The following is a 138,540-nucleotide window of genomic DNA, read 5'->3' as shown; positions in this document are numbered from 1 at the left end:
CACGTTCCGACTCGCCACTGGATGTGTGGGAGTTGTGACCTCACAGCGATGTTGTGGTGCCTTGAGATGTGTGGCGGTGCGGCTGATGTGGGGCGTAACCACGGTAACAGATTAATGTGGTGTCATTATGGGCTCATCTTGGTAATTGTCTGGTGTCACAGCACAGACGGCGAGACGATGTAATCCCACAACACGTTTACTGACAGGTCTGTTCAAAATCCGGTGGGCCCCGCCCACTTCACTCCCACGCTCACATGGCCTCACTGGGAGCTCAGACTGGGACGACTGGGTGGGAAAGGCCAGAGCGGCGTCATAGTGGTGTTTCACTTCCTCCTTGGTGCTGTTTGTTGTGGACTTCTGTTTCTGTTTGTGGCAAAGTAGAGTTGGAACACAGTTGAGGGAACAACATAACATATGAGCTAGCTTTTAGCTTTAGCATTGAGCTACAGTTTAACTAACTAGTTGCCGAAGTTAGCCAACTAGCATTAGCTCACTGATAGCTCCACTGTCATCTTCAGTGTTAGCTTGTTGTTTCATTCATAATATAAATATCTGAGCGAATGTTAGCGAACCCCAGAGAACAAAACACACTTTATTATTTCATCGTCACAGATTTGTGAGACATCTCCATCTCTCTCTCTGTCTGTCTCTCTGCCTGTCTGTGTGTCTGTCTGTTATATTATTGTGGTAAATGTTTCCTTGTTTTTAAATAAAGCTATGGTCACGGTGACCACATGACACCAACACATCAATAGTTACTGTTTGCAGCAACTCAACAAAAAATAATCTTTTATTAAATCAAATGTTTGATGGTGACTCATGAATCAATAATTAGAAAGAGCCCAAACATCTTGTGTGTTGAAGCTTAGAAAGAGCAGCAGAGTTTATAGAATCAGAAGCAGAACGGAGCTGAGTTGAGACTAAAACTGAAACTGAAGGAAACCACAATGTTCTCAGGTTTTTCTTCATAAAAACCTGAGAACAGGTTGAAACTCAGACGTTCCCACTGTAAGCCTTAGTGTTCAGAACTGATTATTCTATGCAGCTGTTCACATTATCTTTTGGACTTCATTGTGTACTGGTGTACAGAGCAACAAGACGTCACACTGTGTGCATGAAGTAAACAAGAAGAGGGAGGAATTACAGACGGAGGCCCCAGATGTTAACATTTATGGTTTAAGGTCTAATATTTGCTTGTCCCTCCACCGACCACCTTCACTGCCGCTGTCTGCCATGTTTGCTTTTTTGTTTTGTGATCTCAGCTTGCGCACAACTATGACAATCGTTGATCTAGTGTGACATGAAAGTCACACTGAATGCAAGCAAATTGAATTCTGTATCTGATTTAGAACCAAGTATGAAAATGGCCCAAATCCAATTTCATCAGATTCAATTTGACTTTTGCTGCTCACTGAACAACCTGACCTCAATCACATAGGCGGGAACAACTGAGGCTCTGACCTGACCTCCTGGTCACATGACAACCTCTCACCTATCAGAGGGTTCACAGAGGACTGTGGTGATGTGGATTTGGATCTTAGTTCTGTTCTGTTCCCAGTTTCACCCTCCAGTCTCTGTGTGTGTGTCAGCAGGGTGGCTGATGGGAGTTAGAGGGGAGAAGTTGGTCATTTGATTGAAGTGACAGATTCCACAGAAAGACGACGAAGGCTCTGGGTTTAAGACCAGAACAACACGTGGATGCAACACTGGTCTCTGGGTCCAGTCCAGGACTCTGCAGGTCCAGGTCCAACATCTGTCTCCAGGAGTCAGAGCTGCTGAAGCATTCAAGGGAGGAGGCTGAGCACTAATCCCACAATCCTTCACTCAGACAGACCTCACTGCTATCACCATGACGCTATCGCCATGACTTCCTCCTTCAGACGAACACGTTGATCTGAGATCAGAGGTCAAAGGTCAGGATGATCGTAAATCATGTAGTGATGAAGCAATATTCAGGAGAGACACAGGAGACCAGGACCCAACAGACCGAGGGCCTAATGTTGACCTGTTTTTTCTCATGCTGATCACATGATGATGGTGATGATTCCTGGTTCTGCTCTGCAGTAGAACCTGGTCCTGGTTCACTGCAGGGTCAGTTTGTGAAGGTTCAGGTCTTGAGGAGAACTGAACCCGAGTCATTCCAATAATGTGGGCCAGCTTCATTCTGACTGCAGATCTTTAAGCTGCTTGTGTTTCCAGCTCTGTTATGTAACGGACCAGACTCAGTGATGACAAGCATCCACATGGTCTCTAAGAGGATCAGGGTCCGTCTGTGGCTGCTGCTGGTCCCAGGTCTCAGGTCTCTGGTGTGTCCTCCTGTCCGTCCTATCTCATTTTTTAAACCTGAAAGAGGAAGTCAGTCAATCCACTTCCTGCTTCTTCAGAGTTTAAATTTTGTGCTGATTCACTGTTGAGATCAGTTTCTAAGTTACAGTGAAAAACATCAGAGTTGCTGAACTGCAGGAGCAGAGTTCAAATTTAATTCAACGTTAAATCACATTCAATACATCTCAGCATATATCCAAAGTGAAAATGTTTCAATAACCGTGATGAGGTTTTTAATTCACTTCTTTCAATATACGTTAATTACAGCATCTGTCACTGAATGATGGTCATCAGAGGATGCTGCCGTCATTCAAGCCGAGGAAAAAAAAGCAGAACACAGCCGTTTGTTCATCATGACGTCACCACAGCCAGCAGACAGTCAGCTGCTCTGAATGAACTTAAACCTGGCTGTCCTTTAAACATCGCCACCTCAGCCCAACACGTGTGTGATGGTTCCTCAGTTTTTTTTTAATTCTGCAGCAACTCTGAGCACTTTTTATATTATTTATCATGACTGAAGCACTGAAAAAAATAAATCTTCTATTCAATGATGTCACGTTCCTTGTTTGCATATGAAGGCTGAATACAAAGAAAAGACCATCACTGATTTACTTTTCCTGTTTTTATAGATTTGGCAAACTTATTTGTTAGGCATTTGTATGTACAGACATCCATTATGGGCATTCTTTCACTTTTATTGTGTTCATATCAATATTGGAACTCTATTGTATCGACCAAAATGAAGAAATATATTGTGACAGAAATTTTGACCATATTGTCCAGCCCCATTTCAAATGGATTTTAATACAGTTTTTAACTGATTAAGATTAAGATTGAATCAAAAGTTTTCCTCTGAAATTAATTTTTACAAGTTTAAAGATGAAAATTTTCAGGAAAGTGACATTTCCTGACATTTCTCTGAACCTTTGCCAGAAATCTGCTTTACTTTTAATGGATCACTTAGAAAAGAGCCAGCCAATCAGAAGTGGATTAACTCTCTTCCCTTTAATATATATTTTGAAGCTAATTTTGATATGAATGATTTACAGTCATTGATATTAAAGATGCTGAATTTATAACAAATGTCCCTTTTAATCAATTGTTGCTGAGAGTTTTATGGCATGAACAAATCAGACACTCTGAGTCAGACTGCAGGTTTAAACCAGGTCCAGTCCACAGAGACCCCACAACTGATCCAGGAAGACCACATCAGAAAAACATTGATGAAAAAGTAGAGAAGAAGACGTGTTGGGTCTGTGAGGCAGCTGATAATTTTCTATAACTTCATATATAAAAGATCAAAAACTGGTGAGACAGACTGAGAGCTGAAACCATCATCAGGAACCAGTTTGAATAATAGCTTTATTGACTCTGCTGTCCATGAAAATCAAAGATGATTCATTAAGTCTCCATATGACTGAAAGAAGATTCTCTCTGTTTATCAGTTGTCTCATTGTCTATTGTTCCAGCTGGTTTGTGTCCTGAACAATAAACACACACACACACACACACACACACACACACACTCTGCGGGTTCAACAGCCCGCAGTTTAACAAACTGTTTATTAGAGAGAGGAATGAAACTCTCAGGTCTCACACACAGAAACCTTTTGTCCAGCGTTTGTCGACTTCCTGTTGTGGTGGCAGACTGTCAGGAGTCTCTGCTCCATCAGCTCGAGGTCGTCGGCAGGGTTCAGCCTCAGAGGACAAAGACAGATGTCTGACCTCTGCCTCCTTATGTCCTCCTCACCTTCACTACCTCCTCCTTTCCTCCGCTGCATCCTCCATGTCTGTGTGTTTATCCGTTCGTTCTCATCCTCCATCTTTGATAGTGACGTCTGGAGTCACGTCTCTACATCAGACGCTCCTATTGGCTCTGGTGGGTGATGTCACAGCCAATCAGAGAGTCTCTGGATCATTCCTGTTTGTTTCTGAGTTTCTTGTGTTGACAGAATAAAGACAATCAGATATTTGGAGCTGAGTTTTCATCATTAATGAGCAGAACTCCTGATCAGATAAAGGTAGAAACGACCCAAACACATGAGAGGAACTTTTCTTTGGAAAAGAAGGAAACAATCAGACAGAATTGGCTCATTCTGAATGTGAGCAGACTTTTTTAAAAAACAGTAACAACAGTTATCGACATCAGAGCCCAGTTTTGTGCTGATTCTCCCAGTGACTCACTAAAAACAGCATCTGTGCCTTTTAACTGTGCAGCGGTTCAGATTGTTGTGGTGCCTGATGCTGCCTTGGCCCAGGGGCACAGGGTCGGAGCTGAATGTCGTGTACAGTCATTCCTCAACAGATTTACTTAGCTCCGTCACTCCGTACGTTTGCCCATATGAAGCCTTCCTACCAGGGAGCAGCCTGAGCTGTGATTATCCCCTCCGCCATCTTAATCTCCACTAAAAGTGAGGGAAATGAGCATGTGATTGCAGCGGCTGATGGGAAACCACAGTGGCAGCTTGTGTAGGTGACATTTTCACAGCTCTGGTCTCAGCATATGATGACTGGAGTCAGATTAAAGGTAATACAAAGTTAGTGGTTTCTAAGAAAAGCCCACTTTACCATTTTGAGGTCACATGGGGGTCAACTGGTCTGGGGGCAGTAAGCTGCGCAGTAAGATGCTAACGGGCTAATATGAGTGGATAACGAGCACATTGAAGGCTGGTGGTGTGAGATGAGTCATGAATATGTAATCCTAGGCTTTACATTGACCTGCTTACTACATCTGAATTCAGTCACAAACTGGACTGAGAGCTGGGGACAGAGGTCAACCAGAGGTCAACCAGGGCTTAATGTGGAGCTGGTGTTAAAGGTCAAACACAAACCTGCTTTCAGGGAGTCTGATTATCTAGATCTGATTAGATTGATTAGTAAATCTGTGGTCTGATCGGTTCTTAGATGTCCATATTTTATATTAAAGGTCTTAGTTTCCAAAATGTTTTATATCACGTGGACTGGGACTGAGCTGAGCCCCCCCAAGTCTGTCCACATGACCCACACTGGAAGAGAGTGAAAAGGCTCCAGTGGATCTGGTCCAGACTCTTCAGACCTGGACCAGGATTCAGATTCAGAAAGATTCTCAAACTGGACTGAGGCGGAGATGGTCTCTCTCTCCACTGCAGGACAAAGTCCATCAGTCTTAATCTGATTTGGGGAGAATTTGAGAAAAAACTTCATTTGTTCCCTTCCTCAGCCTCTGTTCCCTTCACCCATCCCTCCTTCCTCAGCCTCTGTTCCCTTCACCCATCCCTCCTTCCTCAGCCTCCTCCTTCCTCAGCCTCTGTTCCCTTCACCCATCCCTCCTTCCTCAGCCTCTGTTCCCTTCACTCATTCCTCCTTCCTCAGCCTCTGTTCCCTTCACCCATCCCTCCTTCCTCAGCCTCCTCCTTCCTCAGCCTCTGTTCCCTTCACCCATTCCTCCTTCCTCAGCCTCCTCCTTCCTCAGCCTCCTCCTTCCTCAGCCTCCTCCTTCCTCAGCCCTCTCCTTCCTCAGCCTCTGTTCCCTTCACCCATCCCTCCTTCCTCAGCCTCCTCCTTCCTCAGCCTCTGTTCCCTTCACCCATTCCTCCTTCCTCAGCCTCCTCCTTCCTCAGCCTCCTCCTTCCTCAGCCCTCTCCTTCCTCAGCCTCTGTTCCCTTCAGCCCTTCATCCTTTCTTCTGGTGTTTTTCTTCTATTCCCTTTTGATAAAAAAAAAAAAAAAACTCATTTACTTCACTACCTCCTTTGTTCCTTTCCTGCTCACTTCCTGATCTTCTTTTCCCTCCTCACCTCCTCCCCCCCTTCCTTTCCTATCTTCTAACATCCTTGCCCTTTGCTGCCTTTACTCGTCCACGTTCTCCTCTTCATCTTGTTGCTTTACCTCTTTTTCATGCTCCCTTCTCTTCTTCATGTTCTTGTTGGGATCCACATACACACACACACACACACACACAGCGTGAGGTTACAGTGTGTTGCCTCAGACCTGCAGATCAGAGGCTTTATTCCATCTCTGCAGCCTGAACTTCGGTGTCTTTAATATTCAGGCGTCTCTTCGTTTTGGCGCCATGACGACATTTAGAGCTGAGGAGGTGTAACGCCGCTCCAACACGACCCGCATTCAGCTCGGTCACTTCAGGTCAAAGAAAAGTGAAGACAGACTTTTCAAAGTCAGTCTTACCTCAGAGCGGACCAATCACAGCTGATTATTCACCAGCTGACTCTTCTTCTTCTGTCATGATGCAGATCAAAGACAGTGGACAGTCTCTCCTTCGTCTTCTGTCATCCACTGAGCATGTGCAAGAAGATGTCATCAGACATGACATCAAAACAAAAGAAGGCGGAGCTAAACATCTGTAACATCTGTACAGGTGAGTCATGCAGTCAGACGTAAAAGAATGGGACTGTTTTATTATGAAATTTTTTGTATGGCTGAATGACTACTTCCTGTTTTCAGTGACACTGATTAAAAAAATGAAGCTGATATTGATCAGATATTGATTGGACATTGATCACTGGTTTGTGTCTCAGAATGGCCGAGACAGGAGCTGAAACATCATGTCACCTGACTCACCTGTCAGAACCTACAAACCAAGCGATCTGATATCTGAAGAAACACCTGTGTGATGAAGAGGAAGAGGAAGGAAAACAAACAAATGAGTACATGTGAAAAAACCTATGATTTCATGTGATTCCGTCTGATTTCCTGTTTGTGCTGGACGTTGGTTCCTACTCTTCCTGTTTCAAACACGAGTGGTCTGATCCTGACTGGGGTTCAAAGGTCGATGTGTCAGGAGAAGCAGGTGACTCTGGGCTCCTGATGCGGTGCTGCCTCAGTCCGTGTTCAGACGGTGACACCTGCTGGTCAGAAGCATCAGCTGCTCGTCTTCTCACCTCAGACCTTCCTGTGCTTTTGTTGTGTTTGTGGAGGTGGTTGAGGTTTGATTTGACCAGGTTCTATCCTGGTCCTGGTTCTGTTCTGGTCCTGGATCTGTTCTGTGCTGGTTCTGTTCTGGTCCTGGATCTGTTCTGTCTTGGATCTGTTCTGGTCCTGGATCTGTTCTGTGCTGGTTCTGTTCTGGTCCTGGATCTGTTCTGTCTTGGATCTGTTCTGGTCCTGGTTCTGTTCTGGCTCTGTCCTGGATCTGTTCTGTGCTGGTTCTGTTCTGGTCCTGGATCTGTTCTGTCTTGGATCTGTTCTGGTCCTGGATCTGTTCTGGTCCTGGATCTGTTCTGTGCTGGTTCTGTTCTGGTCCTGTATCTGTCCTGTTCTTGGATCTGTTCTGTCTTGGATCTGTTCTGGTCCTGGATCTGTTCTGGTCTTGGATCTGTTCTGGTCCTGGTTCTGAGCTGGTCCTGGATCTGTTCTGGTCTTGGATCTGTTCTGGTCCTGGATCTGTTCTGGTCCTGGTTCTGTTCTGGCTCTGTCCTGGGGCGTTTTTCTTTTCTCCTGTTTTCTTTGGTGCTGACTGTTCTGTCCTGGTCCTGGTTCTGTTCTGATCCTGGACCAGTCCTGATCCTGGTCCTGGATCTGTCCTGATCTTGGCTCTGTCCTGGTCCTGGTTCTGTTCTTCTCCTGGTTCTATCCTGGTCCTGGATCTGTTCTGGTCCTGGTTCTATCCTGGTCCTGGATCTGTTCTGGTCCTGGATCTGTCCTGGTCTTGGATCTGTTCTTGTCCTGGATCTGTCCTGATCTGTTCTGGTCCTGGCTCTGTCCTGGTCTTGGATCTGTCCTTGTCCTGGATCTGTCCTGATCTGTTCTGGTCCTGGCTCTGTCCTGGTCTTGGATCTGTCCTTGTCCTGGATCTGTCCTGATCTGTTCTGGTCCTGGCTCTGTCCTGGTCTTGAATCTGTCCTGATCTTAGATCTGTCCTGGTCTTAGATCTGTCCTGGTCTTGGATCTGTTCTGGTCCTGGTTCTGTTCTGGTCCTGGATCTGTTCTGGTCTTGGATCTGTTCTGGTCCTGGATCTGTTCTGGTCGTGGTTCTGTTCTGGTCCTGATCTGTTCTGGCTCTGTCCTGGGGCGTTTTTCTTTCTCCTGTCTTTCTTTGGTGCTGACTGTTCTGACCTGAGTCCTGGCCCCACGGTCCCCACCCTCAGCTCAGTCCAGCTCAGTCCAGCCCAGTCCAGGTTCAGTTAGTTCAAACCCCCTGAAGTTCAGCAGCTTGTCATGTTACAAACAGGAGGGAAGGAATCTGGATCAGATCTGGATCTTTATGGGGCCTTTCTGCAGAGCCAGGAGTTTAGCTGGGGGGTATGATATCAAATGACATCCATCAACTACAGCTCCCATGAGCCTTTGCCTCAGAGTACTTTTTTGGCCTTTATGTCCCAAACAACACTGTTACAGAGAGAAGAATGTATTATTTACATCTGATCCTCGGCTTTTAAAAGGATTTTATGACTAATGATTCTTATTTGAATGATTTACATTTTTTTTTTATTTGGTCAATGTTACGTGCTTGTTTCGTGTTATAAATGATTCACATGCTGTGACAACGACAATACAAATTCCTTGAACCTTTTTAATTAAATTTTAATGTTTCACTGTTTTCTCTGGAACTATTTTAGAGAAGTAATAAATGTCTCAGGTTTTTCGCAGAGACTCCGCCCCTTTCAGTGACATCATTGAACGTCGCTGGGAACGCCACCAACAGATGTCGCCTTTTTTCAGCTGGAAGTTTTCAGGAACGCCTCTCGCTTCGTTTGTACCTCCGCGCTTGTCGTAGTTGTAGTTTAAACATGGCGTCCGACAGTGAGAGCGAGGAGGACTTTGTGAGTTTCGGGACTCCGCTGGAACCTCTGGAGGAAGGTAGATCTGTTCCTGCTCCCAGAAACCGAGCCGACCTGCTCTAAAGTCTTTGTGCGGGTTTGATGATGTAATAAAAGACCTGGACCGAGTTCGGCCGCCATGACAGCATGCTAAGCTAAATGTAGCTAACAGTTTCTGAGCCTCCAGGCTTCCATTCCGGACTTCGGTCAAATATCAGCCGGTTTAAGGTTTCTGTGAGTCCCAGATGGAGGTTCAGCACGAAGGGCCGGCAGTCAGCAGGTCGTCCTGACCTTCAGGGTCCGGGTGTGTTCGGCTGGTCTGTCGCTTTAGTGAAGTCTCTGTAAAGTGTCTTTAAATCGGTTTTATTATTGTTGTTGTCATATTTGCTACAGAGACTCATTAACCAAATCAAAACCACACTGTAAAGAATCCAGTATGTTTTTTCCCTTCTGCTGTATTCTAATATTATATATTCATATTTTAATGACAACATTATGATTTTGTCAGACTTCACGAGGTTAAAGGCATTAACATACATGATGAGATTTGTTCACTCATCGGGAAAAACTCTTCTTCTTTCCCGTGAGATTCCCAACTAAAGATTTTTGTATTCATTCTGTTTGTTTTTTGTGTCGTTAAACATGAAACTGTCTTTACACAACAATTAGGTCCAAGCAAGTAAGATGGAGATTATCTGATTCTTAAAATAAAAAAATACCTGAAATAACTTCCTCAAGGTGTTTGTTGGGTGTTTAGACAGTACACAATTTGTTCCGAGTAGTTCAGTTATTTGATTTATTGGGTGATACTTTCAGCTTTAATATGAAGCTGCATGTCCGTAGTTTCTTTCTAGAAAAAGACAAATAACTGAACCTAAAGTGAAGGACCTGAAGCTTCACCACATGTTATGCTGTTCTGTGTGTATAATATGTATGTGTGTGTGTGTGTGTGTGTGTGTCTGCTGCAGACGAGCCCCTGAAGAAGCCCATCCCGCTTCACGAGCAGACAGTCAAAGATGAGAAAGGACGATATAAAAGATTCCATGGAGCGTTCACTGGAGGATTTTCAGCTGGTTACTTCAACACCGTTGGCTCAAAAGAGGGTCAGTCCTGCTGCTGATCACCTGATCACCTCAAAGTGCTTTCCTCCAGAATTCAAAATAAAACTGACAAGAAAGCAGAAACAACATCTTCGTTTCAAACATGTCTTTGTGTTTCGTTTGTAGGTTGGACACCGTCAACCTTTCTGTCGTCACGGCAACAGAAAGCTGAGAAACAACATGCCAGGCCAGAAGACTTCATGGATGAGGAGGTGGGAGGAGTTGAGAGACTGTAGAACACCTGATCCAAGATGGCTTCCTGGATAAAGATTAAAACAGCAGATCAATAAAGTGATCCTTTGTTTTTGTCTTCAGGACTTCAGTGAGCATGGCATCGCTCCCAGCCAGATCACCACCAGGCAGGAATTCTCTTCCAGCCGCAGAGATGAGACCAGAGAGAAGGCGAGAGCCGTCAACGCCCAGAATGCCCTGATCCCTGGAGACACGCTGCTGGAGGAGCTGATTGCACCCGCCAAGTAAGCCAGGGGCCCTTTCACAGAGGGCGGTCACCAAACAGGCCAAACTGTGGCTGTATGATGATGTCACAGTGTGTTTTGTCTCCCAGGTCGTCCATGGGGGTGGAGCTGTTGAAGAGGATGGGGTGGAAGGAGGGGCAAGGACTGGGGCCTCGTGTGAAGAGGAAGTCTCGGCACCAGCAGAGTGGTTGGCAGATGTTTTGTTTTTCTGCAGCTCTTGAACTGGTCTCATCAGGTCTCACCATGTCCTGGTCTTGTGTTCTGGCAGGTGATGGATCAGGATCCAGAGTCTACGGCTGTGCCCCACCCATTGCTGGGTCAGAGGACTCAGAGGTGAGTGAGACTGCCGTCTCATCTGTACAGGATATCTCTGATGAAGTCCAGGTCCAGGTTCTCACCAGACCAGAGCAGAACCAGAAACCTTTTTGTTAAAGCGCCGCCATGACAACATTAATGTGTCCTTTTTCACCAACAGGATGACGACGATGAGTTCGCACCACAGGACGTGACCTTTGCCCCAAAGGATGTAACTCCTGTGGACTTTAACCCAAGGGTAGGGGTTCAGGGTCTGGGGTACCGGGGTCTGGACCCAGGTCTTGCTCTGCTGGGTCAGGGAGCCCCGGAGCACATAGACCTGTTCAAGCCTCTGTCTGAGACCAGGACTCGACTGTTTGGGGACGCACCCAGGGGCTCACGGCGAGGAGGAGTGGCTGGACAGGTGGGGTGCCATGAGTCTTTGATAACAGGAAGTCACCTGATCACATGGTCTGCATGCTGCCTGTGACCTTTGACCCCACAGGCGTTCGGTGTGGGGGCCCTAGAGGATGATGATGACGAAGATGTGTACCACAGAGACTCCATGTCCAGGTACGACACAGTGCTGGGAGGGGAGGAGCCTGGAGATGGACTGTACGGCTGGACCGCTCCGCAGCAGTACAAGAACAGAGGTACCTGGAAAGTACTGGAAAGTTTGGGTTTAATCAGATCAGATCTGTAGTGATGGTCCAGGTGCAGAAGCATCAGATCCTCCAAATCAAATCAAATCAAATCAGATTTATTTGTATAGCGCCAAATCATAACAAAGTTACATCAAGGCACTTTACATATAGAGCAGGTCTAGATCAAACTCTTTATGAATGTATTTAAAGAGACCCAACAGATCCCCCGATGAGCAGGAAAAACTTCCTTTAAGAGGCAGAAACCTCGAGCAGAACCAGGCTCAAGGGGGGTGGCCATCTGCCTCGACCGGTTGGGTTGGTCCTCCATTAACTGCTTTTTGTTTTTTCTGGGATCTTTGAACCTCCTTGAATCTTGATCAGTTGTTTCCCTCCCTGACTCTTTTCAGACCGAAGTAGAGACGTCTCGTATGTCGGTAAAATCCTGGACGGCTTCACTCTGGCACAGAAGCCGGCTGAGGAGAAAACTGTGAGTGTTGTGTGTCAGTGTCGTCGTGTGTGTGGAAAACAAAGAGTCACTAACACCAGGTGCCTCTTCAGATATTCCACCCCCCCACTCTGCCCCCGGACTACAGACCGGTCCGTCGCTTCAGGGTATTCAGTCTGACGGGGGCCAGCCCAGCTCTGGCCGAGGCCCTCAGGGTCTCCAGGGGCCACATGGTCCAAGACGAGCCACAACCAGGGGGACGTCACCAGCTGGACTCGGGTCAGAGGAGGACGCTGCTGGGGGAGGACGTCCTGCAGGGTAGAGTTCCTCACAGAGGCTGCACACATCACCAATCTGTCATTGATGTTATCGATCAGAATGAGCTGATCAGCTCAACAGTTTAAACTTCAGTGAATAAAACGAGTTTTCCCAGTTTATTTCCACAGTCTTCTGAGGTTTTGATTGGCTGATGAATTACAGTAGTTTAATGGTGTTGTTGGTTGGCCAGTAGACTCTGTCTCCAGATCTTATCCAAGAATCCTGTTCTTTTCCTGAATCCTGATCAGGTCCCAGTTCAGTCCTGGACCTCCTTAAGCCTGAAGACAGAAAGCGACTTCTCAACCTCCGCAACTCCGCCTCTCAACCCCCCACCACCACAGAATCCAAAGACATGCAGAGTCATGCGGAGTCATCGTCTTCAGGGCCGTCAGCTCTGAGTAACACAGCGTCCTTCGTCCTTCAGCAGCAGCAGGAGGACGCTCTGGCATCATGGAGAGGCGTCCAAACATCCTTGCAGATTTTCAAGCCGTTCGAAAAGACTCCAAGCAAACAGGCACGCTACGAGCTCTACCTGGACCGCCTGAGACAGGGAGACAAAGGTAGGACTAGTCCCACATGTCCCATCATGCACTGCAGGCCACCTGACCTTCGTCTGTGTCTCAGACGCCCTGGAGCAGAGTCTGGACTCTGGGATGACGGAATGGGAGCGTAGCAGGGAGAGGGAGGAGTTTGTCCGAGCGTCCGTCCTCTACAGACCGTCGTCCTCCTCGCTGTCTTCCCGCTTCACCAGAGCCAAGCACCAGGAGGACGAGGACACCGTGGAGGTCCCCCAGGACCAGGAGGTCGGCCCCCGAAAACCTGATAGGTTGGATGTTTGTGTTGTTGTGTATTGATGTGTGTTGTGTTGTGGTTGTCAGGGCGACGTGGACGACAAAAAAGCGGCTGTGAAGATGAAGATGTTCGGAAAACTGACCAGAGAAACTTTGGAGTGGCATCCAGAAAAACTGCTGTGCAAGAGGTTCAACGTCCCTGACCCCTACCCCGGGTACGGCCCCGTAGACCGTCGTGATGTCATCAACATTTCTAAGTCTGAATGCATGTTTGAGTTTGAATTCCTGTTTCTGCAGGTCGGCTTTGGTGGGTCTTCTGAAGGTGAAGAGAGACAAGTTCTCAGTCTTCAACTTCCTGACTGTGACGGAGACCAAAGGTCTGTCCTTATGACATCACCAGCTGGTTTTGGGTTCTCTTTGGGTAACATGACCTCACTTCCTCCTCCTCTTTCTCTTCAGCTCCTCCGAAGTCCCCTGAGCCAGTGAAGAAGTCGAGGTGGGACGTCTCAGACCAAAAGGAAGAGAAGAAGAAGGATGAGGCTCTGAGTGAGCTCCTCTCTGCTGCACGACACCAGACTGAGACCAGACCGGACCAGATGTCTGCCCCGGCTCCACCTGCCCCCTCCAGCAGGGATCAGACACAGGTACGAGTCCAGACCAGACCAGATCCACTGAGACCTGAGTCTGCAGATGTTGGATGACTCACCTGTTGTCTCTCCGCACAGACAGAGACAAATCAGAGAGGACAGGAGGAAGAGGAAGAGGAAGAGGAGAGCAGGCCTCCAATGGATCTGTTCAAGGCCATTTTCGCCAGCTCCTCTTCGTCAGAGGGAGATAGTGAGGAAGAGGAGGAGGACACCAAGGAGGAAGAAGTTAAACCTGAGCCCCAGGAAGTGAACCTCTTCAATATCTCAAAAGTCGTCATCCCTGCCGTCACGTCCTCCTCCACACAGAACCAGCCGACAGGTAACGTTCTTCTTTCTGAGGTTCTACATCCTGTCAAAGTCAGGACAAACCTGATCCTGTTTCTGTTCTGGTCTGAGGTCTATGTCCTGAAGTCAGGTTCGGACCTCAGTTTAGGTTGAGGAACCTGAACTGAGGTCCGGACTCTATTATCCCAGATGATGTAATGTACTCTCTCTCCTGTGTTTGGTTTAAAGATGTGGTTAGGTCTCAGACCTGGACTCAGGAGGAGTTCGGTCCAAAGCTGCCGCCTCCTTCAGCTGCTTGGGGTGAGTCCATGTCACAGAGCCGTCTGTGGTTCACCTGCTGATGCTGAGACACTAAACGACCTGTTCACCTGTCCAGGTAGGGGAGAGGCCACACCCCTCCCCAGGGAGGTAGACAAGCTCAGCAGGACGAGCAACGACAAGAAACACAAGAGCAAGAAGCAGCACAAACATAAAAAGGACAAGAAGGTGAAGGAACGAGTCTGATTCAAAGAACTGCGACGGGTCTGACCTTTGACCTCTGATATCTGACCTCTGTCTTACAGAAGAAGAAACACAAGAAGCACAAACACAAGGGGAAACCGCAGAAGAAGAGTAAGGAGGAGTCAGACAGTAGCTCAGGGGACAGTGATGAAGACGGTCACCATGGAGATGGACAAACATTGGCAGATAATCTGTTGAAAAGGTCAGAGGTCACACAGGCTCTCAGTGACATGCTAACACATTACTTCCTGATTGCATGTCTATAATGGTCACTGGTCATGTGACTGCATATATGTCACCTTTAGCTGTGTGTGTGTGTGTGTGTGTGTCCTTTCAGACTGAAGACCATGCGGTCTGCTCAGACTCGTTGAAGCTGCTCAACCTGACAGTTTGTTAAACATGACTTTCGTTTTAAATAATAAAACCTCTGTTCTATCTGTTAGTGCTCAGTGTTTCTGTTGACGCCTTTTTAACTTGTCAGCCTTCAGTCTCTTAGATCTGCCCTGTTCTGTCCTCTCTCCTGTCAGGGAGGAGGGACATTTACCCATAGACTTCAATACAGTCTGAGCTGATCAAGGGAGGAGGAGGCGGGTATGGGTGGGACCAGGATACTGTGGCTCCACCCACTGGTTACCACCGTTCAAACTGAGATGGCAACTGTGTTTTTGGACAGATGAAGAAATGTCCATCAGTGTTCGCTCATTGTTAAAGTTCAGGTTCTGCAGAGTTTGTCTTTCAAACACAAGAAGATGAAACTCCCACACGGTTTTAAATGAACAGCAGTTGTTCGTCTTCTTCTGTGGTGTTATCTGTGCCTCCGTCTCTCAGCAGCTCTTTGTCTTCATTCATGTCTGAGCTCAGTGAATGGATTCAGATCCTCCGCCTGCCGACCATCTGCCAGCACTCTGCCAACACGGGCTTCGTTCAGGTCGCCCACTCGCTCGCTGAGATCCGGCTGCGTGGTCGCCGGATGAGTCACCTACCTCTCAATTCATTCAGTCAGATTAAAACTCAGCAGACTTAAAGTGTCTGACACAAAGTTAATGATGAGATGCAGAGAAAACTTCAGTTTCAACATGAAAAACACTGACCTCAGGCCGGCAGTTTAACTCAGAGGAGACTTACTGAAAACAAACAAAAAGGAACACACTAACCCGAATCCTCTGACCACCCCCCACCCCCACCCCCGCGGGCTAACAGACCTTCAGACCGTCTGGACCTTCAGACCATCAGACCGTCTGGACCTTTAGACCTTCAGACCGTCTGGACCTTTAGATCATCAGACCGTCTGGACCTTTAGACCTTCAGACCGTCTGGACCTTTAGATCTTTAGACCTTTAGACCGTCTGGACCTTTAGACCTTCAGACCGTCTGGACCTTTAGATCTTTAGACCTTTAGACCGTCTGGACCTTTAGACCTTCAGACCGTCTGGACCTTTAGATCTTTAGACCTTTAGACCGTCTGGACCTTTAGATCTTTCGACCTCCAACCTTCAGACCATCTGGACCTTTAGATCTTTAGACCTTTAGACCTTTAGACCTTCGGACCTTCAGACTGTCTGGACCTTTAGACCTTCGGACCTTCAGACCGTCTGGACCTTTAGGTCTTTAGACCATCAGACCGTCTGGACCTTTAGATCTTTAGACCTTTAGACCTTTAGACCTTCGGACCTTCAGACTGTCTGGACCTTTACACCTTCGGACCTTCAGACTGTCTGGACCTTTAGGTCTTTAGACCATCAGACCGTCTGGACCTTTAGGTCTTTAGACCATCAGACCGTCTGGACCTTTCGACCTTCGGACCTTTCGACCTTCGGACCTTCAGACCATCTGGACCTTTAGGTCTTTAGACCATCAGACCGTCTGGACCTTTCGACCTTCGGACCTTCAGACCATCTGGACCTTTAGGTCTTTAGACCATCAGACCGTCTGGACCTTTCGACCTTCGGACCTTCCAACGTGATTTGTTTCAACACATCAGTTCTTTTTTTCTGTCTTCAGGTTTTAGGCTGCAGGTTCTTCTCTCAGCTTCCCCTGACATTCAGCCCAATCTGCCGTCTGCTCTCTCTCTCCCACTCCCCACCCGCCTCAGTGGGCTGCAGAAGCAGGAAGACGAGTCACGACTGTTCGCCGACTCAGATGAAGCTCACGACTGGAGCAGAGTGAGATGACTCGTGATGTTAAACTGGATTCAGCTGGTTGGAATAAAAAAGAAGCTGTGAGACAGACAGTGCAGAGAGTCCTGCATTAAAATGAAGTCAGATTTTACGAATGAAATGTCCAGCCCTCACCTGTCTTTACCTCCTGACGCTCCTGATTGGCTGAGTGTTTACTGAGTGAGCAATTCAAATACAGCAGGTGTGACATCATAAAGTGCCAGAAGTCCTGCAGCTGGTTTTAAGGTTCAGTTTCTGAATCCAAATTTAGTATCAGAGACCACATGGAGGTCTACCTGTAGACCGGATGGACCATGAGGGTTAGGGTTCGGTTCAGGTTCAGGTCTCAGTTAGTCCAAACTCTGCAGACGGCCCCACACCTCAGATGGTCTTTCTTTGTTACACTGCGATGACATCACTGCGTTGAGCTCAGTGCAGTGACCTCATTGTCAGTGACATTATTGCCTTGCTTACGAGCTGATGTCATTGTTTCCCGTTATTCTGCAGCCTGCAGAACCACAACAAGCCCCGCCCCTCAATTTATGTCCTGCCTCTGTTCTGTAGAGACGAAGCTCTTTAATAAAACATTCTGCTGCAGATGTGGTGCTGTTTCTGCTGAATCCTGACACACACACACACTCTGGCTCTGAGCTCTCAGCTGATTGGCTGCAGGTGACATCATCAGTTGGGATGTGGAAGTTCCTCATCCTCCTTGTTGCTGCAGCTTCTCACTCACCTTGCCACCTACACACACACACACACACACACACACACACACACCCAGAGCAGTAACTTTGAATCAGCTGTTTAGCATCCAGCTGAAAATGGTCCTCACAAAAATAGAAGAACAAGCACGCACACACACATTCTGCAGCTGCATTACATCATCTGGTTCAGTGTGTGTGTGGTGGGGGGGCACTGTGTTGTACTCTGATGCATGATGGGAGCTGTAGTCCTCTGCAGGTGGAGTCAGCTTGATATAAAAACTGAAAAGAACATCTCAGATTTTAAAAATGAAGCGCTCTCTGCACCGCTGTGATGGTCTCCATGGTGATGGGGCCATGTCTCTGTTGGTGTCTGCTGTTACTGCGGGCTGATACTGTCGAGGTGTCGCCCTGATGTCATCAGGTGGGGACCAAACCTGCACCACAGTGCAGACATGAACTTTGACCTCTGTTTAGCTTCTTCTTTTTCTTACACCTTCTTCCTTCACAGCTGCTTCTTGACTGGACGTCACTACAGCAACAAGTAGAGGCAACCTTTACATAACCTGGTTTTCCCAGGATTCAATGCAACTTTCTACAAAGTCTGGTGTTAATGAGGATCAGATCAGTGCGCTTGAATGAAGCGCAGCAGAGTCACAGATGGAGGCAGTTATACACACACACACAGACACACACAGTGAACACTGGATGAGTGTTCCAGTCAGGATGAGTAACAGCTCATTGTCAGTCATTAAATTTAGCTCTGACATTTCCTCAGAAAAACACAGCCCCACACAACCAGATCAGACCAGATCGAGTCTGTGTGACACACACACAGGACTTTAATGTGTTTGTGTGCTTGTGTTCCAACGAGTCATTTGTTGAGCACAATGCAACACAAAGTGAAAACATACAACAGGATACGCACAAACATGATTGTCCCCAGATGTTTGTGTCTAACAAAATCTTTTTCCAGATGTTGATGCTGCTCTCTGACCTCAGAGCTGTTTAACATGATGTCATTGGTCAAATGGTTTCGATTGGGGTGTTTGTGCACGTGTGCTTTTGTGTGTGTTTGTTTGTGTTGTTGGAATCATCATTGTGCAGAAGCATGATTGTGATTCTGATGAAGAGTTTTCTGTTTTCTGTCAGAGATCAGGAAGATTCCTCAGAAAAAAACCTGACCCCCTCCCCCCACCCCCCCCCACCTCTCCCTCTACCTTCAGGACCAATCACAGCTCAGCATCCCTGCCAGCCAATCAGGTGGCTGCTGGGTGATGTCATGCAGCAGCCTGGTGTTTGGTGCTGATGCTGCTGAGCTGCAGATCTTCAGTCTGAGCAGAGAGAACGAAGATACGGAGCATCACTGCAGGGTGAGTACACACACAGACACACACAGACACACACAGACACACAGACTCACACCTTTATATTCACCTATATTCATTATTTTTTTGCATCTTGTGTGATGTTTTGTTGTTTCTGTGCAGACTGTAGCTTCTCTTCATCACAAAGACCAAAGTGTCTCCACTGTGTCTTTCTTTTTCTGTCTTTTTCTCTTCTGCATCATTTCTTTCTTTTTCTTGTTCATCTTAAGTTTAGTGTTGTAGCAGAAGCTGCTGCGCTTACTGGCAACAATGACATCATCGCTTAGTTCCTGCACACACACACGCACATACCCCGAAGGATCAGTTAACATCTTCTTCTTTGTGTCTGGTGGCTTTTCTTTTGGTGGGGTGAAGCAGTTTTAAGGCAGGAAGAAGCTCCAGCTTTCACAGTCCAGATGTTTGTGTAGCTGCAGCTGGATGAGGCGTTCAAAGACCTGCAGAGTGCCATGTTTCTGTTTGCTGTTGAAACAGGAGAATAATGTGACCTTTCACCACAAAAACATTTTAGTCCAATGTTGAGAGGAAGTGTGTTATGTTGAGCAGCTGCAGAATAGAACGTCTCACCTGGTCACCATGACCAGGTGAGAAGCTCCGCCTCCTCTCGTTGTGTCTTCACTGATGTCTGTCTCTGTGCGTCTCCAGGAACAGACTCTACCTCACCACAGTGTCTTCAGAGGACAACAGCAGCAGCAGGATGACGCTGGCAGGTGGAGCAGATTATTGATTATTGATTTGTTGTTGTTGTTTGTCGGTTTCAATCTTAGTTTGAGGCTGATGTCTGTTTCCTGTCCAGCATACAGAGACAAGGTGAGACAGCTCCCCCTGGTGTCTGTCTTCTGCTCCTGCATCCTCCCCGAGCCTCGAGAGATGGTGAACGACAAGAAGGAAGGTCAGCAGCTTCTCATCTACTCTCCTCTGCTGTCCTCTGCCGTCCCTTTCTGTCCATTTCTGTCTTGTATTGTCCTTTACTGTCTTTAAGGACACACTTGTCCTCTTGCCTGAAGTATTTCTTTTCTTTTCTTCTTAAACATTTATCAGTTTATTTATTTATTGATGTATTTGTGACTGATTGAGTTATTCTGACTCTTTTTATTGCTGAATAGTTAAATATTTCACTATCACAGTGTCTCTCTGACTCATCTGTCAAACCTCCACAGACATACTCACAACCCACTGGTTTCCATAGCAACGCCTTAGCAACAAGACAAGTGTTTAAACTGGATTGACAATATAAATGTCTAATCAGTGTTGGATCAGAACGATAAAAATATCTGGTCAGGTTTTAAAATCCTTCATCTTTGCTCTGGTCTCTGCAGCTGGACCGTATCCCATCATGCATTAGAAAAACCTCAACAGGTACCAGCCTGTAACAGGACTGATGGTCTAAATAAAGGGCTCCACTAAACCAGGTCTCCACCTGGTCCTCATGGTCTCGTGTCTTTGTCCTTGTTGCAGCTGGTGTGGTGGACCTGAACCTGTGCAATATCCGGGACATGGAGGTGATCGAACTGAGCAAGCGGGCGAGTGGTCAGGCCTTCGAGGTCATCCTGAAGCCGCCCACCTTCGACGGCGGCCCCGAGCTCAGGGCCACCACACCCCCCCGCCAAAAACCTTCGCTGGAAGAGATCCAGAAGAAACTGGATGCCGCTCAGGAGAGGAGGAAGGTGTGTGAGGGCATGCTGGGGGTCAAAGTCAAAGGTCAAGTGCTTAGAACGTGTCGCGTCTGTTGTTACTCCAAAAGAATCAAGCTTTTGTTTCCTAAAATATAAATAATGGATTTCTGTTATAGAGTTAAAATGTATGAAATCCCACTCTTTCGCTCTCTAGTGTCAGGAGGCGGAGCTACTGAAGCACCTGGCCGAGAGGAGGGAGCACGAGCGGGAAGTGGCCCAGAAAGCTCTGACCAAAGAGTGCCAGGAGCATCGTGCCGACGCCGACGAGGAGCAGAGACAGATGCACCTGAACGCCTCGCAGGAGGAGGTGAGAAGTTCCTGTTTCCTGTCAGACGATGACTCAGATTCTCCTTCAATGATTCCCTGGCCTGATTCGTGTGTGTCTGTGTTTGTGTTTCAGGACAAGCTCAGTGTGGAGGTGAGGAAGAGGAGGAAGAAGAGGGGGGACTCTGTCGCATCCTATAAACATAGTGTGGTAGTGGACCATTGATTTCATGCCTGGGGGGTCACAGTCAGATTACAGCCTGGGGTTTGTTCTGGGGGAGTAAGAAGCTCCAAGACAGCCCCATGAATTTGATTTTATTTTAGGGACAGAAGGATGATGAAAACAGTCTTCACTCTCAATAGGTGACAAAAAGTGCTTCAGCAAAAGTCTGTTCATTTCTCAGTTGTTTCCTTCCAACGTACAAACATTTAAAGGTCCCAAACCAAACCAGACCTGGACCCTGCTGTCCACATAATGTGGCTCACCCTGGAGATAAAACACTCTGTGTGTCTTCTGCCTGCAGGTGTCTTGATGGCCTGATCACAACACAAGCTGAACTTTTTTTGGAAGCCATTTTGGAGGGTTGATGAGCCGGGTGTTGATGAGCCCGGCGCTCTCCGACTGGGAGACTCTAAAAAGAAGCATAGAAGAAGAGGACGAGGCCTGAGGACACGTCTGACTGTTCGGGCTCTTCTGAACAACCAGAACTCTTTAATGAGATAAGACTTGTGGAACTGAAAGGACACTGCAGACTCAGTCATCATTGATGGTTCATGGGGGGTTTGTTGCCATGCCAACGGTGCCAATGTGTTCATGTGTGTGATTGTGTGTCAAGGATTCAAGTGTAGGAGGTTGTGCCCAAACCACACGGACGCAAACCAACAGACACAGACCGAGGCCCAAACCCCCAATGAGGTCCAAGAGACCAGGACACGGAGACAGCTGAACTGGGTCAATCAGCTCCCTCTGCTGGATCATCGAGATCTTTACATGTGCAGGGACAGAAGGACAGTTTGATGAGAGACATACAGGAAATCAGCTGGTGGAACCAAAGATAGACGACAAGAGGCCAAAACAGACAAATCAGAATAAAAGTGGTAAAAATCTCACAGTCGGGTCTCAGTCAGAAGATCCACAAGACCAAAACTAGACTGAGTGAAAAAAGTCTGGATTAAAATATCCAGCAAAGTCCAAACTGAAACAAATTTTTTTTCAAAGCACAGGAGATCCTTTCAAATTAAAACACCAGTGAAACTCATCAGATAAAAACAGCTCTGGCTTTTATTTTTCTAATTTGACATTATCAATATTTGTCTCAAAATTTTTCTTATGAGGAAAATTTACCGCTCTTGGCATGCTAGCAGAAATACAAACACTTAAGTTATGTTTCTCTTCGCTTAAACTGGACAGGAAGTTGTTAGCTCTTTGTGGCTAACATTAGCTCCATCACAGATAACTGACCTGTGGACTCCACGCTGACATGAACGATGAATTCTATCAATGAACAGCTGATCGATTGTGTACAGTGTTTACAGCTGCAGTGTGTGTGTATGTGTATGTGTGTGTGTGTTTCCCTGACAATGTCACTGTAGAGGAGTCAGGGCTGAGGATGATGATGTACAGAAATCACATTATATTTTAAATTCAAGAATAAAACAACAGCACTTTACTCCTCTGTTCATTCTGTTTTATTCCATCAACACATTCAGCTCAGAGCTATAAATAAATCAGCATTAATATAAAACTACCAATAAATATCTCCTGACGATCAATATCATGATGTTTAAATAAAATGTAAGTTAAATTAATGTAAACCATAAATAAAACACAGTAAATGAAACATGAGAGCAGCATGTAGGTGACATAAATGTGCAGAGGCAGATGTTCACCTCCCAGCTCATAAATCTGACTTTAAATTTTCAGTGTGTAGTTATTTCAGCTCTTATTTTTTGTTAGCCTTTAAAGGCACAGGTCGTCGAGTAATGACAGAAATAAAAACACTATTACAATTACCAGATTTGATCTCCGTCTCCATTTCTATATAGATGACTGATTTATATTGGATATAAATTTTTTTAATCACGTTTCTTCATTTTAGATAAAAATAAAATCCCTTCCAGAAAGATGAATTGCAATCTGCTTTTAATCTTCTTCTGCTCTGATCTCTGCATTTAGGCTTTATGTCCACGCTGTAATTGTTATTGTTGTGCTAGATTAGTTTAAATGTATTCTAATTAAATCTAATAATAAAACAGAGCTTTAACTGAAATTCTAACTTTTGATACAGATTCCTAAAAAGAATTAGACAGCTGCTGCTCTGGTCTCTGCCCGTCCTCACTCGTCATATTGGATTATGGGTCGGACGCAGGTGCAGCCCACTGCGATGATGCGATACTCCAACTTGTAATGGTAGCTTTGCCCCGCCTCCTGAGGCCTGACCCGCCGCAGCACCAGCGTTTGGCGCATGATGGGCCTGGACTCCAGGTTCTGGTCCTCCTGGCCCTCCGAGTTCAGACAACCTTTCAGCAAACAGCGAGCCTCGGAGAGCAGGTGAGGATACAGGGACTCATCGTAGGACACGCTGAGGACGGACAGAGACAAGGGACACAAATAAGGACCAGATTAACTTCAATTAAAGGACCATTCCAAAGTTCTATCGGTCAGAATTCAGATCCCTAATGGAGACAGGTGTCCGTACTTGTAGGTCCACGGGGAGATGGATGAGTTCTCCAGAGGCCTCATGGGTTTGGCAGGAACCATCGAGCTGGCGTCCAGTTCCAGGGGGACCGTTTTGATTGCACGGTCAGACGTTTTGTGCGTGTTCGGTGAGTGTCTCAAGTGGGCACCTTCTTTCGGCATGGCCGCCCCCTCCGCCATCATCATCACCATCATCATGGCCACAACACAGAAACCCTGAGGAAGAATAAAATCAGTTTTCACTGAAATCAGCAAAAACACCAAGATTCATCGAGTAAATGTATCAGAAGTGCTTCATGGAAATCACAAATAACAAATCTTGTTATTTTATTTGAATATAAAAATAGATACATAAACATTATTTTGCATATTATTATATTTTATATTATATACTATATATTATATATATATTATATTATATTATAAGATTCAACTTCTGAAAAGAACTCTTTTACAATTAGACTGCAATAAATAGCTTTAGAATTTAAATTAAAATATCTCAAAGATATAATAAACGTAATATTCAGAATTCAATTCCAGATAAAATGAACATCGAATTAAAAAGAATGTGATTTAAACTATTTCATTGACAGTTTAAATGTGAAACAACAAAGTGGTGAATATGAAATTGATTTGAATTTGAATGATTTATAAACACCTAAATGAATACAGATTCAGATCATGTTTTCATTGAATGATTTTTATTGAGCTGAAGTTTTGTTGAATATTATTATTGTTCATTATATCCGTCACATGGATGTAAAATAGAATAAAACATAAAAATGTATTCAGAATATCTTTTAGTGATTCCTGAACTCTGAATTCAGATATTGATCACTGATCACTTTTAAGCTTTCATGATTTTCTCACTTTTAAATTTCTGTTTGGATGAAACAAAGGAAGCTGCTCTCACCGTCACGCTGCAGGACGATGGAAACATGATGCTGGACTTCTTGCTGTTTTGGTTCTTCTTCAGATCTTCTCGTGCGTTGTTAACCCTCGGTGTTCGTAGGCTCCCCGGGCTCAGATGGAGGTTCAGGTTGATCGGAGTTAAACTGGCTCTTCTTCAGGCGGTGTTCTGATGGGTGCTGTTTAAAGCCATGATTTTTATCCTGCTGGCCATCAGAGTCAGCACTGTTGTCGGACTTCCTTTGATGATGTCATCATCTGTTCCCCACACAGACCAGCGGTGTGTTTAGGTGGATGACCCACTTTCACAGTCAATTCGAAGTTCTAATGAATCTGCAGTGAAAGGTTGAAAGTGATTTTCTAGGTCATGTTCTGCTCTGCAGCGTCAGGTCTTCGCCATAAACATCATCTTCGGTCTGATTTGTCTGAATAAGCAGAAACCAACATCAAAGAAGGAAAATCCTGAACATCCAACACCTGAACACATCACCTGAATGCCCCACGACAGGCCTCAAACTTCTCTGCTTTTAGATTTTATACTTATTATATTTTCAATCACATAACATGTGAGAACAGAATATAAGTTGATGATATGCATGTATATATCTATACACATCATGTGTATGATATAAAATGATTTATGATGTTTAGATATACTTTGACATATTTTTATAAGAACATTTATTTAATACATTCTGACAAACATATTAATGTAACATATTCTGACAAGAATATCAATTTATAATATATTTAAGAATAAAATAAACTCTATCCAGTGAATTTGATCTCATTTGATTTGATCTGATTTGATCTGATCTGATCTGATCTGATCGCATCTGATCGGATCTGATCCGATCATCTTTGGACCCTTGATGATCTTTGATGACATGATTAATCTGAGTCACATCTCTCCGTCCGTCACGTCCCATCAGACGCGTCATTGGTGCTTTTAATGTCGTCAGTGTGATGAAATGAGAGAAACTTTTGGACAGTTTGCCATCACAGTGTTTTGTTCTGGGGGCCTCTGATGGCCCCGGGTGGCCCCCCCGGGGCCTGTGAGCCTGTCTCTGTCGGGGCGGGTCGTGCTGCAGGATGCTGGCGCTCCTCTCTGACCTGGTTTTGGGTTGTTGTGACTCAGGTTTGTGTGAAGTGCAGCATCATCCATAACACGTCTGTTGTGTGGTTTTTTTGTTCAGCCCACGCTGCCAGTTTGCCTCCGACCTGGTTTGATGCTAATCTGCGGCTTCCTGTGCTGCTTTCTTTGCTTTTCCATTGTCTGAAATGCTAACAGGCCTTTTATGGAGGAAAAGGGTGAATGTATGAAATCCATGTGATTCACGATAGAAGAAAAAAATGTCCAAGAATTACATTTATTCCACCAACAGAAAGTTCATGAGCTGCAGACAAACACACACTTTCAATTCTGATAAATCACTGAGTGATTAAACTGATTTCTCATTCAGCCTGTCGATGTTCAATCATCTCAATCATCAGAGGAAGAATATGCTTTTAATAATAATCGACCTCTGAGATTATGAGCTGAGTCATCTAGTTTCTCTTTGTTTCTTGTCCTTCAGGTGGCCTGGGAAAGATGTTTTAGAATAAAAGTTGTGCGTTAACAGCACAGGAATAATTGGCGTCTGAGGCCAGAGGTGCAAACACGAAGTTGTCTTTGTCTGAGGAGACAGAATCTTTTAATGTGAAGAAACTGAAAAGACGTGACCAATGAGAAAAGTCTTCTTTGTTGGTGCTGTTTGATCTGCATACTCGTTTTCTTCTGAGTTCTTTTGTCAGAACGCTTTTTTCTTGCGCCGCCGACAGTACAAACAGGAAGCTGTCCCTGCTGCAGCTGCAGACCTGGACCGTGGCAGCATCCCACGGGGCGTTTCCTGCTCAGGAAAAGTGCTGATGGTTGTGACGGTAACAGATGAGGCGTTATCAGCGTGACACCCATCTCGTTTCCTCTGTGTCAGTCAAAGCAGGTCAGACAGAAGATGCTGACGCTTTCATCAAATCTTCAGGTTTAGACCTGACTATATCACAGCCAAAACCACACCTAACGCCCCCTCTGTGATGTCACAGCTGGGGGCGGGGCCACAGCCCCATAACCAATGTATGGAAACAGGAAGCTGAAAGCTGCCAACGCACAGAGAGACAATTTATTTAGTAACATTCAGTCTTTCTGTTTTAAGTTTTTTTTTTAATCTCTCCTCACATTCAGACTGATTCTGTCTGATCAGTTCAGACTCTCCACAGAAAAGTTCCTCTCATGTGTTTGGGTCGTTTCTGTCTTTATCTGATCAGCAGTTCTGCTCATTAATGATGAAAAATCTGCTCCAAATATCAGATTGTCTTTATTCTGTCGACACAATAAACTCAGAAATAAACAGGACTGATTCGGAGACGCTGATTGGCTGTGACATCACCCAGCGGAACCAATACTCTAGACGTCACTAACGACCAGATTAAAAAGAAGGATGTGGATCATCAGACCAGCAGAGTCCAGGTCCAGGTCTAAAGACAGATTGTTGTGTTTCCTGATGTCCTCAGTCCTCGGAGGTTTGTCTTTCTACGAACAGTTTCCGTCCCCCACCCACAACAGAGAGAACTCAAAATGGGGTCAGGGTGATTCAGGTTTTGGTCACAAACTGACATCCAGGAACACACTGTCGTCATGGCAACAGTATTTATTTATTTCGTCTTTATTCGAATCCAGAGACCAAGTCCAGGTCTTGGTTCAACCAGCAGTTCGTTGGCTCTCTGTCAAAGTAGACCAGGATCTTTCCCTGAACTGGACCTGAACCGTACAAAGAAAATAAAAACACACACAGTGTGCATGTAAAACATATATGCATCAACTATAGTATAATATCATAAATAACATATTTAATATTTGAGTCCCCCCACTCATCTATGTGGTTTCCCTGAACTTCCCTGAAGTTTCCAGATTTCAGTGTTTTACCGTCAGGCCTCCAACACATTCTCAGGCGTCTCCTTCAGCTGTTCATTATTCACAATAAATGCAAATTAAAGTAAAATCAGAGAAACAAAAAAGAAATAAGAAATTCATTTTTCTGCCAGTTGACCACACCAGAGATCAAATTGGAGATCATCTCAACCTCCCACCATGTTCAAAGCAGAGAAGGATCTGGATCTGGCGTGGAGATTCTCAAACTGTGGTCCGGGGCCCTCTGGTGGGCCGTGTGGCTTATAACAAGTGAGCCAACAAATAATTTGGAAAAAATCATAAAAGATAAAAATTGTTTTAATTTTTTTTAAACGTTTCTCATCATCATGCGACCTTCCTGCTTTTGGTTCAAAGTGCAATTTAAATGTATTACTCATTTATTACTCAGAATGTTATTACTCATTCTCTGTATTTTAAAGTATAAGTTTAAATGTTAGACATAATGTAATATAATATAATATCATGTAAGAGTATTAAGACAAACCATAAAAATAGTTTTAAACTGGTTTTGACAGGGTGTCACAGTGATTCTGTCCTGGTTCAGTTCCCCTCCTGAGGCCTCCACAGACGTCCTGTTTGGGTTCATTGGTGACTCTAACCTGTCCGTAGGTCTGAGTGGTTGTTGGTCTGTCCAGGTGACTCCGCCCCTCACCCAGAGTGAGCTGGGATTGGCTCTAGAACCCCCGTGACCCGGAAACAGATCGAGAAGAAGATGGATGAATGAATGAATGAATGGGTGACATTAATATTGTTTGAAAAAATGCATTAAATCAAATATTTGATCTGGTTTGATCTCTTTCGATTTCTTACTGTTTATCTCTCCAGAAGGTTGCTGTACAGCTACAGTGCCGTTATAAATGTGATAACAGTGAAGCTGTTTGTCCACAAAAATAAATGACATCTCATATTTTCATAAATGAAGTTTCAGTGTTTTAGTTTTTGTGACTTCACATTCTGCAATAAAATAAAGACAGGAAATGTTAGAACATTATAAAATGTTTTTAGATATCTTAATAGCTTTAATATAAATCTGAGTGCAGGATCACTTTAAAAAATGAAAAAGATTTGGCACAGCTCATCAGATGAAGATCTTTGATAAAGTTGCTGTTCTGATCTGAGTGGAAACAGAAGCTGATGTTATCAGAGGTGAAGCTGCTTCCTTCAGTCTGATGGTGTTCAGAGATAACAGGAATCTCCCTCGTCGTCTCTGCAGCTTCTTATCGCTGCCATCAGCCCGCCGACTTAAATACTGAACTCAGAGTCAGCTCGCACACTGAAGCTGGACCGGACCGAGCTGAAGACATGAAGCTGAGGCTCCACATTTGTTTCCTGCTGGTGAGCATCATCTCCATCCTCTAAGACCAGCCGATGATCCGACTTTATAGAGACAGAAGATGCTGATGAAGTCTCATCATCCATAAAATACCAAACTCTAATTAATGGAAGACAGAACATGAACTGATGTGTTTTTATCTGTTACCTGTCATCGTCACACAACAGCTGATTTTATTATTTACATTTTTTAACGAAACTTTAAAGGTCCATATTTTAGAGTAAAGTCGCTTCTTTAGTATCGTGGTGAGTACACCTGCTTGGTATGCAGGAGGCCGGGGTTCAATTCCCCAACGGGGAACCCCACGATGTCCCCCCACTAATGGTCCTCTTGTGTCGGTCCCAAGCCTGGATAAACGGGACGGTTTGGTCAGGAAGGGCATCCGGTGTAAAACTGGGAAAAAAAAAAACTAAAACAATATCAAAGGTCCAGATTTTATGATTCTGAAATTCTAGTGTCTCTATAAATCGTTCAGTTTTTCACCCGACTTTACTGCATCAGCGGGAAAATCCCTTTTTAAGTTAAACTCACCTGTTCTGTCCTCAGGTATGTTGCAGTGCATTGTGGGTAGAGGCCTCCTCCAGGGATAAAGGTCCTCATCCTCCTGGGTGTGACTCCATGTTGGCGTTCTCCTTGAACGAGTCCTCCTTATCAGAAGGAAGTGGGAACATCCACCTCAGATCTCTGTCTCCATGGAGCTGGAGGTGTGACATCACACAATGACATCACACATCAATAACATTAAGACAAAAAGCAAGTAGTAGAAAACTACTGAATTCATAAAAAAAAAAATTATTTTTCAAAATCCATAAATCAGAGTTATTACATATAAACTATTTAGATTTTGTCTCATTTCACTTTGAAACTTTGGTTTGTGTTTCTAATTTATTTATCCACATGTTGAATTTTGTTGTTCACAATGAAAGTGAGACTTACTTTTATTGAATACAGAATTTAAAAGTAATTCGTAGAATTTAATTCAGTGTTATGTTGTTGTTGTTGTTGTTTGTTGTTATTTCAGGTCTAACACGGTGAAGAACCGGATCCCATCCACCATCTGGGAGGCCGAATGCAGCAGCTCCTGTTTCAGTCCTGGTCCCAGATCCACGGACTCAAAGGACCTGGACTCTGTCCCGATCTACCAGAACATCCTGGTCCTGATCCGGCAGGGGGCCGGACGCTGCTTCACTGCGACCTACCGCTCCGTGGCCGTTGGCTGCACCTGCGTCAGGACCAGGACCAACTGAGTCCACATCGGTCCAGCACGGAGGACTCATCGAAAGAAAAGTGGAATTTAATATTTAACATTTTGTGATTGAATTGTGTCAGTTTGTCAACATTTGTTTGTGTAAATAAAAACACACAAAATGAACTTGAACCTGGTCCTGTATTCATTATAGTCCAGATGAGACCAGGAAACTGCTTTAAAGGCAGCTGTGGGGACTGTTTGTGCGTGTGTGTGTGTGTCTGTGTGTTGAGTCTTGTGACATCTGAAATCCCAAACAGAGAAAAACACATTCAGACCAAAACCAGCTGAAATGAACAGGAAACAAAAGATTAGGTGTGTGTGTGTGAGTGTGTGTGTGTTTGGTTCATGAGTTACTGTTGACCTGCTCATTCCTGCTGCTTGTCAACCAGTCACATGAATTTTCACATACACAGACACACACATACCAGCCTCCGAACAGAAACAGGCTCTAGTTTTGATGTGAGTTTAAATTTTTGCTAAATTTTACTTTTTAGGTTTGTTTGTTTGTTTGTTGGTTAGTTGGTTGGTTTTTTTGTTTGTTGGTTGGTTGGTTTGTTTGTTTGTTTGTTTTTTTATTTGGTTGTTTGTTGGTTAGTTTGTTTATTTGTTTATTTGGTTGTTTGTTGGTTAGTTGGTTGGTTTTTTGTTTGTTTGTTGGTTGGTTTGTTTGTTTGTTTGTTTGTTTTTTTATTTGGTTGTTTGTTGGTTAGTTTGTTTATTTGTTTATTTGGTTGTTTGTTGGTTAGTTGGTTGGTTTTTTGTTTGTTTGTTTGTTGGTTGGTTGGTTTGTTTGTTTGTTTGTTTTTTTATTTGGTTGTTTGTTGGTTAGTTTGTTTATTTGTTTATTTGGTTGTTTGTTGGTTAATTGGTTGGTTTTTTTGTTTGTTTGTTGGTTGGTTTGTTTGTTTGTTTGGTTATTTGGTTGTGAATATTGAGGATAAACTTTTTGATAAATCTTAATCTTCATCCCATAAACTACAGTACCCATTATCCTTAGCTTCTTAACAACAAGCCCCTCCCCCTCCATGGTCAACTTCCTGTCTTTCTTCTTTGTGCAGACTGAAGTCAGGATCCTTTCCCATCATGCTTCAGGTGTTGTTCGCCCCTCCTTCACTCCCTCTGGTGTCGTGGCTCCTACCCCTGTTCCGGGAGCAGTTCGTCCTGTCGTGGCGCTGTCCCGTCCCCGGTCTCTTCCATGTCCAGAATCAGAACCTGGATTTGTGGAGCCCCCTGCTGTGTGCTGTCTTTGTGGTGTTGAGGTTTCTGACCTTCATCGTCCGTCAGGGAGGGGTACGAGTCCGGTCCAGTGCAGGTCGGTTGGCCTCGTGGGTTTATCTGAGTGTCTGACTCTTTGACCTCTGACCTCCTCAGGGGATTCTGGGCTTTCGGCTGCAGGGTCCTGAAGGTCAGGGCTTCTCTGTGGACGCGTCCTCGCTGCCTCTGGCCCTTTACGTCTTCTCTGCCGTCGCATCCCGGAGCTGCAGGTACGAGCTCCAAAGACTCTTCGAGTCAAGAGCTGCTTCAGGGTGCACAGAAAATCAGAAACCTTCAGGAAGTCAGTCCACCGGCTGTAGTCAGAAGTCAGATGGCATTGAAGTCTATGGGAAAATGTCCCTCCTCCTCCTCAGTAAATGTGTTCCTGATGAGTTTAGATTAGATTAGATTAGATTTCCTTTATTGTCCCACAATGGGGAAATTCACATTGTTACATCAGCAACATTTTAAACTTTTTTAAACATTTTAAACAACAAACAAGAAGCAAACAACAGAGACACACAATAGCAGGTAGTACTACGTTACAATGTCCATTTTTAAATGATGCTCCATTTAAAGGGAAGCAGAGGAGGAGGGAGGGGAGGGGTTAGGGGTGGGGCTAAAGTGTGACTGACAGGCTGGACCATCCAATCAGGAGAGCAGGTCAGATCCACCTTTTCTCTAGAAGAGCTAAAACCGGCTGAAAAGCTGCAGGGTTGATGATCCTCTCAGTCCGTTAGCATCCGTTAGCGTAATGTGATCTATTGATTATTGATTAGCAGGTCAAACAGATTCTCAATGTTGCAGCGCTGCAGCTCACCTGTTGCGGGCAGAGCAGGCGCATTACTGGCTCTTCTTCCTGGACTGTGTGGGCGTGGCCATCTACCAGTACGGCTGTGCTCTGGCTCTGTTCCTGTACAGCTCAGACCCCACCTGGACACAAAGCATGCTGGGAAAGGTGTGTGGATCCGTCTAAAACGTCACTAACCGACACGATAGGCTCAGATGAACCAACGATGCGGCTTTCTTTGCAGATCTTCCTGCCAGCTGCCACCGTCCTCACCTGGTTCTCCTGCATCACCTGCTACTGCTCAAAGCTTCATGTCCGCCAACCATACCTGCTGATCAGGAAGTTGTGCCTGGTCTGGATGGGCGGGGCCATCAGCCCTGTTGTCCATCGTCTCGCCACCTTCAGCTGGATGAACAACGCCACTCTGCTGCTGCATGTCCTGCAGGTGATTGTTTGGTAGTCAGAGGCTGATTTAGATGTTTCCTTCAGGAGCTGGTGGAGATCAAACCTTCTCCACACATTCAGATCAGCTGTGGACAGAAGATGGTGAAGCTCTGACTGACTTGTCCTGTTGACCTTTAATTGACCTCTTCCTTTTCACCACCAGGTGGTGCTGTTTCTGCTATCATTCTTCTTCTTCTCTTGCCCCGATTGCTTCTCCCCCGGCCGCAGCCATCAGCTCTTCCACATCCTGTTGACTTTCTGCATGCTCGTCCAGCAGGAGGCACTGTTCCAGGACTTCGTGTGGCGGCGGCCTGTGCTGGCCCGGCAGTTTGGGGAAGAGTGGCTCCTTCTGGCCTGCGCCTCCTTCCTCTGCCTGACCTTCTGCTGCGCCGTGATGGCGCTGGCCATGAGGAGGAGAGCTCAGGCTGAGCTGATGAAGGGCGATGAAGGACAAAGATAGAAGAAGAAGAAGAAGGTGTGGCCTCACTTGCACACCCGAGGAATTTACTTTGAGTCCATGTGACGTTTCTGAGCAAACATGAGTTATGAACATGTGTGTGTTTGTCACTCATCTGGATTGTCTGGTTCCTGGGTTCAGATTTTGTGTATCTAAAGCGTCACGCTGCAGTCGAACAGAAAGTTTTTACACAGTTTTAAATCTCATTCTGCTTTCTGTCTGTTCAGCTTCAACATTTTGTTTATGTCATTAAGTGAAGTTTGTATTTTTATTAACAGATCAAATAAGAACTCGTCAACGTTTATTTCTACTTTGAGTTTTTGGAATCTTTAGCTGAGTGTTGACCTGTCTGGGCCACCGTAGTAGGAGGACCATGCTATTCTGCTGCTACAAGATCTGATTAGAAAAATCAAAAGTGGCCTTGTTTAATGACATATTTAATCATCTCTGTAACACGATTCATAATTATCGTGATACATCAGGCGACAATGACCGCAGTGACGTAGTTACCATAGTAACCACAACTCCACAGTTATTCTGCAGTAAAAATCAGCTGTCACTCAGAGAGAGGGCGGGGTTTATTAGTTATTTTGTAGATTTGTCATCATCAAATGAATAAATCACCCCGTTTGTGTGGCAGCGGCACACAGATCAACTGTCACAGTCTCTGTGGCTTTGTTATCTCTCCTCACTCCACCAGTCAAGCAGTAAGTGTCCGTTGAGTGTTTGGGTGGAGCTGCAGATAGAGTTCCTCCTTCAGTCCATCGGAGCTCCAGCTGCCTGAGCCTCAGAGAGCAAGCTCAGCGCATCGTTTCTTTGGCTGAAAAATGAAACACACAACGTTGGAGAAGCATGATGACAAATGTGTGTTTGCCAGTCAGTGAGGGTAGAGTCTGCATGTCCACTTCACATAAACACAATTCATGAGAAACATGAGATGTGAAACATGCGAACATGTGAAATGAATATGCTACTTCCCCCACATCTGGTGATCGCAGTTGTCATGGTTACAACAACACAGCTCCCTGTCACGATGTCCTGCAGGCTCGTCTCTGATTGGACCGTCTCGTCGGACAGAAGCTAACAGTGTGGCTAGGCTAAAAGGGCAGACCTGTAAAGAGGGCGGAGCCTAATTTCCCGCCTTACAGTTAAGCTTTGTATCAACATTAAATTCAAACCTGCGGACCAACAGGCTCACAGGTAGCTGTTAACTACAACTCCCATGATGCATTTCAACAACTAATGTTTGATTGACAGCTTTGAATTTACCGAGAGAAAACATGAAAGGTAAAATTAAAATAAAACCAAAAAATCACTTCCTGCAAGTGAAATAAGAGTTTTCTTATTCAGTCTGTCAGTGTGTGTGTGTCTATCTGTGTCTGTTTGTGTGTGTGTGTGTGTCTGTGTGTCTGTTTGTCTGTCTGTGTGTGTGTGTGTGTGTCTTTAAGCAGCTCAAACAGCTGAGCTGTTGAGTGTTTGTTCAGTCAATGAATAAACCTGCAACAGGAACAACTCCCTCAGTCACTGCCTGGACCTGAACCTGGACTTGGACCTGGACTTGGACCTGGACTCAGCTCAGCTCACAGGTTCAAACCGGTGACTTTAGAACCAGAAGCAGAAGAATCATCCAGCTGTCAGTGAATGTGAACGTGATATTAATATCCTCTGCAGACGTCATCTGCCAGTGAGTTTCTCGCTTCTCTTTTCAGAAAATGTGTACACACATAATAAATATGTCTCCGTAAATATAAAAGACTTCAGTCCAAAATTTATTTTGAACTTTATTAAAATATGAATTTCAGAAACACAAAAACAGATCGAGAGTCATAAATATTAACATGCCTGAGGGAATATTATCAGAAAATGAATAATTCCTGCTGCAGATTATAAACACAGATCTTTGGAGTTTCAGATAATCATTGAAATCTGGTTTCATGTCCTGCCATGTCTGTGATGTCACAGTTGATGTTGCTGCTCTTCATTTGTAACCATCTTTTCTAACATTTATCTGATTTGACTTTGGTCACAGATTACTGATATCATTTATGAACTAACACTGTTGATGTATGAATATTGTTGCTAAAGCTAACCAGCTGTATATCAGTTCTGCCTTTGAGAACTGAAACATTAAAGTGACAGAAATATCAGGAATTAATAATCAGAATTTACCGTTAGGTAAATGGCGTGAACAGAGTTTTTACTCTGACCCGTCCTCCTTCTCTGAGTGTTTTTATTATTTCAGAATTTATCATTTACGACGGCTCTTAACCCAGTTTTGCCATGTTGCACTCACATTTTGTTGATCGATTGACACTCCTGGCTGTCTTTTGTTGTGTCATTGTGTTGCACTGCCTGGTGTGTACTGTGAGCTGAGGGATCCAGAGAATTTCCCTGAGGGGATGAATGAAGCATCCATCCATACATTTTAGGCTTAATGAGTAGTTTCATGATTGAAAAAAGTTTTACTGTCGATTGATGCATCAACATGCAGCCCTGACGCCATTTTACATGTTATATTTCAAAAGTCACAACTTTATGAACAAAGTTTTGGTTGACAGATAATTCATGCAGACAAAAACTCTTGTGTTTGTGAGTCTGAGAATTGAAAAGTCATGCTGCACAGGCTGAGCAGAAATGTGACAGCTCATTTTCTTATCACAGCATAAATGCTGTAAACCTGGTTCAGGTCTGAACCAACAACTAAACCTGCAGGTCCTCCACAGACCAGCAGAGTCCAGCAGGGAGTCCGCCCCTTAGAGGGCCAACCTGTTTCCAGTCTGGAACCAGAACTGTTCTGGTCTCTGGTCCTCCTTCATGATGACTGAGGGGAGGATTCAGAGAATCAGCTGTTTCCTGTTTTAGTACTACAGTCATGGAGCACTGGGGGCGTGGCCTCTTTGACTGACAGGTGTGTGAGCGATTGACGGTAACTGTTGTGAAGTCTCAGCTCGGCCTCTTTGGTGGTTGTTGGGTTAGCTGGGAGTTAGGGGGCGGAGTCAGGCTCTGACAGGAGCGCAGCGTGAGCGTCACAGATGCGGCATCCATCTTTGTTTACAGACTCCTCCTTAAAAACAAACAGTGTCACCTGAAGTGAAGTGGCGTCTCCAGCCTTCATGGAGAAAAGCGTTGGACTGTTCCTTTAAAAAATCTTTATTGATCGTCATGTTCATTCCATTCAGTATTAGGACAGCTCGTTCTGATGAGGTTGTGTTTGTCTTCCAGGCATCAGGATGGTGATGGTGACGCTTTACTAAACAACAGGTAAACAACAGAGGAGTATTCCAGAAAAACCCCGAGATGAGGCAAACTCTGAGTTATCGGTTCCAGAAAGAGGCAGTCACCATGGTAACAGACTCACCTGATGAGTTTCTACCTGTCTCCTCCACACAAAGACAGCTGTTGGATATGGATTGTCCATTCATTCCCAATCAGTAACATTCTCCGGCCACACATCACCAACCTCACGCACTGTGGACGTGCGCTCACGTCACAGCTAATTTTATTCCGTTTTTTTGCAAACAGTAGTTTTCTTTACAACATCAGGGATGCAGAGCACTTTGGAAAGACAACAGTGTGTAGAGCTGTGAGAAAAGGAACTCCTGCACTGAAACGGCTGTTCTGGGACTCAAACCTGTAAGAAACATCAAAGAGGAAGTGAAATTATATTCTATTATTTTAAATGATTTACATTCTGCTGCTCTCCCTGTGGCAGCAGACAGCGTTTCTTCTTCATCTTCTTCCTCCTGTGATGTTTCAGAATATTTCGAACAGCCATCTGAGGCCAGATCTGAGTCTGGAATACTTACAGCTGCCGGGTGTTCAATAGTTTCAGTCGGAGGCTGAATGAGGCAGATGACACCATCCACAACTGTTGGGGGGGCGGAGATATATATACAAGAAGTGTTATATATATAAGTTTTATTTTTCAAAGACACCAGTTTATACTTACACCTGATGCAGGCACTTGTGTCCAGGGGGATGACCCCGGGTGACCTCAGCTCCTCAGCCTGTCAGAGGTGGTGGTGGCGGCTCCACCTGTTTTCTGTTGGCTCAGCAGAATTCAAATGTTAATCTCTATTTTTTTAATTAGTAGATTTTATTTTTTTCGTTTACACATCGCCACTTTATGAATTACTTCAGTAAAAATGGGTAAACATTGTACGATGTGTTCATCTACTCAGTGAGCTATTAAATGAGATGACGTTAAAACATTTTGTTAGGGGTTTAAATTAATATTTACTTTGTTTAATAGCTTAAGTCAATTTAAAAAAATAAAATTAAAATCAAAGTGAGGTACAGTCATAGCCCAGCAAAATAAGCCTTAGCTTTTTGAATGATGTTTTGATATTTCATTTTTAATTGCTTCCAAGTACACTTCTGTCCTGACTGCACCTAAATGAAAATCTGATTTTATTCCCATTTGTATTTATACCTGCAAGCTACGCTCTCTTACAGTAAATGTAAAATCAATGGAAGCGTACATCCAAACTTATGTGTCCTGCTGTTTCTCCTTTGCTGCTGCAGCAGTGTTACATTTACAGTGAAACATGTTCATCCTCTCCATCGGCCTGAATCCAGACCTCCACCTCCATTTCATGGTTGTCATGGTGACTTGTGGTATCGGGGCTCCATTGATGATGCCTTTTATAGAGGTTGTGCAACTCAAAGTGAACCAACTCAGATCAGCTGTTCTGGAACCAGATACTCAGAGTTTCCCATCTCAGAGTTTGTTGAACCTCCTACCTGGAATACACTCCAGATAAACAACGGGTAAACAACGGGTAAACAACGGGTAAACAACAGTAAACAACGGGTAAACAACGGGTAAACAACGGGTAAACAACGGGTAAACAACAGTAAACAACGGGCAAACAACAGGTAAACAACAGTAAACAACGGGCAAACAACAGGTAAACAACAGTAAACAACGGGTAAACAACGGGTAAACAACAGTAAACAACGGGTAAACAACAGCCTTGTCTGGTCCGGTTAGATCAGTTCTGCTCCATCTTGACTTGTTTACATTTTTCTTGCTGTTGTATAGTTTTTAAAAGTAAATAGTCTCTTGTTTACTCAGTGATGTTTGTGGGATCGTAGTTTCTGTCTGAGTTGACGCTGCAGGACATGATCTTTTGATTTTGGATGATGATCAGCTGCAGCAGATACACGAGGAAGAGTTGAAAAGATTTGACCTTTGACCTCCTGCTGCATTTAGTCGAGTTAAAGATCAGATAAAGGAAGCTCGTCATGTTATCGTGTCAACCAATAAAATGCAAGTTAAGTTTATAAATAAAGTCTGTGAATTGCTGTGAAATGTCCTCCAGGTGATGAAATATACAGACATACAGTACAGGCCACTTTCCTATTCATCTGAAAGAGAATTTTAGCCTGTACTGTATAATTATGGGAAAATGTCCCTCCTCCTCCCTGATGAGTTTATGGTCTGAAACACAGCTGAAATACAACATGATGTTCATTTTTCCAATGACATCTTTTTTCTACTTATTCCAGAAACCAGGATCTCACCAGCAGCTCACCGACTGACTTGTGTTGTCAGGGTGGTTGTTACCTGATCAGATATTTTCGTCTGAGGTTGTTAAAGGATGAAAGGTCATTTCATTTGCATATGAAGACTTTTCCTTTTGAATTTAGTTAAATGAAACTTTGAATGACTTTATTTCCTCATGCCTCACATGAAATTGCAGGGTTACATTTTGACTCCACAGACACAAATACATTACCTGAGGCAGACCTCAAGTGCGTCCGAGCAGGAAGTCGGTCCTGCCTTCGGTAAACCTGAACATTCCTGTTACAGTCCGTCAGATGTAGGTCACACAACTCACTCACCTGTTTTCCTCAGTTCCTCAGTGATCATGGCTGCAGTTGGAGTTGAAGTCAGCGGGTCCTGGATCCTGTCAGGAGGCATCGGGTTCTTCATCGTCCTCCTCCTCCTCTCCATCTTCCTCACAGCTCTCTGCAGTGACTGCAGAGGGTGAGCTGGTGATCAATGTCTCTGAAATCAGCTTTATGCTGTGTTCACTGTCTGAACTCACACAGGAACCAGAAGCTCTCCAGCCTGTCTTCAAATGCTAGTTTACTGAGGAAGGGTTTACTAAATTGAAGAAACATTTGCAAACATCAGTGATGTAAAGAGCCTCTGTATGACTTACTAGTTGCAGCTGAGGCTCATGGGAACTGCAGTATTTTGTATTTTACTCTTGAAATGTGAATCAGAAGATCATCAGACAGTTTCATGTTCAGATGTTTTGTTTTGTAGCCATTCGTTTGAGCTGCGAGATTCTGACGCAGACAGAAACCCCTCAGCTCTCATCAGAGTGGTGAGTGACCTTTGACCTCCGAGGTGGAGAGACTCCATTTAGCCCGCCGATTAAACTGGAACAGAGTGAATTATTAATGTTGTCTTCACTGACAGGTGAAACTTGAGGAAAGTGGAGCCGCGAGAGATAATCCAATGATCAGAGAGATCCAGAACGATGAGAAAGGTGAGTGTTCAAACAGAACAGAAAGAAAGAAAGAAAGAAACATGAACGTAAAAACCGAACATCAACTAACCATCCAAAAGAACTGAATCTTTTTAAAAGCAGTAATTCGTTTTATAGGTTACCTGAGTAGCTTAGAAGAGTTTAAGTTAGTTTAGAAAATACTGAACCTGAATCAAAGAAACAGGAAGCTGAACCAACTTCAACTTCAAAATAAACATGATGAGTGAATCGCCACTGTGTGTGTTTTCTCAGATGTTCAGACAGATAGCAGTGCAGCTGTGGTGGAGTCAGGAGGAGACTCTGCTGCTGAAGCTGGTGAGTCACGGGTGAAATTAGAAGACACCTTATTACTAGATTTCCCATAATGCATCACTGTGTGTTCAGTGGAGAAGTCAGTCGAAGTCCTGCTGTGGAGAAGCCACCTGAGGGAGTCCCAGAAACAAGGTGATGGTGGTGATGAAGATGGTGATGATGATGAGGATGATGATGATGAGGATGGTGGTGGTGATGAAGATGATGATGATGATGAGGATGGTGGTGGTGATGAAGATGGTGACGGTGGTGGTGGTGATGAAGATTATGAGGATGGTGGTGGTGATGAAGATGGTGATGGTGGTGGTGATGATGAAGATTATGATGAGGATGGTGATGGTGATGAAGATGGTGATGATGAAGCTGGTGTTGGTGGTGGTGGTGATGAAGATGGTGATGATGAAGCTGGTGTTGGTGGTGGTGGTGATGAAGATGGTGATGATGAAGCTGGTGTTGGTGGTGGTGATGATGAAGATTATGAGGATGGTGGTGGTGATGAAGATGGTGATGGTGGTGGTGATGATGATGGTGATGATGATGAGGATGGTGGTGGTGATGAAGATTATGATGATGATGAGGATGGTGGTGGTGATGAAGATTATGAGGATGGTGGTGGTGATGAAGATGGTGATGGTGGTGGTGATGAAGATTATGATGATGATGATGATGATGATGATGATGAGGATGGTGTTGGTGGTGGTGGTGATGAAGATGGTGATGATGAAGCTGGTGTTGGTGGTGGTGATGATGAAGATTATGAGGATGGTGGTGGTGATGAAGATGGTGATGGTGGTGGTGATGATGATGATGAGGATGGTGGTGGTGATGAAGATGGTGATGGTGGTGGTGATGATGATGGTGAAGATGAATGTTAACCTCTCTCTGCGTGCAGGTGTGAATGGCTCCGCCCCTCGAGAGCACATATACCACACCATTGGGCTCACATCCCCATCGACCAATGAGGGACAGGAGGACAGAGGCGGAGTTAGCAGCGCTCAAGTTTCATGCGACAAAAGCAGAAATTTGGTTTATGCTCAGGTGAGCAGGAAGGGAAAACAGGCCACGCCCCCTGTCCATACACCCGAGGCGGTCCAGGTGGATGAGGAGGAGTCTTCACCTCCACTTCCTGACAGGAAGTCAGATCTGGAACAATGAGGGAGGAAGGGCAAAGGACAGGACAGAACGGGCAACGGCAGCTAAAGGACAAAAAAACGAATGACTTCAGTTTCCACACTGGACTCAGTCAGAGCTACAGTCTGACATCTGGAGGTCTGTGATTGGTGGAAGATCTGTGTCACATGACTCAGGTGAATCTTCAATTGAGAGTTTTTAACGTCACACTCGTGTCTTTTCTTCAAAATAAAACAAACTGAACCACAAAGAGGTCGGTGTTAATATACACACACATGCACACAACATCTGACGGTTTCAGGTTATGTAGCATTGGCCGCAGTCCAGGTCCAGGTTTAGAGAGGATCCAGGTCCAGGTTCACAGTCCAGGTCCAGGTTTACTGACGGTCCAGGTCCAGGTTTAGAGAGGATCCAGGTCCAGGTTTACTGACGGTTCAGGTCCAGGTTTAGAGAGGATCCAGGTCCAGGTTTACAGTCCAGGTCCAGGTTTACTGGCGGTCCAGGTCCAGGTCCAGGTTTAGAGAGGATCCAGGTCCAGGTTGTTGGAATATCTGATTTTATGCTTCTTACATGCTTTTATACTTTTTGATGATTATATTATGTACTTATGATGAAGTAAAGAGTGATACACAAATAAAGAAAGTAACAACTGCACAATGTAATGAGGATAGAATATACAGACATGACTGAAAAACATCTTTTATAAAATATCCATATACGGTTTCTGATGCACTGGCATTGTGGGGGTTCTAGTTTGTGTCTGTTCTTCCTTTCTTTACACAAAAACAGGGACTATCAGCGGCCGCCAGGAGCTGATCATGAGAGTGGAGCCAGAGATCACGAGGAGGAAGTGTGCACTCTGAAGAGGGCCGGGGAAAGATAGAGCATCAGACTTCGTGAAGTGACGCTGGAGTTGTCTGCTGGTCAGGGAAACACCGTCTGGTCCAGATCTCTGTAAACAACCTTTTTTTTTATAGTCCACTTTACTGTCAGATAATATAATAATATCCTTCATCAAACCAATGGACGAGTTCACTTTGGGAACTCAAGAAAGTTTACAGACAGTCTGTGTTTTGAAGTAACTCGAAGTAAAAAGTTTATTTTCTAAATTTATCAAAAGGAGAGAAAAAAAAACAGGAAGTTAAACCAACTTCAACTTCATAATAAAAGTTCCAGTATTCAGAAATTCATGGTGAGTCACTCAGTGCTGTGTGTGTCTGTGTGTGTTGGTATCTGCTGATCAGTGTTCAGAGCACGTTCAACACGTTTCATCTCACAGCTGCTGAGGTTCAGAAGGGACATGGAGGGAATTGGTCTCATGTCAGACCCCCAGAGTCCCAGAGAGGGATTATTTTTGCTATGGGCAACGTGGGCGACTGCCCAGGGCGTAATCTATCTGGGGGCGCACGTGTGCCCTCAAAAAAAAAAACAAAAAAAAACTTGCCCATTATCTAGACTAGTACCACTCATTTCCACGTCAAGTGAGAGTCACAATTACAGCCTGTATACATGATACTGTAAACTAACAACATAAATAATACAATATATTCTTGTGTTTGTACGTTGGTGGTTCGGCGGTGGGGTTGGGGGCCGGATGTATGGTTGCCAAGGGGCGTAAAACTAGCCAGGACCGCCTCTAGTCCCAGACCAGCAGAAAAATATATAATCCTTTCACATTAAGTTAAAGTTTTCATTTTTATGCCTGAAAATCATTTTGAGACATTTTTCTGCTGCAGCGAACCAGATTGATCACCTGATCAGTGATGTCATCATCAGCTGACTCAGGTCAGTCCTGGGTGATGTGTGACAGGATGAATGAACCCTCACACACACCTCGGGACAGGAAGTGTGGTGGTCTCCTGGTCCAGACCAGTACTGGACCAGCAGCAGCGGACCATCTCACACTCATTTTTCACCTGGAGGCACACAGGAAGTGACATCAGGTGAATGTCAAAGGAGACAGAGAAGAAGAAGCTCAGGCTGTCTGTGTCGTCTGCCTTGTTCTGACTTCTGACCTCTGCTGTCTGTTGAAGAAGAGGTCAGGTCTACCAATGATTTAAAGTTTAACTGTGACAAAATAAACTTTTCCATTTTGTTTTATTGTATATTTGTTTGTTTGTTTGTTGTGGTTGTTTATGCAGCAGTGGCTCAGATTGTGTTGGTGTGATATAACATAAGAAACATGGTGGAATGAACCTTTAGTCTCAGCACGTAGCTCAGGGGAGAGTGTGTGTGTGCGTGTGTGTGAGTGTGTGCTACGTGCAGCGCTACACACACACTCACACACACAGGGAGGGGAGGGAGAGTTACAGGAGGTTATATAATCGGATGGGGGGGCTCCGCCCACAGCTATTTGTTACTGCACAACTAAAGCTACACACTGTAACACAACACACACTAACACACTGTGGAGTAAACTGTACAGAGAGGAAGCTGCACGGCTGAAGCACGAGGACGGTCATGATGATGATGATGATGAAGGTGAAGGCACACCGTGGCTCTTCCTGTTTTATGTATCTGTTTGTTTACTCTGCTGCTGTGATGTTGTTATTGTGTTGCAGTCGTGCTGTTACTGTCGGAGTGTGTGTCTGTGTGTGTTCGTTGTGTTCATGCTGCTTCAGTGCAGAAAGTCAGTAAACAACAGACCTCAGAGGGGTGTGTCTCTGCACGGCCGAGTTCCACCAATCAGCACCCTCCTCCTCCACCACGTGGTCCTCTTGTTTACTACAGCGCGGAGAGCCTCCGTGGTGGCTGCTGGGAAAACACGGAGCCGGATCAGCTGCAAAGATTCATTAATTCATCTTTGATTCATTTTCATTATCAGAAGATAAAATTTATTTTAAAGTCAGAATTAAATTCATGAACGGAACGAAAAACAGGAAAGGAAAGAAATCCTCCATCAGATTTGACTTTTTAGGAACTGATTGATTAACTGACGGTCTTCAATCCATTGATCCATCACAAACTGACCCTGACCCCGATCCTGATCCTGATCCTGATTCTGATGTTGATCCTGATCCTGACCCTGACCCTGATTCTGGTCCTGACCCTGACCCTGACCCTGATCCTGATCCTGACCCTGATCCTGATTCTGGTCCTGACCCCGACCCTGATCCTGGTCCTGGTTCTGATCCTGACTCTGACCCTGATTCTGGTCCTGACCCTGACCCTGACCCTGATCCTGATCCTGACCCTGACCCTGATCCTGATTCTGGTCCTGACCCCGACCCTGATCCTGGTCCTGACCCCGAACCCTGATCCTGATCTGACCCTGATCCTGATTCTGGTCCTGACCCTGACCCTGATCGTGGTCCTGACCCTGAACCCTGATCCTGATCCTGATCCTTATCCTGATTCTGATGTTGACCCTGATCCTGATCCTGATCCTAACCCTGATCCCGATCCTGATCCTGATTCTGATGTTGACCCTGATCCTGATCCTGATCCTAACCCTGATCCTGGTCCTGACCCCGAACCCTGATCCTGATCTGACCCTGATCCTGATCCTGATCCTGATTCTGATGTTGATCCTGATCCTGGTCCTGGTCCTGACCCTGACCCTGACCCTGAACCTGATCCTGATCCTGACCCTGACCCCGATCCTGATCCTGATTCTGATGTTGATCCTGATCCTGATCCTGACCCTGATCCTGATCCTGATCCTGATCCTGATCCTAACCCTGATCCTGATCCTGACCCTGATCCTGATTCTGATGTTGATCCTGATCCTGATCCTGACCCTGATCCTGATCCTGATCCTAACCCTGGTCCTGACCCCGACCCTGATCCTGGTCCTGGTTCTGATCCTGACTCTGACCCTGATTCTGGTCCTGACCCTGACCCTGATCCTGATCCTGACCCTGATCCTGATTCTGGTCCTGACCCCGACCCTGATCCTGGTCCTGACCCCGAACCCTGATCCTGATCTGACCCTGATCCTGATTCTGGTCCTGACCCTGACCCTGATCGTGGTCCTGACCCTGAACCCTGAACCTGATCCTGATCTGACCCTGATCCTGATCCTGATCCTTATCCTGATTCTGATGTTGATCCTGATCCTGGTCCTGGTCCTGACCCTGACCCTGAACCTGATCCTGATCCTGACCCTGACCCCGATCCTGATCCTGATTCTGATGTTGATCCTGATCCTGACCCTGACCCTGATCCTGATCCTGATCCTGGTCCTGATCCTGGTCCTGACCCCGAACCCTGATCCTGATCTGACCCTGATCCTGATCCTGATCCTGATTCTGATGTTGATCCTGATCCTGGTCCTGGTCCTGACCCTGACCCTGACCCTGAACCTGATCCTGATCCTGACCCTGACCCCGATCCTGATCCTGATTCTGATGTTGATCCTGATCCTGATCCTGACCCTGATCCTGATCCTGATCCTGATCCTAACCCTGATCCTGATCCTGACCCTGATCCTGATTCTGATGTTGATCCTTCTGCAGTCCTGAGTGCTGAGAGGATCGGCTCTGATCCAGTCCGGGTTCTGGTCGGATCCGGGTTCTGCGTTAGGCCCCTCCCTCCCTGCCTGATGCTGGAGCTGCAGACACACACACACACACTCACAGAGACACACACCCAGTCCCATTGAAGAGCAGACTCAGACTGGACCTACTGCTGTTTGTGTTGTTTGTGTTGTTGTGGCTCTGCAGGTATGTGACATTTTGACATGGATTGTGTGTCTCTGGCTGTTTCTTGCTGTCTGTTTGTGTTTTGTGTTCATCTGTGTTCTTTAATGCTGTTTTGCACTAGAAGCTTCATTTTCACACAAACGACAGGTCACAACCAACAACATCAGATCAGCGTTTGATTTACTGCTTTCCTCTGAACGTTGTGTTGCTGAGTTGTTGTAGATGTGCTGTTGCTGTTGTTCAGATGAAGTGAACAGTCTCTGGGGAGTTTGTGGACTGAAGTTCAGGAGCTGGATCAGTTTTTGACCCAGAGTCCAGGTTCAGGTGAAGCTTTTGTTGTTCATTGAGGACTCTTATTTTGGAGGGTGTGAAGGAATCTGATTGGCTCAGAGCTCAGAGCTGCAGACACGGAAGGGGGTGTGTCAGTGTAGAGTGTGTGTCTGTTCTGTTCGGGTGAATTAAATTTTTTTAAAAACCTCATCAGCAGGATCAGAATCATTACCAGGTCCAGTTTCTGGGGTTATTTGTGCTGCACGTATCATAACGAGCTGAGGAAGCTGGACGTCATTAACTTCTTACTTTGGGTCAGACAACTGAGGAGCAGCTTCGGTCCTGGTCCTGGTTCTGGTCCTGGTCTCACTGGGGACCCAGGATCCTACCAAAGTAAAAGTGAAGGCATTTAATCAGTTACCTGTAAATGTAAAGGATCAGGGCCAAGATCAGAATCAGGGTCAGGATCAGGGTCAGGATCAGGATCAGGATCAGGACCAGGACCAGGATCAGGATCAGCGTCAGGGTCAGGACCAGGGTCAGGGTCAGGATCAGGGTCAGGATCAGGGTCAGGATCAGGACCAGGACCAGGACCAGGACCAGGATCAGGATCAACGTCAGGATCAGGATCAGGGTCAGGGTCAGGGTCAGGATCAGGATCAGGATCAGGATCAGGATCAGGACCAGGATCAGGATTAGGATCAGGACCAGGGTCAGGGTCAGGGTCAGGATCAGGATCAGGACCAGGGTCAGGACCAGGGTCAGGATCAGGATCAGGATCAGGATCAGGGTTAGGATCAGGACCAGGGTCAGGGTCAGGATCAGGGTCAGGATCAGGGTCAGGGTTAGGATCAGGGTTAGGATCAGGACCAGGGTCAGGGTCAGGATCAGGACCAGGACCAGGACCAGGACCAGGACCAGGATCAGGATCAGGGTTAGGATCAGGGTTAGGGTCAGGGTCAGGGTCAGGGTCAGGGTCAGGATCAGGGTCAGGATCAGGATCAGGGTCAGGGTCAGGATCAGGATCAGGACCAGGGTCAGGATCAGGGTCAGGATCAGGATCAGGGTCAGGGTCAGGGTCAGGGTCAGGGTCAGGATCAGGATCAGGATCAGGGTTAGGATCAGGACCAGGATCAGGACCAGGACCAGGACCAGGACCAGGGTCAGGATCAGGGTTAGGGTTATTAGATAAATGTGGGAGGAAAAATGAAGTTATCAAAGTCTCTGTAGTGGTCTGGTCTGGTACTTGTATCTGTTTCTCAGCCGAGAGAAACTGGTTCAGTTTGTGATTCACCGATTAACGGTAAAGGGGGGGGGTGTCATGTGTCATCATGTTACCATGGTAACACAGTTAGCATGTGTAATAGATGTGTTATAACTGTTATCCACAGAAACTCCCTAACCTTTTAACGACGAACCCATCTGGTCCACCTAATTCTCACACACACACAATATCCTGACTGTAAATGACACTGCTGTGAGTCACAGAGCTTCAGTTTTCCCAGCAGCCAAAAGTATGTGTGTGTGTGTGTGTGTGTGTGTGTGTGTGTGTGTGTGTGTGTGTGTTAGGGGTGAGGGGGTGGGCTACATTAAACTAGACTCAGCTCATTTGCTGCTCATGAGATGAAGCTCAGTCTGGTCACATGACTGAGACCAGGACCATCTCTGGACCAGGTCTGACTGTGTCATGTCAGGGGGCGGAGTCAGAGCGGTGACATGTGACCTCTGTCTCTCCTGTCAGTCATGTTACCCAGGTCTCGGCTGGGGAAACGCTCTCCGCTTGGCGCCTTGGTGAGCCCCACCTGCCCGCCGCCCGGAGCACCGACCACAAACCAAGATACCGGCACCACCGCGGCAACCCTAGCAGGAGAACAGCCCACGAGCGGGGTTAAAGGTCACCTCGGACTGAAGGTGAGTGGCGACGTTTGGGCCTCTGTGTCCCGTTAGTGTCTCAATCCGTCGGTCTGAACCTGCTGTGTCTGTCAGGTGTATTTTCAGCGTGGCGGTGAAGCCGGTCCAGATCAGCTGGACTTCCTGCAGGCGGATCTCTCTGCCTGGTCTTCATCACATCCCTCCTTGTCCTCCTCGTCCTCCTCGTCCTCAGTGCCACAGTCCAGATCCGTCTCCTCCTGCATCGACGTCCCCAGGAGGTCAGGCGTCTCCTCGTCTCTGTCTCTTCATATTGAACCATGAACAGAGTGTCTGTCAGCTGACTGTCTCCTGTCGTCCTGCAGCCAGAGGTGTCCACAGGAAGTAGACATGGATGAGCTGATGGCGGCGATGGTGCTCAGCAGTTTGTCCTGCAGCCCCCTGCTGCACAGCGCTGCACAGCCAGACACAACAGGTACACAAAAAAACCAGCAACCAACATCAACAACAACAGGAGACTGTTGAATGCGAATAAAAGTGTATTTTTGTGCGTCAGCTTCCCCGATGGACTGTGGAAGCGGCAGTGGCGGCGGCGGTGGCGACCTTTCAGACAGCTGCAGCAGCGGCTACTGGAGTGTTGGCCATGCCAATGGAAGCCCAGTCCCCTCTCCACCAATCACAGAGGGCGACACCAGCCCGACCACGCCCTCCGACGAAGGCCTGGACATGGAGCTGGAGCAGGTGCTGTTTGATGAGCCTGCGCCACGGAAACGCAGGGTGAGCTCAAGTTGATGTCATCACTGACATCACATGAGACAATGACAGCGGCGAGCAATGACAGCCTGTTTCCTCCCACAGAACTCGGTGAAGGTGGCGTACAGGTGTCTGTGGCCCACCTGCGGGAAGGTGCTGACGACAGTGGTGGGAATCAAACGGCACATCAGGACGACACACCTGTGGTATGACTCACCTGATGCACAACGGCGATGGCGTCATAATACGAAAGCTCATTTCTTTGAAAAAGATGAAGGAACAATAAGTAACAAACATGAGACATATTATTATTTTGATGATTTGGATTTTTATCTTAAATCAAAGTAAAGAAATAACCAGGCTGCAGTTTCAATAAAGGAACTAATTGAATTCCCTTAAAATCAAAATTCATCATTACACCATAAACACCCAATATTCTGACGTCATAAAACGTTTTGATTAAATTGTTTGATTTTGTTGTTGTTTCTGATGTTTATCAAACACGTGTACATTTTCTTACCGTTCAAATTATGATCTGACCTTTGACCTTTGCCCCCACCCCCCAGCCGTGGTGGTGAACATGAGCGTTGTTCTCGCAGTGAGGAGGATTTTTACTACACTGAGGTCATCCAGAGAGATCATCATCATCAGCAGCAGCAGCGTCTGTCGCCTCCACATTCCCTCCACTGTGGCCCCGCCCCCTCCTCCACATCTCCTAGCCCCCCTCCTCTGTCTCCCCCATCTACCCCATCTCCAACCTGTGGCGTTCTCAGTCGCTCCGCCCCTTCCTCTGGCAGCTTCCAGCAGGTCCAATCAGAGCACTCCTACCAGGTAAGGCGGGGCTTCTAAACCCTCTTTTCATTGGAGCTGATGAGTTTTGGCAGATTTGAACTTTGAGATGGTAAAATTTAAACGTAACAAAACATCTAAATGGACCGACTCAAAGAAACAAACCATATTATTGTTAATTAATGATAAATGCAATTCAATAATAACTCTCCTTTGTTTCACTTTCTAATGTATTAACTTGAACTTGTCTCAGCTGAATATGTCAATAAATCTGTGGTGGGTTTTTTTAGGCGCTGCCCCCCAGTCATGTGATCTCAGCAGCAGTTCCTGTTTCCACCTGGACAGCCCCGCCCACCAACTGCCACAGACAGGTAAGACTGTGGTTCAGGTCTCTGCAGGGAGCAGAGCTGAGGCGTTTTACACGGGGGTCCGGTTCGAACCTGAACCTCAGAGAGTGATGTTGTTATTATCTACGGTGACTATTTGTTGTCGCAACCATGACAACAGAGATCTTTTCCTGAACTGAATCATGACAAGCCTGTTACTATGGTAACTACAGCGAGGAGGGTAGATAAACTGTACTGTTGTAACCATGGTAACGAAGTTGTGGTTCATCTGTTTGTCGGATCGGAGGGTTGTTGGCAGGTTAAGGTGGAGGATGGTTGGTCATTCAGAACCACAGAAGAAGAAAAACGCTCATTTAATCGGTGAGCCGATGACGAGGCCTTCAGGCGTCTATTTAAACCAAAAGCCCAGAGTGTGACATCATCAAAACACCAACCAATAGGACGTCAGCAGCTTCATTTCCCCCAGACTTGTTGTTATTTAAGTTTAAAGTTTAACTACTCAGTAATTAATAACACAACAACACAAAAGTCCAGAAAAGTCTGCAGAACTGAAACTTCACAGTAGCATCCCCTTCCAGCCAAATACACACACACACACACACACACAGATTCTTGTACAGCAGTCTATTGTTTATTTCCTCCAGAGCAGCCTGTTAAAACTGGTTTGACAGTGGAGGGGGGGGTGGAGAGTGTGATAGTGTGTGTGTGTGTGTGTATTAGCTCCTCCCTGGTGGTTTTGCTGCTGCAGGAAAATCCCCTCGTCATCTGCAGTCAAACTTTCCCTCGGTCATCCTCAGTGCTGCCTCCTGCAGGCCGACTCTGCAGCACAACATGAACACAACAGCAGGGACTGTGCAGACACAAACAGTTATTCAAACACACAACAAGCTGTTGCGTGTGATATTACACACACTGACCGACTCCTCTGTGTCCTCAGGGTTTGTCGTTCCGGGTTCGTTCAGTCAGTGTAGGAGAGCAGTGGCTGCAGCACCCGAGCTCCCCCTGCAGGTCGGTACTAACACACACACACAGAACCATGGCGTCATGATGTTAAGTTCATTGTATTCCTGTTTATTAAAGAGCTGACAGTGTAATTAAAATAATAATCCTCGTTAAACAGACGTCATGTCAGAAAAAGAAGTAGAGGATTATATTGACATTAGTTTCTAAGTCTTTAAATGATGGTCCTATCTAGAGGAAAATAGACCAAGTGTTAGTGGGCGGGGCTACTGTGTCACTGACAGAGGTGCTAACATTAGCATTGGCAGTCAAACATCAGCCTTTTCTCATCAACATCTGTCCAGCGTGGCCTCTCCGCCATGTAGAGCTCCAATCACCCACAGTGACTCCATTAATACGACTGCTCTTTCTCTATTCGTTTGTCCGTCAGGAGGATTCGTGGCGAAGCCAAGAAATGTCGTAAAGTTTACGGCATCGAACACAGAGACCAGTGGTGCACGGCCTGCCGCTGGAAGAAAGCCTGCCAACGCTTCCTGGACTGAGCAAACAGGAAGTGGCAGTAGGATTGTTAGCGCGGAGCTGATGTTTTATACTTTCATATCTCTGAAACCAGAAATGATTTTCCTGTTACTTTTATATACATGCTGCATTTTCTAGAAGCATCTTTTTTTTTTACGTTTTAATGTGTCTTTGTAACCGTTGTCATCTCACACACCCTGTGTCATGTTGGTGCTTTTTTGATTACATGATTTCAGGGCAGCTACAATTTGACCTTTGACCTGTCACCTCTTCAGGTTGTCTTAGAAAAACCAGCCTGCGTCAGTGCAAACACTGACCTGCTGCCTGAAATTAACTTTTGGGTCTGGTTAGCATTAGCGTGTCTCAGCTGATGGCTGGATTAATGGGGGCCATAATGTCCCACAAGATGCAGACAGCAGCCGGAGCTCTGTAGCTGCTTCTCAGGCTCATTAGTCAACATTTTGTACAGAACAGACTTCGTCCAGTCTTCACCTTTTCAGTAAATCACAAACATTTTCCAACCGTCGGCGCCCCCCAGTTTTGCCTCCCCTGCTACCTCACTGTTCACAAAGCCAAAGATGAATTGGGGTGATGTCCCAGGGTCAATCCACTCTCCAGTTCTGGGAGGACTCGATACTCCTCTAAGACCACTTTCAGGACCGACTCTGGTGATCCACACCAGTCGGTCCCCAGATCAATATCTGTCCTGGACTCCTGTAGACCTCTTGAGCTGAGCTGTGAGATCTGGTCTACGATCTTAGCAGTAGATCCTTTAAGTCCTGGAATTTGTGAGGTGAAGCCTCCATTGATCTGGACTTGTTGGCCCACAGATGTTCACATGGCTGTTATGGTTGATCAGTGTATAAATCTCTTCCTTTGTAGAATCAAAAATCTGTAAATATTTCCCTCTGGACCTGAGAAACACTTATGCTAATGCTAATGCTAACAGAAGAACTAGCTTCAAACCGATCGTCCTGGAGCTTCTGTCAAAAAACTAAAGTAAAGCAGAAAATTACTTTTGTTGCTGTTCCTGTTAGTTCTTGTAACAAGAATGTAAGATTCAGGATCAGTTCAGCCTGATCCTCAGGTTCAGTTCTCGTTAACTGGTTTCGGCGACGGTGCCAAATTAAAACGATTTCCTTGGTCCTGTAGCTCTGGTGCTGGCAAGACCCAGTGTGGTCACGTTGTGTATATTCCTTCAGGAAGTTGTGTTGTCTCAAATCTTTTTGGAACTAACAAAGCTGCCATGTTTAATATGTAACAGATATTGAAGGGTCAGGACAATCTTCACCGCTGTGGCTTCATCTTTGACCAAACGTTTTTGTTTGTTTTTTTTAATGTGAGTCAGCAGAAGTTTGTTGTTGCCATCAAAACAAAAAACAAAAAAACAACTGAAAAGATAAAAATCACCTTTAACTCAAAACAGAGCATAATTTAAAAAATGTTGCATTGAAGACTGTAAACAAGAGACTGAGAATATAAACTCATCAGGAAAACCTTTACTGAGGAGGAACATTTTCCCATAGACTTCAATATAAGGGAGGAGGAGGGACATTATCCCATAGATTCAGTACAGTCTGAGCTGATAGATCAGGGGAGAAAATTTTAGGGGTCAGTGTTGACCTCTGAGCTCCGTCCTGTTTTATCTCATCAGCTGTAAATACTTCTCCACTGCAGACGTTTATTTGGAAACAGAAGCCATTTTTCTTCTGAGGAAACCACATGCAGTATTGATCAGAGTACAAAAGTCACACCCAAACCTTTATATTTGAAAAAGTCTACTTTTTCTACCGAATATATACAGATTCACACGGCCTTCTGAAGCGTTTTTATTAAAGCTGCTGCGGAAACAAGTGAATTTGCTGTAAACAGAGATGAAGTTGTGTATTTATAGTCTCTGTCCTGTTTGTTAATGAGACAGACGTTAATGTTTATTATGTAATCGTGCCCTTTTTAAGATGCACTCTTTTCTACACTATGTGAAATCCTGATGATACAATAAACTGGAGAAGATGAAGATTTGACTCTGAATGATCTGAACCTGAACAAGCGCCAACGAACAGCGCAAACGTTTCTGGTTTGTCAACAAAGTTTGAAATTGAAATTGGTATTAATTGCTTCTTTTCTGATTTGGCAGAAACAGCAGATTGGTCGACAGGAAAAGGAAGTGGAGTGATTCTTCAAAGTAAAAGCACTAACCAAGCACAGGACATACGTCAGAGTGATGGGAGAGATATGTAGAATGGTGGATGTTGAAACTCACCAGCTGGAGCTTTGTCACAGGAAATATTAGAAAGATACTCAGCACAGTTACCTGAAGCCAAAAATGTAACTAACAGCTGAGAAGCTGAAATTAATAAATGTGAAGCTTCAATGATAAATTAATGATCAAGAATCATTTTCTGTTGGTTTGGGTTAGACCTGACAAACCAGTCAAAGGGCAGTAACTCCTAAACGCAGCCTGTGTTTTAAATAAAGTTTTTATTAAAGATGATTCAGCTCAATCATAACAGCAAACTGAAAACAAACTCCTGTAAACTGATAATAAAAACAAACTGATGCAGGTACAGTGACTGGTCCACTCTGACACACACACACACACACACACACATGCATACACACACACACTCACACTCCTCAGCTGTGACTCTGCTGTAATAAATTATATGTACAGTCCAGGTCCGTCTGTGGCTCTGCCCACAGCGACACAGAGTTGTCGCTCTGCAGCGATGGGGCCGGAGTCTGCAGAGAGACACAATCCACAGTAAAAGACTGGACACATGGAGGGGGAGGGCAAGGACAGAGCAGAGGATTGTGGGACATGTAGTCTGTAAACTAAACGGGAAAACATTAAATACTACAAAATCTAAATTAGAAAATTAATAATACCTAAAAAAAGATGTTATTACATTGATTTATGACATCATAAAATACAGTGATGTCCACTTCCTGTCTGACAGGTGGAGCGTCACACTCACCATTTATCACTTTTGTTCTGGGTTGACTCGCTCTTTCCATCGCAGGCGACGATCTTGACCTTGTCCACCTTCACCAGGTCAGTGACCTCCCTGAACTCCACGTCGTTCAGGACAAACGTCCACACGTTGTCACAGAATCTGTAGGTGTTCAGAGATCCCTGCAGGACGCAAACACAATGGCCGGGTCACAGGAGGTCCAAACAACAGCGTGCAACCTGAGACTCAGTGATCCAAGAAGCTTGGAAGTTTTTAACTCTTTTAGAAACACACTCAGTCTTTTCTGTTTTTCATTTTTAAAAACATCTCCAAGTCATCAGGCAGGATCAGCTCAACTTCACTCATTCTATAATTATTTTGATGAAAAACAGAAGAGCCCTAATGTGGGTTCATTTACCTTAATTCAGATTCATGCAGCCAGAGGAACTCACCCTGAAGTTGACTCTGTTGCGGACTCTGTTGGCGAGTGCTGTGTTGATGGCTTTGTCGAACTGGAGGAGGACTTGAAGAGCCAGCTGAGGGGTGATCTGCTGAGTCTGAACACACACAGCTTTTAATCTAATGTCCAACTGCAGCATGTTTCACACACTCCAAACAACACAACCTCTATCAACACATTAGACAGTGTTTGCTGGATTTGTGTACAGAGGAGGGCACATCCTGTATTGTGTTGGACTCATAAGTCTGATCATCACCAATGTTGCAGTTGTTGGGGCTGCTCGGTGGTTTCTGGTTATTGGTTTATATATAAAATGACTTGTAAGGAGGTTTTCGCTGTTGGGGGTAAAATCTTGTGAGCCTGATATCACAGGCTGGGGGATGGGGGTGGTAAACGCTGAATCTTTGGTGGGATGGTTTTGGGCTAACTCAGGACTTTCATTCTTGAGTTAGCATGGAGCAAAAGGTTGGATGAACCTGTTGGTGAGTCGTGCTTCAGGAAGATGTCTCCAGTCACACAGTGCGTGTTTGACTGCTGATGGGAAACTTTCAGTTAGTTGGATCTCTGATGGGATTGGCTGCTTCTGTCTCTGTTGTTGTTTGTCAGTGATCATGGCCATAAACAGTCAAATCTGAACTACTCAGCTATGATCCATATTTACAGGTAAACAGTGTCTGGACCGGGACCTTTACAGATTCTGGACTGGTTCTCATTCTGGGTCTGCCGAACTTTACCTCCAACAGTTTCATCTGACGAGTATTAAATAAATCATCATAACAGCGATACTTTTAATAGTATCAGATTCATGTTAGCCTCTTTAGCAAACATTAGCTTCGGCTCCAAACTGTCTACCTGAAGGACCAAACTTAATTGATGCCAATTTAACGTTTCAACACGACCTATAAAAATGAAAACTTGTCAAATATTCCAGCTCTTATGTGGTTGTAGGTGAGAATTCAGAGGTGGATCGCAGCGAGCTAACCGGCTAACCGACCAGCGTGCTAATCGGAGCTAGCTTCGAGCCTGCCGGCCGAGAAGAGCTCACCTGGATGAGCTCGTCCAGACTCTCCTGCAGGCTGTTTCCCAGAGTGGTGTTCCTGTACAGCTGGTAGGCCATGATGGAACAGCCCGAGGAGCAGAAACTACAGAAAACAACAGAAAACTATTCCACTAACTCACAGCGCGCTATCGGTGCTAACAGAGCTAACCGCTTCCGTCCACTGCACTGAGCTACCGGCACTTCCGGTTAGACGTTTCAAAAATAAAAGCCGTCCCACTGTTTCATACCGCCAAAATAATAAAAGTAACAACAACAATCATCATCATCATCACAATAATAATAATAACCATTCTTCATTCACGATGTTGACTGGAAGCCAAAGTTATACAATCTGAAATCTACAAAACAACACAAACCTGAAAGGTGAAAAAATTAGAGATAATTTTTAAATGAGCTCAACAGAAATATATTAAAACTGGATGAAGATTCATTGATGTTGAAGTGAAAGTTCCTGGTGCTGTAAGAAAACTTTAAACTGGGGTTTGTCATGAAAATAAATGCATTTGACTTGGTGTATATTTCTCCTCAGAGCAGCAGTTCATTTCAAGTAATTAGTGTTTTGATGAAAAATGTGTGTAGTGTATCTGTGTTGTATGAACACATCAGACAGAGCTCTGGGGCCGGGGTCAAACTGCAGAGCAAAGGCATTAATCTTAGAAAGGTTATATAACTGACATGCACAGTGTCAGAACAGAAGAGAAATGAGTCAGACAGGAGAAGCCTACCAGGAGGAGCTGGAGGCCTCATATGAGCCGCAGCAGCAAGATAGAGGATTCAGGAACAGATCAGGATCAGGACTATAAAGCCCGGTCAGTTTGTGACGACATTATTTTCACAATGAAACATTCATGAAGAACAAAGAAATGTAATGATGGTTGGGGGGCGCAGGGGGAATAAGGCTCAGTCTGTCTTCATGAACTGTATAATCCTGCATTTTAAAGGAAATCTATTTGATCACAACTCTCTCTGTCTCAGAATGTTCATGTATTTTTACTGCTCAAGAAGAAAAGGGATCAGCTGTTTTCATGTTTTTAAATCTTTAACACGCAGATTAGAGAGCAGAAGAGAATCCAGCATCTTTCTGATGTGGTGGTCCAGGAAGCCATAAGGTGGCGCCCCAACGTCACTACAATGCTGGCCAGGCTCGGCTTTGACTCGGGTGACCCAGCAGCACTGGAGACATTAAATGATTGATTTAAATTCTGCTCTGACTGACCTGAACTCTGGGTGGTTCTTTCAGTGTTGCTCGAAAAGTAAAACTTAAAGTATCTCCTTTAAGAGAACTGAAGAAATGAAATGGTTTTAAATGGTAGAAAAGTTTGTAGAAAAGCTACAAGTCATGATCTAAAGTGGGAAATAGATACTCTGAGAAGCATGCTGGTAAAAAAAATCATACAAATATGAATAATTTCTGCTGTTAAAACATGTTTTTACTTTGGTCCCTTCATTTCTGAACATACGGTAACATACTTTATGTTGAATAATGAACACTGAGATAAAAGTGTGTTTCATCACTGAAACATTTATCTCCATCTGTATGAATATATTATTTATCATCCTCTCTGGAGAAAACAGTCTGTCCTGTGGTCCATCTGACTTCAGTCTTCTCCCTGAATATTTCAGTCCAGGAAGTTGATGTGACTTTCTGTCAGGCCTGGCTGAGAAATCAGTGTGAAGCGGCATTTAATTTTCACTTCAGAGTTCAGAATTTTTATATTGACTTTGAACCTTTCATGGTGAGGTCACAGATTAATTTGAGTAGAATCATGCAGCCAGAAATGCAACATGGCTGCTGTTGTCTTGGTAACAGGAGTGTGCTATGCAGTCGCTGGATCAGCTCATCCCTCCTGCACTCGTCACCGTGACGACATCATCCATCAGCCACTATGAGGCAGCAGGAGACACAGAAAGGATCTTCATCACCATCAGGAAGAGGAAACATTGAAACGCAGCAGAGTTGAATGTTGAATGACTGTTTGACTCTGATGGTCCGATTTCCTCTCATGGTGTCCACATTCAGTACTTCCCCTCCGAGTCAGAGCGCTTGGCTGAAAATGCAAATTTATGCAGCAGCTGTTATTAAAATGCATCCGACTAAAAAGAGAAAGAAAATATTCATCGAGCACTAACGCACTGAATTATAATTTAAAACTTCCCTTTGTAGTTCAGTTTCATCAGTGCTGGCTGTGATGAAATGATTGTGACACTTAATTAGAGATTCATGTGAAGATGATAAGATGAAAGTTCGGTTTTATTCCTGAGCTGAGCTGCGTTCCATATCAACGTCATATCTAACTGTTTTAATACCAACTTCATTCTGCCTCTTTATTCCGTCTGCAGTCAGCAGTCAAGGCCGGAGCTGCAGGAGCAGGAAGTATCCGTTGTGTTCCTCAACACACCCGTTCCGGCCAGATTCACCATCAGCAGGACTTGGACCCCCAGAGGGTCCTGGTTCTGGGCAGGGAGGCCCGCGTCATGTCCAGTTCAGATCTTGGTCTCTTTCCATCAACCTGTGTTGGCTCCTTTCCAAGATGCTAACGTTAGCCGTTAGCATAGGTGGATCCCAACAGATCCAAAGATTCATTTCATCGTGAACTAACTTTAAATTTGACCTCCATTCTTCTGTTAACTTCTTCATCAGAGTCTGAGCTCTTTGCTCACAGGTCATATGAAGTTCAAACTCCGTGAGTCTCCGTCTCTTTCTGAACTGTAGTTCGGATTGAAAACACTCTGCTGACTCCGGAAGTCGATCTAAGAGCAGAGAGATTGAGCCGAGAGCGTCTCAGCGAGCAGGACAGCGTCCCCAGACTCAATAATTCATGCTTACAGAGAAGCGTTGAATTATTGAACCGAGCTGTTAGTCCGATGATGACTCAGGTTGTTATTCTGAGAGCACAAAGCTGTAGCTGCTTCACTTCCCTCTGATTACTGAGGAGGCGTCTGCTCCTCCATCAGATCCACTTTCATTTATCACAGCAGACCATCTGAGCTCAGATGTTATACAGGAGACGTGTGCACACTGTGTGTCTGTTGTGTTAAACAAACTGCCGGATGATACAACGTTTATGTTACTGATGTAGAGCTGGGCACAAACAAAGCAGAACCCAACCTTCAAATCTGAAGATGAAAACGAAACCTTCAGAAAATCTCCTCAGAACGTTGTTCCGACGTTAGCATTAAAGGTGGATGCTAATCTGGACCAGGTGATCTTGGATTATTTGGACCCAGAATTTGGTTCCTCTGAATTTTTACATGCTGGCTGCTGAACGTTCACAGCGAACGATGATGTTTAATGTAAAATGTGACTCGCTCCTGCTTGGTGTCTCCTGTTGTTCGCAGGAAGGACGAGCTTCGCCTGCCATCAGGATAAATGATGGCAGCTGTCAGGTGACCGATGAGGCTCCGCCTCCTTGGTGCTTAATCACTCCAGGTATGAAAAGGTCACACAGGCTGCAGCTTTTAGGAACATTAACCAGAACATTATGACCACCGACAGGTGAAGTCAGGAACACTGGTTACCTGGTTACCATGGACACTTGTCAGTGGGTGGGGCCTATCGAGCAGAAGGTGAAAATTTAGTCCTGAATCGGACGTTGAAGCAGGAAAACGAGTCTGATCTCCTCCACGTCAGCAGCTCAGAGGAACGGGGCGACAACAGGTTCAAGATTTACGATCTGTCGGATTACATAACAGCGACTGTCCACTTCCTGTTGTGTCTTGTCTCAGTAAAATGTTTTGTAGGTAAACAGTTAGCTGTCACTCAGATGAAGTTAGGATCGGGCCCTCAGGCTGGAAGGTGGAGCGGCTGTTGGCATCAATCACTGAGCTCCACCCAGCTGCCGCAGGGAGACCTGCTGTCACCACACAGATGAATTATCGGAGTAATTAGAGGAGCTCGTTCTTCAAGAAGCAAGAACACACTGAACCAACCTTCTCTGAACCTCCTCAAAGGCTTTATGAGCACCTCAAGATCAGATCTTTAAAGATTGTTTAACCTCGACAAACTTCTGAAATTCCTCTGGTTCTCCTGAGGAACCGACAGAAGAACATTTGACCTTCAGTCTCCAGAGCCTTTTGATGTTAGAGTCTAAATTTGATGATTGAACTTTCGTGTCCTGTAAATGAACTGTACGGTTTGGAGCGTCTGAAGCTCCACGTGAAATGTCCTTCAGGGTTTTCTCCGCCGGGTAAGTCCCCAGCAGCATCATCTTCAGATTCAGCTTTCATTTCAGCTGAGCTAATTAAAATTATGAAATCTGGAGCAACATCCTCGTCGGTGACGGACGAAGTCGATGACGACGACGACGAAGAGGCGGAACACGGCTGGCAGGGCGACTGAATCCAACAGGAAACAAAAACCAGCCTGAGCTCCACGAGAACGCCGCCTGGTCGGCACGTTAAGGCGCCATTCAACGACTGTGATGTCATCAAGATATCGTCCAAACTGTCAGAGAGTCGGAGGAACTATCCAGACTGAGTGATGTTCTGACAGGCTGAGTCAGCCTCTGCTGCCCCCGTCCCTAATAACTGCCCCGTCCCTAATAACTGCCCCGTCCTTAATAACTGCCCCGTCCCTAATAACTACCCCTGTCCCTAATAACTGCCCCGTCCCTAATAACTACCCCGACCCTAATAACTGCCCCCGTCCCTAATAACTGCCCCGTCCCTAATAACTACCCCTGTCCCTAATAACTGCCCCCGTCCCTAATAACTGCCCCTGTCCTTAATAACTACCCCTGTCCCTAATAACTGCCCCCGTCCCTAATAACTGCCCCCGTCCCTAATAACTGCCCCGTCCCTAATAACTGCCCCGTCCTTAATAACTGCCCCTGTCCCTAATAACTGCCCCCGTCCCTAATAACTGCCCCGTCCCTAATAACTGCCCCGTCCCTAATAACTACCCCTGTCCTTAATAACTGTCCTGTCCCTAATAACTGCCCCTGTCCTTAATAACTGCCCCGTCCCTAATAACTGCCCCTGTCCTTAATAACTGCCCCGTCCCTAATAACTGCCCCTGTCCTTAATAACTGCCCCGTCCCTAATAACTGCCCCTGTCCTTAATAACTGCCCCGTCCCTAATAACTGCCCCCGTCCCTAATAACTGCCCCGACCCTAATAACTGCCCCGTCCCTAATAACTGCCCCCGTCCTTAATAACTGCCCCTGTCCCTAATAACTGGCCCTGTCCCCACTAACTCCCCTGTCCCCCGTACCCACTAACTGCCCCGTCCCCACTAACTCCCCTGTCCCCCGTACCCACTAACTGCCCCTGTCCCCACTAACTGTCCCTGTCCCTAATAACTACCCCGTCCCTAATAACTGCCCCGTCCTTAATAACTGTCCCTGTACCTAATAACTGCCCCTGTCCCTAATAACTACCCCGTCCCTAATAACTGCCCTGTCCTTAATAACTGCCCCGTCCTTAATAACTGCCCCTGTCCTTAATAACTACCCCTGTCCTTAATAACTACCCCTGTCCTTAATAACTACCCCGTCCTTAATAACTGCCCCTGTCTTTAATAACTGCCCCGTCCTTAATAACTACCCCGTCCCTAATAACTGCCCCGTCCTTAATAACTGCCCCCGTCCTTAATAACTGCCCCTGTCCCTAATAACTGCCCCGTCCCTAATAACTGCCCCGTCCTTAATAACTGCCCCGTCCTTAATAACTGCCCCTGTCCCTAATAACTGCCCCGTCCCTAATAACTGCCCCGTCCTTAATAACTGCCCCCGTCCCTAATAACTGCCCCGTCCTTAATAACTGCCCCGTCCCTAATAACTGCCCCCGTCCCCACTAACTCCCCTGTCCCTAATAACTGCCCCTGTCCCTAATAACTGCCCCGTCCCTAATAACTGCCCCGTCCTTAATAACTGCCCCCGTCCCTAATAACTGCCCCGTCCTAAATAACTGTCCCTGTGCCTAATAACTACCCCGTCCTTAATAACTGCCCCTGTCCCTAATAACTACCCCGTCCCCACAAACTGTCCCTGTCCCCACTAACTCCCCCGTCCCCACTAACTACCCCGTCCGCACAAACTGTCCCTGTCCCCACTAACTCCCCCGTCCCCACTAACTCCCCTGTCCCCTGTCCCCACTAACTGCCCCCGTCCCACTAACTGTCCCTCATGTTTGCCCTGCTCAGTGTTCTGATTCTTCAGATCTGGACTGAATCTTCTGTTCTGATAGTTCTGATAGAATCCTTTCATATTAAAGTTGTTGATATAATTCTGTTATTATTGATTCATCTTACTTTTATTTCAAATAAAACAGTTAACTTCATTATAAGCTGAATTAACTGACCGGGTCTCCTTCCGGGTCGGACCGGGTCTCTGCTGGTCCGGATCGGATCAGCCTCGGAGGAGGCAGCCCGGCTCTCGGCGCCGCCCCCCCGCTCCCTCAGCCCGGAGTCTGTCCGCCCCGCCGCTGTTCAGGCTCCGTCGGAGTCCCGGAGCCGAAGCAGGACCGACTCGGAGGTTCGGAGGTTCCGAGGTTTCTGTCCGGTGGATGAATGGAGTCTTCCCCGCAGGACTCGGCGAGCGACCCGGGCAGCAGCGTGTCTGAGCCCGCTGCGCCGCTCACCGAGGAGCCGGCGAACCCTCCGGAGACTCTGGCCGGCGGAGAGCACCTGACCCCGGCCGGGAGACAGCCCAGCTCCGGCTCCGGATCCGGATCCAGCAAAGGTAGGACCGGCGGGTCGAACCTGTCTGATGCCGTTTGACAGCTGCCGGCTCTCCGGTGTTCGTGAGGCCGGGGGGCGGCCGCTCTAACCCGGACTCAGGTCGAGCTGAGGTCCGCTGAGTTCAGCTGGAGCTGGAGGAGCTGGGTCCGGGTCCGGGTCCGGGTTAGATGAGGACCCCCCCCCCCCATTAACCATCATTAACATCAGTAACCTTCAGTAACTCATTTCTGCATCAACAGATGATTAATGGTCTTTTCTGATTTAAAGCAAATTAAACTCCAAAGTTTCCCCTTCATGATGATTTTTACTGTCGTTGTTGCTGTTTATTTTAGTGTTTTGACTCCTCTGGGTCTCCGTAGTTCACTCAGTCAGTTCCAGCCTCTTCCTTGTTTGTTTAGCAGTCACACATTATTAATACCAATGACTGAAGCCATATCTCCCAGCATGCAGCTCTCAGGCCTGATGGCAGATTTCCCTGCAGCTCATTATTGGTATGCAGCTTCATTGAGTTTCTCAGAGTCGGTTATGTAAGAGCAGCTGAAGGAGAAGGAAGAGACGGAGTGGAAATGGAGACGAGCAGATAGAGTGACTGAGTTGGTGTCTGGCTAAATATTCAGGAATCAAACTCTGCACCTCATAAATGTAAAGACCTTTGAGGGGAGTGACATCAGCTCCTGGTCGTCCTGGCAGAAGAGAAATTCACAAAATCAACAAGGCCGTCCAAAAAGGTTGTTGTGACATCATCAGAGCGAAGGTGGCGGTAGTTTAGAGACGGCAGTTCCTGTTGTTTATTTCACTGATGCTGTTGCCATGACGACAGAGACTGTATGTTGAGGAAATGTTAATTTTTGACACAATTCAGCAACTTTTCCTAAAGCTGCTTTTTTCAGTCTGGTCCGTGGACCACGTGGGGCCCATAAGTGACCCCTGGTGGGGAACTGTGAGTGGTCAGGGTGAAGCTAGCAGTCAGCCAGTCGGTCTGTTAACTATCAAACTGAGAACAGACAGAATCACTGACAGGAGGCTGAAGGTCAGCTAAAGAGAATCAGCTGCTCAACCTAGTGAAGAACCGGAAGTGATTATGTACACAAACATGTTCAGTAATCAGATCGCTGAGTTTCACAGGTCTGATCTTCTGGCTTCATTACATTTACTTCATCCTAGTCAGACCGACTTGATGTGAGTTTTAGTTTTTTGGTTTGTTTTGGTTGTGATGAGTCTGATGAGTCTCTTCAGAATCAGCTGATTCTGTCTGATCAGTTTCCGTCTTCTCCAAAGAAAAGTTCCTCTCGTGTGTTTGGGTCATTTCTCTCTTTATCTGATCAGCAGTTCTGCTCATTAATGATGAAAACTCAGCTCCAAATATCTGATTGTCTTTATTCTGTCAACACAATAAACTCAGAAACATACAGGACTGATCCAGAGACTCTGATTGGCTGTGACATCACCCACCGGAGCCAATAGGAGCGTCTGACGTAGAGACGTGACTCCAGACGTCAGTATCAAAGATGGAGGATGAGAACGGACGGATAAACACACAGAAGGAGTCAGAGAGTCGGACTGATCCAGATCTGAAACTTGTGACGCTCTCGTGTGGATCCATTTGTGCACACAGAATCATGATCAGTTCACTTTTTTTTCTTCTGCTGGTAAATAAATTCAACCCACAACAGGCACTTAACTTTCCACAGAAAACATTCGAAACACAAGAAATGAACAAAACAGGTTTTAGTTGCAGGAAAGCATATGAAATGTGACATTTGAACTCTGACCCCAACGCTGCGGCGCTCAGTCTGTAGCTCGATGAGCTCATTTGACCCCAGCTATGTGAGATCGTTAGGTTGTCCAGCGACAGTGAGAGTGTCTGTGCTTTTAACGGCTTCGCTGACTGACAGCAGAGTTGGCCTCCCTCCACAGAAGGGTCAAAGGTCAGAGGTGAAACGGTTGGAGGTTAAAGTTCCAAATTAATAAGACACATCAGTTTGTCACAATATGTTATGACTCAGTTTTACTGATGTAGAGGTCAGACTGACGCCCTTGAAAACAGCAGATCAGAGTCATGGCTTTCAAGATGTGATCTGAGAGCCTAATCCTCTGTCTCCATGGAGACCTGGTTCTGACAGGTCCAGGTTCAGCCCATGAACCCATGGCCCAATTCATTTTTCCAAGATATTTGTAAGTTTGAAATGTGTTTGCTGTGTTTGTGGAAGCTGTTTATTACCGATCTCCTCCTCCTCCAGGATGAGATGCCCACACAGCTCCTCTCTTCTTCTGCTGCTGAAACATCGACGCCTTCATCTCCAGTCCTCAGCTCAGACAGGGCGAGAGAGAATTTGATTTTTAAGGCCAGAGACAGGTTTAGACACAGGTTTCAGTCACTTATCAATGTAAACACTCTGGTCCTCCTGCACCGAGCAGAGGACCGGACCTGGAGTCCAGATCTCCCTGAACTGGTCCAGGTCCTGCATCTCTGTAATATTTAAAATCAACCATCACTCTGGCTTTAACCATCCTGCTGAACAGGAGGACCAGGTCAGTGTCCACACTGTCCTCCATCGTCCTCTTCCTGGAGACGTAGATGGCCAGTTTAGCCTGTCCCAGGATGAAGTTGATCATCTGGCTCCTGTGTCTGATGGCCCTCCTGTACCTGAAGCCCAGGATGAAGGTCTGGAGGGAGAACACCTCTCCTCCTTTCCTTAGCAGTGTGTCCAGCAGGGAGAACAGGGGGCCGAGCCGAGGACACTGGGAGAAACAGTGGAAGACCGTTTCTACGGCACCACAGAAGGGACACTTGTTGGACACTGCTGGGTCAAGGATGGAGACGAAGGACGTTCACTGCCAGGATCCCGTGGAGGAGTCTCCATTGGAGGTCGGCCACCTTTTTGGTGAGTGGAGGTTTGTAGAGGCTCCTCCACTCAGGCCGGACCTCCTCACCGAGGCCCAGGTGAGCTCTCCAGGGGGAGTCGGCTCTCTGCAGCTTCTTCCTGTTCAGGCACTCCACCATCAACACTGACAGGACTTTACTGCTGGCCTCACCCAACTACTGGCTGCCTGAACTTTGACCCCCAACAGACCACCTGGGAGGGACACTGAGGGAGGGGAAGGGATCATCAGGACATGGTGTTGTCACACCAGTGCTGTGGTCCATCAGCAGGAGGAGCTCATGTGGGGTCAGAGAGCCCCTCCAGTGGTCCAGCAGCCTGCCCGCCATGTCACCCAGAGTTAAAACCCCTGCGCTGCTGAACACCTGGCTGACTGCTGCTCCTGCCCAGCGGGGGGGCCAGGCGTCCTCCATGGACCAGCGGCTCCTTCAGCAGCCAGAACAGATTCAAGATTCAAGATTTATTGTGACTGTCACAAGTACAATGAAACGTAAGGTGTAGGCCTTCAGTGCAGGGTATAAAACCTATATGACTATATGAACAAGAGAACAAGAGACATATTTAGTAAACATGGTTTACTAATGAGTGGTAGAAAGAAAAGGTATATACTGGAAGATGAGCTGAGCTCTGATTGTGTTCACTTGTCAGCTCGTTGAATGGGAGTTTCTCCTGAGGTCACCTACAGGTCTCAGGTTTGAAGGTTTTCATCCACCTCTTGAAAACTAGTTTCAATGAGACCAGTTACTATGGCAACTAATGTAAATCTAATTGGGTGAAGCTGATTGTTATCTTCCTCCTGACCAGGACTAGAACTCTTCAACATCTCTGTCGTGGTGTGTCACCATGACATTGGGTGTTCTGGACCACGGTTGTCATGGTTATAAACAGATAGGGTGTCCATGCCTTTGTCACCATAGTTACTATGGAAACAGACTCTGGTTTAAAATGAGTGCTTTGTCGGGATCAGCAAATCTCCGTTGTCATGGTTACAGCATCAACAAATGGCTCTGACACTCAGAGATGCAGCTCCACAGACTCAGACAGACTGATAATGAGTGAAGGTGTGTCTGGGTGAGTTTACCTGAGTGGAGGCACATCCTGCCCCAAAGATGGGTGACCGGTTTATGAAGAAATGTTTGTGGTTTGGCTTCTGATCATTTCCTGAAACATCTTGTTCCCTCAGACAGGAGCAGCTCATCCACGCACACAGACAGACGTTGAAAACTTGAAAGTACAGACTGAGAACATAAACTGGTTATGAGTAAAATTTACTGGGACATCTTCCCATCAACTTCAATCTGACTTCTTTTTACAGCCCGTGTCTTGAGTACTTTTGACAACCAACTCATCTGGATCGGGGTCTAAAACAGGGTTGGGTTACCCTACAGGGCTTTGGACAGGTCCTCGTTTTTAATGAAGGGGGGGTGTTACTGATAATTACCCTCTTGGTGGGGGTCTCCAGCGGCTGCACCCTTCTCCACCACCTGCTCCACCTTCCGAACCTCGTCCAGGAACAGGACCACGGCTCCGTTCATCCTGGAGGCCGACCTCCTCCCCCACAGCCAGGGCCACCTCCTCCACGGTGTGCAGACAGCCGGGAGAGCTCGGCGCCGTTCCCCGCCATGCTGGAGGGACGCCACCAGCAAGACAAAGCCTGGCTGGCAAACTCCCCAAAAAACACACAAAGACACCACTAACAAATAAACACAAACTCTAAACAGACAACTTTTAGCTCTCGCTCTGACCACCGTCAGCACGCTCCGCTCAGACTCAGAGAGAGAGAGTCACACACACATGCAGGTTGTCTTTGTGTGATCACGTGTCTTCCTGCTGTGATAGATCAGCATTTGATGGATTCTGCTGTAACTTTGAACAAAGTGAACGAGGTTGAAGTGAAAGCGACGTTTCACTTTGCTGAAGGACTTCTCTTCCTCTTCCTCTTCTCGTCTCATTCGCCCTCAGGAGCTCAGCACTTTCTCTCTGTACTGATATATTTCTGTTTCCCAGACGAGATATTTAGGGAGAAAATGTGACTGCAGACAAAATGATTGATAGTTCAAAGCGAAAGGAGGCTGTGGAGACGTTTTAAAGGACAGCGGGGACGTTGGTCCTCAGGTGAGCTCCTCTGTTCATAGTGAGTTTTTGTCCCGGACTTAGTTGACAGTGAAGTGGGTCAGATCTGTGGCATCAATGAGAAGAAGAAAGAGCCGTCTGAAGTTCCCTCAGGTGATATGATGATGTTCAGGCGTTAACGTGGAGCCTGTGAACGCACCACGACCTGGAGATGTTCAGTCGCTGTGCGTCTCGTCGGATCAGATCCTGGACTGTCTGACTACAGATCTGGATTCCTCTAATGGGATTTAGCAGCATTTGATTTGTGTGGCTGGGTTTGTTGATTTATTTTTTTACTTGCTTTTTGGCTGCTGTTGAACAGAAACTGTTTTGGTCTTTGATTTTCCTTTGACAGTTTGGTGATGCAGAGGCAGGCGAGCCGAGCGCTGATGCAGCTTTGTTTGTGCTGTTGGTCTGTGATATCTGGATGATGAAACCTTGATGTAACAAAAACCCTCAGAGCTGCTTGTAGAGTACACAACTAACAGCATAAGGACACACACATATGTAAACTATAGGAGACGTGATGCTGCTTCACCTCCATCAGGAACATTTTCTGTTGACACAAAAAAAAAACTACCTCTTATCAGGCTGAAGTGGACCAGAAGAAAAACCTCAGAGAAACCAAAATCCTGTAGAGACTGGAGGATGGTTTCAGGAGGTATAGACTGTGGCTGAGGGCGGTTACTGTTTTGTGACATCACAAAGCGCCAGAATTCCTGTAGCTGGTCTTAAGGTTCTGTTTCTGAGTCCAGACTGGGAGTGTGTCTCTGAAGACTGAGACCTTTGAGACTTCAGCGGGATTAACCTTGAGACTATATTTAATGTTTTTGTTTGTTGAGCTTTTGGAAGTGTGTGTTTGTGTGTGTGTGTGTGCGCGCATGTAAGTAAAAAGAGCATGGAGCTGTGTGAAAAGAAAGACAGTGACAAAATATACTTGCACTGAGAGTGTGTGTGTGTGTGTGTGTGTGTGTGTGTGTGTGTGTGTGTGTGTGTGTGCGTGTGGATGCATCAGTGTGAGGCCTCAGGTAATAATAGCCATGATGGATTCTCACCTGGCCTGGCGAGCTCCAGCTCGGTCTATGAAGATGAAGATATGTTGGAGCTTCTGCTGCAGTCCGGGGGGAGACATTAATAACCCTCCCCCCCCCCGACACACACACACACAAACACCCCCAAACTAACAATACCTTTCAGGACAGCAGCATCAATCTGGGCTCAGTTCAACAGGGACTGCTCTGACTTCCTGGTTCAGGCCTGAAGCCCCGCCCTCCACCTGATGGTGAAAGATCAGTAAGGATGAAGACGATTATTTTAGAAGTACTGAAGTCTATGGGAAAACATCCCCACTTCATTAGCTCAGCAAAGATTGTACCATCCACTGAAGATGGAGCAGGTCAACGTTTCCATTGCGTGTAAAGCAGACGTGATGACCACTACACTACAGAACCACAGCAAAGGCTGCTGAACTGAAATGGACCCAAATGGGGTCAGTTGTATCTAAAGTGATTGAAGACAATCATTGTTGGTGCATTTATTTCCTCAGTCCTGAAGCTACCTAAAAAAAAACAGTTCAAAGGATCAGTCATTTGTTTGGGGGTTTGTGGAAACTGTGAGTCATTTTTCTCTGCAGACCTGAGAGCAGAAGAAATATTTTAGAGGTTTCAGGAGGCCCCTCAGGGACCAGGATCCGGCCTCTCTCTCCTGTTTTTAGCTCCTGGATGTCTGCAGACACTGCAGTGATTTATTCAGCTGCTGCTGCTGCTGTTCAGGTGAAGGAACGCCTGTCACACCTGCAGCTCCAACAGACAACACTGTCGTCTTCAGACCGACGGCGGAGCCGCTTCCCCTTCAGGCAGGTTAAAACTGGTGTGTTCAGGGTCCCAGGAGCAGAACAAAACATTCTAACCTTCTGTTAGAGGTCACTTTGTTTCATGAGCAGCAGTGAGACAAAGGTTTGGTTCCACTGGGGATCGAACCCAGGACCTTCTGCGTGTAAAGCAGACGTGATGACCACTACACTATGGAACCAACAGGGACACGTCTTTTCTGCTGGGTGATGTTCCAGCTCCAGTATGATACCGACCTCTCAACATTTCCTTCGTAAACAAATACATTGATGGAATCTTCCTAAAACAAGATGGCCGACACACACTTCGAACGCCGCTCTGATGGGAGATGTCAGTCTGACTGACCCTGAGTTGACCTTTGACCTTGCCCACCTTGGCACCGCACAGAGATGCGATGACTGGTTTGATTCTGACACTTCTCTTTACCTTCGAGTCCACAAACTTAGTGTTTTATTTTCTTTCTCCACTCTTCTTCTCTCTCAGACTTCCTCTTTCTTCAGTGGTTATTTTAGTCGCCGGCGGCAATGACACGGATAAAAGGATTAACTTATCTTCTACCAATTTAGAGCTTTTAAACTCAGCCTGTCACCCCCCCCCCCCGGAAATTTAAAAGAAGCATGCTGGGGAGGCTCCATTAAGTGCGTGTAGAATTCATTTCCCCTGTTTATTCACAGAGCTGTGTTGAAGGTTGATGCCTGAAGAGGCTGAAAGAAACCAAAGCAGCAGGAGCAGGAAGGAGGGGCGGAGTCATGGGCGGAGTCAGGAGGCCAAATGTGATCTTTACGGGGAAATCATTTGTCCTGAAGAAGTGATGTGACATTTATTGTGTGACTGATTTACTTAAACACTCCGATGTAAAAGTGAATTCAGTTCAATTTTAGCCATGTATATGGCGTCTTCCTGTGTAAGTCTGTGTTGAGTGTCTGTCAGCTGGTTGTGTTTTTGTGTTGGAATATTTAAACATCCGAGAGAGTCCAGCTTTTTGTTAGAGATGGTTCCCTAATATGTCCCAGAATGCATTGCTTCCTTGAGTTCAGGAGTGCAGATTTAGTGACTAACTTGTCTACGGTGGCCCAGAGAGATCATGCTGCCACTTAGGAGAAGAATAAGAATCACAAAAGTGATTCACCTGCTGTGTGTTCTGTTTTTGTGAACACACAACAGTTGCACGCTGACATTGCGTTACTCACGGACCAAATTACATACAAACAAATGAACACAAACAGATAAACACACAGCCCTCACTCTGTTCCCAGCAGATGTCAGTGTGACACACACAAACAAACTCTAATTCACCAAAGTAACCAAACAAACCAAGATGTACTTTTTTATTGTGTTGATAAGAATATTTATTAAAATATCATTAAATCCTGGAAAATGAAGTTTAACAGGACCAGGACCTTCTGGGCCTACATCAGACCTGATAACATCACACAGCCACATGAACTTATAGACAACACAAAATAAAAACACAAACAGGCCTCAGGAAGGAAACAGAACTGTATGGCCAAACCAACCTGAGTGACCTCTGACCTTTGTGACCTCATCTCAGTAGTGTGAAGTGGCGCAGCAAAACACTCTGTTTACGTTAGTTGGCAGCCAAAAATCAGTTTTCATGTTCAACGTGTAACTTCAACAATGACATCCATAGTCTCATTTATGTTTTTTAACATATTCAGAAGATCTGGTATATTTTGTTCTTCATTTTATAAAATAAAAGCATCTTTTACTTAAGTCATTCACCAAAAACCCTTTAAAATGACTCAGGAAGGCTGGGAGGAGTATGCTAAAGCTAACTCACTGCAGAGTGAAGGAGTGGGAGACTCTTTAATTATTCACCTTATGTGTGTGTGTGTGTATTCCCAACCTTCCCTCCACCACACTCCCTGTATGAGCTGTGTGTTTGTTCTGTTTCCACGTGCAGGACTGCCTGCTCACGTCTGTGAGAGCAGCTTTGAAGAGGCTCATCTATTAGGGTCCATATGGGGGCCCGCAGGGCGGGAAGGGGATGGTGTGTGTGTGAGGAGGGGGTACAGAAGGCTGAGCAGCATGTTTTCTCTCAGTAAGAAGTCCAAGTGGAGCACCGAGGGGCTCAAACCATCTAATATATTTAATATGCATGGGGAGCGTGTGTGCAGCAAAAAGACATAAGAAGTTGTATCACTGAGTGAAGAAACTGATTTAATTTGACGGAAAATCATTTTACAGTCTGAAGGTTTAAAGGTAGACCTCCACATGGTCTGTATTAATCCAGAGAAATGCTCCCAGTCTGGATTCTGAAACTGAACCTTAAAAGCAGCTGCAGGACTTCTGGGACTTTGTGATGTCGCTGTGTTATTTTCTGACTCCACACGGCTCCACCCCTCCAGCAGCAGCAGTGTCAAAACCAAACACACTGTCTGCAGATCAAATGTCCCCAGATAAAAGCAGAGTGTCCCCAGTCTGTTTGTGCTTGTGATGATGTTGTGTGTTTGTGGGTCTTGTGTTTCCCCTGCATTGTGTATCTGCAGCAGCAGTGTGTCGGTTGTGTTTGGCTGCTGGTGAAAAACTGCTGCTCTTTAATGTGTCGCAGTCTGAGGTGTCAGCAAACGTTACTGTGGTTAGACAGGAAATGACAATCAGGAGGTGTGTGTGTGTGTGTGTGTGTGTGTGTGTGTTTGTGTTGACGTTGTCTCAGCCTTTGAGCTCCAGCTCTGGGATGGAAGGGACAGTTTCACATTGTTTAGCATCTTTTCTGTCTTCTTATTAAACGAAGACAGAATAATTTGTCGACCTTCAGGATGTGACATGATCACCGGTTGTATGAAGAAGGAAGATGTATTGAAGTCTATGGGAAAAATGTCCCTACTTCTCCCATGCTCCCATAGCTAAGTAGCAGTTATGCTAAAGCTAACTCTGGACCCTCTTTGTACTGGCGAGGCTTCAGGTCTATTTAGCCCCGCCCCCTCTGTCCCCACAGGTGACAGGATTGGCTGTAGCAAACGAGGCAGGTAGAATTCAGTTACATGAATGATGAATGTTGCAGCGTTTCTGTTTCTTCTCATCTGCTCTGGGGTTTTAAAGACGACTGTCAGCCTCCGTTTTCACTGTCACTGAAAGTTCTGTCTCATCTGTCTAATCCTTAAATCTTGTTTTATCGCCACCATCTTATCTGATGCTGCGGGTGGTGAGAGGCTGGGAGTCTCTTTTTTCTTCCTTTTGTTTTGAGCTCCCTGATGAGCAGCGGTGAAATGACTTTGGCGGCTGCTGCTAATGCTCTATAATTGGCACGAGGAGCCGCTCACTCTGAACAATTATGAGACGCAGGCGCTTTAATCTGAGTCGAGCTCTGAGGGGAACGGAGACAGACCCTCAGTCTGCTCCGGGTCTGTCGGACCCTGGAAACAGACGGACCCAAGCAGAAACCAGCTCCAGCCAGAGAACCAGAGCCAGTAGACCGAGACCAGGTCCTCAGATCAGTTCCTGAGACGAGGTGCTAAAACAGGTGCTGAGACCAGGACCTGAAATCAGGTGCTGAAGGAGTCTTGTGGAGCTCCCTCTGTTAAATGAAGTTTGCTCACACGTAGTGTCTGTCATGGCGTCTCGCAGCATCATCAGCCCCGCCCTCGTTATCAATCGGTCAGAGCAGAGAGACAGGAAACCGGACGGACAGAAGGCGACACCCACAGCTGGATGATCCTGCATCAGGTTGTGGATCACACTCTCCCTGTCCTTGTGGACGCTCATGTGTGACCCATAACCTTTAAAAAAAGGTGGGTGTGTCCTTCGCAACTTCCTTGGCGTTGTCACGGTAACTCAGTGGCCTCTGTTCCAGTCCATGAGCCAAACGGCCCAAACAAGGAACTTCCTGTGCTGAACGTTTCTTTGGTTTTCATGGTTTACAGTTGACAGAAAAGCTTGGTGAGCGGGTCTCAGTCCCAGACCCTCAGGTTCTGGTCCAGGAGCGCACCTCTGGTTTTGGTTTTCCTTCTCAGAGCGTCGTCTCCCCCTCCTGGAGTAAATAAGGCCAGAGCTAATGAATATTCCAATGTGGTCCAGATTCCATGATGTGTGTGTGTAGCAGTCAAAGGTCGCTGCAGATTAACGATGTTGTCAGCTGGACCTGCTGCTTTTCGATGATCAATGAAATCACCAACATCGTTTGTTTCTGCCTGATTTATTCTCATACTCTGCCGCTCTGAGTCACCTGACAGGAAGTGGGTCAGACATCAGGTTCAGGTCTCAGGTCCTCTCAGTAAGACTAATTCTGTACTGGATTCTCTTCCTTCAAACCAACAGCTGCCCCCACACCTGGACCTGGACTGTTAACCTTCAGTCTGCCTGTTGACCATCAGGGGGCGACTCCACTGGTGGTAAATATCTCAGGTTATATTGAAGTCTATGGGAAAATGTCCCTTCTTCTCTCCGATTTATTAGCTCATTAAATGTTTTCCCGATGAGTTTATGGTCTGTAATTTCAAATTAATTCAAATATGTTGTTTGGTTTTTTTGTTTCAAAAATCCAAGATGGCTGACAGATTAATTACAAACTGGCGGCTTCAAAGCCGCAGCTCAGAGACTGATGGGGATGGACAGTATCTCGTATTGGTGAGACCTCTAAAGTCCATTTAAACTGATAGTGTCAACGTCTTTTTGTAACAAACAATAACTCTGGTTCCACTGCGGATTGAACCCAGGACCTTCTGTGTGTAAGGAGATGTGATGACCACGACACTATGGAACCACAATGTGTTTGTTTGAGAAGTGCATTTTCAAGCAGTCTCATCATGTGAGGACCGAGATCGCCAACAACCCTTCGGTTTGCTGCGCCTCTTATTTTAGATCATTGGTCTGTTTCAGAATAAAGGAAGAAAACATAACAACTTAATTAGAAATGGCTCCAGTCCGTCTCTATTTTTCTCTCCCAGCATGCCCTAGAAAATGAAAGACCATCCCCAGTGCCATGAATCAGCTGCTGTGGCCCTCAGGGGACATTCATCATGGCACCTTCTGCTCATAGGCAGAAAAATGTAAGAGAGGGCAACAGTGGAAAAGGTCACATCAATCGATCAAAGCTGTTTTTCTGCTTTAGTTAGTAATAATTTGTGAAGGTTGTCCTCAAACTGTTTCCTGGACAGTTTGAGGACAGGTCCTGGTTGTCCTTCTGGACTCAGACTACAGTTAAAACCCACTAAATGAGACCAGAAGTTAAAGACAGCGGGACTAAAGAAGTCAGTTCTTTAGTCATGCTGTTTCAGTTTCAGACCAAGAGGGTGAGCCTGAGGTGCTGGACTGCTGAGATCTGGTCTGGCTGTGGTCAGGTTCTCTTCGGATCAGGTCTCTTTCATTGAAAATGAATTTAAACCAAACCAGGTTTGAGAAGGTTTCCTATTTGGACCAACAAATCGGATCCATGTAGACCAGAACTTTGTTTAACTTTCATATCTCTGAGGAAGACAGTCCACTGTGAGGTCCAACTCACTTGGTCTTTGAGAACCAGGACTAAATCCAGATCAGACAGTAGAGAGCAGTTAGTGAAGCTGCACAACTAATCAAATCATTATCTGGTGAAATGAACGAGCTGCAGTCTTCAAAGAAGCTAAATTGTGTCACAGCATTGTTACGTGTTGTTAACAGCAAAAAAGTTGTGTTGCTACAGAGACGCCTTCTGTTCTCCAGATGTGGAGGAACACAACGGTGTGATCCAGCTGCTGTGACATCATCAGCTGGATCAATCTGACTCACGATGAAATATGTCTTCATCTGGTCCACGGACAGAAGACGCTGTCAGTCAGTCCTGACTGAGCTCTGTTCTTCTGAGGTGGATCGTTGTTAGCTTTTGGCTACACGTCTTAGCTAGCGTGGCATCGTGTTTCAGTTCCTCAAAGAGCTCAGCTCTTGTTGCTCACCTCAGATGGCTGGGCTGGCTAATGCTAATGCTCGCAGTGCAGTCTTGTGCCACTTCCTGTCTGTTTACCTGAAGGTCCACCTCACCACCGCCATCTAGTGGTCAGTGAACACAACATAGACAGTCCATTCATAATCTGTCAGAAAACTTTAAACCAATAAACCGACGTTTTCTTCCTGTGACGTTACAACACAAAATCAAACACACACATAAACGCACACTCTGACCTTGTCCAGATGGACTGAACAAGCGGAGCGTCACCAGAAGAGTCACTGAGGCCCCGACAGACTTTGGCCCTCAGGAAAACACACACACAGACACACAGCAGAGTGAGGAAACACACACACTCTGCTGTGTGTCTGTGTGTGACACACTGACTGGTTACACTGTGTGAGTTTGTTTGTTGTGAAGTTGATGATGAGCTGCATCATCATTCATCCGTTACATTTACATCTGATTTATTCATTTGGTGCTTTTATCTAAAGGGACACCTGAATGCACCACAGAGAAGGTTAAAGGTCAGAGATGAATAGTCTTCTGCTCTTCTTCAGCTTTGTAAACCCCTTTGATATGAAAGCTGATTGTGTGTCTGTGTTTGTGTTTTGCAGGTTTGTCGACCACTGCGAAGAAGACACATTCATGTAAGTCGACTGATTTCTGCTCTTCGTCATCAGCTGTTCACTGCGTGGGGGCGGGGCCTGAGTCACATGATGGTTGATTTCCCACTTTCTGTCAAAACTGAGTTGATGGTTGAAGTCACCTGAAATAGCACACATTCATTTGCATAGAACAGAAATGTCATTTATGTGTTTGTGACTGTTAAACAGTTAAAGTTTAGTCGGATCTTAGATCAGGTCTTCCCGGTTGATGATCCACATTGAGGCTCATCTGCAGTCTGAGGAAGTGAATTTTCTCCACATTAGAGGCAGTTTTTGCGTGAAAGATGTCGGAGCTGTGAGTGTGGAGGATAGATAAGGATGAATGTGGGGGGGGCTTCCTGAGGAGTCCCCTCTCACTAGAGCTGATAAGGATGGATAATGAATGTGAGCTCCTCCTGCAGTCGTGATGATTGGAGGCAGAAACACTGATCCTGAGGAGGCATTTTCCAAACAACTCCTAACATGCCACTGAGAATCTATTGACGGCGTGTGATGAGGGGATGAGGAGAGCTCCACCGCCAGACGCCAAGCTTTTTGAAGCGTAAATCATCCTCCTGTTCTGCCAGTTTGGAGGAAGAATGAAGCTCCTGCTGCTCCTCAGTTTCCTCCCTCTGCTGGCAGCAGTCGTTCTCCCCCTGAAGCCTCAGTGACTCCACGCTCATGTTTCCTCGGCTGGTTCCAGGGAGCTTAATCGTTTCCTCCGAGGCTGCACGGTTCAGGAGGGATTAGTTTTAGGAGGCAGAGTGGGACGGTGGGAGAAGCTGTTAGCTGGAGCTGCTCTTCAGTCCTTCAGTTACTGCTGAAATATCACTTATTTCATTTTAACCTGCGCTTCTATTCCCTGATTCACAGAACAACACAAGCAGGAGACGCTTTAATACACGCTGAAGAAAACCAGCCTCAAGGTCTGTGTGGTCTGAAGGTCCACAGGGTCTGAAGGTCCACAGGGTCTGAAGGTCCACAGGGTCTGAAGGTCCACAGGGTCTGAAGGTCCATACGTTCTGAAGGTCCATACGTTCTGAAGGTCCACAGGGTCTGAAGGTCCACAGGGTCTGAGGGTCCATACGGTCTGAAGGTCCACAGGGTCTGAGGGTCCATACGTTCTGAAGGTCCACAGGGTCTGAAGGTCCACAGGGTCTGAGGGTCCATACGTTCTGAAGGTCCACAGGGTCTGAAGGTCCACAGGGTCTGAAGGTCCATACGTTCTGAAGGTCCATACGGTCTGAAGGTCCACAGGGTCTGAAGGTCCATACGTTTCTGAAGGTCCACAGGGTCTGAGGGTCCATACGTTCTGAAGGTCCACAGGGTCTGAGGGTCCACAGGGTCTGAAGGTCCACAGGGTCTGAGGGTCCATACGTTCTGAAGGTCCACAGGGTCTGAAGGTCCACAGGGTCTGAAGGTCCACAGGGTCTGAAGGTCCACAGGGTCTGAGGGTCCATACGTTCTGAAGGTCCATACGGTCTGAAGGTCCACAGGGTCTGAAGGTGGAGGTTTCAGGTCTTTATGTGAGGAAGATGCTCCACTCTGCAGCATTTAATCCGAGAACTCGTGATCAAAGAATTTTTTATTTCATCTGAGCCAACATGGACAAAAGAGAGGTGATACTCTCGGACCCAACGGAGATCCAACGGAAACTGAAACTGACTGAGTTATAATTCATGAATCATCCAGTGTGAATACCCCGCTGATGTTGATGATAAACCTCTGCTGAAGCTTCGTCTCTGAGCTCTGGCTGACAGTTTCCGTCTTATCTCCCTCTCTGGTTGTTTCCTCTCTTCTGCCGGTCGGCTCAGTGTAAACTCTCCATGTGCTTTTCTTCTTCCCCACACGTTTGAACGTTTCTGTGTTTCTGTTTCCACTGTGACACAAACCTGAACCAAATGGTGTTGTTGGTTACATGGCAACCTCTTCATGACAACAACACCACAGGAAGTCCTGGAGCAGTTCCACAAATAAAACCACAACCTGTTTGGTTTGACATTTCTGTTTATTACAGAGAAATCAAACAATCCAACAACATACAACACAGCGAGGTGTCGAGGTGACGACAACTTTGCACTGAATGCACAAACATCCAGAATCAGATTTTTCAAAAGCTGATGAGATCTGAACAGCAGGGATTAATGTTCCCCTTAAAACAAAAACACCTTTAAGTCTTTTCTTGAAGTTTTCCTTAATTTAAGTGAATTTTCTGAAATAAGGATTGGAAACACACACACACACTCAATCAGATCCTGTTAGCGAGGTTGCTTCCCTGCTCTCTCTTCTCATTTGCTGATGGGCGTGTCACTTGGCTGGGGGAGGCGGGGTTGGATAGTGATGTCACAGTCACATGGATCCTCATGCTGAGCAGCAGATCAGGTTGTGAAGCAGACAGAGAAGCTGCTGCGGCTCAGAGGATCCAGTCTGGATTATAAATATGTATTTTGTTATTTCTGCCATGAAAGGTAAGAGTGTGTATGTCTGTCTGTGCGTCTCGTGGACTCTGACAGCCTGTTTGATGCTGATCATCTTCCTTTTAAAGTCAGTTTTCTGTCTTAGCTGCTCAGTTCACTTCAAAGATGTTCAGTACTTTGGGAAGATGCTCCACTCCGGCTCTGTCCTGAGGGGCGTTCAGGTCCCCTCGTTTGAGTGGGAGTTTTGTGTGTTGTGTTTGTTCAGTCGGGGTCTCTCAGACTGTTTGCTGGAGGTGAGCCATTTTCTGATTGTTGACTGAGCAGTTTGGAAACACGACACCTTCACTGATCCTGAAAACACTATTTTGGGATCGTCAGTCACATTAATTATGTGAAATGAGAGCAGGCCTGAGAATGATGACAACGTTTTCAGTAAATAAAACTGCTGGAGTCCTGGAGGAAGCGGATGAATACATTAACATCACAGAGGAGAATGTTTTCACACTAACTGTTAATAAACTACTTCAAGAAACGTTACCAGGCCAATTATTGGCTTTGTTTGGCCGGCAGGAAAACTACAGTTTGTTTTACATGAAATCAGAGCAGGAAATTAGGTTTATTTATTTTTTTTTATTACAAACGTTCTCATTGAAACAATGTGAAGAATTTAGCTGTGATCACAGGTATGAGTCAATATATGAGATAAAAATCAAGGTAAATACAAAACACCCTTTTAACTGTTTATGTCTTGAACACAGTAAGTGATTGTTGTGGCATTATAGTTATTACCAACAACACAAAAGGCTGGGACGAAATCTGTCAGTTCACTTGGTCCCTCACAGGCCGACAGAGTCAGCCGATTCTTTTGCTTTTTCTTGATCAAGGAAATATCGTCACACAGCGGTGGGTGAGACTCTCTGCTGTCGAATAATACAAAAGGCATAAATGGAGGGAGAGGCACGTCCCGTGGAAATTCAATTTAAAGCAACCAGAGACGATATTTTGGTGAATCTAAAATATCAAACTGATTTCACTCATTCGTGTTTTTGTACTAATTGTGTTAAAATACTCAAATATCTAAGCTTCCTCTTGTCACTCAAACCCCAGCAGTGCTCTGGAGTTACTATGGTAACGTTGCCTTTTCCTTGGAGACGCCTCCGGGTCTCATCTAAAATGTCAGCGACCGAGTCGAGGAAACTAGCGCAGTGAAGATGGAGGAGCAGGCTTCTTGTTCCACATCCCGGTTCTGAGATGATCCCCAGTTGGGACTTTGGTGGTCAAAGGTCACAGGGTGAACCCTGAGGAGGGAGGACTTTAGGAACTGAAGAACTGAGAAATCCTTCAGCATCTCCTTAAACAGCTGATCCCTGATCCAGATCAGAAATCTGAATGACGTTCCCATCCAGAGAAGAAGCTGGTTCTGACCCACTGAGTCGTCCAGTTTCATTGAACAGGGGCCGTGTTCGTGTTGGTTCACAATGAATGTGTCAATGCAGCGTCCTCACAGGGATGGGTGTGTGTGTGAAGACTGTCTGGTCCAGGAGGCGTTCAGCCAGCATGTTATGTCACAGGATTACAACGGCCAGATTATTCAACTGTTCATCAGGGGGGTCGATGATGACATCACACACTAAAACTGTAGCTCGCTCAGCTGTTCGTGAGCTTCAGTCATTTAACGGATGGAGGGAAAACCTGCAGACTGACCTCAGTGGTGGTGCTGGGGGGCTGAGCAGAATCATCACAGATACCTGCCCTCGCCCAGCCTCACCTATAACAGGCTGGATTGGCTCATATCGAGGCGAAGGTTGCAAGGTCAGCCTCCTGAAAGTGAAAACAGCTGTGTGATTTCAGAATATTTTCCAGATCATTGATGTTAGCTTGGTGTTTCCACAGAAAAACCTCTTTGATCCAGAGTCTGAAGAACTTGATTATTTCTCTGCGTCAGATAATTTATCCATTAGGGACTCGTTCTGCTCCAGCTTCAGGATTTTTGGAGTAAACAGCAGTGGCTCCTATGAAACTCTGCTCATTAGTCTTCACTTACTGCTGGTTACACATTACACAGCAGCCTGCAGGGAGACTGCTCGTCACCATCGAAGCAGAGCTCAGTTGGTGTTCATGCAGCAGCTTCAACAGCTTCAAACTGCCGCTCTGCACAAAGATGGAGGCGATAAAAACTGCTGATGAACCACGACTGCTTCCCACCAGATCCTTCAGAGCCTCCTCTGACTGTCAGTTGATGTGACCGTCGCTGATCAGGCTGCAAGATTACCAGTGAACAGCCAGCGCCCACAAACATCCGCCGGCGATCTGAGGCTGCAGGTCTGCAGGTGTTCACCCAAACCGCTGGGCTACTCTGAGCTGACGATGGCTGGCTCTGCGGGAAAACTCAGAGGATCATTAGAGTCTGAAGAGACGTGAGAGTAAACACGTTTTCATACAAAACCACAAAGGTGAAACTCAGGGTGGAGGAAGTCTGGAACCAGAGTGGAGGTTTCATCTGCACTTTGGAGGAAGTCAAAAGTCTCAAGAGGCCAAAATGCCAACAACACCTGAAGTAAACAGACAGATGAGGCCTGTTTCGGGTCGCCGATGCCAACAGGATTCATCAGATGGAAATCAATATTATTTACTGAAAATCTGATCAGTTTCTGGTGCCGAAATCATGGCCACATCCTTTTATTCTTATTTTTTATTTTATTTGCCGTTGCACAGTCAGATAGTTTGCATTGCATTTCACTGCCAGTGAGCTTGTACAGCTGCATGTGACAAAAAAAAAAAAAAAACAGTATTGATTCATCAACATCTGGGATTTATCCTCCAGGCTGAATGAGTCAGCCAGAGAATGCTGCTGACACAACATCTTAGATCATGACATCACCTGAATGTTCCTGAAGGCACCACGAGGATGTTAACTGGAGTTAGAAAAACTTCATTGGGATGAAGAAACCAGTAAAAATTTGGAGAAGAAGGTGGATCTGACCTGCTCTGTACTCTCTCCTGATTGGCTGGTAGACTCTGTCAGTCACACAGCCCCCCCCCAACCCCAACCCCTCCCCTTCCCTCTAAATGAACATCATGTTGTATTTCAGACTGAGACCAGAAACTCATCAGTGAGGAGGAGGGACATTTTCCCATAGACTTCAATATAATCTTTTACTATCTCACAATTTGATTCCAATTTTTTGGCTACAATTCAATTCAAAATGATTTGATTCATTATTATTTCTACTTCAATCTGTGTGATCCTCATGATCTACTCCAGTCTGGCAGAATGACAAATGGAGACATTAAAGTGTCATTTTCACTTTTATTAAGTTTTAAACATTCAGCCATGCTTTGATGGAATTGTTGACTAAAAGCAATATCACACATTGCCTAAGTGACAAAAATAAAAGTGTGTGAAATCTGAGGGAGCCCCCCTCGGAGGAAAATGCTCACTAAAAATACACGCCCCCCCCTACCCATGAATGAATGAATGAATGAATGTGGTGACTTGAGCTTAGTGGGTGCGGTTCGATTCCTGGTGTGGACACCTAAAGATGTCTAAGTCAATTGGTGATGAGTAATGGACTGGGCTTCAGCAAAGAATGCCAACACCCCCCATACCTCCCCCCAGCTCCGAGACCGGACCAGACCAAACTAGACCGTTAATGGGACCTCCCCAGAAACCAGACCCCTCCAGAGACTAGACAAGATACTTAGAAAAACTGTAAACAAAACAGGAATATGGGAAAAATGTGAACAGAATTTGGGAAAAAATAAAACAGATTTTATACGACTCTAGGTAAAAAGCAAAATGAGTCCAAATCTGCCTTCAACGAGGACGAGGCCGGTTGACTCTCTTTCCTCCATTATTGTAGTTCCCTCCATGTTATGTGCATTATGTTCCAGAACTGGACGCCCCACATGCAACATGGAGGCAGACAGCCTGCGAATTTGTTTTACTTATGTATTTATTTTTATACCAATTTTGGGACATTTTAAATCGATTCTGAATCGTAGTTTTTTGGCACATCCCTAATAATCTGACTTCTTTTTACAGCAGGTGGTGTCGCCTCCTGATGGTCATTAAACAGAATGCAGGTCTAGCGTCAGTCTCTGGGGTTTGTAAATGAAGTCTGTTATTTTTCTTTGCTTTGTTAAAAAATCAGTTTACTTACTGGCCCTTTGGATCCTTTACTGTGATGTGACATGGAAGGAGGCATCTGATTGGTTCTGGACTCTTCCTGCAGAAAGACAACATGCCCAAACACACAACTGTAGTCACTTTGAGACCAAGAGGCCTGCAGAGTCCGTATCTCAGTGGCCTGATCTGGTTCTTCAGGATGTGGTCAGAAACAGGAGTTTCCTGCTGGGACGCTTCAGGAGGCGGATTTAACCTCCGTAACTGAACGTGGAGACGGTTTGGAGACCGGTTCAGGGACAAGGCATGTGCTGCTGCTCCATGTGCGGCGCCATATGTTCGCCGTTATTACATCCACTCTGAGGTAATCTGTTGGCTGACGAGATTAAAGAACTGGCGCTGAGTCACCACTTTGGCCCGGGAGGAGGGCGGGACTTCGTCCTCCGTTTGTGTCCTGGTCCCCAATGAGACCTGAAGCCTGGAAAAGAGTCTGAAATGAGAAAGACGATTCAGACGAGGGACAGGACACGGTGGACATTGGTCTTTAATTCCCCAGGCTCTTCTTTGTTGGCTCATTTTTCAGAGGAATCATATAAAGCATTTGCGTATTTAAATGTTTCACTGTAAAATGTCGTGTCTGATGAAAACTCCATGAACACTTCAGCCCGTCCACCCTCCTCTTCCTCAGCTGCCGGAGAGGAAGAGGAGCAGATGTAAAAATAACTGCTGCTCTCGTCTTTGTTGAACGTCCCTTTGATGTGAGAACGCAGAATTCAGACGGGATTAAAACTCACAGCTAATTACTGAGGAAGCTGAGCGCACAAACACACACACAGTTTGTGTGTGTGTGCTTTCATTAGTGTCTGTGTAAATCTGAGCCTCTAAACAATGTTGGTCATTTATTTATAGTGTCTGAAATTGTTTGACTAACATTTCTGTGTAAAAAGTAGTAAAAACTACACACACTGCTTTGATACACAAAGTAACATTAACACATACATAAATTAAAGGAGTTCGTATATTGATTACGTCCAGAGGGTCGACGTTGGACATGGACATGTGATGACTTCTGGACAGTACACGATCCGTTCCTCCATTATTGTTGTTTTGTTTTAGGCCGTCTGCTCTTTATATGTAGAACTAAACATATTGTGTACAGGGTTAGGGTTTGGACACACCTTCTCATTCAAATGAATATGAAGGTGTGTCCAACCTTTTGGCCTGTACTGTCCATGGTTTCAGGATGTCTCCGTCCTAACCGGGAGACCTCCCGTCTTCAGGAGCTGCAGCTCGTGATAATCGCAGATTTTAAAAGAGCTGTGTTACTAAACCACATCATTCCTGACCTGAGTGGATTCAGACACTGTGGGTCTGCTGTTGTGTGACAGCTCTGGCTCACTCATGTTGTGGGTCTGTGGTGGACTTTGACCACATCACTGGAGTTTTGTGTTGAGATTTATTGTATATTAAAAGCTCCACAAAGATGTCGACTCATAGCTGAACTATAAACAGCTTCTTCTGTGGTCATGATCCCACCACAGACATGTTTGGACTCAGACCTCCAACCTCTCAGCTGGTCTGGGCGGTGAGAGAGAGAGCGCGGGGGAGGGACGGTGCGATTAAAGTTATAAGAAAATATAACTGTATTGAAGTCTATGGGAAAATCCTCTCAGCTGTGAATCAGTTGTTTTTTTATGAACTCAAACAAATTAAACCAAATTTAGAAAAAAAGCTCCTTTAGTGTGCGTCTGTGTGTGTCAGTTGTATGCATCTGCGCTCTTGCATAACTTCCCTGCTAAATTTAGACACTCAAAGTTGAACTGTCAGCTTCAAACGTCTGAGGGAGTAAATACAGACACAGACTACACTTCCTGGTCTTCCTGGTCATGTTTGTGTTGGTGCCGTTAACAATGTTTTGTGTTGGACTGCTGACAGTGATGTCATCAGACCAGCCTTCCTGTTTGTCTCATGTTGACCTCTGACCTTTGTCTCTCTGCAGCTCAGATTGAGATAATTCCCTGTAAGATCTGTGGAGACAAATCTTCAGGAATCCATTATGGCGTGATCACCTGTGAGGGCTGCAAAGTAAGCTACATGAACTCACTTCCTCTGGAGTTGTGGCTCGCCGCCACTTTTGTCACTGATGTCACCAAATATGTGATGATGTCACTGACTGTGCGGCAATGTCATTGTTCCTCATGTCTCAGGGTTTCTTCAGGCGGAGTCAGCAGAGCAACGCCGTCTACTCCTGTCCTCGCCAGAAAGACTGCCTGATCGACCGGATGAGCCGAAACCGCTGCCAACACTGTCGCCTGCAGAAATGTCTCGCTGTGGGCATGTCCCGGGACGGTGAGATGGACAGAGACAAACCATGTTGTACTGAAGCCTTAAAACTAGAGACTGAGACCAGAAACTCTTTAGGAAAACCTTTACTGAGCTAATTAACCAGTGAGTTGGGGGAAATTTTCTGACTTGATTTTCACAGTCAGCAGAGTCGCCCCTGGTGAGCTTCGCTTAGCGTGAAGACTGGAATAATGGGGGGGTTGGGGGGCAGTTAAACTAGCTAACTGGCTAACGTCTCTCCTGTTCTTCACTCAGCGGTGAAGTTTGGACGCATGTCCAAGAAGCAGCGGGACAGTTTGTACGCAGAAGTCCAGAAGCACCGCCTCCAGCAGCAGCAGCAGCAGCTACAGCAGAGTCCCCAGGTCGTGTCCCCGAGTCCAGCAGAGCCGGAGCCCCTGTCCCCCCACTACGGCCTGTCCTCCAGTGGTCTCACTGAACTCTCTGATGAATTGGAGGGCTACGTGGACCAGAACTCCCCCGAAGGAGGATCAGTGTCATCCAAGGTTTGTCTGTTTCAACCGTTTGGAGGAAAAACTCGAAGTGAACTGAATTACTAAAAGTCTGTACGTGTCCACTTTGTCCTCCACAAACAGGCAGACTCCAGAGGGAGGGCAGGTGCCTTCTATCTGGACATCCAGCTGTCTCCAGACCAATCAGGGTTGGATATTAATGGCATCAAACCAGAACCGCTGTGTGACTACAGCTCCGGCAATGGCCTCTTCCCGTACCGTTCCTGCAGCAACGAAGACACGGTGTCCACGGCATCCATGGCGTCCACAGCTGAGATCGGTGAGACAAAGCAAGGGGCTTCATGTTGACATGAATAAAGGATGATTAGCCCCAGCTGAGGGGCCAAGCAAACAGGACGGTGAGACCTGGACCCCAGATCTGTCTGACCACCCCGACCAGAACAAGTCATCAAGTGATAATTTCCTTCCACCACAGTGTTATTCAAAATATAATATTAGCTATTATTAAATATCAGCCCAAAGCATTTTAATTATTAATACATATAAACTGTATTAAAGTTACAAACAGTGTGTGAGCAAACAGAACGAAAGTGTCTCCCCTTCACAAAGAGACCCTTCAGCTGAGTATTTACGGTCATTACTTTGAGTTCATCACTTCAGCGGCATGAAACTTCTTGAAAGTCTCAGGGGTTTCTGGGTAAAGACAGAAGGGAAGAAGACAAGTTTTCAGAGAGCAGCATATTTAGAGATTGTTCTTCTTTCTCTAAATCCGGGGTAGGTCCTGGTTCCAGGTGTGATGCCTCTGTGATAATATATCTCATCAGAATAAAAACTGTATTCACTGTAAAAGATAAAACATCCAGCGAACGGCAGAAGGTTGTGGAGAGCTGGAGGGGAAAACAAAGAGAGAGAAGATGAGGAAACACGGAGAAAGAGGTGAAGTGAAAGGAGAACGAGAGGAAGACGATAGTACAAAGAAACTAAAGAGGAGGTGGGGGGTTGCAAACTGAGGGAGGCGGTTTAAAATAGCAGGAGGTTGGAAACTCGTCGTCGGAGCTCATTAAAAGCTGTGTGGTAATTAGCTGTCTGTTAATTAGGGCCAATTGGGACATAGCAGGGAGCTCGTTAGGGGAAATCATCTTTTTATTCTCTCTGGAATTTTTTTTTTTCTTTGACAAAAGCATTTATTGTAATAACCACCCCCCAGCTCCTGAGCCAAACAATAGTTGAATCAGCTGGATATGTCTTTGTTCTTTGTGTTGTTGTTGGTGTCTGGAACGTTTCGTAGCCAATAATAATAATTATTATTATTATTATTATTTATCTGAGCTGTAGCATGGACTGTGTAACACCCCTGATGTATGTGTTGACCATCTACATATGTAGGAGGGAAAAGGTTGGCAAAAACATCACCAACCTAAGAACTCACACCAACCAGCAGATGCCTTTTAGTTCAACTACTGTAGAGTTTTGTTCCTTTTGTCCAATTAGTCACTTTCAGTTCTAACAATAACCTTTCATACCTTAACATGTTATTAACGTTAATTATGAATCTTACACATATGAACAAGTACAACTTGACTGACACGATTAACTTTCCAGTCAAATACACAAAATGACTTCCTCTGGCTAATTAGATGAGTAAATCCTACAACAAGCTTTAGATGAGACAATTATGACCAAACCTTAGTAACGACTTTGACACGTCCGTGCCCGACAACACAACAATTAAAATAGACAATGGAGTATGAACTGAAAACCAGAGATTTCAGAAAAATTCCAATCAGTCTTCCAGTATGCTCTACTGCGTTCCAGAGTTTTCAGAGTTTTAATGTTTTTTAATCAGTTTTATGAGTGCATCAAATTCCTACCATCACCCTGGCTTCACAGAGGAGGGAATCGACGTAAAGGGTTGAATCTGAAGATGATGGTGACCATCCGGTGAGCATGAGAGATGATGATGAAGAAGAAGATGAAGAGCAGGAAGCAGCGGGGCCGTGACGACTCCAGCAGCCACTTCAGTCTGTAAAAACAGCGAATCACTGTTATCACAATCATCCTCCTTCACTGATTTATCCTCACATACCGCACAAATCCAAATAAATCACATTTAACAGCATTTCAGTCTACAACTCCACATTGTCTGCTCAGCTTCGGCAGAACAATCACAACACAAAGACAGAAAACACAACTAAGCACATGATGGCCATGGATGTGAACTCAGGGAGTTTAAATGAAAACAGACTCAGCAGCTCCTTCAGGTTATCTGATTCAAGCTGTTCTGTTAGCAACAACAGAGCTAGCAGCTAGCTTACGGTCCGGTTTCCGTTTTCCAGCTTCTCTTCTGGCTTTCTAACATTTCTTCTCCTCCTCATTTCTGAACAAACATCCAGCTGCTTCAACTTTCCGGACAGGAGCTTCCGTTATGACGTCACGCCGGTCTGATGACGGCGGCTTCGTGACTTCCGCCCGGTTATATAACCAACAATAAACAAATAAAATAATGTCAGCAAACATACAGTCACTAAGAAACAAACACAAACGGAATTACTTTCACATTGATATATTGGAATAAAACTACCTGTCTGGATGTAAAACTGCAAGTTAAAGAGCCTTCATTCAGACTCAGCTGATTCTGTCTGATCAGTTTCCGTCTTCTCCAAAGAAAAGTTCCTGTCATGTGTTTGGGTCGTTTCTATCTTGATCTGATCAGGAGTTCTGCTCGTAAATGATGAAAAATCAGCTCCAAATATCTGATCGTCTTTATTCTGTCAACACAATAAACTCACAAACATACAGGACTGATCCAGAGACTCTCTGATTGGCTGTGACATCACCCAGCGGAGCCAATAGGAGCGTCCGATGCAGAGACGTGACTCTACCTCAGACCATTCTGGGTTGTAAAGGCTGATGGGGGAGACGACAGTTCCTGTGGACCTGCTTTGACCCTCAGTGTTGTGTCCTTTCTCAGATCACTTGTCTCAGATCGTGTCCCGGTCTCACCTGGAGACGTGTCAGTACCTGGGGGAGGAGCTTCAGCAGATGAGCTGGCAGAGCTTCGTGCAGGAGGAGGTTGAGACCTACCAGAGCAAGGTGATGTGTTCACTGTCCTCCTGTCAGTGTGAGAAAATCAGCTGTCTCTGTTGGTCTTTTTTAACTCCGCCCCCCACCCCACGCAGACACAGGAAGTGATGTGGCAGCTCTGCGCTGTGAAGATTACTGAGGCCATCCAGTACGTGGTGGAGTTCGCCAAACGGATCGACGGCTTCATGGAGCTCTGTCAGAACGACCAGATTGTCCTGCTGAAGGCCGGTAAGAGCATGACCCCGCCCCCCAAGATCATTTTGGTCCAAAAGAAAATGATTTTGAATCAGTGATTCAAGTGACTGTCCTCCATCAGGTTCTCTGGAGGTCGTCTTCATCCGGATGTGTCGCCTGTTTGACTCTCAGAAAAATGCCGTTTACTTTGATGGGAAGTTTGCTGGTCCAGACGTCTTCAGAGCTCTGGGTGAGGACGGACACAGGACTCGTCCTTCATCGTCTTGCCCTCCTCTTTTATTGTTAATTGTTTTTGTGTGTGCGTGTGTGTGTGTGTGTGGGGTCTAGGCTGTGATGACCTCATCTCGTCAGTGTTTGACTTCGCTCAGAGTTTGTGTTCCCTCCATCTGACAGAGGACGAGCTCGCTCTCTTCTCCGCCTTTGTTCTGCTCTCAGCAGGTAAGTGTGTTCAATCAGAGGTCACCTCAGGTCATCACTGTGTCATGATGAAGCCGGTGTGTGTGTGTGTGTGTGTGTGTGTGTGCAGATCGTTCATGGCTGCAGGACAAGCTTCAGGTGGAGAAGCTGCAGCAGAAAACTCAGCTGGCTCTACAACACGTTCTGCAGAAGAACCAGAGAGAAGAAGGACTCCTGACCAAAGTACACACACACACACACACACACTTTGTTCTGCAGCCTCACACTGGCCTCATGTGGACAAACTGTGAACTACAACAACTGAACAACGAACTTGAACAAACACACTAACTTTTGCTCATCTTCTTTTATTGTGTCTCCTCCTCCTTCCTCTCCCTCCTCCTCTCCCTCTCTCCCACCTCCTCCTCCTCCTCTCCCTCCTCTCCCTCCTCCTCTCCCTCTCTCCCACCTCCTCTCCCTCCTCTCCCTCCTCCTCCTCCTCTCCCTCCTCTCCCTCCTCTCCCACCTCCACCTCCTCTCCCTCCTCCTCCTCCTCTCCCTCCTCCTCCTCCTCTCCCTCCTCTCCCTCCTCTCCTCCTCTCCCACCTCCTCCTCGTCCTCCTCCTCTCCCTCTTCCTCCTCCTCCTCTCCCTCCTCCTCCTCCTCCTCCTCTCCCTCCTCCTCTCCCTCTCCCTCCTCTCCCTCCTCCTCCTCCTCCTCTCCCTCCTCTCCCTCCTCCTCCTCTCCCTCTCCCTCCTCTCCCTCCTCCTCCTCCTCTCCCTCCTCATCCCTCCTCTCCCACCTCCACCTCCTCCTCCTCCTCCTCTCCCTCCTCCTCCTCTCCCTCTCCCTCCTCTTCCCTCCTCCTCCTCTCCCTCTCCCTCCTCCTCCTCTCCTCTCCCTCCTCTCCCTCCTCCTCCTCCTCTCCCTCTTCCTCCTCCTCCTCTCCCTCCTCTCCCTCCTCCTCCTCTCCCTCTCCCTCCTCTCCCTCCTCCTCCTCCTCTCCCTCCCTCCACCTCCTCTCCCTCCTCTCCCTCCTCCCTCCTCCCCTCCTCCCTCCTCCTCCTCCTCCTCTCCCTCCTCTCCCTCCTCCTCCTCTCCCTCTCCCTCCTCTCCCCTCCTCCTCCTCCTCCTCTCCCTCCTCTCCCTCCTCTCCCACCTCCACCTCCTCCTCCTCCTCCTCCTCCTCCTCCTCTCCCTCCTCCTCCTCTCCCTCTCCCTCCTCCTCCTCTCCCTCTCCCTCCTCTCCCTCCTCCTCCTCCTCTCCCTCTTCCTCCTCCTCCTCTCCCTCCTCTCCCTCCTCCTCCTCTCCCTCTCCTCCTCTCCCTCCTCCTCCTCCTCTCCCTCCTCCACCCTCCTCTCCCTCCTCCACCTCCTCCTCCTCCTCTCCCTCCTCTTCCTCCTCCTCCTCCTCTTCCTCCTCCTCCTCCTCTCCCTCCTCTCCCTCCCTCTCCCTCCCTCCTCTCCCTCCTCTTCCTCCTCTCCCTCCTCCACCTCCTCTCCCTCCTCTCCCTCCTCCTCCTCCTCCTCTCCTCCTCCTCCTCCTCCTCTCCCTCCTCCTCCTCCTCCTCCTCCTCTCCCTCCTCTCCCTCCTCCTCCTCCTCCTCCTCCTCCTCTCCCTCCTCCTCCTCCTCCTCCTCTCCCTCTTCCTCTCCCTCCTCTCCCTCCTCTCCCTCCTCCTCCTCCTCTCCCTCCTCCACCTCCTCTCCCTCCTCCACCTCCTCCTCCTCCTCTCCCTCCTCTTCCTCCTCCTCAGCTCAGATATAAAGTCTCTGTGTTGCGTTCACTGTCCAGTCGTCACACAGAGAAACTCTCAGCGTTCCGAGTCGTCCACTCCGACATTGTGCGGACACACTTCCCGCCTCTCTACAAGGAGCTGTTTGGCGCCGACCTCGACCTGACGCCACAGAGCGATGATTGAATAGCGGTCCATCACTCCGCAGAGCTGACCAGCACCAACGTGCCGGCTCCAGAGATGAGCCTGGTCTGGACCACCACAGAGGATGGGACAAGGTCTTCTGGAGACAAACGGAGCCATCTGAACTCCTCCTCCTCCCGTGGCCCTGGTTCGGCTGCAGTGAGGACTCAGGTGGTTTTTCTTCACCTCACACACATCTTGTTTGAAGGATCTTGGATCTGGATCAGCTCTAAATTTAAAGGACACCTGGTCTGGTTCTCCTTCGCTGGGCTGTGGAGACATCATCTCTCTTTCTTCTTAGGATGAAAACACATCACATCCGGGAGAAAGATCTTCAGCCTCTGAGGCTGCTGAGTCCAGACCTGAGGGCCCATCGTCCCCTAATCCATCTGTGTAAACGAAACAAGCTGGTGCCAAAACAGCAAACTTCTACAACCTGATGGTAGAATTGAAATAAGTTCAGTGTTTCTGAGTATTTGTACCCAGCTGCTGTTTACGGTCAGTTTGAGGTCAAAGGTCAACATTTGGCTCTTCTGTTGTTTTATCTGAAGTGTCGATCACCATGAGAAGGTAGAAGAACCCAAAAACAACAGGCCAGTCAGCCAATCAGAAGGGAGGATCAGATCCTTCCTTCTGATTGGCTGACTGATTTCTGAGTGATCCAACAAAAATACAGCAACAGTGAAGCTATGTCCCAGTTCAGGGCCGTAAAGATGAAGCAGCTGGATCCCATGATGCATTGCATGGTGGTATTGTCAGAAAAACACAAAACCCGCCTCGCCTCCTCTCCTTGTTTCCTGTCCTCTTTCCTTCCTCCTCTTCCACAACGTGGCCTGACTTGGCCAACTGAATTAGGACGCAGCCTCAGAGAAACCAAATCCTAAAAGGTTGGATGGTGGGCCAATGTGGGCGGGGCTTTACAGCGTGGCATGCTTGGTTGTGACATCACAAAGTCCCAGAAATACTGACAGCTGGTTTTAAGGTTCAGTTTGTGAAACCAGACTGGGAGCATCTCTCTGTGGACTCACTGGATTATTGGAGGTCAACCTGCAGACATCAGAGCACCTTTATGAAGGGCTCAACTCTTCATCATGGACATCCAGAGAGCTGCTTCTTTACTCCAGTTGTCTCACTGTTGATCTCAATGCACTGAGAGGAACCGAAGTCTGGACAGACCGATGGAAAGAGGACCAGTTTCAGGAGGAAGTTTAAACAAGCTTGGCATCGCTCAGGTTAAGGCGTCATTGTGTTGTGGCCCCCCTTTTTTCAGGATCTTTGTTGATATGTAAAAACTAAAAGTGCAGCAAACAGGCCTGTGGATGACTCATGATGACATCACTTCCTGTGTTTTATTCTGTTTGTTTTTATGTCGAAAACACACAAACACAAAGAAAACTGACTTAAAGCACTTTGACCTCATGAACAAACACACAACAGTCCACCTCACTGCCTAAAAACTGTCCAGATATCAGTGACTCCAAATCAACGTGAAGAAAAATGTCTTTAAAGTTTCTAAAATTACAGTGAAAATGAGGCAGCAGGACAACAAACAGTAAATCGTCACAGGTAGTTCGTGTTCCTCCATCATCCTCTCTGCTCCTCATCCTCCTCTGACTGCAGACAGAAGCTCAGTCACCATTAGCCGTTAGCTTGTAGCACCATCTGCTGGTTTTGTCTGAAAGCTGCAGCACTCAGGGTTTCTGGATCTGGATCAATCACTAATCCAGATCAGGTCTATATATTTAAAAATCTAAATTTTATGAATGAGGTCCATATCTTCACTCCGATGATGAAATGAATCAAATATGAAGAAAAACTTGCGTTTACATGAACAGATTATTTCAACGTTCATCCAGATTAAAAGCAATAAAAGTCAAAAAGCAATATTCTGACTGCGTCATGAAGAGCAAACTATGCAGTGAGGTGATGAAAATATTCAAGTTGTTTGCACTGAAAACGGTCTTTCTTCTGTGTGTGTGAAGCGTGTGATGACAGACTGCCAGTTTTCTGTATTCATCATGTGAAACATGAAACAAAACACTCTGAATCCATCAGTCAAGTTTGTCGGAGTGGAAACTGCTTCCTGTTTGCACTGGAAAAGAGCTAAAGGGTTAAAGGTCACAGATTTTAAACAACAGCAGCGCTTTGAGTCTCGTTCTGTCTCAAATTTACAGAAGTCCAGACGGAGCTTTTTTTTATCCGTGAGAAACCTCTGAGAGAAATATGTTTGAAAAAAAAAAATTCACTTGCTTCTCAGAATAATTTTTTTTTTCACATTTAAAAACGAGAGTAATTTAAAATAAACAAATAAAACACTTTTTTTTACATTTGTTAATTCATTTTCAACATTTTTCTCATCATTTTAATTAAACTGCTGGCAGAAAAGGGATTTTTCTTTTTTCCTGGAGGATTAATGAAAAAAAATTAATGAAAAACTTTGAGTGAACAGGATTTAAACAACGGATCATTGTTCTCTTACTCCCCCCCAAACGATGACTTTCCTTTTCTGCTGCTGAGAAATTCTGCTTTTCTAAAACTGGAGGATTCATGAGGTTTTAAAAACGGGTCTGAATCAGAGCTGCTGCGGTCCAGATGTCCTTTCCTCCCTGAGAAGGACCAATCACGACTGCCGATTTGACTTTTTTCTTCATTTTCAATTCGATCTTAGAGAAGAATTGTTCATTTTAATGACACGTTACATTTTGTCACATTTCACCTTCAAGCATCAGAAAACATTCAAACAGGAAGTGACCAACTTCACCTCAACGGCCAAAGGCCCAAAAAAAAAGGATTCCTGGCAAATGAACTGAAATTTAGCCATATCTGAATGTCAAGCAATAATGTAAATGTTGTATTTTATCTTTCTCTTGTAAAGCATGAAGACTCGGAGTCCAATTATAATATTTCAACCTGATTTATTTTGTTTCTCTCCCTCACTCTGTCCTCCGCCTTTGTGTGTTAAAGTTTGTGTAGTTAAATGTGGCCTGGATTTGACTACGAACCCTCATTGTGTCCTCACAGGGTCAAAGGTTAAAGGGAAATTCAGTCTTCTGACATCCGGACAAGAACAAACAACAAACACCACCTTCTGTGTTTCATCCAGAGTAAGCTGGAGCTGTGGTCCTCTCGTCTGATTGGCGGGGTGGGCGGGGCTGAGGGCGGCTGGTTTAAAGGCTCCGTTTCTGAATGACTGAACTGAGCACGTTAAAAGTTTCACTGTGTTAATAAAGAAGCTGATTTAATGAGGAACACGTGGACATCTCACTTTAGACTGCATGAACCTTAAAGTAAAAATAACAGTTTGGCAGGTTTGCTGGATGCATTTTGCTCCCTTCAGTAGTCTGAACCTGCAGGCAGCATCTTTAACAGAGGTGTCCCACTCCGGTCCTGGAGGACCACTGTCCTGCATGTTTTAGATGTCTCCTGCTCCAACACACCTGATCAGACCACAGCAGAGCTTGCTGACAAGCTGATCATTTGAATCAGGTGTGAAAAAGAGGACGTGAAGCAGTGACGTCCCTGCGTCCTGGTGTCCAGCAGGTGGCGGTAGATGACCTGAGTTCAGCAGCTCCAGAGTTGGTGCCCCACCTGAGCTGAGGGACTCGTCTCCCAAACATCCTTCAGACACTCTTTTGTTTCTGCTCCCCTTCATCCTGTCCGTCATCCATCAACTCAGCTTCCTGCCTGGACTTCCTGTTTGGCGTTTGGAGCTGCTGTTGTTTGTAACGTTTCCACACCAGAATGATGTTCAGTGGAAACAAACTGTCACACTTAATTTTGTCCTGATTATTTCTTGTACACACTTTCATCTTAATTAAATAGAAAACAGAGATTTCGTTCTGAGACAGTTCAGTTAATTATGCTTGTTCAGAGGTGGCTGATTTACAGTTGGACTTTCTGGAAAAGTATTCGTTTGACATTCTGGGAAATAATTTGTTTGGAAATTAAAATAAATGTTTGTTTCGCCAAACACCCAGCGGAGCCAGTTTATTCTGAGCCAATTACTGAAGCTGTAGTAATTCAAATTGTGACGAATGTGATGAGGAAAACAAACCTGTAGCATTAATTTGCGTCTCCTCATTGGCCCCCCCGGGTCCAAGGGGAGGGGGGCAGGTCATGGGGTCAGGTGACCACAACTCAACATCAGGACATTGATGCAGTTATTTTCAGTATAATTGAGCAGCTAGCTCGTAGTTAGCTTCTCTGTTTTTTATTCTCATCTCCATGTGAAGGGAAAGGATGTTGGAGAAAGGTCAAAGGTCAAAGGGTGAAGGTGAAACTGGAACATTTTGTCTGCTGCACATTAAAACTACACTGTTTTAACTGTGAATGAGAAAAGCAGACAGAAACTGAGGAGGAAGAGGAGGATGAAGGTGTGTGTTGGAGCTGCAGGTGAATCGTCGGTGGCAGCTTGATGAAGTTTTGCATCTGAATGAGAATTCCTTTGGTAAATTATTCCTTCACTAATAAACAAGAATCAGATGCTGTAAACAGGAAGTTATAAACAGCTCACACTTTTAATGCTCTGTTCATTTATTACCAGCTGTTCACACACACACAGGGGATGTAAATCACAGGTGAATATCACAGAAGAATAAACACATGAAAGATGAGCTGATGTGAACATCTATCCAATTATATCAATTTGAAATGAAAGACAGGAAGTCAAACTTAAATGATTTATCAGGAGATTACATCATGTTTTAACTGCCAACTCATCAGCCAAATGTTCTTTTTGCAATCCTGTCAACTTTATTACCAGACAGTGTGAATGCTAAATAATAAATAATATTTATATTAATTGTCTGATTGTTGCAAGAGCAGTTCATGTGATGATCACTTTGAGAATTGATCCACGTGCCCCTCAGTATGAAAATCTGTTTCAGATTGATATTCTGGTTGTATGATCGGTCCCTCAGGCCTCGCCCTGATTTAGATAAAGACTCAGAAAACCAAAACAAACTTCTGGAAATATCTGATCTGTCTTTATTTCTGTCAGCACAATAAACTGAGATCACAAACATACAGGACTGATCCAGGGACTCTCTGATTGGCTGTGACATCACCCACCAGAGCCAATAGGAGCGTCCGTTTTAGAGCTGTGACTCTAGACGTCTCTATCAAAGATGGAGGAGGAGCCTTTTTGTGACCTGATGTGATTCCTCGGTCCGGCTTCAGAGACGATCTGATATGTAACGGTCTCCGTCTGTTTGCTGACTGAAATGAATCATGGGATATTTCTGTTTTCGTTGTCCTGCAGATTTAACTGGCTGTCCCGTTTGCTTGGTTCAGCAGATCTGCTCCGTCTGTCATTCTGCTGCAGAGTCGGTCCGTCTTCATGTGAGTTTTTCTCAGCCTGGCGGTTTGAGGCAGCAGGCGCTCCTTCGGCTCTCCGCCTGTTTCCGGTCCAGGTCTTTGCTGCTGCTCCATGTTTGTGTGCGTTCAGCTCACAGAGTTGTGCGTCCGTCTCATTGTGTCCACAGTTTGCTGCCAGGCTCTGCTGCCTGCCAAGTCTCATCCATCCCATTAACAAACACACCTCCCTGGTGACCCCCCCTCATCCTCGCTGACGTCCTCCTGTGTGTCCTGATAATTGCAGCCCTGAGGCTGGATGGGGGGGTAAAAAAACGAGCTGTATCTGTAAATCAGAATCTGGTTCAGAGAGGCGGAGCTTGGTTCTGGCTGTGCTCAGATTCAGCTCTCTCTCAGGGTTTAATGGAGTTTGTCTTCAGCCAGGACGAGGACAGAAAAACAGCACACAACTGCTGAGTGTAAACTGTCCTCTGAACAAACAGGACGTCTGCCAGCTCAGCGAGCAGCTTGCCGCCTGTTTCACACATTTACCGCCCACCGAAACAGTTGGCTGCACTTTTCCAGAGCCGTGAAAATCCAACAGACGATGCTGCAAGCGACGTCTGGAGGCTTCTCTGTCAAAATGTGTAGAGACGTGAACCATGTCACCAAACTGACCTTTGACCTTTGAGGAAGCCATTTTAGTCTGGTCACCAGGAGGCACTGTGGTTCCGTAGTGTAGTGGTCCTGGGTCGATCCCCAGGAGAACCAGATCACTGTTTTCATGAAGGTCCAGGATCTCCTTCTTCAGGATGCTCATCTGGTCGCAGGTCAATCTGTTTCCAGCTTCAGCGCTTCAATCTGAACAAAAAGCCAGATTACCCAGAAAAAGGGATGAAGAGATAAAACCTGCAGACTGAGGGAGCAAAGCGACTGCTCTTCTTCTGCAGGACTTTAATGGAGAGCTCTTTATCTCCATCAGCGACGTCGCGTTCAGACAGCAGCAGACACTAAAACAGCCCTAAAGTGTATCCAAAACATCCCATAATCAGAGCTCTTGTTTCCTGCAGCGGAGCTGATAGGACGATAAGTGGCAGCCCAACGCGGCGCTCCCTACGGCCGCCACTCACCTCCTCCACACTCGGCTTCCTCTTCCGTCCGTCATATTATCTGCTCAGCGAGGTCAAATGTCGGAGGTTCATCGCTTTATCGGCCGCTCAGAGCCGCACGGATCGCCTGATAAAGTCTGATGCTGCTTTCTGTCCACTGACACGCCGGAAACTGCTGCAGGCCAAAGCCATTAGCTTCCCTTCACAGTCGACTCGAATCATCTCATTCACAGGAGGCTTTGACATCTTTTGTATTTTCATCAGTCAGATAATCGTGTGTTTTAGATTCCCAAAGAGCTGCATGCAGTTTGGAAACAAACCAACCAGTTTAAAATGAAGTGCTGTTGACAGAACGCACTTTGTGCCATCGACATCTGTGTTTAATGACAAAGACCATTTAAATGATCTACAGCTGATGTCATCTCAGAGGTGGAGTTTAATGTCTGAGCCATCAAATCTGACTTATTACATTTCAGGTTGTTATATTTTGCATTATATTATATTTCCGGAACAATCTAAACAGAAGATTCACCTGTTTTTGTTGCTGCAACATTTAAAGTTTGAGGACTTTTGGAATATTTCAGCTGCGTCGAAACACTTTTAAATTTTACTGTGTTCAATATATCATTTTTATCAGCCAACATTCGATGTCTTTGGCACAACTTCCTCTCTGCGACCTGATACAGAATGTTTTCCTTTGACTCATTATTATATCAGCATCTGAAACATCATTTAAAGCTTCACCTGGTTCATTAAGACTCATTCAGTTTCCTTTGTGTCTCATTTCTCTGATGCAGCTTTAAATCCTCAGACAGGTTGTCCTTCCTGTTTCTTCTCCCCCTGTCCTCGTAACGTCTCGTGGAGAGGACATTTTGTAGGTTCAGAAATAACTCGATGTTGTCTCCTCCCTCCATATGCGGGAGGAGTTTCAGAAGGTACTTATGGTTAGCTAATGCTAAAGTAGCATTCTTTTTTCGTAGTGAGCATCACACTTCCTGTCTTTTCCCCTTTGGAGACTTTGGACCGCCCGTAACTTGTTTAACGAGGGGCAGTTTTAGCTGCGGAATCGAACGCAGCTGATTTTCTGTAGATTTTCTGATTTTCTTCAGAACCGATGAACATGGTTTCCACTCTGATGTTTGTGTCCTTCCCGTCTGATCAGCTGATACATTAGTGAACCTCATTCTGATTGGACGGTTTGAATATGACACCAGAGTTTCTGCTTTTCTGCTGAATCTGAGTACGAAGTGCCAAAAACGACATAAAAACAAATACAGCGTGAAATAAGTGAATACAAAGACAAACGCTGTTTGTCATCGTTATCCTTCATGCAGTGCAGTTTTGTGCGTTTGTGTTCAGTGTGCACACAGGTGGCGTCGCTGCTCTGGACTCCTGGATCAGCGAGCTCCGACGTCTGCAGGTGTTTTGGATGTTTCGTGGCACATTGGCCCGAGTTTGTCCAGCTCCCCAAGCAAACAAAAAACAAAACCCAAAAGTCAGACTGAGGAAACTTTTCAACTTCAGCTCAGATCAGGAAATCACGTCCGGTCTGATTTATCTGCTCTTTGAGCATCGGCCCAAAAAAGCAATATTTTCCAAAGTGGTGAGCTTTCCCCCCTCCGACGTCTAACAGCTCCGTCACTGCGGGACAGACGGCTCATCAGGCATCTCGCCGGCCGACAGCGGGAGGGACCGATGTCAGCCAATCAGAGAGAAGCTCTGTCGTTACAGAACTGAAGCCCATTTCCTGCTCGCTGATCCCCTCATCCCTTCAAACCTGATCAGGATCAGGACCACAGTTACCTGGACCTGGACCTGGACCTGGATCTGGACCTGCATCGGATTTGGATCTGGATCTGGATCTGGATCTGGACCTGGACCTGAACCTGGACCTGGATCTGGACCCAGAGCTGGACCTGGATCTGGACCTGGATCTGGATCTGGATCTGGACCTGGATCTGGCTCTGGACCTGGACCTGAACCTGGACCTGAACCTGGACCTGGATCTGGACCCAGAGCTGTACCTGGTGGATCTGGATCTGGATCTGGACCTGGATCTGGATCTGGACCTGGACCTGGACCTGGATCTGGACCTGGATCCAGAGCTGGACCTGGATCTGGACCTGGATCCGGATCTGGACCTGGACCTGGACCTGGATCTGGATCTGGAGCTGGACCTGGATCTGGACCTGCATCTGGATCTGGATCTGGACCTGGACCTGGATCTGGACCCAGAGCTGGACCTGGATCTGGACCTGAACCTGGACCTGGATCTGGATCTGGACCTGGTTCCGGACCTGGACCTGGATCTGGACCTGGATCTGGACCTGGACCTGAACCTGGACCTGGATCTGGACCTGGACCTGCACCTGGATCTGGACCTGGTCCTGAACCTGGACCTGGACCTGGACCTGGATCTGGATCTGGATCTGGATCTGGACCTGGACCTGGATCTGGATCTGGACCTGGATCCGGATCTGGACCTGGATCTGGACCTGGATCTGGACCTGGTCCTGAACCTGGACCTGGATCTGGACCTGGACCTGCACCTGGATCTGGACCTGGATCTGGACCTGGATCCGGATCTGGACCTGAACCTGGACCTGGATCTGGACCTGGACCTGGATCTGGATCTGGACCTGGACCTGGATCTGGACCCGGACCTGGGCTCTGGCCTGGAGAGCCTTCAACCTGCATTCTGTCTAACGACCATAAACAGAGGTCAGATTGTGTTGAAGTCTATGGGTTTATGGTCTCAGTCTTCAACACAACATGAAGTTCATTTTTTAAATGAAGCTGCATTTAGAAGGAAACAGACACGTGTGTGTGTGTGTGTGTGTGTGTGTGTGTGTGTGTGTGCGGATTCAATTTCTTCATTCACGCTGCAGAAAATGAATTGTGTTTACAACAAGATAACCTTGACAGGTATAATATCTAACATTTTTTATTATTCTGCCGGTGTTGTGTTGAGCTGGGCTGGATAAGAACCTTTATTTCAGATAAATCTGAGCAGCACAAAGCTACTTTAAACTCTGGGAAAGCAGATAAACGCATCCGAAGATCGGTGGAAGTGTTGATAAGCTCGATTTCGAACATAATGTGATTTCACTGTGATCAGGGAAGAAACATCGGCAACGGCAGACATGAAAGAAAAGTGAGTGAGATTAACCGACGTCGTTCACATCTCTGTGCTCACTGGAGACAAACTGTCTGCACAAACCAACAAATGAAGCAACATGTCTGTTCCTGCACAGCTGAGAAACACAAACAGACACACAAACATCTTCTGTGACGATCCAAACTTTAATTATTGTGTAGCACAAGTTTTAGGGCTCCATCTGTGAAGCAGACAAATGACTTGATTTCAGTTCAGACTGTGAAAACATTTGTAAAACACGACTGATCTCAGCAGCGTGCACGTTAAAGTTAAAACTTAACTGCGTTCCTTCTGTGTTTATCATCCTCCATCTTTGATAGTGACGTCTACAGTCACCTCTCTACATTGGACGCTCTTATTGGCTCCGGTGGGTGATGTCACAGCCAATCAGAGTCTCTGGATCAGTCCTGAATGTTTCTGAGCTGATTGTCTTGACAGAATAAAGACAATCAGATATTTGGAGCTGAGTTTTCATCATTAATGAGCAGAACTGCTGATCAGATAAAGACAGAAACTTCAGATCAGCTCTAGAACGGTGAACTTTCTTGACTCAGATATAATTAGCCTTGTTTATCAGGAAAAACAGGGATGATCGGGCTTCATGTGGCTGTTAAAAGCACATTTTTACATTTCAGAAGATGAGAGGAACTTCTCAGAACTTGGCTTGCAAATCTCAGAGGTAAAGTCTCATATTGAATAAAAAATAATTCAAAACTACAAAAATGAAACTTGGCAGAACATCAGAAAGAAGTGAGGAACAAAGACTAAATATTTCTGTCAGGAGGAAAATGATTCAGAAGCTGTAAAACAGCTCGTTCAGATCCACAGAGAGCGTGAGGTGAGACTGACGAGGACGGAGTGTGTTTTCCCAGAGTGCACTGGGTCCTCCCTCCTTCCTCTTCAGGTGGTCGAAAGCGGAGAGTTTGAATTCGATCGCTGGTCTGTTGATAAGAGCTCCGCACACTGGATGCCATCGACCGTCACTTCCTGAGCTCCACCCTGAACCCCCACCAAAGCCAAAACAGCCAGTAACCCCCCCCCCCCCAAATCACCTAAACAAAGAGTCGATAAAACACAGCAGCTTTTAAACAACAATGAAGACCGAAGGCAGAGGAGTCTGAATATTACTGAGCGTTGGAGAAGGAGAGCGTTTGGTTTTTATTAGCTGCTAATGGTGAGCGTTCGATGGAGTGGAATAATGAGTCGGATCAATGTCCATCGACCTGCTGCCTGGACCGCCACACTTCCCATTACACCGAGGCCTCAGGGTTGCCTAATCTGCTCCCAGAGTGAGGGGCTAACTGGAAATAACATTGGAGAAAGTTGGGAAGGACTATTGATTCATGGCATAAATGATAAAATATCGATTGTTGAAGTGTTTTCAGACATTAGTTTGGTCTGCTGAGGTTGTTCTGGACCTCAGGACCTGTTTTTTTTTTTTTCTTTTCTGGAGGGTCGAGTCGAGTTCTGCTCCTTTTCCTGCAGCACATGACAGCGCTCAGAGCGGCAGATCAGAAAATCCTGCTCACACAGTTTTTTATTAAACGGGAAACTGCAGTATATTCGAGAGTCATTACGTATGAGCTGAAACGTTTCAAAGACTTTTTTGGTTTACGTTTGATGATTACAAATCACAGCTCATGAAAATCAAAAATCCAGGATCTCAAAAATATAACAATATTTTCTCAGGTTCACTTCGTTCTTTGATCATTGACCATCTCCACAGTGACTCCGCCCACTAACTCCAAGCTAATAAAAGATGGGCAGAGTGGTATGATGTGGGCGGAGCCAAGTCACGTGGTCAGATTTGAGGTCAAGCAGACTTTCTGCTATGATGAATCTGAACTCCAGCACTGAGACTAAAAGGTGGACTTGATATTCTCTCTTACTGGTCTTCTCAGTGGTCAGTTCTGTTTCCTCTCCCACCGTCCAAAGACTCTAAACTGTGCGTAGGTCTGAGTGGTTGTTGGTCTGTCCAGGGTGACCCCACCCCTCGCCCAGAGGGAGCTGGGACTTTCTAGTATCACACACACACTGTAGTAGGATGTGTGTGAGGCTGCTCCCCCTCACACACACTCAAATGGTGAAAACATCAAGCAGAGTGAAGGTGTAACTGATCCTGGTGCTTCATCGCCATTCACATCACTTCCTGTTCCACTTGACTTCTGAAGAGTCGTTCACATCTCTAACCCCGCCCCCCAACCCGCCTCGCTGGTTTTCTGTCCATGAACTCACTGCAAAGGCGTCACCATCAGATTAGTTGTTTCTCATTTGAAGCTTGATTGTGATGATCACCTCCCACCTGAACGTGACATTTTTTGTACATCATAAAGTCTTCAACAGCTAATTAGCCACCAACGAAGGATGAGACGTCCAGCTGTGCTAAGGATGCTAACAGGAACACGTTTGTGCAGTTAATTACCATTAAACATTAAACCATTAAACGATTTGGCTCCGCCCACTCCCCACTCTTTGACAGTAGTTGGGTGGAGTCAGATGCCGCCGCCCATGCCACGCCGTCCATCTTTATTTGTCAGAAAATGTTTGACCTGAATGTCTGAAAATCTAAATGGATTTAATTGGATGCTGTTCACAACACAGCTGTGAATGAGCCTATCACAGCACAGGACTCTGAGATTGCTTGCAGCTATCAGCCAATCCAAGCTTGACTTCACTGATCAGACATCGTTGTCATTAACATCTCATAAAAAGGATCATGGATGGAAACACATTCATTCAACAGGAAACAGTAACGAGGCCGTGACCTGATGGTGTGACTTCATCGCCATCCAAGGAAACTCAAGAACTCAAGCTCAAGAACACTCATTTCCTGTGGCGGGCGGATCTGGAAGACTCTCTCTGGGGAGCAGTTGGGCTCAGGCTGGCTCTCCGGGAGCGTTCAGGCCAGTTAGGGCGCCATCAGCAGCCGAGACACCGCCACGACTCATTCGCTTGTAAATTGAGGGAAATAGCGGGACCAGATGTTGTCATTATTTCCAGCGGGCCCTGGAGCTTCACACTCAGCGTTTTGGATGATTTTTCAATGAGCAGAAACTCCTGATTTTCCAAAGGATTGTGGCCCGACGTCCTCCGCAGCCCCCCACTGCTGCTGACAGCTGGTGATGGAAGGAAAACATGTCTGATGTCGCTGTTGTTCAGGTTTCAGATAGAAATGCTGTTCTCCAATCCAGATTTCAGATGTAATTTCTGTCTGTCCAGAAAGAACAGACGATTGTTCACCTCATCTGGAATCTGCTCTTCTCTTCTCTCTTAACTTCCTTAACTTTAAGGTCCAGACGGTCTAAAGGTTAAAGGTCCTGATGGTCTGAAGGTTAAAGGTCCTGATGGTCTAAAGGTTAAAGGTCCAGACGGTCTGAAGGTTAAAGGTCCAGACGGTCTGAAGGTTAAAGGTCCAGACGGTCTAAAGGTTAAAGGTCCTGATGGTCTGAAGGTTAAAGGTCCTGATGGTCTAAAGGTTAAAGGTCCAGACGGTCTGAAGGTTAAAGGTCCAGACGGTCTGAAGGTTAAAGGTCCAGACGGTCTAAAGGTTAAAGGTCCAGACGGTCTGAAGGTTAAAGGTCCAGACGGTCTAAAGGTTAAAGGTCCTGACGGTCTGAAGGTTAAGGTCCAGACGGTCTGAAGGTTAAAGGTCCAGACGGTCTAAAAGGTTAAAGGTCCTGACGGTCTGAAGGTTAAAGGTCCAGACGGTCTGAAGGTTAAAGGTCCAGACGGTCTGAAGGTTAAAGGTCCAGACGGTCTAAAGGTTAAAGGTCCTGATGGTCTAAAGGTTAAAGGTCCAGACGGTCTGAAGGTTAAAGGTCCTGATGGTCTAAAGGTTAAAGGTCCAGACGGTCTGAAGGTTAAAGGTCCTGATGGTCTAAAGGTTAAAGGTCCAGACGGTCTGAAGGTTAAAGGTCCTGATGGTCTAAAGGTTAAAGGTCCAGATGGTCTAAAGGTTAAAGGTCCAGACGGTCTGAAGGTTAAAGGTCCTGATGGTCTGAAGGTTAAAGGTCCAGACGGTCTGAAGGTTAAAGGTCCTGATGTCTAAAGGTTAAAGGTCCAGACGGTCTGAAGGTTAAAGGTCCAGACGGTCTGAAGGTTAAAGGTCCTGATGGTCTAAAGGTTAAAGGTCCAGACGGTCTGAAGGTTAAAGGTCCAGACGGTCTGAAGGTTAAAGGTCCTGATGGTCTAAAGGTTTAAAGGTCCAGACGGTCTGAAGGTTAAAGGTCCAGACGGTCTGAAGGTTAAAGGTCCTGATGGTCTAAAGGTTAAAGGTCCAGACGGCCTAAAGGTTAAAGGTCCTGACGGTCTAAAGGTTAAAGGTCCAGACGGTCTAAAGGTTAAAGGTCCTGATGGTCTGAAGGTTAAAGGTCCTGACGGTCTGAAGGTTAAAGGTCCAGACGGTCTGAAGGTTAAAGGTCCTGACGGTCTTGAAGGTTAAAGGTCCTGATGGTCTGAAGGTTAAAGGTCCAGACGGTCTGAAGGTTAAAGGTCCTGATGGTCTAAAGGTTAAAGGTCCAGACGGTCTGAAGGTTAAAGGTCCTGATGGTCTAAAGGTTAAAGGTCCAGATGGTCTGAAGGTTAAAGGTCCTGATGGTCTAAAGGTTAAAGGTCCAGATGGTCTAAAGGTTAAAGGTCCAGACGGTCTAAAGGTTAAAGGTCCAGACGGTCTAAAGGTTAAAGGTCCAGACGGTCTAAAGGTTAAAGGTCCAGACGGTCTAAAGGTTAAAGGTCCAGACGGTCTAAAGGTTAAAGGTCCTGATGGTCTAAAGGTTTAAAAGGTCCAGACGGTCCTAAAGGTCAACATTATGCAAATGAAACAAACCTTCCAGTCAGTTTAAAGACTGAGGGGCCTCAGAAATCAGCTGACTGTTGTTTGTATATTGTGTATCTTGTGTCTTCCTGATTTCTCTGGGCTGCAGCTTTGGGTGGGGGGGGGGATTATCTCCAGAGTGTGAGGGTCCAGACTTTGCTCCTCATTAATTAGGCCTCCATCTTCCTCTGTGAGTGACAGCAGGGAGGCCTGAGGTTGGAGCGTCCGGACCACGACAGGAAGCGTCACATTGAAGCTCTTCAGCAGGAAAACAAACCCACCAGGACGGCTGACAAAATGTTTGCCATAGTGCCGTCCTCCCACTCAGCGCGCATCGGCTCTCCAGACGGCGTGTTTGCCTAATTGAATCAGGACCTGCTTTCTCGTTAAAGTGCGGCATCAACGAGGGTTTTAACAGGAGTGGGAGCTCCGACTGGAGCTGGTCCGACTCCTCAGTATTCTCCGGCAAACAACACTATCAGGAACGCCAACGACCAGACACGGATTAGAGCTGACAAACTATAATTGAATTTCTTGTACAGTTAATTGAATTACAAGTAAATGTGTCTCAGTGAGAGTTTATTTATTTATTTTGAATGGTTTAAAGCACAGTTAAGCTTCTGTAGACTCCTCCCACCAAGCTGGTTAAAGGGCCAATCACACACTGTCAGAACAGAAGACGCTGTCCTCTGGATTGAAGCCTGAGAGAGGAAGGAAACTACACCGAGATGATGTGTGTTCTCAAAACTACAAATATATCTCCTGATGGAGATCAAGTCTTCAAAATAAAACATGGAGAAAGCTAAACATTTTTAATCCGCTGATGAGCTGCAGTGTCCATGAAAACAGATCTGATTTTACGAAACCAAAAGCAGCGAGGAGTTTAAAAGATTCTCATTAAGGTCTTGTGGGCCTTTAATGAGTCATTAATGCTGCTCTGTGTTCGGAACAAAAACACTAAACAAGACGAGTCACAGGCCGACAAGGCTGATGAGCCTGCAGTGCAGTGTGGGTAATTAGGCAGCTCAGACTAATCAATCATCGCGTCCTCCTCCTCTTTAAAGATTATCAGTTGGGTGGGTTCTTTAATGTGTTCAGCTGAATCCAACGAGGTGTTTTTTGGCTGCCAGGTCTCATTAGATCAAACATCTGAAGAATCCGATCCTGATGCTCTTTTGTTTTAAAAATGATTGATACCTGTGTGATCGACAGCACACACCTCAGAGTGAAAAACACCGCGATCAATGCGGGCGGTTATCTGAGCCCTGCCATTAAGATTAATCAGATTAATCCACTAATCCGTCAGCGATAAGAGGAATCAAGCACACTCATTAAAATACCATCAAATCCCATATTAGCCGAGACACAGAATTACATGCTGAGATGTGTCAGAGGTGGAGAAGAGCGGAGCGATTCAAAAAAGAGATCAACCTGACCATCAGGGGGCGAAAAGAAGTCTGGTTGTACTGAAGTCTATGGGAAAATGTCCCTCCTCCTCCTCAGAAAACGTTTTCCTGATGAGTTAATGGAGTTTATGGTCAGGGGGCGGGGCTACTGTGTGACTGACAGACTATACTTTATTCTGGTCAAGGTGGCCGGCAGCGGCTGACCAATGAGCTGACACCCTGAGAATAACTTTATTACTCCTGGACTTTCTGTGTCAAATTTAAGTGACGCCTGTCCGTCACCTGAACATTTCGCCCTCAGGTTCCTTTAAAGCTCCCCGTAACTCTGCGTGGTAAATAGCTCCTGGTCGATTCATCGTGGTGCTGAGTTAGCTGAGAAACATCAGCCCCCCCAAAGTGAACCAGAGGGTGGAGGTTTAATGACAACAGGGAACAGAGGATCATTGTCAGAGTCATAAATTCCTCCTGTTGTAAACAATGATGTTGGACACCACCAATCAGAGGCTCACTGATCTGATTCTACATCAAAATAAAGTTATGAGACCAAACACAGACCTCAGACTTTGTGAAAGTTCCTGCCTAGTTAAAAACCGTCTGTAGCAGACGGCTAAAATTTCAAAGTCTTCAGTTTCCATCACAGACCTGCACGGTGGCTCCAAAAAAACCATCCTCTTCCTCTTCACTTCCCCTCCTCTTCCTCTTCACTTCCTCTCCTCTTCCTCCTCTCTTCCTCTTCACTTCCCCTCCTCTTCCTCTTCTCTTCCTCTCCTCTTCCCCTCCTCTTCCTCCTCTCTTCCTCTTCACTTCCCCTCCCCTTCCTCTTCTCTTCCTCTCCTCTTCCCCTCCTCTTCCTCCTCTCTTCCTCTTCACTTCCCCTCCTCTTCCTCTTCACTTCCTCCTCTCTTCCTCCTCTCTTCCTCTTCACTTCCCTCCTCTTCCTCTTCTCTTCCTCTCCTCTTCCCCTCCTCTTCCTCTCCTCTTCCTCTTCTCTTCCTCTCCTCTTCCCCTCCTCTTCCTCTCCTCTTCCTCTCCTCTTCCTCTTCCTTCCTCTCCTCTTCCCCGCCTCTTCCTCTCCTCTTCCTCTCTCTTCCTCTCCTCTTCCCCTCCTCTTCCTCTCCTCTTCCTCTCCTCTTCCCCTCCTCTTCCTCTCCTCTTCCTCTTCTCTTCCTCTCCTCTTCCCCTCCTCTTCCTCTCCTCTTCCCCTCTCTCCTCTCCTCTTCCCCTCCTCTTCCTCTCCTCTTCCTCCTCTCTTCCCCTCCTCTTCCTCTTCTCTTCCTCTTCTCTTCCTCTTTCTTCCTCCTCTCTTCCCCTCCTCTTCCTCTTCTCTTCCTCTTCTCTTCCTCTTCTCTTCCTCTTCTCTTCCTCTTCTCTTCCTCCTCTCTTCCTCTCCTCTTCCCCTCCTCTTCCTCTCCTCTTCCTCCTCTCTTCCTCTCCTCTTCCCCTCCTCTTCCTCTCTCTTCCCTCCTCTCTTCCCCTCCTCTTTCTTCTCTTCTCTTCCTCGTCTCTTCCTCTTTCTTCCTCTTCTCTTCCCCTCCTCTTGCCTCTCCTCTTCCTCCTCTCTTCCCCTCCTCTTCCTCTTCTCTTCCTCTTCTCTTCCTCTTCTCTTCCTCCGCTCTGCCTCTCTCCTCTCCTCTTCCCCTCCGCTTCCTCTCCTCTCTCCTTTTCTTCCTCTCCTCTTCCTCCTCTCTTCCCCTCCTCTTCCTCTCCTCTTCCCTCCTCGTCCTCTCCTCTTCCTCTTTTCTTCCTCTTCTCTTCCTCCTCTCTGTTCCCCTCCTCTTCCTCTCCTCTTCCCCTCCTCTTCCTCTCCTCTTCCTCTTTTCTTCCTCTCCTCTTCCTCCTCTCTTCCCCGCCTCTTCCTCTCCCTTCTCTTCTCTTCCTCTCCTCTTCCCCTCCTCGGCCTCTCCTTTTCCCCTCCTCTTCCTCTGTCTCTTCCTCTTCCTCTTCCTCTCCCTCTTCCTCCTCTCTTCCGTCTTCTCTTCCTCTTCTCTTCCTCTCCTCTTCCTCTACACTTCCCCTCCTCTTCCTCCTCTCTTCCTCACTCCTTCCTCCTCTCTTCCCCTCCTCTTCCTCCTCTCTTCCCTCCTCTTCCTCTGTCTCTTCCTCTTCTTCTTCCTCTCCTCCTGTCCTCCTTTCTTCCTCTTCCTTCCCCTCCTCTTCCTCTTCTTCCTCGTTCTCTCCCTCCTCTTCCCCTCCTCTTCCTCTCTCTTCCCCTCCTCTTCCTCCCTCCCCCCCCTCTTCCTCGTCTCTTCCTCCCCCTTCCTCCTCTTCCCCTCCTCTTCCTCTCCTCTTCCTCCTCTCTTCCCCTCCTCTTCCTCTCCTCTTCCCCTCCTCTTCCTCTTCTCTTCCTCCTCTCTTCCTCTCCTCTTCCCCTCCTCTTCCTCTTCTCTTCCTCTTCTCTTCCTCTCCTCTTCCTCTTTCTTCCTCTTCTCTTCCCCTCCTCTTCCTCTTCTCTTCCTCTCCGCTTCCTCTCCTCTTCCCCTCCTCTTCCTCTCCTCTTCCTCCTCTCTTCCCCTCCGCTTCCCCTCCTCGTCCCCTCCTCTTCCTCGTCTCTTCCCTCTTCTCTTCCTCTCCTCTTCCTTCTTTCTTCCTCCTCTCTTCCCTCCTCTTCCTCTTCTCTTCCTCTCCTCTTCCCGCCTATTTCCCATCCTCTTCCTCTCCTCTTCCTCCCTCTCTTCCCCTCCTCTTCCTCTCCTCTTCCCCTCCTCTTCCCCTCCTCTTCCTCTTCTCTTCCTCTTCTCTTCCTCCTCCTCTTCCTCTTTCTTCCTCTTCTCTTCCCCTCCTCTTCCTCTTCTCTTCCTCTCCTCTTCCTCTCCTCTTCCTCTCCTCTTCCCCTCCTCTTCCCCTCCTCTTCCTCTCCTCTTCCTCCTCTCTTCCCCTCCTCTTCCTCTCCTCTTCCCCTCCTCTTCTCTCCTCTTCCTCTTCACTTCCTCTTCTCTTCCCCTCCTCTTTCTCTCCTCTTCCTTTTCACTTCCTCAGTGAAATCTCTTGTAGGAATGAAATAAAGAAAATGATGTCCTGAGTCAGCTCACTCGCTTCGTTTGCTCCTTCATCTTAAAAATTCATTTTTCCAGGACTCACTGTCCTTGGTTAATCAGCTGTGTGTGTTCAATGAATAATCAGAACTACTTCCCCAGAAGATGATGCTGCTCTGCCTTCATACAGAGATCGTCTGAGGTCTGTTCCACCTGTTTCTATTATCAGTGTTGTGTGTCTGTTGTGTGTCTGTTGTGTGTAACATCCTGGATCTGCTGAAACTAAAACTGAATTACATACATAATCCATCTTTAAAGGCAGTCTTAGGCCCCCCGTCCTTATATCTGCCCCCCATCCTAATATCTGCCCCCCCATCCTAATATCTGCACCCCCGTCCTTATATCTGCACCCCGTCCTTATATCTGCCCCCCCATCCTAATATCTGCCCCCCCCATCCTAATATCTGCCCCCCGTCCTTATATCTGGCCCCCCCATCCTAATATCTGCCCCACGTCCTTATATCTGCCCCCTGTCTTAATATCTGCCCCCTGTACTAATATCTGCCCCCCGTCCTTATATCTGCCCCCCCGTCCTTATATCTGCCACCTGTCTTATCTGCCCCCCGTCCTTATATCTGCCCCCTGTCTTAATATCTGCCCCCCCATCCTAATATCTGCCCCCTGTCCTATATCTGCCCCCGTCCTTATATCTGCCCCCCCGTCCTTATATCTGCCCCGTCTTAATATCTGCCCCCCATCCTAATATCTGCCCCCTGTCTTAATATCTGCCCCCCGTCCTTATATCTGCCCCCCCATCCTAATATCTGCCCCCCCCGTCCTTATATCTGCCCCCCCGTCCTTATATCTGCCACCTGTCTTAATATCTGCCCCCCCATCCTTATATCTGCCCCCCCCTCCTAATATCTGCCACCTGTCTTAATATCTGCCCCCCCATCCTATATCTGCCCCCCGTCCTAATATCTGCCCCCCATCATGATTTCATTTGTGATGCTGATCAATGTGAAAGTAATTCCGTTTGTGTTTTCTCTGTCTTTGTGTTGTGATTGTTCTGCCGAAGCTGAGCAGACAATGTGGAGTTGTAGACTGAAATGCTGTTAAATGTGATTTATTGGATTTGTGCGGTATGTGAGGATAAATCAGTGAAGGAGGATGATTGTGATAACAGTGATTCGCTGTTTTTACAGACTGAAGTGGCTGCTGGAGGTCGTCACGGCCCCGCTGCTTCCTTCTCTTCATCTTCTTTCTTCATCATCATCTCTCATGCTCACCGATGGTCACCATCATCTTCAGATTCAACCCTTACGTCGAGTTCCCTCCTCTGTGAAGCCAGGGTGTGGTAGAATTTGATGCACTCATAAACTGATTAAAAAACATTAAACTCTGAAACTCTGGAACGCAGTCGAGCGTATTGGAAGAACTGATTGGAATTTTCTGAAATCTCTGGTTTTCAGTTCATACTCCCATTGTCTATTTTAATTGTTGGTGTTTCGGGCACGGACGTGTCCAAAGTCGTTACTAAAGTTGGGTCATAAGTGTCCTCATCTAAAGCTTGTTGTTGGATTTACTCATCTAATTAGCCAGAGGAGTCATTTTGTGTATTTGACTGGAAAGTTGGAAAGTCAGGTAAAAGAAGGGTTGCTAATGTTGTATGCTTCTTCTCTGCTGTTATCCTCTCAGACTACCTACAGCTGCACCTGTTAACTGGACAGCACATACATCAGCTGGGTTACACTAACTTTTAACCATCATGATTCTCTCTGTTCTGAGAATAATATCAAACTGAAGAATCCTGAAGCTCAGTCGTTCAGGCTTGTAATTAGTTTGTGTCCCATCTCCGACGTTGTCAGTTTTGGTATTCCCGACAGACGCTCGAGCTTGTCAGAGATTTGCTGCGGTTGCTTCCTGTCTCTGTACATGTTTGTCCTGCTTAACAATGTGGGGCCGGTCCGCCGCATTAAGAGATAAGACGCTGCCAATGGAGAGCCAAATGTCAGCCTGTCACGCCACGGATGAGTCACAGGGCAAGAGAGTGCTGACATTTGTCCTCAGAGCAGGTGTCAAGGATGGAGGGGACGTGGCAGGGAGGACAACAAAGACTGTTTCCACAATTTTGTCTCACTTGGACGGGGATCTGGGTTTTTAGTCCTGATCCAGGCTGGACCTTCTTGGCCATGAGAGAAGGTCATAGGTGAAGAACAAGCTGTCCCAGTTCAGGAGTGTCTGATTAATGACTTTGTTGTCTGGATGTAAATCGTCTTATTGGTTCAGATGTAAGCATCACTTCCACATTGAGCGCTTCCAGAGCGACATCGTGTTCAACATGCAGACTGTCTGCTGCTTTAAGTCGTCCTTATCTGCAGCCATACTGCCACACAGATCCCTGAAATGAGTCCTAATCTGAGAGATCTGTGACAGGATTTAACTTTGGCTGTTTAATTCAGTGCATCCAGGACCGCACGGCTGGGTTTTAATTTGACTTCGACTCTATCTCCACTTTATTTACTGCGTGCCAAATCAGCGCATTAAAACTTGGAGATTTCTTGTTAACATCTAACAGAATATTCTTAAATCTGATCACTTTACGTCAACATTTTGCCTTTAGGTTTGTTTCTGACCCCGCCAATTGTCTCTCAGACACCTCCTCCTCCTCAGAGACAAATATGTGGAGTAGCTGTGCTGTCACGTCATCTTTGGTCTTTTGGTCTCTAGAGGGGGAAACTGGGAAAATCAGATCTGTGAGGTTTGATGTCTCAGAGTGCCAGACAGGAGAAAAGAGAGGTTTTACTGTGATGGTTTAAATTCAGCTGTACTAATGAGGGGAATATCACGGTTAGCCCGGTCCACTTCAGACCAGACATCCAGGACCCGTAGCCTTGAGGACTGGACCTCTTGTTCCAATCCTCCATCAGCGTTTAACACCCTCGCATACTGATGCTGAATGTATTGATTGTTTACATGGGACATGTGTCTTATTGTCTTATCAGAGGCTGTTACCATGGAGACAAACAACCCCCACTGCCACCTGAAGTACGGCTCCTATGGTTTGCATGGTTACAATAACAATCCTAAAGACTGCTGCCAGTCTGCATCCTTACAGTCACTTTGATTATGCTAATGAATTTATGAGACTGTTTACTTGTTGTTAAAACACTGATGTCATTATTATGAGACATAATTAGACATAAATAGGTGAAACTGTCTCCTGATTGTTTTTTTAATTTGTTATAATTATAAATGATATTTGTGCTGTCAATCAAATGTGATAATTTTTTTTTGCTCAAAAATAGTGTTTTAATCAACTTTGTGTCTTAATTAGCTGCTTTTCTGATCCATCACCCAGCTGTCAATCATCACAATCCAATGCTCCCACCTGACAGCTGAGCCTCCAACTCTGTTCACCTGTTTTGAAGTCTATGGGAAAATGCCCCTCCTCCTCCTCAGTAAACGTTTCCCTGATGAGTTTATGGTCTCAGTCTCTAGTTTAGTCTTCGGTACAACATGATGCTCATTTTTTAAATGACCCTCTATTTAGAGGGAAACAGACTAAAAATCTGTCTGTTCCTCAAAAGGTTAAATGAGGCAGGAAAGTTTTGAGACTTTGAATAGAAACTCGTAAAAAGTTTATGAGCACTGCAGGTTTTGCAGTTTCAATGTGAACATTAACAAACAATATATTCACAAAATAAAGTAATGTTTTGTTGATTTAATGTTCCCATTACTGCAGTGACAGTAAAACATAAATGTCTCTGTGTCAGCTGGATGCCTTTAATTGTCCAGGTGAGTGTTTAAGAGAGCTCATCACATCAGTGTACCGTGAAGGAATAAAAGGTTTTTCAAGTGTTACCCCTCCTGACACCCCCCCTAACATGTTGGTGGCAGCTCTCTTCACTTATCCCCCCACTATGGCTTAAGTGCACTTATTCCATTTACATATTCCACATCAGTGCTTATGGCCGAGTCCTGGAGCCAGAGAGCTCAGGAGAGTCGAGCTGAGCAGGCGGGAGCTCTGAGTGCTCACAGGAAACAGGAAGCGGGCTTCGGGGTGGAGGAACTCTTCTCTTAGATCCACATCGGAGCTGAGTGCTGCTCTGAGGCTTCAAACCTTTAACAGCGCTTCATCTGTCCTACTCTACTTCTCCTCTGGTGTTATGTCCCATTACTCCTGTGGCTCTGCCCTCCTTGGAGCAAATCACTGGGCAGAAATTCTCCAAAGACCCAAAGAAGGCAAAAGAAAGAAAGGATAAAGAACTATAACTAACATGTATATTTAAGGTATGTATAATGTATTGAATGGCGTGATGGTGTCGTAGCTGAGTGCCGTCACCTCCCCCAGCCAATCAGAGTAACTTCAGGGTTCAGCCTGAGGTCCTCATCACTGATGATGCCTTCTGGTGTCTTCTCCTGGGAGAGACTTCAGGGTAAACCCAGGAATGTCTTCAAATCCAACTGGAAGAACTATTGTTGTTTTCACCTTTTGGATCCTGAAACAGTCTCCTCATTGGCTTTATTTGATGCTTCTGCCGACAACCTACAAACAGAGAAGGGATTTCATTTGAGGTTATTGTACAACTGCACACCACAAACAGTACACGGCCCACTGTTCCCCTCAGTACATTTGATTAAAAGCTGCTGTCTGGCCGTGTGAGCTGCTCATAACTCCATTTAAAGTCTCAATGTGAACTAAACTGTGTATTAGGTTTGCTGTGTGGGGACTATGCATTGATTTGTGATATGTACTGATCACATCATTCTGTCTCCTGCTGGTTGTAGTCTCAACCAAATGGGTGTACATGAAGGAGAGGTGAGGTGGGGGGGTAAACATTCATATCTGTGATTGCATTGAGTGAAATTAAAAACAAGTAAGCTGATGTGAGCGAATCCATCACTTTTCCTGTCACCACCTTGGTAAGAGTTTTCATTAAAGAAGCATCACTGTGTAATTTTCCTGTTGGGAGCCGCCGCAGCGTGGCGAGCCGGTCTCAAATCGCAGCACGTTCCCTCTACTCCAGCTGAGGACGGATTGCATTTAAAGTGTGGAAGAACATATGGTCGCCTGCCAGACACAAAAGTTTATTCCACTGGCTGCAGCGCTGCTTGGTTTTGAACTCATCTATTTATCTCAGCATGCATCATTAGTTTAAGAAGTGAGTTATTGTTGAGTTAGAACGTAAACATCTGTTGTACGACCAAAGCACATACACAACGTTCAAACAGATAAAACACTCACTGTGTTTGAATTAGCATGAGGCTCCTTTGTGTCTTCAGCAAAAAGGATTTTCTGTATTTATTTACATTCATTTGGTTCTTTAGCTGCTGCTGGTGATGTGTGTCAGTGTGCCGGTGTGTTGGTGGGTGGGTAGAAGAAATTAAAACACATTGAACACACACACACACACAGTTTGGAATAAACAGCATTTAGTGCCAGAAAACAGGTCGTTCAGCACTGTGTCTCCGCCCACAACAGCAGAGTCCTGACCCAGGATCTGGATCAGGACTCTGCTCAGGTAACCACAGGCAGACTCACCTGCAGTGAGATGAGACAAAATGTTGCATCTGCTGTAAGAAAAAGTTTTGTGACCTTGTGAACCAACTGGCAGCAGTTTTTGTTTTGATTTGTAAGCGACTCTAGCTGTGTTCAGATAGTTCGGGGTCTTCAGGCATTTCAAGAGTAACTGGACTGGAACTGAAACTGTCCTGTTTTGAAGGCTCCTTCAAATGTGACTGACCTGTGTGTGGGGAAATGAAGACTCAACCTAGACCAGGAATTGGAGCACGCTTTAGGGTGTAGCTAATGTTGGAAAAGACGGCCGACGGAGCAATGACTCAGAGAGGGGAAGGCGTCAGACGGGTCAGCTGATCGTTGGTCCTGACAGATGCTTCACTTTGAAAACCTGCAGTTTGACGACAAGCGTAGCCATTTAGCAATTTGACCTCTTCGCCTGCAGCAGAGGGGTGCAGCTCCCATAAACTTAGTCAGTATTCACAATGTTTGGTAAACGTCCTTCTTCTTCTTCTTTACTTCTGGTGAAAGGAATTCTGGGAGTGTTTCTGATCGATGGTGTTCTGCTCAGAGTGTTTAAACGTCCCGAGCTAAGTTGGTTTTTGGTGACATTTGGCTGCGTAAATGGGAACTTGCCTTTCTACTGTTGAGTATAATAAAGCCTGCGTCATCCTGCACGCAGGGATTTACCTGATTCAAATGATGCTCAAACGCCCCCCCCAACCCCAACACTCTCTCCTGTTTGCCTTTTGCAGATGGAAGCAGGTGTTTTCAAGGTCAGAGTGAAGCGAGAGAGGCAGCGCTGCCTGGAAATCTAATTCTGAGATCAAGTTGAGCTCAGTTAATATGCAAAGAGCAGGTTTCACTCAGAATGGTTCAATTTGTCTAAATCTGGGAATGATTAAAGCTGCCTGTCTTCACACACCCCCCTCCCCATACACACTTGGTTGGCTCCCACTGAGCGGTGCACTCAGGCTTGTAAAGCAAATAACTTCTGTTCCCATCCACAGTAAATGTTTCCCTGCTGCCACGGAGGCCGAGGGACGATTTAAATATTTATTACCTGTGATGATTGTCACAACCGCCCCACCACCTGCTGTTTGGGTCACAAACACACAAACACACAGAGTGTGAAACGGATACACAGCAGCCAGCAAAAGTGCTAATGCATATTTATCACTCTGCTTCTCATCCCTGCCATGTGAGCTACAGACAGTATTTGAAATGCGATGAGACGTCGGCAGCGAATCGTCTGCTGCCGTGAAAGTGTTCAGCTCAGCCAAAGGGGATTTACACAGAAATCCTGTTACTGTGCCTTTTACTGCTGAATAATACCCGAGTATTATATGAATCTGAAGAACTACCTCTTTCATAGTGTTGGACTTTTCAGCCGTTCTAACATCACGGGACGGCTGAGGTGGAAATATCTCCCTGACGACAGACGGTGAAAGACTGAGCTCCTTCTGGACCAGTATCAGGATCATTCTCGTGCTCTCCTCAGGATGAACCTTAATAACTATTAAAGACCGTCTCAACTTGCACCATCGTCGGGCCAGAGTGTTATTTGGTCTGTCACCTTTCCCCCGTCAGCCTCAGTGTGCTTGTTTACTGTTAATTAGCGAATCTAAGATATTAGTGCTGTCGGGGTCAGTGTTCAGATCTGTTAGTAAAAGTAATGTTGTATTAAAGTCCAGTTTTTAGCCTTCAGCAAGAAAACATGCTTCATTGTAAATTAATTTTATGATGTTCATGGTGTTGTGACATCCTCTGTTTGATGACAGGAGCACAGTCTCTCATTATTTCCTGTTCATTGTTTTCAAATAACTCCAAGGTCTGACCACTGTCTGCTTCATTTGTAATTAGTTTGTCAGCAGTCATGATGTTACCATGAGCTATCAGACCTGGACCTGGACTCTGGGTTGGAAAAGTGAAGGCAATGACCATCATTAGAAATAATCTCCGAGTTTTGGGAGGCCTCATCTCAGCAGCTCCTCAGCCCACCAGCGTCAGTGAATGCAGCAATCTCAGAAAAAGGTTTTGACTCTTCAGCTGTTGAGTCTGGACACTCTGTTGTCTCTCAGAATTATTGGAGCCTGCAGGAAGTCAGAAAAGTTCACGTAATAAAGATAAAGCCAGAGCTGCTCCAGAACCAAGACATCATATCTGAGGACCATCTTGTATAGTTAGCTGCTTCTTCTTCTGGACTTTTCCAAATGGGGTTTGCAGACACTTTGCTGATGCTCAGTTGGGGTCTGTATGGACTTTTTCTGGCTCCTTTATTTCTCCAGTCTCAGACCTTAAAAAAACCCGGCTTCATTCCTTCCAGCCCACATTTTACAACAAACTTCTAGCAAAAGCTGGTTCGCCAAAAGGACACAACAGAACATGGTCACTGTAGTTCCCTCCAAGATCTTTGGGAGAATGACATCCTCAAAAGTCCTTTTTTTTGATGTGTAAAAATTAGCAAAAGGTGATCAACTCTGTCACAGCTGGTCAGTTCACTTGGAAGTCAGATTGTTTTTGCAGAAAGTGTTAGTGATATTGTTGGATGCAGAACCCTTCAGCAGGTTTCTGCTGCTCAGCATTTCAACCAACTCTTGTTCTGAAGCCAACCAAGAATCTTAAAGAGAGCAGGACTCCAGAGTTCAGGGCACTGGACATCCAACATGGCACAAGGAAAAGGAAAATTCTCCTGTGTTGCACGACTTCAATGTTTCATCTTCTGTGTGTCGAACTCCAACGAACGAGTCACTCAACTTTTTAGAGCTCAAAAAAAGTTTCACTTCACCGTTAAAACTAATTCAGGTTTTTTTCCCAGCAAGGAAGCGTTAGTGTGTTTGAGAAAAAACTCAGGGGACTATTCCTCTGAGCTGCAGGGACGGCTGATTATCAGCAACGTACTGGATCAATCAGACTTTGAAAACCACTAATGTGGTTCATCCAGGCAGGCCCTGAGGGAAAGAAGAGAACGACGAGCGCTGCTGTCGAGTCGACACCCGGAGAGCGGCTGTTCATCCAGATTGTTCTTCACAGGAAGAAACAGATTTCAGCCAAGATCCACAAGATGCTGAGAGACGAGTCTGACACACTTTACAAAGAATCATCGCTACAGAATCAGGTTACAGGGAAAAGACACAAACACAACCAACAACACACACACAGGAAACCTGTCACCATCTCTGAGTCTTATAAGCTGGAGAAGTTTGGCGAAGGTCGTGAGCCGTTAGATATTCAAGACGAGTGGCACTGCAGATCTTTGCTGCCGATTAAATCCGACAGCTTGCCATCAGGAGAACCATCAATCACATGAGAGCTTCAGCTGAGACGTCCAGAGATCCAGACCCCCCGGGCGCTCAGTGAGAGGGGAGGCATCAGTCCAAAGTGAAGTTTACAGCTCACTTGTAGCTCTGTGGGCTCATTCAGTGGGCTCAGAGAACACATGAGGATCCCACCTGAATCTCAATGATCACGTCTGTGCGGGGCCAGAGTCCTCCTTTAACCCTTTTAGAGCCACGTTTATACTTTTCAGGGATTTCAGCTCATTTTCAATTTCTTCTGCAATTTTAGTGCAACATGTTTTAACAAACTTCTGCTGCAGAATTGAAGACAGCGGCCAGCCCGGTCAGTTTAAGCTGAGAACTACTAAAATTTGGCTTTTGTTTTTTCGTTAAACTGGGTGATATCAGAAGATCAGAAGGTCGTTGGAGGTCCCTCATTCTCTTGTCTCAGTGTTTGGTCTCTTACAGCTCCTGAGGGAAAGCAGATGATTATAAAACCAAACCAAGTCAATGTTAAAAGAGGCTTAAATCAGCAACGCACACGACAACTCATTTGATGTATTTTAATTTTAAATGTCTTCTGGAATGAAATGTATTTTACAGTGCGTTGCCTGTATTTAACTTTCAGACAGGTCTCAGCTTGATGCTCAGCTCAGGTTGATTTATTTTATGTGTCTGATGCTTCCAATCAGCTAATTAAAGGTGTGTTTTTAAAAGAGCAGGGAAGGCCAGAATTAATAAGAGGCTTTATTTGTTGATATATTTTTCTGTGTTCAGTGTCCTCCGTCCTCCATGATGATTTGACAGGTCATTAGAGATGGTGGTTGGATGGAGCTTTTAGCGTGTCTCAACGTGGTGAAGGATCATTTCAGCTCTTCAGATGGGAGGGTAATAGATGACGAGGACAAAGTCTGAGAATAACATCTGGAAAAGCTGCTTTTTAATGGAGGTGGTTTTCTGTGAAGAACAGAGATGGTCAGGACTCTGTGACAGTAAAAACATTTCACTTTCAATTTAATTAGAATGAATCAACCTGATACGTTTCAAAGAGTTTCATCAGTATCTTTCACCTTGGCTCAATTTCATTTTAGTCTTTGTGAAACATTTGAGATAGAATCTGATGAAATTATTTTGTTGCGTCAGCAGCCATGTTGGAAATAAGAGTGACTGACGGCTCAAACCGCAGCGCCGTCCTCTGAGCTGCCAGAAAAGAAATCCTCAAATCACCGAGTCAGGGTTCAAACCTGACCGGGTCTCGTCTGAACCCAAGGTGTAAACACATTTGACAAATGTTCAGGCTGTTTTAGAAAAACCAACAGCAGCCAATGGCAGCCTGCCTTGATGATGTCTACCAACCTCCAGTGCCGCCCACACTCCACTTCCAAATGGCATCTCTGTTATCAGTTAATATGTGGCAGGCAGTTCACACCCGCCAGGAGCCCCGAACAGACGGAGCCACATGGGGTTTTGGATTATTGGATGATCAGAACAAAACGGGAAGAAGAGCATCCACGCAGAGTTAGAGGCTCCTCACAGACTAAATCTTCAAATTCTAATGTCACCAAATATCTTCATGAAGTTGACCAAACTGTTCTGAAGGATTTACGAGATTTGTTTCTCTCACCCGAGTATTAAGATGATCCTGAGGGGAGCATGAATGTACATCAGGTGGTTGGAGGCTGCTCAGTCACATCCTGTTGGTGGACGGGACTTCTCTGGAGGTTCAAGACCTGATAATCACAGATTTAGTGGGAAATCAAACAATTTGGAAAGTTGCGTAATTTTGTCTCATTAATAAAATATCTCTGCCTCAGTGTTCAGCTGGCTCCATCGATCACCTCAACTCTTTTGCTGGTTGCAGTTTTAATCCACTTGCAGCGCCAGAAAATGGACCAGCGTGCATTGTGGCAGTCACAGGTTATGTTTGGTGCAGAGACCTGGAGCGCTTCATCAAAACGCCGTCTTCTGACCAGCTGATGGAGGCTCAGCCTGGATACAGAAGCAGGACAGAGACGTCTCTCATGTCTTCGGTGAATGTCCATCGCTCTCCTCTTCACACATTATCCTGTCGGTGCTCACCCACACATGTGGAGAGGCGTTCTGACATTTCTGTGGCTGTGAGGGCTGTGCTGCGTCGATATTGTGTGAAAAGAGGCAAACAGAGTGAAAATGTCGGCAGAGCTCCCACACAGAGCTTCTGCTGGATATCGCAGCCATGACCTTTCTGCTCCTTATCCGAGGACAAAACCGACGGCAGAGACGACCAGAGAACCGCCAGGAGCTTTCAGAAAATCCATGTGGGAAAAAAAGGACACAAACAAAAATCAAAGGACCCCTGAGACGGCCAGAATAAAAGAGAAGAGCTTTCTTTCAAGGCTGAAACTGTAAAGCTTCAACGTTAACTTCTGCTTTTACAAAGAATTATTTCACATGTAGGTTATAAAGCAGCTTTTCTGTCTGCATTCCCATTTTAGTCATCTTTCAGATAAAAACAAACTGCTGTGGAGACAAACAGTAAAAGGAGAATAAAAAAACAAATTCAACCGTTGAAAAGCACTAAAATAACAAATGAATTAATCATGTCCCCAAATTCACATTCAGCTGAAACATTTCCTCTTAACGGTCCAATCTTTATGTTTTAACTTCAGCAGTGGCTCAGTCATCCAATCAGAGGGGAGCCTTCAGGGTCTCTTGGTCACTGGTAGCTTGTGATACTTTGGAGGGGTCTCTGGAGGGAAAAGGCAGGACTGGTTCAGACTCAAAGCTCCAGGCTGCTGTCAGTCCTGTCTGGTCCAGATGGCTGGTGGTCTGCTGCTTGTCTTCTGACAGCTGTCCACAGCTTTGAAATACAAAGAAAAGCTTTTGTACAGGAAAGTTTAACTCGCTAATGCTAACGATGCTAACAATCCCAGAATGTGAAGAATCCAGATTGTCGTCTCTGAGACAAACGTCCAGATGTTTCCCAGTCTTTCCCTGCCATCATCATCCTCCTGGCTCTGATGCTCTGAATGTCTCATTGTCCATATCTCTCTGTCTTTAGTCTGCCCTTGCTGGACCTCAGCATTGTTAAAATCCTGACAATGTCACTGGATCCGGTTTCAACGGCCATATGAATGTACCATGAATAAAACAGCTTGTAATGAGTCAGTCCCCTTAAAAGCAGCTCAGCATGAGGGGCAATTATGAGGCTTTACATGGAAACTCCACAGGACAGAGATGAGCAGACAATGGAGTTAGTGGCAAAGACAAAAGGAGAGAAATCTCCTCTTTTGTTTGTGATAAATACAAAGCTCTTTGTTCGCAGCAGCTCGGGCTAAATGTGAGAGAATCACTGTAATTATCATTTGGCCAGGATTTCATTTAATTCACACTGAAGCCCAGATATATTCAGACCAGCTCATCAAGATGCTGCAGCTCCCGTCTCCACCTGATGAAACGTTTTACGTGTGTTATCTCCAGTCTTTATCAATACAGGTTTTCTCCTCCAGCTCTGGATTCACCCAAACTGCACTAACAAAAAATCTGACAGTTCAGGAAATAACGAATGTAATTAGAACACACTGAGGATCTCTGGCTGATTATAACCATCAGAGGTTTCAGTTTGTTATCTAGAAAAGATGGAAAGTCTCACTGTTTTCTGAGCGTCAGTATTATTACAGCGAATAGTTTTTATGTTGATTTTATTTTTCTGTGCTGTGTTTCTTCAGAGTCACTTCTTAATCTGGATTTGTGATCTTGAGATTTTTGCATCTGGATCAAAGGGGTTCAGTCCAATTGCACTTTGAATAACCAGATCAAAACCGAGGTGGATTCCATGATGTTTCAAAGTCATGTAAAAAGAAGAGGAAGAGGAATATTTTCATGAGGAGCAGCTAAAAATCAGAGCTGTGCTGGTTTTTCATCCTGATTCTCTGATCTGGTTTTTAGCCTTCATCATCATCTGCTCCTCTTTTTCAGTCCTCTTCCTCATCATTGCATCATCACATGTGATAAAACTCTCTCAGTCCTGCTTTGGATGTTTCTGCTGTTTTAATTCCAGCTTGGCTTCAGATAAACTCATCCATGTTTCTCATTGAGGGTGGGGGGGACACAATGGTGTGTTCTGTGGAAAAGCTTTTGTCTTCAGTTATTTGTGAGGTCGAGTCAGAATAAGTGGCTTCCCGGCGCAGCAGCATGAAACAAAACATCGTATTAGTGTCTCGTTGTCTGCTGCAGGCTAATAAGCAAACACATCACTGAGCAGAGTCTACATGGGTGAAATAAGGAGGCGTCTGTCAGCTCCAGACATTTCTCTTTGATTTAAAAAACGTTTACTTAGAGATCGACCCCCCTTAAAGAGGCTCATTGTTTCTGTTTCCTGTTCTGAGCTGAGATGAAGCTACACATGAAGAAGGTGGTGGGTTTGATAGAGCTGTGTGCTCCCAGAAAACATGAAATGAATTGGATTTTTCTGTTGAATGGTCCAAATGCCCCCCCGGTCAGGAGTCAGCTCCCTCCCCAAGTTGGTCAAGTGTTTATATCAGAAATGTACAAAATGTGTTTCTTATTTACTTTTTAATTTTTTGATGGATCTGATACTACAGTAACTCTAAACAATCAGCCGGCAGCGTCTCCCGCTGTAGCGCCCCTACAGCCGGTTCATGGTTACAGTAATGAACCCTCTGCACTACCCATCGTACCTTCTGTTGCCATGGTTACTACAACGACAGGTACAGGAAGATTTGGATTCAAATTTGTACTTCCTGTACGCCAGACCACCTGTTGTCATGGTTACAGTGAGCAGTTATCAATTATGGAAACATAAACAACATAAACTACCACCATCACACGGGAATCGAACACGATTATCCTGTGTCACATCCCGTTCTAAATATGTAACCATCACTTTTACCTTCTACGACCGCGAGTTGTCGTCTAACATTTCACCAAAGGATGATGCCCATTGGTTAGAAACAGCCAATGGGAGACAGGCTTGTGTCATAAGTTTCTTTTATTTCAGCAGCTGATCTTAAACTCGCAGCTTTAGGATCTGGTTGTTGTTCCGTTTGAGACACAAGCCCTGTTAAATATACAGCATAACATGAGTCTGATGGTGAATCGTGTGTGTGTTTGTGGTCTAAGCAGCTCAGAATGAAGCTGTTTAAAATTTGACGGTGGACGTTGATAATTCTGAGGGAAAGTAGGTGCTTCGGGGATAGATGCTGATTGTGGCGGTGGATTTCCAAATCTGAGGCTAATTATGATGTTGTTGTGAATTCTTCTGTATCTGATGGAGGGAGAACGCGATGCTGGTGGAGGTTACGGTCATCAATCAGAAGCACGTTGCTCTTTTGCTTGTTTGTTTTCACCAGATCAGGCTTCTTACTTTCCTCTAAACGTGCTCATTCAACTCCCCCAAATCCAACTCTGGCTTTGTCGCGGAGTGAAATGTTCACAGGCCTGCCAGAGAAGATGAAACTCCTCAGAGGTCTCAGGGGCTTTCAGCCAACTCTCTGGGCGGGACACCTTACAGGGAACAGCAGTCAGTTATTACTCGGGGTGGAAGACTTGAACTCCATAAAAGAGGGACGGACCAAACTTCAGCTGACCTTCAGAGCTCTTATTCCTCCTGATGGTTCTTAAAAAGAATCATCTGATCAGCTCTGGATCAGTCTGACTATCTGACTCCTTCTGTGTGTTTATCCATCCATTCTCAATACGATCTGACCTCTGTGGTGTCATGTCACGTTTTCAGCCAGTTGCATCATGTTGGTTTTTCCTTTAACAGGACTGAGACAAACGTGTCCTCCCTCCTAAATATTCTGCACTGGCTGCTCTGCGGACTAAACGGAGACTCCGGGGCCGTCGGTGTTAAAGCGGCCTGTTCAGATGGTTTGGTGAGTTGCCCATCGAACACACAAGCAGATGGATTGTTTCATTGTTTGTTTCCCATCCAGCTAATTCAACAGTGCAGTTGTTTGTGGAAGGAGGTGTGTGAGGGACGGCGTCCAGGTGACGGTGGCAGGTGGTTTTATTTGTTGGACGGATTACACACAAACATTTCAACATCATCCCCAGAGGAGCAGCCAAGAAGGCCGAGAAAAGCAGCCATCCAGCCCTGGGGACGAAACGTGAAACCTGCAGGTACTCTACAGACCGCTGGAGTCCAGCAGGGACTAAAACTGTTCTGGTCTCTGGGGATCAGGTCCAACTTCATGAAGAGAACTCGGCTGTTTCCAGGTCTCGGACCTGGCGTCGCTGATGCCCTCTCTGGGGTCGGTGCTTTCTGCTGCATGACGTGATGTAATGATCTGATCTGTTCCCCATTTCAAAGAGATGAGGAGGAGTCGAAAGTAGGAAGAAGATCTAGCTCTGAATGAGCCAGGCTGCTGCCACTGCACCGCCCTCTCCTCTCAGATCTGAGTTTTTAAAATGCTAATCTTGTCGACCTTGAAGCCCTGAGGCGCCGGCTGAACTAGCGAGGCACATCACTCCTGAGCTTTCTGTCACTCAGTAATCAAACAAACAGGCAGAACCTCTGCAAACCCGCTGCCGACGATCCAGAGCACACGTCCCCCTCAACCATCTGCCTCAGGAAACACAAAGGGCCATGCACACAGGAGTGCAGCACTTCCTGTCTGCAGAATACTGATTACAATCAGTCACAAGCGGCTGAGCGTGCTAACTAATGAGTCAACACTTCCTGACCTGTAATGAGCTGCTATACGAGCTGGAACAAACACATTAGAGCGTCATCGGGCTACCTGTGTGAAGACGCCATGTTTGCTCTTCATGCCTGCATGGCTCAAACTCCCGCCGTAATCACGGCGCCCTGAGACGCTCGGCTTCCCCTCGAGAAGCGTAATCCAATTCCAGAGCTGGAGGATGTGAGATGGAAACTGAGCAGCACATTGAGAGCGTCCTCTGCTTCCCGTCTTCAACGTGTTGCATCAGCTGGCGAGATACTCGACCTTCGACCAGGGACTCGTCAGTTTAGTCAGTTTCATCACCATCGCTCAAGCTCACTGCATCGGCGTTGGTTAGCCAGAGCAGCTGTTTAGAAATCTAAATTAAAGGACCCAAGATCACAAAGGTCAGGGAGAATTTAAAGTTGGCACTGTCCGATGATGGACTGACAAGCCGGTTAGCAGAATCATGTAGAAATAAGTTATGAGATAAAAGTTAAGATTTTCCCGATTTACAGCCACATTTCTGTTTCTTTCTCCATTTATTTGTGCTTTTTATTTAAAAAAATGTTTCCAGATATTCACAATCAGCTTCAAGGCCTCTAATGCTTCAGAAACATACAGGACTGATCCAGAGACTTACACCAACATTTAGTCTCATTGAAGGCGTTTCGAAGAGCGTTTCTTGAATGAGCACCTCAGTGAGGCTGCTGAAACATTCAGCAGAAGTTAATGATTAACTTTGAGATCACAACATCGATATGATTCGTAAAAAGCTCATCCTGTTTTCACGCTGAGCTTTAAAATTAAGAGGATTTTTACTGCTTTGGAGGAAACACTCGTGTTAAACAGCTCCAACGTTTCTGTCTCACTCAAGGTCATGAAAACAGTCGTTGCTGGTTATGAGTGCATTTGTCAGAACTACAGCAGCGCCTCTCTTTTCATGAATAGACTCGTGGCAGCTGCCTGGAAACATGTTGACTTTTACTTCGAAGACAAATGATGATGTGCAGAGAATAAAGACGGAGGAAATGACAGAGTGACAACTGTGAGCTGCAGCTCTATCACCTCCATTAACACAACTCTGGATGATTTCATGCTCAAGAAAAAAGAAGTAACCATGAAAAAACACCTGAAGGCAAAATGTTTGACTTCCATACTTTTTTCGTCCTATCTGTGAAACAACTGGAATCAAATTCTGATCAGACTGTTTTAAAAGATTTAAATGAAAAAGGTCCATATTTAACTTCTCCAGTGTTTTGATATGACGGGTTAAAAGGAGGCATTGGCCTAAATGCCTTCAGACTGTATGGACTTTTTTCAGATGTGAGACTGAGAATTAAGGAAAAGCTGATCAGCTGATCAGATCTGTGCTTGGCTCTGAGTGCTGTTTCGTTTAATTTGTGTAATTATGCATCTCCATGAGTCAGAGGCTCTTCCACTCAGTCAGGACTGTGAGGACACACTAACCTGAAGCCTGTTGTCGAATCACTCTGAGCGATGGGCATGTGGTGTGCCTGTTACCACGGTAACGATCGCAGACTCCTCGGAGCAGCGTGGACGAGACCAAAAGACAAACTACGAGTGGGTTTGGTGCTGCTGTCTGTGCAGCTGATCAGTTATTGATCGGTGTTTCACAGAGATAAAAATGTTCTGAGGTCACTCAGAATCAGGTCAACGTTCATTTCAACAGTCATCAGCAGACAACTGCCGGCTTCCCCTCTAATCTGTTTCCAGTCAAGGACCGCAGACAGGCTAAATGTGCTCTCCTATGAGAGATTACGCAATAACAACCATAAAACTGCAGAAAACAGCCTAATCAAGATGGCCGACTTGAGCGTTTAGTGGCATCTGTATATTGTAGCATCTGCATGCCACGATCACCACCAATTCAACGTTTTACTGAAGAGTGTTTGGAGCAAAGTTTTCTACTTTCACAATAAAATAGGTTGCATTTGTTCCACTGACATAAATAAAATCAGTGAACTTTTTACTGGCTGACTGCAGCAAAATCCTCCAACTTCTGCTCTTTGTCCTCTGAAACTGCCACATTACCAAAACAATCAAAGACAAACTGCAGCTGCTATAAAACCTGGTTTTCTAACCAGGATAACCTCCCCCACGACCCCCGCTGGTCTGAGCCCCCCCCATACACACCTTCACCTCCGCTCTGGATGCCTCTCACCCCTTCAGTGGCTCATGAAGGCTGAAATCCACAGACAATTAAAGAAGAGAAGTTTAGATGCTGCAGCTGCCTGAATACTGACGAGTCCACAGAGTCAAGTTCAGTCTGAGTTCCTCTCGTTGGGAAATAAAAAACCTTCACTCTTTCTGTTTGTTTTGTTTTGTTAATTAAAAAATGTCTCCCATATTCGAATCAGGTTCAGCTGATTTCATCATACTGAGTGGTAACTGATAAATCAGGAGGTGTCATCTATAATCAGCATATCATCAAACTGTGCTGCTGTGAGGAGCCATCTTTTCCTCTGTGGGGTCCGCAGCTGTCCTCGGTCTTCTGACAGTGTCGTTTATTTTCTGGGACTTTTTCCATTAGAACTTTATTATCTGTATTTTTAATCTCCTTATACTTCAAATAATTCCCTTTAATGGCTCGTTCTGGACTTGGTGTCGACCTTCTGACGACTTAATTGGTTCCCGTTGGATGAGTTTGTGCGGCCTCAGATCATTTCGTTCTCGTCCGCAGCACCTCGTGATTTAACGGTTCCTTCTGCTCTCAGTTGTGTAATTGAGCAGCAGGCACTTGTTCAAAATCCTCCGCTCTAATGTTCTGTTTCCTTTTATCGTTTCCACACTTCCTGCTCCAGCGCCAGGAAGCTGCTAATGGGCTGCATGACAGATATGATTAGCGCCTAATGGAAATGAAAAAACACTTATGTTGGAGGGAGACAGGATGAAGACAAAAACGTTTGAAGGTCACTGATCAGCAGGAGACAGGAAGTACCTTTAATTTGAAGACAAGTCAGCAGGAATCAATAGAAATCATCAACTGTTATGAAAGTTCAGAAAATGACAGGTGATGAGCTTAAAAGTGTGATAGTATTGAAGTATATGGGAAAAATGTCCCTCCCTCCTCCAAACGTTTTCCTGATGAGTTATGGTGTCAGACTGTAGTTTGAAGAGCAGGTCGGCTCCACCCTTCACTCCTCCTCAGCTCCGCCTTCACCTCCAAATATGCTTTCAAACAAGATGGCCGACAGTACCAGTTGAGCTGCCGGAGATGATCTCACTGCTCACAGGTTGGACGCTCCTAAATGAGGTAATTTGTTTGTTTGTTCCTGTTTGACCTTGAAGAAGGTCCATCGGTCTAACTGTCCTATCAGACTGCAAAAAATCCCCTCCTGTCCTCCAGTCAAACTGCTCTGAGACCAGCAGGCCCCCTTTTCAAAACCCCAGCAGCTGCTACAGGAGGGATGCGTTCCAGCGCTCTCTGACATCTGACGCAGTTTGTTTTATTGGCACAAAGTTTCCCGTCTCCCTCCGAGCTGCCGCTCAGATTTTATGACTCACTCTTCATCATAACTGAGCCGGATGATTCACGCTTCCCGTCTCCTCCATCAGCGATGTGATCCACATCAGACCGTCCGAGCCTTCATCCCTTCAGATCCTCCTCCTCCTGCTGCGGATGATAGGCCGCTCTGTTTGCTCAGCAGCCGATCTGAGGCCGGGGCTGCCAGAGGAGGAGATGAATGGAACAACATTCTCCTTCACAGCGATAAAAAACGCCAATCGTGGCCCTCGGCTCCTCTCCGCGGCCGTATCCAAATGGATCTGTTGCAGTTTTGTGGGGATTTGATTAAATTAGTTGGTAAAGTGATGCCGTTCTGTGAGCGGAGATAAAGCACCATCTGCTCTTCTTTCCCCAGTTTGTGTTCCACTCTCACCTTCACTGCCCTCAGACTGGTTTCTCCACCTGAATTCTTCTGTCTTTGGTTCAACCCTGTGAAAAGCAGGAACTGCCTTCTTCCTTCCATCAGTCGGTGGGACTTCCTGCGTCCTCAGCAGCAGAGCGGTGCTCCTGCTGCCTTATAGGTCTGTTTCCATCAGCAGATGAGGTCAGCAGGTCCAGCGTCCCAGATTCCTCCTCAGTCCTGAACGCTGCAGGTGTCCCCTGTCCCCTCCTGTCTGCCTGAGTCTCCGTACAGGAGGACGAGCGGAGGAGGCTTCACTGATTTCACCGTTCACTGCTGCATTACACAAACAAACAAAAAACCCTGAGGGTTTTAGTCCAGTTCATTTATCCTGCCAACCTTTGACCTCCAGGTCCTGACCTCTGGATTCAACCTAAAGGGAGAAAAAAAAATGAAACTGACCTCTTTATTCCGGGATTTAAATTCAGTTTTATACATAGAAACATAGCGTTTTATTTCTGGTTATTTATTTTTCTCAAACTTTTACTTCTGGTTTTCTTCCACATGTATCCTCTTTTAGCATCTTATTATTTTACTTTTATTAGTTTGTCTACCGATATTATTATTTCCACCTTTCACTTTCCAGTCTTTGTTTCGTTGGTGCAAATTCACATTCATGAGATTCATGATGGTGTCTCTTCACTTCCTGTTATTGTTGTTGTTTTATCACTTCGTGCTCTGTGTTTAAATTTGTGTGTGTGGCTGTTTTTCTCACTTTTGTTTGTAAAGCCTTTGTGTTACTCTGCTGGATGAAAAGTGCTCATTAATAAAACCTCATTCATTTAAGCGCAGCTCTGAATCTTAAAGCTTTAAAGGTCCAACACCCAAATTACCTCAGACCTGAGAACCAATCAGAGAGAGGATCTGCAGATAAAGACTGACGGAGATGACATGGAGCGGCCACTGTGGGCCTACATTCTCAGGGAGGCAACTCAACTGTGTTGAAGTCTATGGGAAAATGTCCCTCCTCCTCCTCCTCAGTAAACGTTTTCTTGAGGAGTTTATGGTTTCAGAGGAAACAGAGTACTGAACAACTGCTTTGTTTATATATGTGTGTGTGTGTGTGGTGCGTGTGTGCGTGTGTGTGCAAATGAAACCAGAAACTCACTGTAGACCTCTAAAACTGAACTGACCACAGGAGAATCATTTGCTCTCACTCTATTTTCCAGTTTAATGGTAATGAAACTGGTATTTTCAGTTTGCATGAATACAGTTCATTCCTTCCACGTATTCTGCTGCATTATCAAATCTCACAGGCTGACTTCTTATTTTCCAGAGAAAAACTCTGACAAGGTCAGAGAAGAATATTTGTGCATCCAGTTCCCACAAACCAAGTGTTCGGAAAGGAAACGTCATTATAGGAAGTTTGGTGAATGTTCCTGTTTTTTTTTGTTTCTTTCTTTCTTTCTCTAAAGACAATTTACAAGTTTGGCTCCATCAGTTAGAATCTGAAGGCCAAACGTGTGTCGACAGAACCCAGACCCACCCAGACCTACAGAACCTGAGCAGGTCTCAGAGGAATGGGATGTAGATTTGAGATCAGATGTTTCATCTGTTCAGGAGGTTTCAATGAACCAACAGTTTTAGTGCAGCTTTCATTATTAAATGTTCTAAGTCACGTTTGTCAGTGTTTATTCGTTCCTCTCCTCTAAATTCAGAGCTGAATTTAGAGGAGCTCTGTTGAATAAGTTTAATCTCAGGGAAGAACCAACAGTAAAACCGACAGTCGTGTTTTCCTCTGGATCCAGATGAAACTCTCAGAACGAACAGAAAGAGTCCTCAGATCAACCAGCTGATCCTCAGAAGTGTCTGCACCAATAACTTATATTCAGTAACAGTCTGATATCAAACGCAGATGAAGGTGCACGGCACACGATTATTCATCAAAGTGCTGATTCAAACTGAAACTTGGTGTTTTTCATCCCAGTTTTCTGTTGCTACAGGGAGTCGCTGCGTTCAAAGAGTTCATTTAGATTTAACATGTCGTACGAAACACGTCTGTTGTGTTCCAGTTACTCTGCTCCTCAGTTTAATCTCAAGCTCATGTTGCAGCCGAGGTAGATTTCTAAACACAAGCAGGGAATATAAAATATCCACCACAACAGTCAGACGGTGCTGAGAATATAAAGAGGAGAGTCTGAGTCCACGTAGAGCTGACGGCCCACAGAGTCCCAGAACGGTATCCAGGATGTGTCCACAGCAGGGATGCAGCGAGGACACTGGAAGAGAACATGATAAAGGAAAAAGGTTCAAAGTACCAAAAGGGTCCAATCCAGATCTGAGCTAGATGTGTTTACTTGTTCAGTTGATCCTCTCCGTCCTCTTTGGTTTTGACCCAGTGAAGACAGCTCAGGGTCTTCAACAATCAGAGGCTTTGTCTCTTACAGCCGTAATGTGCTGTTCTCTGTGGACATTACCGGCTGTGGCCGGAAGGCAGGTGCCTTAATATCCAGTAACGGGCAGCCATTACTGAGCAGATCTTCTTCTTAAAGTGGAGCAGGTAATGGCCCGTGGTGCTGTGGGTGCTGCTCTAAGATGCCTATTAGAGCTTAATGTGATTTCAGCTGCAGAGACGGAGATCTGAAGATCAGGAGGAGGGAAGGAGCCGATGGCTGAGAATGAACCCAGGAAGGAATTCAGATCCTGATCAGATATCTGGCTGGATGAACAGGAGAACATGGTTTCATTCAGTTCATGATTTTCTGCAGTTTAGGTTTGTCTGTCAGTCAGTCACACTGTAGCCCCGCCCCCTAACCCCTCCCCTTTCCCTCTAAATGTCGTAAATCATGTCGTATTTCTGACTGAGACCATAAACTCATCAGGGAGGAGAAGGGACATTTTCCCATAGACTTCAATACAGTCTGACCTCCCTTTATGGTCGTTAGACAGACTGAAGGTTTAAGGGTCCAGGTCATCCTTTGTGTTACAGATTCTCAGGTCATCACGTCGAAGCTTCATGTCCTCGTCATTTCCACCTTCCAAACTTCAATCTGCTTCCTTTCCTGCAGCTGAACTTCCTGCTGGAGGGAAATGAATTCTCCTTTTTCAGATCTGCTCTTCATTTCACCAAATTTCATGGAGCTGGTCACTGAAACGGCAGCAGGGAGGGCGAAAGCTGAAAGTTTCATTCAGAATTCACAAAGAGTGGCAGAAGTTGAGGAGCAGCTCAACTTTCCTCATTGAGCCGGTTTGGTCACAGTCGCCGTCAGCAGGTTATTGCTCAGAAGGTCGAAGCGCCCCCGGCTGCCGGTGTGCATGTTAATGCAGCTGCTGTGCCACGGCGCTCTGCTGAGGATGATAATTTTCTGCACTTGAAAAGGTGTTTGGAGGCCAGAGCAGCTTTCAGGTTCCAAGGTCAGGTGGGCTCCTCCAGGGAGTCGCTGCCTTCTCCAACACTGAATCTGTGAATCTGCTCCGTCGACCGTTCGCACCGCCAAAGAGCTGGATCCGGAATCAGGCAGTGATGAGTTTCCCCCCGAGCCGCACATGAAGGGCGACCTGCCTGTTCGTCCTCATTAAGCCTCCATTAGCAGGACTGTAATGACTTTTAATGAAGGAGGGAAACACAAACACAAGGAGCTCAACCTGAGCCCGCCATCAGCAGGAGGCCACGCCCACATCGGCCTCGTCTGCTGCTGCTGCCCTCAACAAAGACACCCAACAATCCAAAGTCTCAGAAATCAAACTTTGTTCTCATGAACAGCTTCACTGATTTTGATTCTTCAGTTCAGCCAAACATCAAGGAAGTCATTAAAGCTGCAGTATAATTAAGATTAAGTGTGTTCTTATCTCCTTTTTCCTGTAAACGGCAGCTTTGATACCATTTTTATGATTCTGTGATTCTAAAAATACAGACATCCTCAACGTGACTATTGTTTTAATTTTGACTTATTTTCTGAAGTGAGATCGAGGTAGAAATCTCCCCAACCATTCATGACATTCATGCCGCTGCCGAAAAGGCAGCCTGTGATTGGCCCGTATCCACCCCCCTCCCCCCACAGGCCAGAGTCCTGTCCAATAATGGGGACAGCTAAACGTCTTAATTAGAAGTCCAACAATTCAATCTGTCTGGTTGTTACAGGACATGAAACCTTTGAACCGGTCTCATTCAGTGAACGTTATTTCTCCTTTCTTTGAGTTCAGGCTGGTTCCCACCTGCAGCTCATAATAACTCGGAGTTATTGATCTGTATTTCACAGCTTTTAAACTCACAGCCTTTGATTTAAAAGAGTAAAGACGTCCTACTTAATTGCCGGCTCCAAAAAGGTCGACTTTAATTAATTTTGTGACTCCATAATGTGAGTGATTATCAATCGTGTCTCTCTGAATACTAAACATGCTGCAGCATCATCACAGTGGAAGAGCTGAATGCTGCTCACAGCCGCCGGACCGCCTGACGCTCCAATCGAATCACCCTCCAGGAGAAACGAGTCGCCGCTCCGACTGAAGGCCGTTCTCCAATGAATGGAAACTGCAGCGCGAGGATCAGCAGCTTTGTATGGCTCTGCTCTGCAGGCGGCACAAAGGAGCCGCTCACACTGATTAACACTCCTGCAGATGAAAGCTGCAGATTCTCACTTTGAGACGGGTTTCAATTAAAGTAAAAACTTTCATTTGATGGAAAAACGTGGAGCTGCTGAAGATATCAAAAAGCATTTCTTTTCCCTTCAGTCCCTCTGATTTTCTGAAGCAACTGAATACAGGTCCTCGGGAGTCCTTGACCAGGATCTAGAGGTTCAGATCTAAGAGCTGCTGGTTTGAATTTATTGGCCATTTTTTAACCAGAGGAGGTGGAGCTGACCTCCTCTGGATCTGGAGTCTGTCAGTCACAACCGTAGCCCCCGCCCCTAACCCCTCCCCTTTCCCTCTAAATGAACATCATGTTGTATTTCAGACTGAGACCAGAAACTCATCAGGGAGGAGGAGGGACATTTTCCAGTAGACTTCAATATAAGGGAGGAGATGGGACATTTTCCAATAGATTTCAATGCAATCTGACTTTATTTCAGACCAGTGGCGTCACCCCCTGATGGTTCAGTACTCCGTTAGCTGACGGTTTGCAGGTCACCCCCCCGACCTGCTCCTCGGCCCAAAGGCTTCATGTAATCCTACCGGTTCGCACAAAAACCACAACAAAGTGAGAGTCAAAGAACCAACGAAGAAGAGAAGAGAAGCCATCAGACGTTACCTTCTGGGCAGCCTACTCAGACTTTAAGCCCCGCCCCCACTCAGTGAGCTTGTTTCAGCGCCGCCTCGGTCAGGAGACGTTTCCCTGGTGAAGAGTCTGAGGGTTCTGAGGGTTCTGAGGGTTCGGTTCCCGCCTGTCTGTCTCTGTGTGTTCTCCCTCTGATGGACTGGAGGCCTGTTCAGGGTGACCCCGCCCTCGGTCAGAGTGAGCTGGGATTGGCTGCAAACTCCGGAAACAGATAACAGGTAGAAGATGGATGAATGAATGAAGAAGGTGGCAGCTAATTCAGTCAAAGAACAAAACCTGTGTGTGTGTGTGTGTGTGTGTGTGTGTGTGTGTGTCTGGACAGCAGTTACAACACAAACTTGTCAAGGTCAGTCGCCTCGAGACTTTCTCGTCTTTCCTCGGCTGCTCGTTAAGCCGCAGGCTTCATTAGCCTTCTGATTGGCCACGAGTTCAACACCACAATGAATCTGTTTTATCAGCCGAAGTCATTACTGGTGACATCGATCATGACTGGGCAACACACACACACACACACACACACAGACACACACAGGGTTAACAATTATGCATCAGCAGTACAGGAGACATCAAAATGAAACCAAAACTAGGAGCATGATTTTTTTAGCTGCCATTCGAGGCAAATTAGAGATTGCTGTCTAATGAAGTCTGGACAGAGACGCTGAACAGCTTGGAGGAACACACACACACACACACACACACACACACACACTGCTGAGGCTTCAGGGGCCACAGACACATCTGAGTCAAACCACATTTTCTCACCAATCTGGCCTCCTTCCACAGCAGACATTAATTGGGTGTGAGGAGATTACACATGTAACAGTGTGCAGACCTCTGATGTGTTTCCATCCACCTGTTTTTGTTTTAAATGTTGGATGGATAAATGAACATACTGTTTTTTTCCACCTGGGTGGTCAGTGAAGACATACATGAAGTGAGGGACTCAAACATGTCTGGCTGGAACCTTCCTGATGGAGGCAGCGGCTGAATGTTGGTAGGAACACGGCTGTGCTGAGTGTTTCTGACCAACGCAGCAGATTGTGACTCACTTTTTGCTTAAAACACACAAACAAACTTCCAACATAAAGAACCATTCTGTCTTTCCTCCATGTATTTAACCCTTTTTGCTTTTATAAATATTTGCAGACAAAAGCCTGGAGGAGAGGCGAACAAACATCTCCTTGTGTCAAACCCGCAGAGAAAGTGTGTGTTTGTTTTGTGTGGAGTGTTGGAAACAGTGGGGGTGGTGTTTGTTGTTTTTGTCTGGATCCACACTGATGCACAAAAAGTTAGAAAGTGAAGAAATATGAGCAGAGGGAACGAAGGAAGCGGCTCAGAATAAATGTTAGCAGATTTAAGCCCTCAATGAAGTTTTGAAGAGATGTTGTTGATAAAATACGTCCGTAGGTCTGTTGGTGGGACGTTGGTGACGCTGTCTGTCCAAGGAGGACGTTTATGTCCAACAGTCCTGGCCGCAGTGGAGGCGGGCCTTAAGTACCTTTGAACGGCCATCCAATGCTAATGCTAATGTTTCCAGCCGAACTGATCAGGAGGAGTGGTGCTAAAATATTTCTGAATTAAACCCACAGTTCAGAATCAAGACCAGGAGCCGGAGCTGCCGTCTCCTGTCCAGAGTCCTGCACAAACTGTCCAACTGCCTTAATCTAGTACGTTTATCAAATCAAAAGTTTAAAAAAAAAGAGTTAGTCATCAAAATTAAAACTACAAAGAAACATGATTGTGAATCAGACTTGGAAACTGGGGGAGGAAGAGAACCAGATCAATGGCGCTTTGCCACACCAGGAACAGTGCCAGAACCCTGGACCTGGACCTCTGAAGATCAGATCAACCTCAAACGGACATGTTAGATTCATGCCCAGAGATCATTCAAGTCTGCTGATTTACCAAAGTCCGTTCACAGCCGCAGACACTGTGAAAGTGACTTCTGTCAGCAGGAGACCTTTGAAAAAAGACATCCATTGGTTTCCAAAGTGGCTGCAGTGAGACACAGCTCTGTTTCCAAAGCACTGACCCAGGAACAGCAGAGCAGTTACACCTGATCTAGACGTCTTCTGGCTCCTCTTCAGCTTTGACAGCAGCAGAGATGTTTCGGCGCAGAACGATCAGATAATCCACCAGCAGTTTGATGGATGTTACATTAAACTGCTCTGTAACTCTCCGATGGAGATTTTTTTTGCAGTTTAGGAAATTGCCAAAGCCACTAAAAGTATTTGAGACTGAGAGCAGAACATCTTAATGAATAAAGTTTATAGACTTTAATTTTAATTCCCAGTGGACTGTATGTTTATTATAACGCTGCAGCTTCCTGAATGTTGATGTCATGTGACCGTCTGAGCTGAATTGTGACTCAGTGGACCGAAGCGGTTTGATTCTTTGTCAGGAGATGAAGACAATTGAATAATTGTCTTAATGTTGAGGAATCAGGAAGGAGACGATGTGGAACCAGAAAATTACAGATATTACAGCGACGCTCGCGTTTGGCTCTGATTGGCTGCTGTTTTCCCAGTTTACTCTGCTGCAGCTGGACGTTGACTGAATATTGATCTGCTTCGTTTGTGGAGTGAGAGGATGAGTCATAAAAATTAGAACCGTCAGTGTGAAATGTTGTCAGTGTTTTAAGGTCACTCTGAGCTTAACCTTTGACCTTCATCCATCCATTCATCATTCTGAACGATTGAATCATGTCTGCCATCATTTGACCTTTGACCTCCTCACAGATGATGAGACATGCTTGAATCCTTCCTGACCCCTGACCCCTGGACAGTTATGTCACAGCTGCTCTTCTCCCAGTCATGACTGGGAAGGATTGAGGAGGAAACACTGAATCTGCCTCACTTCAGTCATCTCTGGGCCGCTTCGTGTCTCAAAGTCCCAGAATTCATTTTAGCTTCAGTCGCAGTCGTTTCCTCTTTCTCGCTCAAAACTTCATCAGCAGTCACAACTGATCTGGAAATTCTGATAATGTACTGCGACTCAGGATTAGCAGGGGGGGGGCGAACAAAAGGACGGGTTTTACTCATTTGCAGCAGTTCCCTGCTGCCTGTCTGTCCCTCGGTGAAGCGTCTCTCTGGAGCTGACCCTGCCGTCTGCCGTTCTGCCAGCTTCACCGGCACCAGAACTTTCCCTGAGAGGACCAAAAAAATCTACATCTCAATACTGGTCCAGCTGTGGTAGGAGCTCCGGCCCAGTTTGTACATGCATACCTGAAGTACGGCTTTGACTTGACCTGTGTGTGTGTGTTTGCTGTCAGGGATCAGTCAGCCTGACAGGTTAATGACCACAACAAGGCGAAGCGGCGGCCGTCTCCCATGAAAAGGTCGGAGAAAGTTCAGCCTGAGTTTATCTGACTGATATGAACTCTGACATTAATCACCGTTCCTGTTGTTCTGGAAGGTTGGACCAGAGGTTTGGGCTCCCACTGAAGTCAGTCCTGAGCCTCCAGTTCTGCTCTTGCTCACTTCTTGTTCCTGTTAAAATCTTTGGTTTATTTTACATGCCGGTTTTATTTCTGATAAAAAGCCTCATTGTCACTTGTGGAAATGTCGGAGCAGATGGAGGCTGATGTTCATGCTGTGCTTCAGCAGAAATCACCATATTCATCTAAATGCTCAAAGTGTCGAGACACAAACTGCCGATCACTGAATGATTCAAATATTATTATTCACCAGGTTAATATGTCAATGCAGATTAGCATTAAACTCCAGATTTCACATCGGACTAATTCAAACATCATGAATGATGTGTGACATCATCACTTCCCACCAATCACTTTACTGCCAATAAACAATCTGACTGTTGCAGAACTGAACTTGCTCAGTTTTGTCAGATGGAAAACCTGCTCATGTCCACAATAACACTAAATTATTTATATTGAGACTTTTCTACACAAAGTTACAAGACAAAATGAAAAGTAGCTGCACAGAATAAATGAAAAACATCACAAATCAAAAGCAAAAGAGGCTCTAAAGCTGCAGGACGTTAGTTATGGACAAGACGAGGTAAATAAATAAAAGATGAATTGGACTTTACCAAAAGTTAGGACATAGAAATGTGTTTAAAAGAACACACTTAAAGGACGTTAAGGAGCTCGATTGTAATCTGCCTGAAAATCATTTGGCTCGTCAGTTTGTCTTTGGAGTCTGTTTATTCTCCTCTTCACTTCTCTGAAAACAAATCTTTGTCTCATCAGTCAAAAGAATTCAGATGCAGTTTGTTGTTCACTCAATAACCGAACTGACCTTGAAGTGGTCAGAAAAACTGGAACGATGACCGACATGAATCCAAAACCAAACACAACCTGAATCCGTCACTTTGTGCTCACGAACCCACAACAACAGAAAACTGAAAACCTCTGAGGAAATCATCACCGTTCACCTCCATGAAACTGCAGAGACGTTGTGGCTAACGCTCACATCTTGTTGTTGCCTAGTAACCGTCTCCAGGCGCTGCCCTGCTGTTCATTTTGAAAAGATCAGAGTCGAAGGTTCACCGCTGTGGCTTCACCCACCTGGACTGTTGTTCATCGCCTCGCCGTCCCCCCAGAGACGCCCAGAAGGCAGCAGCAGGGGCGAAATAAGTGGGAGGAGCCACAGCAGCTCAGACTGATGTCAGGAGAAGCGCTCCGTAAGGCTCAGTAATCAAAGACTGAACATCACAGAACCAACTTCCTATTTCAGCTGGAAGATGTTTTATTTTGAAAGGCTTTACAACCATTTCCTGTAATCATGG

At 45.9% G+C, this 138,540-nt stretch overlaps 9 protein-coding genes and 1 non-coding gene across 19 annotated transcripts; 7 read left to right on the top strand and 3 right to left on the bottom strand.

Moving 5' to 3' along the window:
* The first annotated feature begins 9,037 nt into the window (after positions 1–9,037).
* LOC115040898 (G patch domain-containing protein 1-like) lies at positions 9,038–15,806 on the top strand. Of its 2 annotated transcripts, none has more exons than XM_029498023.1 (20): positions 9,038–9,119; positions 10,048–10,182; positions 10,306–10,391; positions 10,495–10,655; positions 10,745–10,839; positions 10,936–10,988; positions 11,131–11,373; positions 11,455–11,602; positions 12,001–12,080; positions 12,152–12,356; positions 12,605–12,916; positions 12,981–13,159; positions 13,235–13,362; positions 13,445–13,528; positions 13,575–13,791; positions 13,873–14,113; positions 14,308–14,379; positions 14,456–14,565; positions 14,643–14,782; positions 14,918–15,806. In XM_029498023.1, exons 1-20 carry the CDS (start codon positions 9,050–9,052, stop codon positions 14,949–14,951), a joined length of 2,793 nt encoding a protein of 930 aa, XP_029353883.1. In that variant the 5' UTR covers positions 9,038–9,049; the 3' UTR covers positions 14,952–15,806. The 2 variants fall into 2 exon arrangements, with proteins under 2 accessions (XP_029353883.1, XP_029353882.1); XM_029498022.1 differs by having other exon boundaries at positions 10,745–10,842; positions 10,924–10,988; positions 13,445–13,524; positions 13,607–13,791.
* A 3,677-nt stretch (positions 15,807–19,483) lies between these two features.
* Positions 19,484–21,614, top strand: LOC115041079 (stathmin-4-like). The gene is made up of 6 exons (XM_029498371.1): positions 19,484–19,535; positions 19,622–19,717; positions 20,284–20,492; positions 20,656–20,808; positions 20,902–20,919; positions 21,290–21,614. The coding sequence occupies exons 1-6, from the start codon at positions 19,523–19,525 to the stop codon at positions 21,296–21,298; spliced, it is 498 nt and encodes a 165-aa protein (XP_029354231.1). The 5' UTR covers positions 19,484–19,522; the 3' UTR covers positions 21,299–21,614.
* Positions 21,615–23,100: 1,486 nt separating this feature from the next.
* On the bottom strand, positions 23,101–24,517 carry LOC115041407 (interleukin-17F-like). Its single transcript, XM_029498825.1, has 3 exons — positions 24,377–24,517; positions 23,465–23,679; positions 23,101–23,347 (listed from the first exon to the last, which is right to left on the bottom strand). Exons 1-3 carry the CDS (start codon positions 24,401–24,403, stop codon positions 23,101–23,103), a joined length of 489 nt encoding a protein of 162 aa, XP_029354685.1. The 5' UTR covers positions 24,404–24,517.
* A 2,982-nt stretch (positions 24,518–27,499) lies between these two features.
* On the top strand, positions 27,500–29,993 carry LOC115041264 (interleukin-17F-like). The gene is made up of 4 exons (XM_029498609.1): positions 27,500–27,566; positions 28,554–28,675; positions 29,220–29,377; positions 29,695–29,993. The coding sequence occupies exons 1-4, from the start codon at positions 27,500–27,502 to the stop codon at positions 29,918–29,920; spliced, it is 573 nt and encodes a 190-aa protein (XP_029354469.1). The 3' UTR covers positions 29,921–29,993.
* A 1,012-nt stretch (positions 29,994–31,005) lies between these two features.
* Positions 31,006–32,870, top strand: LOC115041262 (membrane progestin receptor beta-like). Its single transcript, XM_029498607.1, has 5 exons — positions 31,006–31,201; positions 31,328–31,406; positions 31,984–32,134; positions 32,211–32,411; positions 32,574–32,870. The coding sequence occupies exons 1-5, from the start codon at positions 31,006–31,008 to the stop codon at positions 32,868–32,870; spliced, it is 924 nt and encodes a 307-aa protein (XP_029354467.1).
* Positions 32,871–34,387: 1,517 nt separating this feature from the next.
* On the top strand, positions 34,388–41,645 carry LOC115041322 (uncharacterized). 7 transcript variants are annotated; one of them, XR_003840597.1, is made up of 9 exons: positions 34,388–34,551; positions 36,090–36,128; positions 38,379–38,859; positions 39,145–39,205; positions 39,301–39,370; positions 39,623–39,685; positions 39,755–39,814; positions 40,575–40,989; positions 41,603–41,645. XR_003840597.1 is itself a non-coding variant. In XM_029498698.1 (8 exons), the coding sequence occupies exons 3-8, from the start codon at positions 38,741–38,743 to the stop codon at positions 40,835–40,837; spliced, it is 636 nt and encodes a 211-aa protein (XP_029354558.1). In that variant the 5' UTR covers positions 34,388–34,551; positions 36,090–36,128; positions 38,728–38,740; the 3' UTR covers positions 40,838–41,010. The 7 variants fall into 7 exon arrangements, 5 of the variants coding, with proteins under 5 accessions (XP_029354558.1, XP_029354555.1, XP_029354559.1 ...); XM_029498698.1 differs by lacking the exon at positions 41,603–41,645 and having other exon boundaries at positions 38,728–38,859; positions 40,575–41,010; XM_029498695.1 differs by lacking the exon at positions 41,603–41,645 and having other exon boundaries at positions 40,575–41,010.
* Positions 41,646–43,199: 1,554 nt separating this feature from the next.
* Positions 43,200–53,495, top strand: LOC115041497 (zinc finger protein 395-like). Its single transcript, XM_029498972.1, has 10 exons — positions 43,200–43,294; positions 47,468–47,637; positions 47,713–47,876; positions 47,961–48,070; positions 48,152–48,372; positions 48,454–48,554; positions 48,915–49,179; positions 49,428–49,508; positions 50,422–50,492; positions 50,875–53,495. The coding sequence occupies exons 2-10, from the start codon at positions 47,470–47,472 to the stop codon at positions 50,984–50,986; spliced, it is 1,293 nt and encodes a 430-aa protein (XP_029354832.1). The 5' UTR covers positions 43,200–43,294; positions 47,468–47,469; the 3' UTR covers positions 50,987–53,495.
* On the bottom strand, positions 53,426–55,591 carry LOC115041498 (transcription initiation factor IIA subunit 2). The gene is made up of 4 exons (XM_029498973.1): positions 55,423–55,591; positions 54,370–54,474; positions 53,942–54,099; positions 53,426–53,705 (listed from the first exon to the last, which is right to left on the bottom strand). Coding segments are annotated over exons 1-4 (336 nt in total). The 5' UTR covers positions 55,495–55,591; the 3' UTR covers positions 53,426–53,704.
* A 6,354-nt stretch (positions 55,592–61,945) lies between these two features.
* Positions 61,946–90,825, top strand: LOC115040660 (nuclear receptor ROR-alpha A-like). 3 transcript variants are annotated; one of them, XM_029497555.1, is made up of 12 exons: positions 61,946–62,117; positions 75,456–75,488; positions 84,028–84,113; positions 84,236–84,377; positions 84,627–84,878; positions 84,987–85,160; positions 87,813–87,934; positions 88,021–88,153; positions 88,242–88,349; positions 88,448–88,558; positions 88,647–88,759; positions 90,273–90,825. In XM_029497555.1, exons 1-12 carry the CDS (start codon positions 61,946–61,948, stop codon positions 90,435–90,437), a joined length of 1,611 nt encoding a protein of 536 aa, XP_029353415.1. In that variant the 3' UTR covers positions 90,438–90,825. The 3 variants fall into 3 exon arrangements, with proteins under 3 accessions (XP_029353415.1, XP_029353416.1, XP_029353418.1); XM_029497556.1 differs by lacking the exons at positions 61,946–62,117; positions 75,456–75,488 and adding an exon at positions 77,865–77,953 and having other exon boundaries at positions 84,627–84,874; positions 84,965–85,160; XM_029497558.1 differs by lacking the exons at positions 61,946–62,117; positions 75,456–75,488 and adding an exon at positions 77,865–77,953.
* trnav-uac (transfer RNA valine (anticodon UAC)) lies at positions 69,069–69,141 on the bottom strand. The gene has a single exon. It is a non-coding gene; the product is annotated as a tRNA-Val (tRNA).
* Positions 90,826–138,540: the final 47,715 nt, after the last annotated feature.

The sequence above is a fragment of the Echeneis naucrates genome, chromosome 3 (assembly GCF_900963305.1).
Source record: "Echeneis naucrates chromosome 3, fEcheNa1.1, whole genome shotgun sequence".
Lineage (NCBI taxonomy): Eukaryota > Metazoa > Chordata > Actinopteri > Carangiformes > Echeneidae > Echeneis > Echeneis naucrates.
Note: the sequence above shows the minus strand (reverse complement) of the source record. Positions and strands in the feature narration are given on the sequence as shown.

What these genes read in the sequence shown, in the direction of transcription:
- LOC115041407 (XM_029498825.1), bottom strand. Translation starts at nt 24,403, where the DNA reads ATGTTTCCATCGTCCTGCAGCGTGACG. An exon ending in CATCGTCCTGCAGCGTGACG is followed by an intron (nt 23,680 to 24,376) that starts GTGAGAGCAGCT and finishes ATTCTTCCTCAG; the next exon opens with GGTTTCTGTGTTGTGGCCAT. An exon ending in ATCTCCCCGTGGACCTACAA is followed by an intron (nt 23,348 to 23,464) that starts GTACGGACACCT and finishes GTCCGTCCTCAG; the next exon opens with CGTGTCCTACGATGAGTCCC.
- LOC115041262 (XM_029498607.1), top strand. Translation starts at nt 31,006, where the DNA reads ATGCTTCAGGTGTTGTTCGCCCCTCCTTCACTCCCTCTGGTGTCGTGG. An exon ending in GTCGCATCCCGGAGCTGCAG is followed by an intron (nt 31,407 to 31,983) that starts GTACGAGCTCCA and finishes TCAATGTTGCAG; the next exon opens with CGCTGCAGCTCACCTGTTGC. An exon ending in TGCTGCTGCATGTCCTGCAG is followed by an intron (nt 32,412 to 32,573) that starts GTGATTGTTTGG and finishes TTTCACCACCAG; the next exon opens with GTGGTGCTGTTTCTGCTATC.
- LOC115041322 (XM_029498695.1), top strand. Translation starts at nt 38,552, where the DNA reads ATGCCTCACATGAAATTGCAGGGTTACATTTTGACTCCACAGACACAA. An exon ending in GATCCAGAACGATGAGAAAG is followed by an intron (nt 39,371 to 39,622) that starts GTGAGTGTTCAA and finishes GTGTTTTCTCAG; the next exon opens with ATGTTCAGACAGATAGCAGT. An exon ending in AGACTCTGCTGCTGAAGCTG is followed by an intron (nt 39,686 to 39,754) that starts GTGAGTCACGGG and finishes CTGTGTGTTCAG; the next exon opens with TGGAGAAGTCAGTCGAAGTC.
- LOC115041079 (XM_029498371.1), top strand. An exon ending in GGTGAACGACAAGAAGGAAG is followed by an intron (nt 19,718 to 20,283) that starts GTCAGCAGCTTC and finishes TCCTTGTTGCAG; the next exon opens with CTGGTGTGGTGGACCTGAAC. An exon ending in CCGCTCAGGAGAGGAGGAAG is followed by an intron (nt 20,493 to 20,655) that starts GTGTGTGAGGGC and finishes TTCGCTCTCTAG; the next exon opens with TGTCAGGAGGCGGAGCTACT.
- LOC115041264 (XM_029498609.1), top strand. Translation starts at nt 27,500, where the DNA reads ATGTTCAAAGCAGAGAAGGATCTGGATCTGGCGTGGAGATTCTCAAAC. An exon ending in CTGTGGTCCGGGGCCCTCTG is followed by an intron (nt 27,567 to 28,553) that starts GTGGGCCGTGTG and finishes TCGTCTCTGCAG; the next exon opens with CTTCTTATCGCTGCCATCAG. An exon ending in TCCACATTTGTTTCCTGCTG is followed by an intron (nt 28,676 to 29,219) that starts GTGAGCATCATC and finishes TTCTGTCCTCAG; the next exon opens with GTATGTTGCAGTGCATTGTG.
- LOC115040898 (XM_029498023.1), top strand. Translation starts at nt 9,050, where the DNA reads ATGGCGTCCGACAGTGAGAGCGAGGAGGACTTTGTGAGTTTCGGGACT. An exon ending in GCTGGAACCTCTGGAGGAAG is followed by an intron (nt 9,120 to 10,047) that starts GTAGATCTGTTC and finishes TGTCTGCTGCAG; the next exon opens with ACGAGCCCCTGAAGAAGCCC. An exon ending in GTGACGGAGACCAAAGGTCT is followed by an intron (nt 13,529 to 13,574) that starts GTCCTTATGACA and finishes CTTTGGGTAACA; the next exon opens with TGACCTCACTTCCTCCTCCT.
- LOC115041498 (XM_029498973.1), bottom strand. Translation starts at nt 55,494, where the DNA reads ATGGCCTACCAGCTGTACAGGAACACCACTCTGGGAAACAGCCTGCAG. An exon ending in GTCTGGACGAGCTCATCCAG is followed by an intron (nt 54,475 to 55,422) that starts GTGAGCTCTTCT and finishes GTGTGTGTTCAG; the next exon opens with ACTCAGCAGATCACCCCTCA. An exon ending in GCAACAGAGTCAACTTCAGG is followed by an intron (nt 54,100 to 54,369) that starts GTGAGTTCCTCT and finishes TGCGTCCTGCAG; the next exon opens with GGATCTCTGAACACCTACAG.
- LOC115041497 (XM_029498972.1), top strand. Translation starts at nt 47,470, where the DNA reads ATGTTACCCAGGTCTCGGCTGGGGAAACGCTCTCCGCTTGGCGCCTTG. An exon ending in TGCACAGCCAGACACAACAG is followed by an intron (nt 48,071 to 48,151) that starts GTACACAAAAAA and finishes TTTGTGCGTCAG; the next exon opens with CTTCCCCGATGGACTGTGGA. An exon ending in CTGCGCCACGGAAACGCAGG is followed by an intron (nt 48,373 to 48,453) that starts GTGAGCTCAAGT and finishes TTCCTCCCACAG; the next exon opens with AACTCGGTGAAGGTGGCGTA.
- LOC115040660 (XM_029497555.1), top strand. Translation starts at nt 61,946, where the DNA reads ATGGAGTCTTCCCCGCAGGACTCGGCGAGCGACCCGGGCAGCAGCGTG. An exon ending in TCACCTGTGAGGGCTGCAAA is followed by an intron (nt 84,114 to 84,235) that starts GTAAGCTACATG and finishes CTCATGTCTCAG; the next exon opens with GGTTTCTTCAGGCGGAGTCA. An exon ending in ATCAGTGTCATCCAAGGTTT is followed by an intron (nt 84,879 to 84,986) that starts GTCTGTTTCAAC and finishes GAGGGAGGGCAG; the next exon opens with GTGCCTTCTATCTGGACATC.